General features: G+C 38.1%; 7 protein-coding genes and 1 long non-coding RNA gene across 8 annotated transcripts; 5 read left to right on the top strand and 3 right to left on the bottom strand.

Annotated features, from left to right (window-relative positions):
- Nucleotides 1-13007: 13007 nt before the first annotated feature.
- On the bottom strand, nucleotides 13008-13958 carry LOC116894157 (olfactory receptor 2AG2-like). Its single transcript, XM_032895874.1, has one exon. The coding sequence runs from the start codon at nucleotides 13956-13958 to the stop codon at nucleotides 13008-13010; it is 951 nt and encodes a 316-aa protein (XP_032751765.1).
- Nucleotides 13959-30549: 16591 nt separating this feature from the next.
- On the top strand, nucleotides 30550-31488 carry LOC116894156 (olfactory receptor 2D3-like). Its single transcript, XM_032895873.1, has one exon. The coding sequence runs from the start codon at nucleotides 30562-30564 to the stop codon at nucleotides 31486-31488; it is 927 nt and encodes a 308-aa protein (XP_032751764.1). The 5' UTR covers nucleotides 30550-30561.
- A 31449-nt stretch (nucleotides 31489-62937) lies between these two features.
- Nucleotides 62938-63864, top strand: LOC116894155 (olfactory receptor 2D3-like). Its single transcript, XM_032895872.1, has one exon. It carries the CDS (start codon nucleotides 62938-62940, stop codon nucleotides 63862-63864), a length of 927 nt encoding a protein of 308 aa, XP_032751763.1.
- Nucleotides 63865-67281: 3417 nt separating this feature from the next.
- LOC116894153 (olfactory receptor 2AG2-like) lies at nucleotides 67282-68232 on the bottom strand. The gene has a single exon (XM_032895871.1). It carries the CDS (start codon nucleotides 68230-68232, stop codon nucleotides 67282-67284), a length of 951 nt encoding a protein of 316 aa, XP_032751762.1.
- Nucleotides 68233-69961: 1729 nt separating this feature from the next.
- Nucleotides 69962-105500, bottom strand: LOC116894152. Its single transcript, XR_004387020.1, has 2 exons — nucleotides 103771-105500; nucleotides 69962-71148 (listed from the first exon to the last, which is right to left on the bottom strand). It is a non-coding gene; the product is annotated as an uncharacterized LOC116894152 (long non-coding RNA).
- Nucleotides 89049-89999, top strand: LOC116894151 (olfactory receptor 2AG1-like). The gene has a single exon (XM_032895870.1). It carries the CDS (start codon nucleotides 89049-89051, stop codon nucleotides 89997-89999), a length of 951 nt encoding a protein of 316 aa, XP_032751761.1.
- A 3300-nt stretch (nucleotides 105501-108800) lies between the features above and the next one.
- Nucleotides 108801-109750, top strand: LOC116894150 (olfactory receptor 2AG1-like). Its single transcript, XM_032895869.1, is given in 2 exon segments — nucleotides 108801-109563; nucleotides 109566-109750. Coding segments are annotated over 2 exon segments (948 nt in total).
- A 19219-nt stretch (nucleotides 109751-128969) lies between these two features.
- Nucleotides 128970-129920, top strand: LOC116894149 (olfactory receptor 2AG1-like). Its single transcript, XM_032895868.1, has one exon. The coding sequence runs from the start codon at nucleotides 128970-128972 to the stop codon at nucleotides 129918-129920; it is 951 nt and encodes a 316-aa protein (XP_032751759.1).
- The last annotated feature ends 14259 nt before the right edge of the window (nucleotides 129921-144179 follow it).

Raw genomic sequence — 144179 nt, 5'->3', positions numbered from 1 at the left:
TCCCAACACACCAATCCTTGGATATCCAAACACACCTGAAAAGCAATATTCAGAACTAAAATCCCATTTCATGAATATGATAGAAAAATTTAAGAAGGACATAACTCCATTAAAGAAATACATGAGAACACATGTAAACAGGTAGAAGCCCTTAAAGAGGAAACAAATAAATCTCTTAAAGAAATACAGGAAAATACAATCAAATGGGTAAAAGAATGGAGAAAAACCATCCAAGATCTAAAAATGGAAATAGAAACATTAAAGAAAACACAAAACTAGACAACCCTGGAGATAGAAAATGTCAGAAAGAGATCAGGAGTCACAAATCACCAAGAGAATAAAATAGATAGAAGAAAGAATCTCAGGAATAGAAGATAGCCCTAGAAGACATTGACACAATAGTCAAAGAAAAAATGCATAAAGCTCTTAACTCAAAACATTCAAGAAATCTAGGACACAATGAAAAGACCAAATCTAAGAATAATAGTTATAGAAGAGAGTGAATATTCCCAACTCAAAGGGCCATTTAACAACATCTTCAACAAAATTATAAAAGAAAACATCCCTAACCTAAAGAAAGAGAAGACAATAAACATACAAGAAACCTACAGAAAACCAAACAGATGGAACCAGAAAAGAAATTCCTATCACTTAATAATCAAAACAACATATGAACAGAACTAAGAAAGAATATTAAAAGTGGGAAGGGAAAAATATCAAGTAACGTATAAAGGGAGCCCCAGACTTCTCAACAGAGTCTATAAAATCCAAAAGATCTTGGACAGATGTCATACAGACCCTTTGAGAACAGATATGCGAGCCTAAGCTACTATATCCAGCAAAACTCTGGATTATAATAGAGGCAGAAACCAAGACAGTCCATAACAAAACCAAAGGTAAACAATATCTTTCCACCAATCCATCCCTACAGAGAATAATAGAAGGAAAACTCCAACACAAGGTGGGAAACAGCACCCAAGAAAAAGCAAGAAAATAATGTTCTAAAAAGGAACCAAAAGAAAAAGAACCACACAAACATAATTCCATCTCTAACAACAACAACAACAACAACAACAAAAGCAGGGAGCAACAATCATTGGTCCTTAAGATCACTTAACAACAATGAAATAAAAAGTAAAAAGGCATCTACTAGAGTTATGTGGAGGTCCATAATACACTTTGTACAAGGAGATAAGAATGGATCAATTTGTATTCTTCTTCATGCAGATGACCAGGTGAACCAGCACCATGTCTTGAAAATCCCATGGGGGAGAGAACTGGACACTCAGAAGAGTGGACACTTCTGAGAACACGGAGGAGACAACTACTTTCTGCCCACATTCTTGACCCAAGAGCAAATAGCCTAGTGACCCTGGGCACAGGGACCTAGGAGCAGTCAGGGGCAGGACCCTTCGGGTTTCTACCTGTGCCTAGAGCTGAAAGACAACCACCGGGAGCACCTACACACCTGACAGAAGAGCTCTCTTTTCCCAGATCTGGTTGAAAGAAAACAGGTCTAAAGGAGTGCTGGCACACAGTACTACAGGAGGGTCAAGCCATTGTGAGAAGCAGCAAAACAAGATAACACCAGAGATAACTTGAGGGCAAGAAGAAAGCACAGGAACCTAAGGAACAGAACCCAAGTTTACTTGGTATCATCAGAGCCCAGTTCTCCCACCAAAGCAAATATTGGATATCCAAACACACCGGAAAAGCAAGATTTAGATTTAAAAATCACATTTTATGATGGTGATGAAGGACTTTAAGAAGGACATAAATTAATCCCTTAGAGAAATACAGGGCAATACAAGTAAACAAGTAGAAGCCCTAAGAGGCAACACAAAAATCCCTTAAAGAATTACAGGAAAACACAACAAAACAGGTGAAGAAATTGAAGAAAACCATCCAGGAGTTGAAAATGGAAATAGAAACAATAAAGAAAGCACAATGCTTAAGGTAGAAAACCTAGGGAAGAGATCAGGAGTCACAGATGTGAGCATCAACAACAAAATACAAGACATAGAAGACAGAATCTCAGGAGCAGAAGATACCAGAGAAAACATCAACACAATAATCAAAGGTAATGTAAACACAAAAAGTTCCTAGCTCAAAACATCCAGGAAATCCAGGACACAATGAGAAGATCAAACCTAAGGATAATAGGTATAGAACAGAGTATAGACTCACAACTTAAAGGACCAGAAAATATATTCAACAAAGCTATAGAAGAAAGCTTCACTAACCTAAAGAAAGAGATGCTCATAAACATCCAAGAAGCCTACAGAATTCCAAATAGATTGGACAAGAAAAGAAATTCCTCCTGTCACATAATAGTCAAAACACCAAATGCACAGAACAAAGAAAGAATATTAAAAGCAGTAAGGGAAAAAGGTCAAGTAACATATAAAGGCAAACTTATAAGAATTACACCAGACTTCTCACCAGAGACTATGAAAGCCAGATGATACTGGATAGAAGTCATACATCCTAAGAGAAGACAAATGCCATTCCAGGCTACTATGTTCAGCAAAACTCTCAAAAAGCATAGATGGTGAAAACAAGATATTCCACAATATCTTGAAATTTACACAATATCTTTCTACAAATCCATTATAAAGGATGAAAGATGGGAAAACCCAACACAAGGAGGGAATCTACATCCTAGAAAAAGCAAAAAGTAATCTCCTTACAACAAACCAAAAGAAGAGAAGCACACAAACTTAATCCCACCTCTAAATACAAAAATAATAGAAAGCATAACAATCACTATTCTGTAATATCTCTCAACAACAATGGACTCAGTTCCCCAATAAAAGACATAGACTAACAGACTGGATATGTAAAGAGGAGCCAGCATTTTGCTACATACAGAAAACACACATAAGGAACAAAAACGGATACTAACTCAGAGTAAAAGGCTGGAAAACAATGTTCCAAGCAACAACAGAATCTCAGGAAATTCAAAAAAGTCATTAGTCCTACTACAATAGCCTATATTCAACAAAACTGGAAAATCTGGAGGAAATGAACAATTTTCTAGACAGATACCAGGTACCGAAGTTAAATCAGGAACAGATAAACCATCTAAACAACCCCATAACTCCTCAAGAAATAGAAACTGTTATTAAAAGTCTCCCAACAAAAAAGGGCCCAGAACTAGATGGGTTTAGTGCAGAATTGTATCAAACCTTCATAGAAGACCTCATACCAATACTGTCCAAACTATTCCACCAAATAGAAACAGATGGAGCACTACAGAATTTCTTCTATGAAGCCACAATTACTCTTATACCTCCACCACATGAAGAACCAACAAAGAAACACAACTTCAGACCAATTTCCCTTATAAATAATGAAACAAAAATATTCAATAAAATTCTTACAAACCGAATCCAAGAACACAGCAAAATGATCATCCATAATGATCAAGTAGGCTTCATCCCAAGGGTGCAGGGATGGTTCAATATATGGAAATACATCAACATAATTCACTACATAAAATAAACTCAAAGATAAAAACCCCATGATCATTTCATTAGACGCTGAGAAAGCATTTGACAAACTTCAACACCCCTTCATGATAAAAGTCCTAGAAGATCAGGTATTCAAGGCCCATACCTAAACATAGTAAAAGCCATATAAAGCAAACCAGTAGCTAACATCAAACTAAAGGAGAGAAACTTGAAGCAATCCCACTAAAATCAGGGACTAGACAAGACTGCCCACTCTCTCTACTTATTCAGTATAGTACTCAAAGTCCTGACCAGAGTAATAAGACAATGAAAGGAGGTCAAAGGGATACAAATTGGAAAGGAAAAAGTCAAAATATCACTACTTGCAGATGATATGATAGTATAGGTAAGTGACCCCAAATGTTCCACCAGAGAACTACTAAACCAGACAAACAAGTACAGCAAAGTGACTGAGTATGAAATTAACTCAAGCAAATCAGTAGTCTTACTTTATGTAAAGGATAAACAGGTTGAGAAGCAAATTATGGAAATGGCACCCTTAACAATAGTCCCAAATAATATAAAATAGCTCGGTGTGACCAAGCAAATGAAAGATTCCAACTCAATTCTTCACAGAGTTAGAAAGAGCAATTTTCAAATTCATCTGGAATACCAAAAAACCCAGGATAGTGGAAACTATCCTCAACAATGAAAGAAGTTCTGAGGGAATCACCATCCCTGACCTCAAGCAGCATTACAGAACAATAGTGATAAAAACTGTATGGTATTGGTACAGAGACAGACAGGTAGTTCAATGGAATAGAATTGAAGACGCAGAAATGAACCCACACACCTATGGTCACTTGATCTTTGAGAAAGAGCTAAAACCATCCAATGGAAAAAAGATATCATTTTTAATAAATGGTTCCGGTTCAACTGGAGGTCAGCATGTAGAAGAATAAAAATTGACCCATTCTTATCACCGTGTACCAATATTTAGTTCAAGTGGATCAACGACTTTGACATTAAACCAGATACACTAAAACTGATAGAAGAAAAAGTGGGAAGAGTTTTGATCACATGGGTGCTAGGGAAAATTTCCTGAACAAAAGACCAATGGCTTATGCTCTAAGATCAAGAATTTACAAATGGGACCTCATAAAACTGCAAAGCTTCTGTAAGGCAAAGGACACTGTCATTAGGACAAAAATGGTTACTGACAGATTGGGAAAAGATTTTTTATTAATCCTATATCTGATGGAGGGCTAATATCCAAAATATACAAAGAAATCAAGAAGTTAGACTCAAGAGAGCCAAAAATGGGGTACAGAGCTAAACAAAGAATTCTCAACTGAGGAATATCGAAAGGCTGAGAAGCACCTAAAGAAATGCTCAACACCTTAGCCATCAGGGAAATGCAAATCAAAACAACCCTGAGATTCTACCTCACACCAGTTACAATAGCTAAGATAAAAACTCAGGTGACAACAGATGCTGTGGAGGATGTGGAGAAAGAGGAACACTCCTCCATTTTTGGTGGAATTGCAAACTGGTACAACCACTCTAGAAATCAGTCTGGAGGTTCCTCAAAAAATTGGACATTGCACTACCTGATGCCCTCTCCTGGGCATATACCCAAAAGACACTACAACATACAACAAATACACATGCTCCACTATATTCATTACAGTCTTATATATAATAGCCAGAAGGTGGAAGAAACCCAGATACCCTTCAAGAGAGGAATGGATTCAGAAAATGTAGTACATCTACACAATGGAGTACTACTCAGCTATCCAAAACAATGACTTCATGAAATTCATAGGCAAATGGATTGAACTAGAAAATATCCTGAGTAAGGTAACCCAACCCAGAAAAGCACACATCATATATTCTCACTTATAAATAGATATTAACCAAGAAGAAGCTTGGAATTCCCATGATACAGCTTATGGACCATATGAAACCCAGGAAGAAAGAATATTATACACCAAATTGTAGATGCTACAGTGCTACTCAGTAAGTGGAAGAGAATAATCTCTTGGAAAGAGAGTGGGAGAAGGACTGGGAGGCAGAGCAGGACAGGATGGAAAAGGGGTGCAGTTCAGATATGAAGAATGGTGGTGTATAATTACAGAGGGTCAGGAATTTTAAAGTATGTGTGTAGCAGTGCAGGAGGGGAAGTTGGAGGTAGCCACTATAAAGTGTCAAATGCCAGGGACCTAAGATGTTCCTAGGACCCAACAGGGAGGACTTTAGCCAAAATATACAACAAAGGGAGGATATAACCTGTAGAGACCATATCCAGTGGATAGGCACAGCCCCTAATTGAGGGATGGTTCCACCAACCCACCTCAAATATATTAATCCAGAATTCATCTTGTCAAAAGGAAATGCACGGAAAGAGTATAGCAGAAACTGAAGGAAAAGCCATGTAGAAACTGCCCCACCTAGGGATCCATCCAATTGCTGATACCAAATCCAAACAGTGATGCCAAGAAGTGCTTACTGAGAGGAGCTGGGTACAGCTTTCTACTGAGAGACTCTGCCAGAGCCATACCATTGCGGATGTGGATGTACACAGCCACACATTGAACTTAGATGGGGGACCACAATAGGGAAATTAGGACAAGGATTGTAGGAGCTATAAGGGTTTGTAGCCTCATAGACAGAGTAACAATATCAACCAACCAGATACCCCAAAGCTGCCAGTGACTAAACCACTAACCAAAGAGTTCACAGGAGGTACCCATGGCTCCAGCTGGATATGTAGCAGAGGATTGTGTTATCTGGCATCACTGGGAGGGTAGCTCCTTGGTCCTGTGGAGGCTTCATAGGGGAATGCTATGCCACTGAGGTAGTACTAGTTGGGCAGGTGGGTAGCACCCTCAGATAATCAGAGTTAGAGAGTAGTAGTTGGGGGCTTGTGGTGAGGAAACTGGGAAGGGGGATAACATTTGAGATATAAATAAATAAAATAATAAAAACATGAAAAAATCTGTCCCTGGGGTATTTTTAGTGGGTAGATTTTTGATGACTTCTTCTATTTCCTTAGTGGTTGAGGACTATTTAAATAGTTTACTTGATCTTGATTTAAATTTGTTAAGAGGTAGCTATTTAGGAAATCACCCATTTAATCAAGATTTTCCAATTTTGTGGAATAAATTCTTTGGAATGGAGACCTTAAGATTTCTTGGGTTTCACCAATGTCCCTTGTTATGTCTCCCTCTTCATTTCTGATTTTATTCATTTGTATATTGTCTCTCTGTCCTTTGGTTAGGTTGGCTAAGGGTTTGTCTATCTTGGTGATTTTTTTCAAAGAATCACCTCTTGGTTTTGTTGATTCTTTTTATTTTCCTTGTTTCTGATTGATTTCAGCCTTGATTTTCATTTCCTGCCTTTTACTAGTCTTCAGTGCGCTTGCTTCATTTTTCTAGAGATTTCAGGTGCACTTTTAAATTGTTGGTATGAGAACATTCTAATTCCTTTATAGATGCTTTTAGTGTAGCAAACTTTTCTCTTAGCACTGCTTTCGTTGTGTCCCATAAATACCTTCCTTTTCATTGAATTCTAGAAAGTCTTTCATTTCTTTCAGATTTTTTTCTTCCCTGACCCAGAAAATATTGAGTAGATAGTTGTTCAATTTCCATGAGTTTGTAGACTTTCTGATGTTTCTGTTGTTGTTGAAGTCCAGTTTGAGTCTATGGTAGTTTGATAAGATACAAAGTGTTATTTCAATATTCTTGTATCTGTTGAGGCTTATTTTGTGATTGAGTATATGATTAACTTTGTTGAAGGATTCATGAGATACTGAGAAGGTATATTCTTTTGTGTTTGGTTGAAATATTCTATAGATATCTGATAGGTACATTTGGTTCATAGTATCTGCTCGTTTCACCATTTCTCTAGTTTTTTTGTTTTGTTTTGTTTTGTTTTGTTTTCTGGATGACCTCTCAGTTGGTGACAGTAGTATGGTGAATTCTCCCACTGTTAATGTGTGAAATTCGATGTACAATTTAAGCTTTAGCAATGTATTTATACAAATGGGTGTGCCCTTGTGTTCGGAGAATAGATGTTTAGAATTGAGATATCATCTTGGTTGTTTTTTCCTTTGATGCGTATGAAGTGTCCTTCCTGTCTCATTTGATTAATTTTAATTGAAAGGGTATTTTATTAGATGGCAACTACTGCTTACTTCTTTAGTCTGTTTGCTTAGAAAACATTTTTTTCCAGCCCTTTACTCTATGCAACTGGAGGACGGATCCTGTTTTACATCCATTTTGTTATCCTGTACATTTTAAATTGGAAGAATTGAGTCCATTGATGTTGAGAGATAACAATGACCAGTGATTGTCACTATCTTGTATTTTAATGATTGGTGTTGTGTGTGTGTGTGTGTGTGTGTGTGTGTGTGTGTGTGTGTGCTTCCCTTGTTTTCTTTTCTGGTATTGAGTTACTTATTTCTTGTGTTTTCTTGGATGTAGTTATGTTTTTTGGGTTGGAGTTTTCCTTCTAGTATTTTCTGTAGAGCTAGATTTGTGGATATTATTGTTTTAAATTTGGGTTTGTCTGTGATATCTTGTTTTCTCCATCTATGTTGACTGATATTTTTGCTGAGTATAGTAGCCTAGGTTGGCATCTGTGTTTGAGAGAGGTTGTAATATACCTGTCCAGGGTCTTCTAGGTTTTAAACTATCTGTTGTGAAATCAAGTGTAATTCCGATAGGTCTGCCTTTGAATGTAACCTGGCTCCTTTCTCTTGCCACTTTTAATATTCTTTCTTTGTTCTACAGATTTTGTGTTTTAATTATATGTGGCAGGAGGATTTTCTTTTCTGATTCAGTCTAACTTGTGTTTTATAAGCTTCTTGTATATTTATAGGCATCTCTTTCTTTAGGTTGGAAGAGTTGTCTCTTATGATTTTATTGAAAATGTTTTCTGAACTTTGGAGCTCAGACTCTTTAACTTCTTCTATTCCTATTACTCTTAGGTTAGGTCTTTTCATAGTATCCCAGATTTCTTGGATGTTTTGTGTATGGAATTTTTTAGATTTAACATTATTTTGACTAATATAGCAATTTCTTCTATTGTATCTTCTATGACTGCAATTTTGTCTTCCATCTCATTTATTCTGTTGGTGATTATTGTTCTGTTGTTCTCATTCTCTTCCCTAGGTTTTCCATCTCCAAGATTCCCTCACTTTACATTTTCTTTATTGCTTCTATTTCCATTTCAGGTCTTAAACAGTTCTATTTATTTCCTTCACCTGTTTAATTGATCCTATATTTTTATGGGATCTATTTTTCCCTCTTACAAGACCTTTACCTGTTTAATTGTATTTTCCTGTATTTCTTTAAGGGATTTATTATTTTCCTCTTTAAAGACCTCTATCACTTTTATAAGATTGGATTTAAGGTTATTTTCTTTTGATTTGGTTGTGTTAGGATATCCAGGACTTTCTGTAGATGGGCAGCTGTGTTTTAAAGGTGTCATATTGCCCTGGCTCTTCTTGATTGTGTTCTTTGGAGGACCTTTAGCCATCTGGATGGCTTTGGTCCCTGGAAGTTCCTGTTGTACTATGAGTATGTGTTGCAAATGGGGTTAACCTTGATCATCCTGGTGTGGAAGGCCTCTGATGGGTATCTTTGGCTATATGGTTCCAGATCAGCAGGTTCAGGATTCTCAGGTCTGATGATGGTAAGTGGAGAGGTGACCAGAGAATAAGAATCTGCCAGGGATACCAGACTGCTCAGGTCTGGTAGAGAAATGGATTGCTATTTCCTTTACCCACCTAAAGGAAAAAAACACTAACCTGTATGGTTCATGTTTTGCAGGTGTGGTGAAGGTAGTCAGAGAGGTGGCAGGAGAATAGAGTCTGCTAGGTTTAGCAGAGTGCCTGTGGCAGCTGGAGATGCTCCAGAGGATTCAGCAAGCAGTGAAGATAGGTGGGGGAAGGGAAGCTAACCTTTAAGGTTCATGATTCACAGGCCTGATGAAAGTCATGAAGGTCAGGGGAGAGGTACCAGGAGAATCTCCTTAGCATTCTTGATGGGATTTCAGAAGGAAAGTTCAAAGGCTTCATTTTTAGTCATTAAAATACCCATTTTCTTGTTCCTTTTTAAAATAAAATACAATTTAGAAGAGTGGAATAAATAAATATTTTATATAGCTTGCAAGTTTTGACAAACCAATAAATTCACATTATAAACAGAAAACTTAAAGTACCTACAAAGCTTTGCCACATTCCCAACTGTCCATTTTTAATCATCTTGTATCTTCACGCAGCTGCCACATGGGTGATCTCTTTCATTATTATTATATCATTGAAGAATTCATGAGAACCAGATTTAACTGAAAACATGAAATACTGTGTATAAGGCACAATAAAAGCAATACTAAGAATAAAGATGTTACTCATACTGAAGGACAACAAAGAACTCTGAGTAATTTGATGTTGATGGTATCTGAAATTTATACTTGTGAGTTACTAGCTAACCATTTTTCAAAGTATTTAGGTGTTCCAAATAAAGGTGTCTTTATTCATTTCTTCCTCAATAATTTTAGATGCCACCATACATGTCTGAAATGCTCCATGTGCAGTACACTTGCTGCACTTCCTTTGTTACAATTTAGTTGTTGTTTCAACTACAATTGCTATTTTTAATTTTTCTTGGTCACTGATATTTTTCAGAATGTCATTTTTTTATAAAATTTGAAGGCAGTTAGATTATTTTTATAGGTTATTTTGTAACTAAGAATCAGACATATTGTTGTTTTCTGGTATGTATGTATTGTCTGTCTCTCTCTCTGTCTCTCTAGCCGTCTTTCTGTCATCTCTCTCTCTCTCTCTCTCTCTCTCTTTCTGTCTCTCTTTCAAGTGCATTGTGTGTGTTCATTCACATACATGCAGTTTTCTTTTACTATAAATAAAGATAAGAAAAATAGCAGAACTGAGGAGACAACCTTTTATATTAGTGGTATACCTGCATGTATGTCTGAAGACCAAAAAAGGGCACCAGATGGTTATGAGCCACTGTGTGGTTGGAATTGAACTCAGGATCCCTGGAAGAGCAGCCCAGTTCTTAACCTCACAGCCATCTCTCCATCCACAAGAAGAAGCAAAAGATAGCTGTGCCTCTTGCTCAGTAGGTAATTCAGCCAAAGAAAAAATAAAGTGGGAGAATGAGAAATAAAAGTGAAATGGAAGGGTTATATAAAAGTAAAACCAAGTGAGTAATGCAATAAACATAAAGCTTCATCATTTTTACACATCTTTCTGGGTAAGATAATCTTTCTGGGTAAGATAATTTTCATGTCTCATGTTTTCATTCATTAATGGATGTTAACATTGAATCTTTAGAGATCTGTGTTTCCTTAAAATGCCCACAGAGGTCAAAAAATTAGGAAAGGGCCATGTAGATAAGGCAACATTTAAGGGAAAGAGTGAGATAAAGGAGGGAAATGGAATAATGAAACAGCAGTGGTTAAATGTGGTAGAAAAAGGAGGGTGGAGAAGAAAAACAAGGAGGGATAACTAACACTGAGGACATAAAAAAATCACAAAAAAACTACTAGTGCAGAAATAAATGAATTTACCCCATAATGGAACAACTGAGAGTTCTCTCATCAGCATTATGATTCATCTAGCCAGAGATTGTTGGTCCCAATATTTGGATAGATATTAAACACTTTCAATTAGACATCAAATTAAAAGGCCCAATGCTAGGAATAGACTATCTCTGTTGAAGTTCTTGGCCACCAAGGAGCAACAGACCCTCAAATATTGTTTGTTATTACCAATTCTCTTTGTTACCCCACTGAACAATCGATTACTAGAGACACCACATGCCAGGACTCCTAACAGCAGAAGCAGGGGATATATCTGACTCTATTAACTTCATTCGAATCCTTTTCCCCTAATTTGGCTACCTTGCCTAACCACAAAAGAAGAAGAGGCACTTAGTCCTATTGCAACATGATATGTCAAGGTGGACTGATATCTATAAGAGGCTTCCCTTTTTCTGAGGAGAAAGAGAGGACAGAAGAATGGCAGACAGGTGGGGTGAGAGGGAATTATTGGGAGTAGAGAAAGGAAGGGAAGATGTGATCCAGATGTAAGTAAATGTAAATATAAATAAATAAATGTATTTTAAAAGACAACACATGCTTGGATTATAGAGAGCTTGGAGATATCAAACTGGTATTGACCTGGAAGGTTTTTTATTGCCTAGATTTATCAGTGAAAGAATGGTGAAAGAGACATAAAAAATTATCTGTAAACTATCTTAGACTTTGTGAACTATGATAATGACCCACCTGGTGAGATGTGTCCACTTGTGCAATAGTGGTGTGAAAGTCACAGAAGTAACAGGGAACTTGTGGATTAGATTGAAGTATAACTCCATAATAACATATATCTGGCACAGTTATTGGAACCAAGAATTTGTGGCTATATAGCTCATATGATGTATGAGGTAACCTACTACTATTATTTTGCTGAAGAAAGAGTATTAAGCCATTAAAATGATGTATCCTTCTATACATAAACTAATGCATCACTCAAGACACATAGAAACATCTTTTTTTTCACAATCAATGGCAATTAACACAAAGACCCACAATTTTTCAAGGTTCAGAGAATAGGAGTTTATGGGTTGGTCAATGTTAAGTAAGACATCTGTATTATACATCTTCTTCCAAAGCCTCAACCCATTGTGATACTGTAGGTAGAAAAATTATAGAATGTGGAAGCGGTAGATGATTACAAAGAAACAGTGCTTTCTAGAAACAACAGAACAGATGCACGTATGAATTCACAGTGGTTGTGACAGTATGCACAAGACTTGGGCAAGACCAAACCAGAAATTGTAGTGGTCATGTTCAATAGCAACAAAATAGATAGTTATTTTTAAAAACATCCAATATAAAGTCATATACTACCACTTACAACCTCAGTGCAATTTTGGCTTTATGACTGTTAAAATTCATGATGTAATCATCATATTCCAGAAAATAATCATGGTATTTCCTCACTGAAAGTCTTATGTGTACTATCTAATTAGCTCTCACAACAATAGCATAAAAACAGAGGTTTTATTGCATGAAATTTATAACTGAAAGACAAGGTTGAGAAAGGCTATGTACATGTTATAAGTTATGCAAGAAAGGTACATTGAATTCTAACAGTTGTACTCTGACAGCAGACCTGAGTCTTCTCATTATTGCTCTGTAAGGCCAATATACAATAATGAAGAAAACATCTCAGTGTGAAGAAACCTTTATGTGGATATAACTTGCTGAGATAGTTAATTGCCTGAACTGAAATAAAATGATTCATATAAATACACATAGAAGTTTTCTCTGGGTAATTATGCTATAAAATATATCATAGAGAAAATAACCAAAAATATTTAATAAGGGATGATTCATTACCATACTTGTAAATCAACATATACATATTTACTAGCTTACACTTACCCAGGAGTATTACATTCATAGAAAACTCTGACTTTAAGAAAGGAGAAGGCTTACAAGGTAGCTATTAGAAAGAACTATCTAGAAAGTGGATTTTGCTGGCTGCAATCTTCTTCCAAAAATTCTCCTTAAAGCCCCAGTGACTTCCTTATTTCTCAGGCTGTAGATGAGAGGATTCAGAGCTGGAGTGACAACAGTATAGAAAATAGAGAGAATATTGTCTTGTTTGGGGCTGTGGAATTGACTGGGAAGGACATACATGAGTGAAGAACCACCATACCACATCCCAACCACAATCAGATGAGAAGAACAGGTGACAAGGGCTTTCTTCCTGCCCTCATTTGAGGGCATGCGGAGTACTGTAAACAGAATTCGTATATAGGAGGCCAGAATAACTGCAAGAGGAAGAATCAGCATAGAAACACCTGCTAAATAAACCATCAGCTCATATGTGGATGTGTCTGCACAGGCCAGCTTCAGCAATGGAGGGATCTCGCAGAACAAGTGTCTGATCTGTCTAGATTTACAGAAGGGATACTGCATAGTGTAGATGGTAAGTCCTAGGGCTATCACAGATGCCAGGAACCATGTAGTACCTACTATGAACCAGCAGACACTTGGCCTCATGAAGATCATGTAATTTAGAGGATGACAAATGGCCACATACCTGTCATAAGCCATAAAGGCCAGAAGGAGATCCTCTGCACTACCCAGTGCCAGTTCTAGAAACATCTGAAAGGCACAACCTTCAAAGGAGATGGTGTTGTCTTTGAGCAGAAAATCCATGACAGCCTTGGGAGTAATAACTGATGTCAGGAGTAGGTCCATGAAAGACAGCTGTCCAAGCAGGAGATACATGGGCACGTGAAGCCGGGCATCCATAGTGATGACCAGGAGTAGCACTCCATTGCTGGTTATAGCCAACAGGTACAGGGCTATGATTGTGGCACAGAGCAGGTCAGGAGAGCCACTGTCATCCAGAATCCCCACCAAGATGAAGCCACTGCCCAATGTTGAATTTCTAAACTCCATTTTGAGTGATATCTTTAGTTGTCTAGAAAGAGAGGAGTCAATTGAATTTTATTATTAGAGAGCTAGCTTTTATGTTAGCACTTTGATACTGCAATACAATGGTATCTTTTATGTATAAATAACTTTGCTTGCTAATATCTAAATTTGACTTTAATTGTATCTTGATAAATATTCTGAAGGTGGGTATTGAAATTACTCTTGGAAAAGAAGTACTCAACTCCAGACTACAAGATTCTCAGAATATAGATGCCCCAGTACATCCATACACAGATGTACTGTTAAAAAATGCAGTGGATGTAATATTACAGCAGGACCCAAGAAAGTAGGACATCAGCACATGGAAGTTCTAGTAAGGAGCATACAAGGGTATACTAATAAGTACACCACTGCATATGAATATCATAGTAAAGAAATATGTATATATTATTTAAGTACTAAATACTTGTATCTTTGCAAAAACTGATGTACTGTTACTATGGTGTAAACTTATGTGTACTTACAACAAAATAGGTTCATGTATTTGTGGGATCTAGACATGCCTAAAATAGTCCTAAAACAGAATAATTGAAAGGACAATGAAATTTAAAGCAGTAGCAACTCTGATAATTTAGTTTAATCATTAAGGATCTGCTTTGGGCTCCATTTATTGTCATAAAATACTCAGAGGCTACACATATCATCATGTTGAGAGACAAACTCGTTACCTCAGGTGATGAGTTTAGCTGTCTGAACTTCTATTCCACTTCAACTTCATGAAGATTGAGGTTATTCAAAGGAGGAAAGAAGTGACTTTTCAGTAGTACCTAATTGGTTTGTTTTGCTAAGTCAGTTAAGTAGGAAAGTAATTCTTACAATGTCCGGTGTCTGGGATGTTTTATTCCTTCCTTTAATCTACAGATATTTTCTGGAGTTAGATGTCAGTGCAGCCAGGCAGCAACATGAACCAGTCTTTTGATAGTATACTATGGGTCAAGAGTTCTTCCAGTTTTCATATCTGAGAATGAGTAGAAACTTTCTGTTTAACAGGCTTCATGGAAAGAAATCCTCTAGCTCCTTGTCAGTTGTCCAACTGGTCTTGGGTTCAGAAGCTCAGATTTCTTTATTGCATCTTCCATCTGAGAGCAAAGATCAAACGTGCATGAAAGAAGTAGAAATTAGAAGAGGTGTCCAAAGGCCCCACCTAAAAGTACCTGATCATATTGGTAAATGGAGGCTTTGCTGAGGAGCACACTACTTTGTCTTTTGAACTCATGGCTTCTGTTTTTCTTTTGCCGTCTTTAGAGGGACTTATCTCCCAGCTGAAATGGCCTCCCCTAGAAATGTAAATCTAAGAAAAGCTACATTAATGAATCCTCTTGGGTTTGATTTCTAGCTTATTTTTCTGAGTTCTCTGTCTCTGAGTCAGCTCTGAGGTCACGGATTTCCCTCACCATGGAATGCAGGAACTATCAAGAGAACAAACAAGAAATGGAACAAAAGGTCAAATATAATAATATGGGAGTATTGTGAAGTGATCAAAATAAATGATATACTTGTAGGAAAATATCATAATGAAGCTATCCTTTTATATAATGGCTACTTGCTAATAATTTTTCAGCAAGACAGTCTAGTATTTATAGTAAATAATCCATAAAGTATTTATAGTAAATAATCCATAAGATCATGTCCTTTTGTTACAGTACATGTACAGTCTAAAAATAACAGTTTGTACTGTTTTAGGCAATTATTTTTAGTTAATCATTTTATTTATTTACATTTCAGTCATTGTCCCTTCTTGGTCCACCCCCACAGTTCCTCACCCCATTACCATTCCCCCTTGCCTCTGAGAGGGTGTTCCCCCTCCTCCTCAGGTATCCCTCTCCCCTCTTCTCTTCTCTCACTGAGCCCAGAACAGACAGTGCTCTGTATGTTATGTATGTGCAGGTGGTCTCAGACTAGTCCATGAATGCTGCCTGGTTCATGGCTCAATCTCTTGGAGCTCCCAAAGGTCCAAATTAGTTGAGACTGCTGGTCTTTCTATGGGGTTGCCCTCCCGTTCACCTCCTTCAATCCTTCCCTTAATTCCTCCATTGGGGTCCTAACTTCAGCCTGACCTCTTGAGATAGCCTGTTTCCATTCATTCTACTGGCTCTCAGAGCTTCATTCCTATTCCTCCTAATACTTGATCATGTTCTTCTTTTCCCATCCCTCTCTGCCCCCTCTCCCTGAGGCCTCAAATATCTGCTGTATTAGGTACAGCTTCTCCCACTAAGGGCAAACCAGGCAGTCCTCTGCTACATAAGTGCTGGAGGGAACCAGTGTATGCTGCCTGGTTGGTGTATCAGTCTCTGAAAGTACACTGGAATCCTGGTTAGTTGAGAATGCTGATCTTCCTATGAGATTGTCCTCCTCTTCAGCTTTTTCAATCATTCTTTTAATTCAACAATAGGGTTCCCTTACTTCAGTTCAATTGTTAGGTGGAAGTATCTCCATCTGTTTCAGTTAGCTGCTGGAAGGGCCTCTAAAAGAATAGTCATGCTAGGCTCCTGTCTGTAAGCATATCATAGCATCAATAATAGTGTCAGGATTTGGTGACTCCCCCTGCCATGAGATTGATCCCAAGTCGGACTGATAATTATACTGCTTTCCCTTCAGTCTCTTCTCTCTTTTTGTCCCTGCAGTTCTTTTAGACATGAACAATGCTGTGTAAGAAGTTTTGACTGTGGTTTAGTAACCCCATCCTTCCTCTTGAGGCCCAGTCTATCTACAGGAGGAGGACTTTTCGAGTTGGGCATTTTGGCTAAGGTCAGCCCCATTGAGTCCTGAGAGTATCTCACCTTCTGGATTTCTGGCCTTAAACACATTGGCACAGGGGAAATTTTCTTAAACAGAACACTAATGGCATATGCTCTAAGATCAATAATTGACAAATGGTCCCTTATAAAATTAAAAAGCTTCTGTAAGGAGAAGAATATTGTTAATTGTACAAAAGGACAATCCACAGATTGGGAAAAGATCTTTACAAATGCTAGATTTGATGCAGGGCTAATATCTAAAATATACAAAGTACTCCAAAACTTAAGACTCCAGAGAACCAAAAAAATCCTACCAAAAAATAGGGTACAGATCTAAACAAAGAATTCTCAACTGAGGAATCTAGAATGGCTGAGAAGCACTTAAAGAAATGTTCAACATCCTCAGTCTTCAGGAAAACGCAAATCAAAATTCCGGTGTGAAATTCCAACTCACACCAGTCAGGATGGCTAAGATCAAAACCTCAGGTGACAGCAGATGCTGACAAGGATGTGAAGAAAGAGGCCCCATTGTTGGTGGGAATGCAAACTGGTACAACTACTCTGGAAATCAGTCTGGTGGTTCCTCAGAAAATTGGACATAGTACTACCTGAGGACCCATCTATACCACTCCTGTGTATATACCCAAAAGATGCTGTAACATATAACAAGGACATATGCTCCACTCTGTTTTTAGCAGCCTTATTTATAATAGCCAGAAGCTGGAAAGAACCCAGGTGTCTCTCAACAGAGGAATGGATACAGAAAATGTGGATCATTTACACAATACTACTCAGCTATTAACAACAAGGACATCCTGAATTTTGCAGGCAAATTGATGGAACTAGAAAATATCCTGAGTGAGGTAACCCAGACACAAAAGAATACACATGGTATGGATAAGTAGATATAGCTCAAAACTCACAATGCCCAGAATACGACCCACACACTATAAAGAGCTTAGGAGAAAGGAAGACCAGGGTTTGGGTGCTTCAGTCCTACACTGAGGGGGAAACAGGCTGATCAAGGGCAGTGGAGAGGGACCTGGGAGGGACATAGGAGGGGGAGGAAATAAGGGGGAACAGTATCAGGTACTGCACAGGAGGGGAGAAAGGCACAAAGGATCAGTAGACCAAATAAAAATATGTAGCAGTGAGGGATGAGAAACTGGGGATAGGCACTGGAGGGTCCCAGGTGACAGAGAAATGAGAGACTCCTAGAACCCAGCAGGGATGACTTTAGCTGAAATGCGTATGGAAGGGGAGAGCCTGTAGAGACTACCTTCAGTAGATTGGAATGGCTCCAGGTCAAGGGATGGGGCCACTCACCCATCTCAAAGTTTTAGCCCAGAAAGATGCCTGTTCAAAGGAAGAATAGGGATAAAAGATGGAGCAGAGACTGAAGGAAGGGCTGTCAGCGGACTGCCACATTAGGGATCCATCCTGTCTGCAGACACTAAACCCAGATACTGTTGCTGTTGCCAAGAGGAGCTTGCTAACAGGAACCTGGTATGACTGTTTCTTGGTTTTGGCCAGCAACTGACCAATGCAGATGTAGATGCTTGGAGCCAACCATCAGACTGAGCTGAGGGATCCTGGTGAGGGAGCTAGTGAAACAACTGGAGGAGTGGAGACTAATTGCAACCCCATAGGAAGAACAATGTAGGCTGGCTGGACCACCCAGTGCTCCCAGGGACTAGACTACCATCCAAGGAGTGTACAGGGAGCGATCAATGTCTCCAGACACATGTGTAGCAGAGGATGGCCTTGTCTAACATCAGTGAAAGGGGAGGCCCTTGACCCTGTGGAGGTTTGATGCCCCACAGTAGAGAGGTCCTGGAGCAGTGGGGCAGGAGAGGGTTGGTGAGCAGAGGAGCACCCTCATAGAGGTAAAGCTGAGGGATGAGAGAGCAGATGTGGAATGGGTGTTTTGTATAGGAATAACCAGGAAGTGGGATATCATTTGAGATGTAAATGAATGTAATGATTAATTTTAAAAAGGGGATGGAGTGAGGGAACTATATGGAGGAGGGAATGAGAAGGAGAATGAGGTTAGGGTCATCAGATGTAGAGAGAGCAGGGGAAAGAGAACAGAAATCAGCAGAAAGTGGGAGGCATCTCTAGGACATCCCAGAGAACTGGGATGCAAGGAGGTCCCAGGAAATCTATGATGGTAACTCTAGCTATGATACATAGCAATGAAGTTACGGAGTGTTCATTAGCCACCTGTTGTAGCCAGGCAGGACTCTCATTGGAGGGATAAGGACAGCAATCCACCCACAAAAACTTTGACCTATTTGTCCTGCTTACAAGATGAACCAGGACAAAGCTGGAACAGAAATGGAGGGAATGGCCAACCAATAACTGGCTCAAATTGAGACACTTTCCATGGGCAAGAAACAATCCTTGACACTATTAATCATACTCTGTTATGGTTGCAGACAGGAGCCTAGCATGATGGAAAATTTCTATGTCTCAATCACTTGAGTTGCTCTACTGAGAATTATCTACTTAAATCTATATCCAATTTTTATTGGGCTATTTCTTTTCTTAATATCTAATTTCCTGAGTTCTTTATATATTTTGGTTATTAGCCTTTTATTCATTTATTTATTTATTTCAATTAATTTGTTTATTTATTCACTTTACAGTCTGATACATCCTCTTCTCTAATCCCCATTCTTACATCCTGTTCCCCATTCCTCATCTCTTTTCTTGTACCAATAAGTTCAAAGCTATTTTCCACTTTCTCTTCTATCATAGTTAAAGATGTGGCAGAATCTGGTTGTTTTAGACTGTTTTTTCCATCATATGTCTTAAAATTGTCTGAGCAGCTGAAGTCATAAAATTTGCTTCATCCCAAATTACAATCTTAAATGGAGGACATGGTTTCCCATCTGAACAATTTACTGACACAGTTAACTGAGAAAAATTCCCAATTTCTTCCCTTTCTGATGCTTGAAGGTTTGCTGTTAGGTTGCTAGTATGAGAGAGTATGAGAGATATCTCCATTCTTATGTTTGTTTTTTATTTACTTTACATCCTGATCATGGCCCCCTCCTTCCGCTTTTCTCAGTCCCACCCTTACAAATCCCTCCCCCTACTTCCCTCTTCTCTTCTTCTTAGAGAAGGGGACTTCCCTCTTGAGTACCACCACACCCTAGGTCATCTAGTCCCAGCAGAACTAGGCACATTCTCCCGACTGAGGCCCAAACAGGCAGTCCAGACAGGAGAAAGAGAACTAAACAGCCTCTGTTCCACTTGTTAGAAGACCCACATGAAGACCAAGCTGCAAATTTGCTACAGATATGTATGGGGTCTAGGTCCAGCCCCTGCATGTTCCCTGGTTGGTGACCCAGGATCTGCGAGCCCCCATGGGTCCAGGTTAGTGGACTCTGTGGGTCTTCTTGTAGTGTTGTTTTTCCCTCTAATTTGCTTATGTCTATCCCACACTTCCCACAAGAGTCCTTGGACTCTGCCTGGTGTTTGGCTGTGTGTCTTTGCATATGTCCATATCTATGGCTGAATGAAGCCTCTCAGAAGACATTTCTGCTAGGTTCCTCTCTGCAAGCACAGCAGAGCATCATTAATAGTGTCAGAAGTTGACTCTGTCACATGGAATGGGTCTCAACTTGAGGCAGTCACTGGTTGGCTATTCCCCAAGTCTCCGCTCCTTCTTCATCTCTTCATAATATGTAGGCAAGACAAATTTTGGGTTAGGGTTTTATGGTTGGATTTATTTCCCCCTCACTCCTTTGGAAGTCTTGTCTGGATACAAAAGGTGGCCACTTCAGTTTCTATATCCCCATCTGGTATGAATCTTAGAATCATCCCCATAGATTTCCAGTATCCTCCTCAGGCCCAGACCTCCAGCTAGTCATCAGAGATGCCACCCTCCATCAATTTTCATTCTTACCCCCCAGTCCTCTCTCATTCTTCCTCCCAACATAAAATTGCCATCCACATTCCCCTCCTTATTCCTCTTCTAACCACTTCCCCTCTCTCCATCCACCTCCAATGACTATTTAGTTTTTCCTTCTGAGTAAGATTTTCACATCCTCCCTTGTGACCTCATTACCCAGTTTCATTGGGTCTGTGGTTTGTAGCATGGTTGTCCTGTACTTTATGGCTAATGTCCACTTATTTTTTATTAGCTTTTATCTATTTTTGTAATTTAGTCATTATCCCCCTCCTGTTCTGCCCTCCAACAGTTCCTCATCCCATTCCTCTTGCCCCATCTCCAAAACATGTCCCCAAACTCCCACACCTATGCACATCCCACCAGGCCTACACATACCCTGGGGTCTCAAGTGAATATATACCATATGTGTCTTTCTGGCTCTGGGTAGTCTTACTCAGGATGATATTCTCAAGTTGTATCCATTTGCCTGAAAATTCACGATGTCTCCATTTTTAATAGCTGAACAGTATTACATTGTGTAGATGTACCTCATTTTCTTTATCCATTCTTCAACTGAGTGACATCTAGCTATTTTCCAATTTCTGGCTATTATAAATAATTCTGCTATGACGATAGTCAAGCAAGTATCTCTGTGGTATAGTGGAACATCTTTTGTGTATATGCCCAGAAGTGGTATAGTTGGCTCTTGAGGCATTCCCAATTTTCTGAGAAACCACCAAATTGATTTCTAGAGTGGTTGTACAAGTTTGCACTCCCACCAGCAATGGAGAAGTGTTCTTCTTACTCCATATCCTTGCCGGTATGTCCTATCACTTGAGTTTTAATCTTAGCCATTCTGTTGGGTATAAGATGGAATCCAAGGGCCATTTTGACTTGTATTTCCCTGAAGAATAAGGGCATTGAACATTATTATTATTATTATTATTATTATTATTATTATTATCATCATCATCATCATCATCATCATCATCATCATCATCATCATCATCATTATACACCCCAGTCAACAGTTTCTAATTCCATTCCCTGTCTCCAAGAGGATGCCTCCTCATCAGACCTCCCCACTCCTGGGGCTGCAAGTCTCTTGAAGGTTAGGTACATCTTCTCCCATTGAGGCCAGACCAGGAAGTCCTCTGTTGTATATGTGTTGGGGACCTTGGACCTGCTTGTGTATGCTGCCTGGTTGGTGGTTCAGTGTCTGAGAGATCACAGGGGTCCATGTTAGTTGAGACTCTTTGTCTTCCTATGGGAAGCCCTCCTCTGCAGCCTTTCCCTAATTCAACTACAGGAGTCCCCAACTTCAGTCCATTGGTTGGGTGTAAGTTTCTGAATCTGTCTCAGTCAGTTGCTTGTTGGAATTCTCGGAGGGCAGTCATGCTTCTGTCTGTAAGCTCACCATAGCATCAGTAATAGGTCAGTCCTTGGAGCCTTCTCTTGAGATGGATCCCAAGTTGGGTGGGTCAGTGGCAGTCTTTTCTCCATTTTTACCTCTGTAGTTCTTTTAGACAGGAACAATTCTGGGTCAGAGTTTTTGACTGCTTCATGACAACTCCATCCCTCCACTTGATTTTCTGTCTTTCTACTGTCTCAGCAGTTGAGTACCAACTCCTCTTACAGAGGTCCTAAGTTCAAGTCCCAGCAACCATGCAGTGGCTAATAGCCTTCTATAATGGGATCTGATGCCCTCTTCTGGCATACTGGCATACAAACAGACAGAATGTGTCTTGAAGTGCTTCTCAACCATTCGAGATTTCTCTGTTGAGAATTCTGTTTAGCTCTATAAAATTTCTTCCTTCTTTCTGTCTATCTTTCTTTCTTTCTTCATCCTAAACACTGACTCCCTTCGACTTCACCCTCACAGAGCCCTTTCTCCTCTAAGAGGGTTCCCCTCCTCTCCATACCCCCAACCTGGAGCAGCAAGTCTCTACAGTATAATGTGCATCCTTTCTCATTAAGACCAGACAAGGCAGCCCTCTGCTACATATGTGATTGGGTGCCTCAGACCAGTCTCTGTATATTCTTTGGTTGTGGCTTAGTCTCTGGGAACTCCCAAGGGTACACTTTAGTTGACACTGTTGGTCTTCCTGTGGAGGTTGTCATCCCCTCCATCTTTGTCAATCCTTCCATACCTCTTTGACAGGGGTCCCTTACCTCCTTCCAATGCTGGACTGTGAGTATCTGCATATGTGTCAGATATGCCTCTCAGAGGATAGCCATGCTAGGCTCCTGTCTGCAAGTACAACATAGCATCAGTATTACTGTTCGGGTTTGGTGCCCATGCACGGGATTGATGGCAAGTGGGGAGCATAACTTTTTTGTCATTTCTTCAGTCTCTGTTCAATTTTGGTCCCTTTATTTCTTTTAGACAGGAAAAAATGTGGGCCAAAAGTTTTATAGGTGAATTGCTGTCACCATTCCTCCACTGGGAGTCCTTTCTGACTACTAGAGGTAGTCTCTGGGGTTCTATATCCCAACTGTTAAGCATTTTGTCTAAGGTCACCCACACTGAGTACTGGAAGCATCCCCCATCCCAGGTATTTGGGACTTTCTAGAGGCCCTCCCCACCTCAGCAGCTGCATATTTCCATCCACTCTCCTAGCCATGTGGGCTGTTCTCCTGTCTCTCTCCAGGTCTGCATCAGCTCTGTCATACTCCCTGGCCTTTTCTCCTCAAACTGTTCAGTTTGTATTTTTGCATGCTCAGCATGCTCATTTCATTATGGATCTACATGGGAGTGGCCCCTAAACCACACAATGTAGGAAACATTAGTCTATTTTAAAATCTCCTCTGCCAATACTATCAATCTAAAACTCTTCAATTTAATCTCAAGAACATTTTTGGAAAAGACCAAACTCAGTCACATTCTTTGCCAAAATATCACAAGAATGGTGGCTAGGCCACTTAACATTCGTCACCCCTGAAACTACTTGAACTGGCCCATCATTATTTCCATTGTTTTCAGGTTCACAGCCTTTTAAGCCCCACATAAAGCATGAAATTGTTTTACTAATGCAAAGTCCATGTTCTACCAACAAACACATGATGAGATCTATCAGAGCAACATTCTGCTTCTGGTACCAGTGTCTGTATTTTTCAGTGTTCTTCTGCTGTAAAGAAATACCATGAGCAAGGAAACTTCTAAGGGAAAGCATCTAGTTGGGCATGTTTACAGTTTCAGAAGTTAGCCTATTATCATCATAGTAGAGCACAGTGGCATGCAGGCAAACACAGTGCTGGATATATAGTTGAAAATTCTACATCTGGATCCACAGACAGCAGGAAGAGAGATATACTGGGCCTAGCTTGGGCTTCTGAAACCTCAAAACCAACCCTAGTGATACACTTCCTCTAGTGAGGCCATGCCTTCCTCCAACATGGCCATTCCTCCTGATACTTTCATGCAGTGCTGTTTCCTAAACATTCAAATATATGAACATGTGTGAGTCATTCTTACCCGAACCATCACATCTGGGGATGACACTGGGAGAATTTGATTTTCAGAATCAGGAGAGCTGAAGTTCTATAGTTAGTCTGCTTGTCTTCTTGGCATGAGCCCTCTCTTTTTCTAACTTTCTTATAAACTGTGTTTGTAAAGACCTCAAGTTTTGAGTCTATGGGTTTCACAGGACAGAGCCAAGGGGCCACAGCAACTTGAAGCCTTAACTACTATAGCTATTCTCCTGCAGTATTTCAGGTAGGACAATATAAATCAAGACAACTAGGTTGCTGCACAGGTTATGGTGTTGTGCTCCTCTGCTAGTCTGATGGCTGAGGCAACATATTGGATCTCCAGTACTGGCCTGAAAATAGAATGTTATCTGCATAAATATTCACTCATGAACTGTAGAACCACAATAAAACATAATTAAGGCAAAATTAGTAATTCTTCAAATACCAAATCATTTTAGAGAGTAAAAAAGAACTGATAGCAGTATGTGCACCATGTGTATGAGTGGGAAAGAAAACACCCAAAGAAAGTCCATGGCAAGTCTGTGATTACTATTGGTTCAAGAAATGAAATGTGTGGGAAAAAAACATTAATAGAGGAGAAAACTTTGGGGGGAAATGGGAAGGAAATGAGGCAGTTGTTTCTAAGGACTGATAAAAACCTGAAGATGTGAGGCTGTACAGCCAAAGGACTTTTCGCATTCTACTGCTAAGGGGGCAGAGATGGAGATAGTGCAGACCTGCTGAGCCTTCATCATTACAGTGCGCCATATGTTTTTATTTATTTTCTGTTGAGAAAAAACTTTGCAATGTAGTCAGGCTGGACTCAGCCTTTCAATTACCCTGACTTATCTTCCCAACTGCTATGGTTATAAGCCTATCCCACCACACCTAAGATATCAAATAATTTAATCTAAAAGTTGGAATTAATATAAGCTTTAAAATGACTTATTGGTCATCTGAGGCAGCAGAGTGACAGACCTGAAACTCTACATACAGAAACAACAAAAATGAACTCAACAGGCTCTATTTATACATATTTGTGCATATACATATAGACATGAGATAAATATAAGAAAATGAGATTATCAACTTAAAAATGGGTTAGCATGGGAAGAATTTGAGGGAAGGTAAATATAAGTGCCTGGAGGCAGGAAAGAAGGGATAGTGATATAACTCTATTTCAATTAAAAACTTTTTAAAAATAGATTTTCAGAGATTTGAAAGACTTCTATATTGATCAGCATAACAGATAGAGAATGTACAAATTTCTTAGTAAACATAAAGGTTTATCTTTCTTTGATTATGAACTTAACAATGTCAGCAATAGAACAAATTCTCCTTACCTGAAAACTGAACTGAAGTTCATACTGAATTTTTGTTCAGCTTCTATGTGTCCCCATATGAACTTTTATCTTTCTCATAGAAATTATCAGGAGAGATTTGGATATTTTAGGGTGTATTTGTAAGCATATAATACAGAAGTCTCTCATCGTGAACCAAGGGCTCAAGGGAGCATGTTGTTTGTATCCATCCTTAGCACCTCATTTTAAATAAATTACTCTTAGGAAATTTCTTTATTCAGTTCCTGGGAGAATTTAGGTGTGTTTCTTTAAGACAGATGGTCGGACAAGAATCAGGATGGGAAATGCTTTTAAGTGCCTAGTAATGAAAATACAGTGAGAAATGCCTGGATAGATTCTGTCTTTCATACCAGCTAACTACACTGTCACTTGCCAGTGACCCAGATGCTCTGAACAGCATTCAGGTTAGTTCACCAGGTGAAAGCAGGGTTATGTCAAGATGTGTTCGCCTCATCAAGATATTTTGCTAGTCTTCAAGGAATTTCCTTCCCCCTGACCAGGATCGCTTTGTTCCTTCCTTTCTTTAATCCCCTCCTCTCCAATCTCCTCTCTTTGTTCCCTTACCTTCTCTTTACCTCCCTTCTCCTCCCTTTCCTTCCTTATCTCTTTTAACTATTAATACAGTAGTACAGAAGTCCTTCTCTAGGTATCTGCAGAGACCATATCCTACAAAAATGTTCCCATCCAATTTTTTTGTTTGTTTGTAGGCGCTCAAATTGACTTTATAATGTTACAACTATACCCTATCAGATATTCTCCAGACATTTGCTAGTGTATAACTGTCTTTTCCAATGTCTGGTAAACAAGAGGCAACAGGCAAATGTAGAGTTTTGGTTTTGAAAATCTGCATGTCTAGAAACTGGTTTGTCATGAAGATAATGGAGGCAACAGCCATTTGAGAGGTTTTGTTCCTCTCAGATCCAGTCTCTTGCTCTGCTGTCTTTGTCAGTGTGTGTACATTTTTACACTGTTCTTATAGAGTGTACTTCTTTGTTTTCCACCCAAAACAGGTGAGCATGCCCAAATACATATGTCTCATGTTTCCTGCTACTAATTCTTGGGTGCACCCCATTATTCAATAGGTAATACATCTTTTATATATCGCTCATATATAAAATGAAGTATACAGTGGGAAATAATGTCTTGAAATTAAACATATGTAATATAAATGCATTCACATAAGTATAAAATTATCAGAAGCTGAGAAATAGAAGAGAAAATAACTCAGTTTAATGGAGTAAGTGAACACTTGCCTGGGGGTAGGGGCAGCAGAGGACAATGTCGTTAGATAGCTATAGATTTATTTAGTTGATAAGGCAGAAGGTAAAGTTCAGTTGGGGAAACCACAGGACAAAGCTCAGGTCCTTGCATGAGTCTGACAAGGATTTTGAATGAGAGTCAGAATAAGCGAACTTGTTGACGACTTCAGACAGTCACAGATGTTGTGTGTTTAGTGTGTGTGTTTGATTAAAGCCCACGCAGAATGAGTTATTTAATTAGTTTAAATGGGAGACTTTCAAATGATAAGATCAGGATTTAAAAGGATTGTTCTATTATATGAATGCATTGGATTGGGCAACAGTGGAGGTAGAAAGATAATAGAAGTAAAATAAACAAGAATCTAGAGCACTGGAAACTCAGCTAAGGGTATACTAGGAATATATACAGAGATGCAAATAATATGTCAGAGCAGTTTAAGTTGTCTAAGAAGTATCAAGTCATTGAGGGAAGAGAGCAACACATTTATTTTCAGTGTAGGAGATGATCTTAGTAGTTGTCTATGTGTGTGTTATATGGAAAAACAGTGCATGAGTACAATCTCTGTGATTGTTTTTATCTGAAGCTGATTGATGAAATGCATGTCATATATGCATTTGTTCAGGTGTAATAAGGAAGTTCTACTCACTGGTATTCTAAAGAAATAAAAGTTATCATGAGTCATATTCCCATTTGCTGTTTATATAAAATAAAGTTTTTTCCTTAGCAGATGGAGCAGTGATACTAATATCTTTGTTTTGTATATTGAAAATAAGTTAAATATTTTATTCAAGAGAATGTCTGAATTCAGAGAGCTCAGAGTCAAATATAGTTGTATCTCTCCAATACCTAAATCATTGACATCATCTTTTTTTTCTACTTGTATATATATATATATTCTATCAGGTATAGAAAAGTCTCATTCTCCTTTAAACTAATTTCCTTTTCTTTTTTTGTTGCTATTTTATCTTTATTAATTGGTTGTTTTATTTATTTACATTTCAAATATTCCTCCTCATTGTCTCCCCTCCTCCCTCTCCCCTTTGCTTCTAAGAGGGAGCTCCACCACCAACTTCATGCTTAACCCCTTCTAGCATTTCCCTATGCCTGGACAACAAGCTTCCACGGGACCAAGGGCCCACTTTCTCATTGTGGTCCCTGGGCTCAGTTCAATGGTTGGCTTTGAGTATTTGCATCTGTTTTCGTTAGCTGCTGGCAGAGCATCTCAGAGAACATCTATACTCGGCTCCTGTGAGCTTTCCTAACCTTACCCATTCCAATTCTTATTCTATTGCCCTTTAAAACACATTAAATATAAGTCATGTTCTGCAAAAATTGTTATTATGAATCATGAATGAAATTCCTTCCTGGCCTGCACAGCACTGATTCCTCAGGTCCCTTTTAGTGCTTTATGCTCACGGGGCAGAGTTCTGTTTCTGGTGATCTAAAACCTTACTCTAGCTCCTTTCCTCTTTTCCTTCAAGGTTTTGTATGACAGAGAAGATTCATATCACACATACAAGGGAGGAACAATTTCCTGGAATGTGTGCTCTCTAAACCAGGTAGCAATATTTGGTTTAGTGTTTTCATTGTTTTCCGTTGACTAAGAAGTGTAATGAAATTCAGGTGTACATAGTCATCTTTGGTTTGCTTTTGCAACAATAATTCATGGGAATAGATATTTTCATCCAATCTGTAAGTTCTTAACCATTATCCATTCAAATGTCTATTTTACTGTATCTACTTCTATCTCTTATCCTCACAGATCCCCTCTTACTAGTCCTCTTCCTCTCACCCAAATAGATACCTTAGCCTTTCATATCTCATGGATTAGATATCATTCTTGGATTTCCCCCACTTTGATGGTATTTTTTATGCTAGTTCCATTGCTGCCTTCTTCTCACTTTTCAAAGACACTTTTTTCATTCTAGAAAGTTTTAGAACTAGTATAATATAACAGGTCAAAAAATGTTAGCTTATGTAGGCAATCTATTATACTTGTTAAAAAAGTACTCTATTCTTAAACAATTTAACTTTAGTTAATAAAAGTCAAGTTTTTAAAATATACTTCTCAGGGCTGGAAAGATGAATCAGTATTTAATATCACTTCCTGTTCTCATAAAGCACTAAAGTTGTTTCCAACACCCAAGTCAAGTGGCTCAGAAGCACGTGTAAGCTCAGCTCCACAGGGATCAAATGACCTCTTCTGGCCTCCAGGGAAACCTACACACACACACACACACACACACACACACACACACACACACACACACACACACATGCACACACACACACACACACACACACACACACACACACACACACACACGCACACACACACACGCACACACACACACACACACACACCACATGCACACACACACACACGCACTTTCCTGGTCCCACCAAACACACCCACACACACACACACACACAAACACACAAATGAATGCATATGTAAACCTGCACATGTGTACACACATGCAAGTGCACACACATTCTCTTTGACATACACGCACACATGTTGAAAAAGTAAATAAACCTGGATAAATAAGCTTTATTAAAGCAAAACATTATGTCAGAGGAGTATGAAGTACAAAGTGGAATGAAATTTTAAATCATGAATACACTCATGTACTTAGCCACTATTTTAAGAACAAAATTATTATCATTCTAGAAATCCTTCTCTACTATCATTATACTTTTTATTAGGGTAATTCTTTGTTTTGTTTGTTTGTTTGATGTTGTTGTTTTGCTTTTCTTTCTCAAGACCAAGTCTAAATGATTGCCAATGCTAACCTCAAACTCATCATGAAACCAAATCTAATTAGAACTCAGGATCCTTACAAAAGTCAAAGTTTGTCTGACATTTTCTATCATAAGGGTGTGAGATCCTATTCAGAAGATGAGAACCTGGGCATTTTCCCCACAGAGTCAGGCCTAGGACACTTTAGTCTTATTATATTGGATTTATGTAGACGCACTTCACAATGTAACATAATTTTTGATACTGTTTTGCCTATTTTCACATAAAATAAAGACCAGAGTTTACACAGTGAATAACCATAAAACTTTCCTTTGTTTGCATTGAATTGCCATTTCAGCCATTTCTTTATAGCATAAAATAACTACAGATGAAAAGCAAGAAGTAATGTGGACAGTTTCTCTGTTTGGGCCTCAAATCCTTACTTGAATATTTGGTTGTAACACAAACCAACATCTTACTGACATGGTTTTTTGACGCACCACTAGGTGTTTTGAAATCTAAAAGCCCAGAATAATTCTTGTATTAATAAAGTAAATTTACTTTATTTTCACACACTTAATAAAGGAAAATAAAATTGAACCAAAAGAGATTTTGAAACTGAGAGTGTAACTACTAAGAGTAACCAACTACACTGTTCTTATGTATCTACATGGTAATTTGCTCATTTACACTTATTTAGATACTAGGATTAGGCACAAAACTCTATGTACCACGTGATGTTCATGCATCAAGTTGAATAAGCAAGGAAATGATGGACTTAAAATCTATGTGGAAACTAGATGTGTTGAAGAAATTCTGAGATTCTAGCACTTAGAATGCTAAAGCAGGAGACTCTTGAGTCCAAGGTCAGTCTGAATTTCACAGTGAGTTCCTTTCTCAAAAAACAAAAATGAAAAAAAAAAAGTGCTCTTCTGGATAGAGATAAACCAATGTGAATTTTTACAGGAACTGGCACCTAATGGGAAAGAGATGGAAGCTAAGAATTAAGAGGATACATTTGTGAATTATACACTTGTTTCCACAGGACTGAAACATTGTTTTCGTTCTGACCATAGGTAAACAGGAGTAAATATCAATGGGAGGAAGAAACCAAACTTACGTAGTTGAATTTATTCTGCTGGGACTCTCAGAGAATCCTAAAGTTCAAATCTTGCTATTCTGTATTTTCCTGGTCATCTATTTCCTTTCAGTATTTGGAAACTTGTTAATCATAATCCTTATTCATATTGACTCTCAACTTCATACACCCATGTACTTTTTTCTCAAGAACTTATCCTTTGCTGACCTCTGCTTCTCTACAAGCATCGTACCCCAGATGCTGGTGCACTTCCTTTCAAAAAGGAAAACCATTTCCTTTATTGGATGTTCAATACAGATAGTTGTCTTTCTCCTAGCAGGGTGCACAGAGTGTGCTCTGCTGGCAGTTATGTCCTATGACCGGTATGTAGCTGTCTGTAAACCCTTGCACTACTCCACCATCATGACCCAGAGGCTTTGTTTCCAGTTGGCTGTAGTTTCCTGGATAAGTGGAGCATTGGCATGCTCAGTGGACAGTGCGTTTACACTGTATATCCCTTATCGGGGACAGAATGTAATTAATCACTACTTCTGTGAACCACCTGCCCTCCTAAAGCTGGCTTCAGCTGACACCCACAATGTGGAAATGGCTCTGTTTTTAGTGGGAATGATTATGCTGTTAGGTCCTCTCTCCCTCATCCTTGTCTGCTATGGGAACATCATCTTCACTGTAATCCGGATGCAGTCTAAGGAGGGAAGGCTCAAAGTCTTCTCAACCTGTGGGTCCCACCTCACTGTCGTGGTCTTCTACTATGGGTCTGGAATATTTGCCTACATGAGACCCAACTCCAAGACAATGAGTGAAAAGGATAAGGTTGTCTCTGTGTTCTATTCAGTTATAACTTCCATGTTGAATCCAATAATTTACAGCCTTAGAAACAAAGACGTGAAAGGGGCTCTCGGAAAGTTGGTTGGAAGATTGTGAACAGTCAAGGGTACTGGTGCAGAAATTTAAAAAGTACTTGGAACCTTTCAACTGACAATATATTTCTAGTACCTTTATTCATTCTTTCCCTTGTTTTCCTCTTTTCTCACACTTCACAAAATGAGTAAACCATATTTCTTTCCTCTGCCTCCCTTGAATGATTTATGAATCTGCTAGGTTATTAAAAATATAGGGATAATAACTTTAGAAATTCAATAGAAATATATGTAATAATATGGTAGCAGAAAACTACTGTGAAGATAAAAAGTACACATCATGACCTATTTGAAGACCAGGAATATGTTATGAAGATTACTGTTCCTACAAAAGTTTCGTTACATAGATGTACACTTTTAGTCACCATTAATGGGCTAGGAAACAAACCTAAAGAAGCATGAGCTATCAGCAAAGTCACAGAATGTTCATCAATAGCACACTGACACTCTGACAAGGAAATGAATATGTGACAGGAAACAAAGTTTAAGGAAACTATAAGCAGTGTGGTCATAATATTTACTAGCTATCCCATATTCTACAATGCCTCCTGTATGTGTTACTGAATAGTCTTCTCTGTAGGCATACTTAACCTAGAAAATGGTCTGGTTGTAACATTTCCTTAGGAGTTTCATTTCAAAAGACAATGTTTGAATGGAAAATTAATATTGACAACTTGTATTGTCACAGAATGGCAATTTTTTTAAAATAATTTATATTTTACAAATTCTGTCAGATCTGTCAGGTCTGTGAGAGTATTTGAGTATATCCATTAGTTTTCAATTTTTTAGGAACTCTTCTTGATCACTCTATATAGATCTCAATTGCTTATATCTATAATTTTCTTTGTACATACTAACTGAGTATTTCTATTATAGTGTCTGACAAATCAGCAATTATTATTATTAGTACTATAATTATTATACTTCATAAGTTTAAGTACTTATAACTTGTTTTAGAAAAAGCTTAAACACAGACAAAAAAGTAGGTATCTGGAACAAAAGTAAAATAAAGTATCAAAAATTATAATTATAATTAAACAATGAATAATGCTGAAAACAATTGTTAGGAATGGTGACTGAAAAATTGATTTCTAATTATTTTTTCTGGTTGTTGCCATTGAGAGTCTTATGACAATAGCATCATGGAGAACATTATTAAAAAAAGAAATGAATACATGGAACAAGAAGGTAAATTATGTCTCAGACAAATGGAGACTGCATATGTAGGACAAATAAGGCATGGGAATTATAAACAGGCCAGTGTGAAAATGTGGAAGGCTCTGTGTAGAAAGGGAGAAGGCCTTAAACCTGGGCCTTACAATGAGATCTAGTGCTTGGTATATGGCAATAAACCAATGCTTGTTATATCCCACATCTCCTACCCCATTGTATGGCTTCTGGGCTTGTTACCCAGATAGCTGAGAAACTTCTTACCACCTTTCCTAATCTTGCAAAGAATAATGCACAGCAACATTACACCCTCTGGCATTTATAAAATCTGATTTTTCTGGTACCTCTTGGAGCTATGTAATACTCTAGAGCCAGGAGTAACTCATAGAAGGAGGTAAAATAGGCCCCGTGCTGACCCCAGGGGAACTAGACTTGGACATTTATATGGTCCTAATGTAACCCAACATTTTTGTGTTGATGACCATGAAGTGTTCTACTGCTTACTGTCCCTCACTGTACCTCAGGCAACACACAATACAAGACAGAAAATTAATCGTACACTGTGGGGAGAAAAAGAGGTATACACATGGTTACTGCATTAGAGATTTGGATTAGTTCCTCTGTAATAGGAACCAATGCCATATAAACCCAAGCAACACTTACATAGATAAGAACAACAGTTGAGGACTCTGACCTTGACCTTATTTCTAGGGTCTTATAAGAAAGGAGTACCCATATAGACATTCCCTCCAATTCATTTGGAACAACACATCAACTGTGGAGTTGGAAAAAATTTGGGCTTAGGGCACTTTCTAGTGTGAAACAATGGTAAATATCAACTATAGACTCAGCAAAACTGTATGTAGGGTACCACACATTTCAAATACTACTTAGTTACACTTACTTTGAGAAACCAAACAATGTATTTAGAAATAGACATCAATAAGCTGTTATGAAGACTCTAACAAACTTCCAATCTTCAGTGAACAGACTATGTTGTACATTAACAAGCACTCAGAACTTTCAATTGTTGTAAAACAACAAAAAATATATGTTAAAAATAGAATTTACAATGAATAACAGAGGTGAACTTCTGGACAAAGAATTCAAAGCAATTGTTTTAAGAAAATTCATCAAACTTCAGCCGACCAAATCCAGCAATTTATTATTCTACCCAGGAAAGTTAACAGAAAGATTTAAGTAACTTTTAAAAGGCAAACAGTCAGAAGAGCTAGAACTAAAATATATAACTAAGAGGAATTAGAAACATAAAATAAAACAGCAGAAGCATAATTCAACAAAAGAAACAGCAAAATAAAAAGATGTTATTTGGAAATAATGAGAAAATTTACAGCAACATGGAAATAGCATTAAAAAGTAATATTCTTTTGATGGTTTTCAAAGAGAATTTGGAAATTCCAAGTCTACAGAAAGTTTGTTCAAAGAAATAATATCAGAAAATTCCCCTAGCCCAAAGGACACAAAAGTCTTATTGGTGGAATGTCAAAGAACACCAGTTATAATCAACAAAACCAAGTCCATACTAAGACAATCATTTCTCAGAAAGCTAAGGACAAGGGCAATATTTACCAAAGAGAAAGAGAAAAAGTCTACAAGATTCTCATAGCCTACATGACCTAGAATTCTTAGCAGAGACGTCACAAATGAGGAGGAATGAAAGATAGATTCATAGTTGAAGGAAAATCTTCTAATTAAAATTAATATAACCAACAAAAATTCTTTAGAAATTAAAGATATACAAAGATATTACCAGACAAAGAAATCTAAGATAATTTATACTACCAGATGAGTTCTTCAGCCTGAAGGAGACTAATTGGTAAAATGAACTGCAGAGATCAGAAAATTCAGTGGTATAAGAAATACTACAAAATAATTCAGAATATTTTCACGTAAATATGGACCATACTTTATTTATATATTTATTATGAAAATTGAAAACAAAACAATTAAAACATATCCTCCATGACATGTCAAGATAAATATAGAAAGATGCAAGAGACTGATCAAAAATTCAAAATGTCGAAAGCAATACAGTATGAAGGAGGAGGGCTTTTCTTGTAGTTTTTCTTTTCTTTTCTTTTTTCTTTTTCACCCTTTATCTGTGTGACAATACTAAGTCACTATCATTTCAAAATTGCTTGTTGTAATCAAAATATTTTCACAAATCTCATTGTAACAACAAAGCATTAATGCATGCTACTCATAAATAGTAAGAAAGGAATTCAGTCCATTCCTAGGAAAATTTGTTAACGACAAAGAAAGACTATGAGAAACTAAAAAGTAGCAGGAAGGTGGAAATAACGTAAATACAGTACTTGTATATGAAATTCTCAAAACTAAGTTAAAAAATTTAACCTCAATAAAACCACCAAATTGTAGTAATAAGATCTCACATAACAATAACATTAAGTTTTTGTGAAAGGTGAGGCATAGAATGACTGAACTGAATTGTTTGTTAGAGATCTACCTATGTTATCTTTAAGGCACTTATTTTACCTTTAGTAACACACACCATTAAAACAGATTTCATATAAAGAGCCCAAATAGTAACAAAAGACCTATGTATAAAAATTAAGACACTTTAGATCAACACATGGAGGACTAGAGGAACAATATTAGATGGTAATATCATTAAGAGAGAATAGCAAATGGATGAATACATATCTTGTGTGTATACAGAAAAATAATCTTCCATGTTAAATACATAGTTTTTCAACATGAATGCACCTCATTTTGTGAACTCAGATTTATATAAGAAAGAATATTGTTTGTTATTGCCTCAGATATGAGTCTGAAAAGCATTAAAAGAGATGTCAGAACCCAATGAAAATTACTGTATAAATTCATTTGTCTGTAAACTCTAAAACAGTTGAGCTCATAGAACAGGGCAAGATGGCAGGTTACCTGAGGTAAAATGCAGAGAAGATGTTAGCCAAATAGCATAAAATTTAGGTGAGACAGGAGGAGTTCAAAAGGGCTATTGCACATGATGATGGTGATAACAGCACTAAGGAAATATTGTATACTCGAAAATTGCTTTGAGCATGTTAGATAAAACACATAAAGATCAACTTCACATTTTATATGTGCAAAATTATACTGTGTACTATGGATGAAATAACATAAGATTGTTTTGGGAACATGCTTGTTATAATAGCCAACATGGTTTACCACAAATGAGGCATGCTGACATATATTACCTCATTTAATCTACACAAAATCACATGAGACGAGGCTTCTCCCAGCAATGCTGCAAGTTGAGCAAATTAAAGTGAAAAAGCATGACTTTTTTTTTATTAACTTGAGTATTTCTTATTTACATTTGAATGTTATTCCCTTTCCGGTTTCGGGCAAACATCCCCTAGTCCTCCCCTCCCCTTCTTTATGGGTGTTCCCCTCCCCACCCTCCCCCATTGCCGCCCTCCCCCAACAGTCTAGTTCACTGGGGTTCAGTCTTAGCAGGACCAAGGGCTTCCCCTTCACTGATGCTCTTACTAGGATATTCATTGCTACCTATGAGGTCAGAGTCCAGGGTCAGTCCATGTATAGTCTTTAGGTAGTGGCTTAGTCCCTGGAAGCTCTGGTTGCTTGGCATTATTGTTCATAAGGGGTCTCGAGCCCCTTCAAGCTCTTCCAGTTCTTTCTCTGATTCCTTCAACGGGGGTCCTATTCTCAGTTCAGTGGTTTGCTGCTGGCATTCGTCTCTGTGTTTGCTGTATTCTGGCTGTGTCTCTCCGGAGAGATCTACATCCGGCTCCTGTCAGCCTGCACTTCTTTGCTTCATCCATTTTGTCTAGTTGGGTGGCTGTATATGTATGGGCCACATGTGGGGCAGGCTCTGAATGGGTGTTCCTTCAGTCTCTGTTTTAATCTTTGCCTCTCTATCCCATGCCAAGGGTATTCTTGTTCCCCTTTTAAAGAAGGAGTGAAGCATTCACATTTTGATCATCCGTCTTGAGTTTCATGTGTTCTAGGCATCTAGGGTAATTCAAGCATTTGGGCTAATAGCCACTTATCAATGAGTGCATACCATGTGTGTTTTTCTGTGATTGGGTTACCTCACTTAGGATGATATTTTCCAGTTCCAACCATTTGTCTATGAATTTCATAAAGGCATTGTTTTTTTTATTTTTATTTTTTTATTAACTTGAATATTTCTTATATACATTTCGAGTGTTATTCCCTTTCCCGGTTTCCGGGCAAACATCCCCCTCCCCCCTTCTCTTCCTTATGGGTGTTCCCTCCCCACCCTCCCCATTGCCGCCCTCCCCCAACAGTCTAGTTCACTGGGGTTCAGTCTTAGCAGGACCCAGGGCTTCCCCCTTCCACTGGTGCTCTTACTAGGATATTCATTGCTACCTATGAGGTCAGAGTCAGGGTGAGTCCATGTATAGTCTTTAGGTAGTGGCTTAGTCCCTGGAAGCTCTGGTTGCTTGGCATTGTTGTACATATGGGGTCTTGAGCCCCTTCAAGCTCTTCCAGTTCTTTCTCTGATTCCTTCAACGGGGGTCCTATTCTCAGTTCAGTGGTTTGCTGCTGACATTCGCCTCTGTATTTGCTGTATTCTGGCTGTGTCTCTCAGGAGCGATCTATACTTCTGCACTTCTTTGCTTCATCCATCTTGTCTAATTGGGTGGCTGTATATATATGGGCCACATGTGGGGCAGGCTCTGAATGGGTGTTCCTTCAGTCTCTGTTTTAATCTTTGCCTCTCTCTTCCCTGCCAAGGGTATTCTTGTTCCCCTTTTAAAGAAGGAGTGAAGCATTCACATTTTGATCATCCGTCTTGAGTTTCATTTGTTCTAGGCATCTAGGGTAATTCAGGCATTTGGGCTAATAGCCACTTATCAATGAATGCATACCATGTATGTCTTTCTGTGATTGGGTTATCTCACTCAGGATGATATTTTCCAGTTCCAACCATTTGCCTACAAATTTCATAAACTCGTTGTTTTTGATAGCTGAGTAATATTCCATTGTGTAGATGTACCACATTTTCTGTATCCATTCCTCTGTTGAAGGGCATCTGGGTTCTTTCCAGCTTCTGGCTATTATAAATAAGGCTGCGATGAACAGAGTGGAGCACGTGTCTTTTTTATATGTTGGAGCATCTTTTGGGTATATGCCCAAGAGAGGTATAGCTGGATCCTCAGGCAGTTTAATGTCCAATTTTCTGAGGAACCTCCAGACTGATTTCCAGAATGGTTGTACCAGTCTGCAATCCCACCAACAATGGAGAGTGTTCCTCTTTCTCCACATCCTCGCCAGCATTTGCTGTCACCTGAGTTTTTGATCTTAGCCATTCTCACTGGTGTGAGGTGAAATCTCAGGGTTGTTTTGATTTGCATTTCCCTGATGACTAAAGATGTTGAACATTTCTTTAGGTGTTTCTCAGCCATTCGGCATTCCTCAGCTGTGAATTCTTTGTTTAGCTCTGAACCCCATTTTTTAATAGGGTTATTTGTCTCCCTGCGGTCTAACTTTTTGAGTTCTTTGTATATTTTGGATATAAGGCCTCTATCTGTTGTAGGATTGGTAAAGATCTTTTCCCAATCTGTTGGTTGCCGTTTTGTCCTAATCACAGTGTCCTTTGCCTTACAGAAGCTTTGCAGTTTTATGAGATCCCATTTGTCGATTCTTGATCTTAGAGCATAAGCCATTGGTGTTTTGTTCAGGAAATTTTTTCCAGTGCCCATGTGTTCCAGATGCTTCCCTAGTTTTTCTTCTATTAGTTTGAGTGTGTCTGGTTTGATGTGGAGGTCCTTGATCCACTTGGACTTAAGCTTTGTACAGGGTGATAAGCATGGATCGATCTGCATTCCTCTACATTTTGACCTCAAGTTGAACCAGCACCATTTGCTGAAAATGCTATCTTTTTTCCATTGGATGGATTTGGCTCCTTTGTCAAAAATCAAGTGACCATAGGTGTGTGGGTTCATTTCTGGGTCTTCAATTCTGTTCCATTGGTCTATCTGTCTGTCTCTGTACCAATACCATGCAGTTTTTATCACTATTGCTCTGTAATACTGCTTGATTTCAGGGATAGTGATTCCCCCTGAAGTCCTTTTATTGTTGAGGATAGTTTTAGCTATCCTGGGTTTTTTGTTATTCCAGATGAACTTGCAAATTGTTCTGTCTAACTCTTTGAAGAATTGGATTGGTATTTTGATGGGGATTGCATTGAATCTGTAGATCGCTTTTGGTAAAATGGCCATTTTTACTATATTAATCCTGCCAATCCATGAGCATGGGAGATCTTTCCACCTACTGAGGTCTTCTTCAATTTCTTTCTTCAGTGTCTTGAAGTTCTTATTGTACAGATCTTTTACTTGCTTGGTTAAAGTCACACCGAGGTATTTTATATTATTTGGGTCTATTATGAAGGGTGTCGTTTCCCTAATTTCTTTCTCCGCTTGTTTCTCTTTTGTGTAGAGGAAGGCTACTGATTTATTTGAGTTAATTTTATACCCAGCCACTTTGCTGAAGTTGTTTATCAGCTTTAGTAGTTCTCTGGTGGAACTTTTGGGATCACTTAAATATACTATCATATCATCTGCAAATAGTGATATTTTGACTTCTTCTTTTCCGATCTGTATCCCCTTGACCTCCTTTGTTGTTTGATTGCTCTGGCTGGTTGGGGATTTAGCTCAGTGGTAGAGCGCTTGCCTAGGAAGTGCAAGGCCCTGAGTTCGGTCCCCAGCTCCGGAAAAAAAAGAACCAAAAAAAAAAAGGCATTGTTTTTGATAGCTGAGTAATATTCCATTGTGTAGATGTACCACATTTTCTGTATCCATTCCTCTGTTGAAGGGCATCTGGGTTCTTTCCAGCTTCTGGCTATTATAAATAAGGCTGCTATGAACATAGTGGAGCACGTGTCTTTTTTAAATGTTGGGGCATCTTTTGGGTAAAAAAAGCATGACTTTTATGTCCAAATATTTACAGACTCAAAATAAAGGAGGACAATGTCTTAAGCTCAAAGATTATAGTCCTTCCTTCTCCACTTAGATTATAAACTACACCTTCAAATAAAAACAAGATTTTTACCTTTTATTATGAAATTACTATGCCAGTATTTAAACGTAATTTATACTTTCTTTTTTGTGGATACAGACATATCCATTCAATTGCCTCAAAAATTCATATTTCTTATACTTTTTTCAATGTTTTGAAACATGGTTATATACTTGTACTTAATTCTAAAATATGCACAATTCTAAAATATGCTATTCATTGGCTATATTCTATTATATTAATGTACAGATGCTTTCTGTGATATTTTATTAATCTTACTTTAATTTTAGGCACTGTAAAATCCTCTATTAAGTAGACTTTCAAAGTTCCCATTAGAAATGCCAGGTTCTATTTTTAAATTCCCTTCTACTATCAACCTAGTTACATTTGTATTTTCAGAGTCAATGTTAATGTTACTAAAATATGGAATATATGCCAATTATTCTTCATAACTAATTTCTTGACTTGTTAATAAGTAAGAATTCCAAAGTATCTTCTTGGGTATTTCTCTTTACTGACAAGAATACAAAACAAAAGGAACAATCTTCCGATGCTTGGAGCTGGAGATCACTGAGTTTTAAACCAACAGTGTTTCACTTTCTGTGTTGTGAAATTGAAAACAAACCCCTGACTATGTTGCCCTAGTGTGTAGCAGGAAGACACCCAACATATAAATTCCTTTATACGTTCATTTTCTTTTTTTTAAATTTTATTATATATTTCCTTACTTACATTTCAAAGGTTATTCCCCTTCCCGGTTTTCTGTCCATAAGTCCCCATTCGCTCCCCTCCCCCTCTCCCATACGGGTATTCCCCCTACACAATACCCTTATTGCCTTCCCCTATATTCCCCTGCACTGGGGGTACAACCTTGGCTAGACAAATGGCTTTCCCTTCCACCGGTGCCCCAACAAGTTTATTCGCTGCTACATATGCAGTTGGAGTCCAGGGTCAGTCACTGTATAGTTTTTCAATAGTGGTTTAGTCCCTGGAAGCTCTGGTTGGTTGGCATTATTGTTTTTAATGGAGTTGAAAGCTCTTTCAATTCTTTCAATACTTCCTCTAATTCCCCCTAAGGGGGTCCTATTCTCAGTTCGGTGATTTGTTGCTAGCATTGACCTCTGTATTGGACATGATCTGGATGTGTCTCTCAGGAGAGACCTATATCCAGTCCTTTTCCACATGCATTTTTTAGCTTCATCAATCTTATCTAGTTTTGTTGGCTGCATATATATGAGCCACATGTGTGTCAGGTTCTGAATGGCCATTCCTTGAGTCACTGCTCTAAACTTTGCTTCCATATCTCCTCGTTTGAATGTTTTCCCCTTTTTAAAAAGGAGTGGGAGCATCTGCATTTTGGTCATCCTTCTTGTTGAGCTTCTATGGTCTGTAGTTTACATCTTGTGTAATTTGAGCTTTCTGGCTAATATTCACTTAACAACGAATGCATACCAAGTGTGTTTTCCTGTGATTGAGTAACCTCACCCAGGATAATATTTTCTAGTTCATTCCATTTGCCTATGAATTTCATGAAGTCATTGTTTTTGATAGCTGAGTAGTTTTCCACTGTGTAGATGTACCACATATTTTTAATCCATTCCTCTGTTGAAGGGTATCTCAGTTCTTTCCAGCTTCTGGCTATTATAAATAAGGCTGATATGAACATAGTGGAGCATGTGTCCTTGTTGTATGTTGGAGCATCTTCTTGGTATATACCCAGGAGAGGTATAGCTGGGTCCTCCGGTATTATAATGTCCAATTTCCTGAGGAACCACCAGACTGATTTCCAGAGTGGTTGTATCAGTTTGCAATCCCACCATAAATGGAGGAGTGTTTCTCTTTCTCCACATCCTTGCAATTATCTGCAGTCACCTGAGTTTTTAATCCTAGCCATTCTGACTGGTGTGAGGTGGAATCTCAGGGATGCTTTGATTTGCATTTACCTGATAACTAAGGATGTTGAACATTTCATTAGGTGTTTTTTGGCCATTAGATAATCCTCAGCTGAGAGTGTTTTGTTTAGCTCTCTACTCCATTTTTAATAGGGTGATTTGGCTCTCTGGAGTCTAACTTCTTGAGTTCTTTGTATATTTTGGATATCAGCCCTCTATCAGATGTAAGATTGGTAAAGATATTTCTCTAATCTGTTGATTGCCATTTTGTCTTAATGACAGTGTCTTTTGCTTTACAAAAGCTTTGCAGTTTTATGAGGTCCCATTTGTTGATTCTTGATCTTAGAGCATAAGCCATTGGTGTTTTGTTCAGGAAATTTTCCCCAGTGCCCATGTGTTTAAGACTCTTCCCCAGTTTTTCTTCTATTAGTTTGATGAGGAGGTCCTTGATCCACTTGGACTTAAGATTTGTACATGGTGATAAGAATGAATCGATTTGCATTCTTCTACATGCTGACCTCCAGTTGAAACAGCACCATTTGTTGAAAATGGTATCTTTCTTCCATTGGATGCTTTTAGCTTCTTTGTCAAAGATCAAGTGTCAAAGATAGGTGTGTGGGTTCATTTCTTGGTCTTCAATTCTGTTCCACTGATCTACCTGCCTGTCTCTGTACCATTACTATACAGTTTTTATGACTATGGCTCTGTAATACTGCTTGAAGTCAGAGTTGGTGACTCCCCCAAAAGTTCTTTTATTGTTGAGTATAATTTTAGCCATCCTGGGTTTTTTGTTTTTCCAAATGAATTTGCAAATTGCTCTTTCTATCTCTATAAAGAATTGAGTAGGAATTTTGATGGTGATCGCATTGACTCTGTAGATTGCTTTTGGCAAAATGGCCATCTTTACTATATTAATCCTGCCACTCCATGAGCATGGAAGACCTTTCCATCTTCTGAGATCTTCCTCAATTTCTTTATTCAGAGATTTGAAGTTCTTGTCATACAGATCTTTCATTTGCTTGTTTAAAGTCACACCAAGATATTTTATGTTATTTGACACTATTGTGAAGGGTGTCATTTCCTTAATTTCTTTCTCAGCCTGTTTATCCTTGGAGTAGAGGAAGGCTACTGGTTTGTTTGAGTTAATTTTATAGCCCGGCACTTTGCTGAAGTTGTTTATCAGGTTAAGGAGTTCTCTGGTGGAACTTTTGAGGTCATTTAAGTACACTAACATATCATCCGCAAATAGTGATATTTTGACTTCTTCCCTTCCAATTTGTATCCTTCTGCCCTCCTTTTTCTGTCTGATTGCTATGGCTAGGACTTCGAGTACCATATTGAAAAAGTAGGGAAAGAGTGGGCAGCCTTGTCTAGTCCCTGATTTTAGTGGGATTCCTTCAATTTTCTCAGTTTAGTTTGATGTTAGCTACTGGTTGGCTGTATTTTGCATTTTCCTATATTTAGATATAGGCCTTGAATTCCTGATCTTTCCAGGACTTTTATCATGAAGGGGTGTTGAATTTTGTCAAATGCTTTCTCAGCATCTAATGTAATGACCATGTGGTTCTTATCTTTGAGTTTGTTTACAAACTCTGGTGTAATTCTTATTGGTCTGCCTTTATATGTCACTTGACCTTTTCCCCTTGCTATTTTTAATATTCTTTCTTTGTTTTGTGCATTTGGTATTTCAACTATTATGTGATGGGAGGAATTTCTCTTCTGGGCCAATCTATTTGGAGTTCTGTAGGTTTCTTGTATGTATATGGGCATCTCTTTCTTTAGGTTAGGGAAGTTTTCTTCTATAATTTTGTTGAATATATTTACTGGCCCCTTAAGTTGAGAGTCTTCACTTTCTTTATTTTTTTTTTTCAGAACTGACTTTACTTATCAACAGTTACAAAGAATTCACATTTATCAATTTTAGGAAATATTAAGAATGTAGTTTGATGTTCAGTTGAACAATAATTTTTTGTGTTAAATGTACAATATGAATGATAACAGTTTACATTGATATGCTAAAATTCAGGTGGTAAGAAAATAGATGACTCATTAGAATTAGGAGCAAAAAAGAAAAAGAAATTAATAAATATGCCTCTACAGAAAAAGGTATAATCTGCTTTTTGTTTCTTACTGGGCATGGGGAACATCAACAGAGGGCTTTTAAAAATGTACTGAATTTAAGAAATTTGTTTTTTTTTTTTCTTAACTTGAGTATTTCTTATATACATTTCGAGTGTTATTCCCTTTCCCGGTTTACGGGCAAACATCCCTCCCCCCCCCCTTCTTAATGGGTGTTCCCCTCCCCATCCTCCCCCATTAGTGCCCTCCCCCGCAACAATCACGTTCACTGGGGGTTCAGTCTTGGCAGGACCAAGGGCTTCCCCTTCCACTGGTGCTCTTACTAGGCTATTCATTGCTACCTATGAGGTTGGAGCCCAGGTCAGTCCATGTATAGTCTTTAGGTAGTGGCTTAGTCCCTGGAAGCTCTGGTTGCTTGGCATTGCTGTACATATGGGGTCTTGAGCCCCTTCAAGCTCTTCCAGTTCTTTCTCTGATTCCTTCAACGGGGGTCCTATTCTCAATTCAGTGGTTTGCTGCTGGCATATGCCTCTGTGTTTGCTGTATTCTGGCTGTGTCTCTCAGGAGAGATCTACATCCGGCTCCTGTCGGCCTGCACTTCTTTGCTTCATCCATCTTGTCTAATTGGGTGGCTGTATATGCATGGGCCACATGTGGGGCAGGCTCTGAATGGGTGTTCCTTCTGTGTCTGTTTTAATCTTTGCCTCTCTATTGCCTGCCAAGGGTATTCTTGTTCCCCTTTTAAAGAAGGAGTGAAGCATTCACATTTTGATCATCCGTCTTGAGTTTCATTTGTTCTAGGCATCTAGGATAATTCAAGCATTTGGGCTAATAGCCACTTATCAATGAGTGCATACCATGAGTGTTTTTCTGTGATTGGGTCACCTCACTCAGGATGATATTTTCCAGTTCGACCATTTGCCTACGTTTTAATTTCATAAAGTCGTTGTTTTTGATAGCTGAGTAATATTCCATTGTGTAGATGTACCACATTTTCTGTATCCATTCCTCTGTTGAAGGGCATCTGGGTTCTTTCCAGCTTCTGGCTATTATAAATAAGGCTGCGATGAACATAGTGGAGCACGTGTCTTTTTATATGTTGGGGCATCTTTTGGGTATATGCCCCAGAGAGGTATAGCTGGATCCTCAGGCAGTTCAATGTCCAATTTTCTGAGGAACCTGCAGACTGATTTCCAGAATGGTTCTACCAGTCTGCAATCCCACCAACAATGGAGGAGTGTTCCTCTTTCTCCACATCCTCGCCAGGATCTGCTGTTACCTGAGTTTTTGATCTTAGCCATTTTCACTGGTGTGAGGTGAAATCTCAGGGTTGTTTTGATTTGCATTTCCCTGATGACTAAAGATGTTGAACATTTCTTTAGGTGTTTCTCAGCCTTTCGGCATTCCTCAGCTGTGAATTCTTTGTTTAGCTCTGAACCCCATTTTTTAATAGGGTTATTTGTCTCCCTGCGGTCTAACTTCTTGAGTTATTTGTATATTTTGGATATAAGGCCTCTATCTGTTGTAGGATTGGTAAAGATCTTTTCCCAATCTGTTGGTTGCCGTTTTGTCCTAACCACAGTGTCCTTTGCCTTACAGAAGCTTTGCAGTTTTATGAGATCCCATTTGTCGATTCTTGATCTTAGAGCCTAAGCCACTGGTGTTTTGTTCAGGAAATTTTTTCCAGTGCCCATGTGTTCCAGATGCTTCCCTAGTTTTTCTTCTATTAGTTTGAGTGTGTCTGGTTTGATGTGGAGGTCCTTGATCCACTTGGACTTAAGCTTTGTACAGGGTGATAAGCATGGATCGATCTGCATTCTTCTACATGTTGACCTCCAGTTGAACCAGCACCATTTGCTGAAAATGCTATCTTTTTTCCATTGGTTTTGGCTCCTTTGTCAAAAATCAAGTGACCATAGGTGTGTGGGTTCATATCTGGGTCTTCAATTCTGTTCCATTGGTCTATCTGTCTGTCTCTGTACCAATACCATGCAGTTTTTATCACTATTGCTCTGTAATACTGCTTGAGTTCAGGATAGTGATTCCCCTGAAGTCCTTTTTATTGTTGAGGATAGTTTTAGCTATCCTGGGTTTTTTTGTTATTCCAGATGAATTTGCAAATTGTTCTGTCTAACTCTTTGAAGAATTGGATTGGTATTTTGATGGGGATTGCATTGAATCTGTAGATCGCTTTTGGTAAAATGGCCATTTTTATCCATGCCTTCTTATTAGAGCAGTTTATCTGTTTGAACACTGGATTCAGCTTTGTCGCACTTCCTGGTTTTCATTTCCCCTCAAACTGCTCAATTTCTATTTTTCCTTGCTCAGCATCCTTTTCATTATATATCTACATAAGAGTGGTCACTAAACCACACAATACAGACAACATGAGTTGATTTTTTTTTTCAGAGTAACTGAGTTTTTAATTTTCTTTGTGTGTGTGTGCACATATTTTTATTGGATTTTTTAAATTTATACTCAAAATGTATTCCCTTTCCCCCACCCAAACACCCATCCCTTCCTGCCTCCACACCCTGACATTCCCCACACTGAGGGGTCAAGCCTTGGTGGGACCAAGGGCTTCTCCTCCCTTTGGTACTCAACAAGGCCATCCTCTGCTACATATGCAGCTGGAGCCATGGTTCTGTCCATATGTTCTGTTTAGATGGTGGTTTAGTCCCTGAGAGCTGTGTTGATTGGTATTATTGTTTTTATGGTAAGGCAAACCCCTTCAGGTACTTCAATCCTTTCTCTAACTCCTCCCATGTGGACCCCATTCTCAGTTCAATGGTTGGCTGTGAGCATTCGTCTCTGTATTTGTCATGCTCTGGCAGACCCTCTCAGGAGACAGCTATATCAGGCCCCTGTCAGCATTCACTTCTTGTCATCAGTTGCCCTCGTTGTGTTGGAGTTTTTCATCTCTTAACCTTTGTAGGGCTGGATTTGCGGAAAGCTATTGTGTAAATTTGGTTTTGTCAGAATATTTTGGTTTTTCCATCTATGTTAATTATGAGTTTTGCTGGATATAGTAGCTTGGACTGCATTTCTCTTCTCTTAGTATCTGTATGGCATCAACCAGGATCTTCTAACTTTCAGATTATCTGGTGAGGAGTCTGGTGTAATCCTGATAGCTCTGCCTTTATGTTACTTGATATTTTTTCCCTTACTACTTTTAATATTCCTTGTTTTGTGCATTTTATGTTTTGACTATTATGTGACAAGAGGAATTTCTTTTCTGGTCTAATCTATGGGGAGTTCTGTATGCTTCTTGTATGATCATGGGCATCACTTTCTTTAGGTTAGGGAAGTTTTCTTCTATAATTTTGTTGAAGATACTTACTGGCCCTTTAAGTTGGAATTCTTTACTCTCTTCTATACCTATTATCCTTAGGTTTGATCTTCTCATTGTGTCCTGGATTTCATGGTTGTTTTGCGTTAGGAGCTTTTTGTGTATTACATTTTTTGACTATTGTGTCAATGTTTTCTATAGTATTGTCTGCCCCTGATATTATCTCTTTTATCTCCTGTATTCTGTTAGTGATGCTTGTGTCTATGATTCCTGATCTATTTACTAGATTTTCTATGCCCAGGGTTGTTTTCAATTGTGATTTCTTTATTGTTTCTATTTACATTGTTAGTCCTAGATGGTTTTGTTCAATTCCTTTACCTGTTCTGTTGTGTTTTCCTATAATTCTTTTGGGGATTTTTGTGTTTTCTCTTTAAGTGCTTTTACTTGTTTTCCTGTGTTGTCCTGTATTTCTTTAAAGGAGTTATTTATATCCTTCTTAAAGTTCTCTATTGTCATCATGAGATGTGATTTTAAATCCAAATCTTGCTTTCCTGGTGTGTTGGGATATCCAGTATCTGCTTTAGTGGGGGAACTGGGCTCTAATGCAAGTAGTCTTGGTTTCTGTTGCTTAGGTTCATGGGCTTGCCTCTCATCATCTGGTTGTCACTGGTGTTAGCTGGTCTTGCTGTCTCTGACAGTGGTTTGTCCCTCCTGGAAGCTTGTGTGTCAGCACTCCTGGAGACTGGTTTTTTCCTAGCAGGATATGGGTACAGAGAACTGTTGAACATGGTCAGCTCCAGGCACAGGCAGAAACTGAAAGGATTCTGTCCCAGACTGCTCCTCAGTTTCTGTATCCAGAGAGCTCCAGGTGGGTTCCTCTTGGGCCAGGAATGTGAAAAGAAGTGATGGTCTCCCCTGTGCTCTCAGGATTGTCTGCACTTCTGAGAATTCAGCTCTTTCTCCAGGGGATCTGCCTACAGAGAACTGTGGGATCGGGTCAACTGTGGGCACAGGCACAAACCAGAAGGATCCTGTCCCAGACTGCTCCTGGGTTCCTGCATCCTGAGGGCTCAAGGTGGCTCCTTGGAGCAGAAGTCAACATTAGTCTATTTTAAAATTTCCTCTACCAATTCCATTATTCTAAAACTCTTAAATTTAATTTCAGGAAGATTTTTGGACAAGACCAAAAAACAGCCACATTCTTTGCAAAAATATTACAAGAGTGGTGCCTAGGTCACTTAACATATTTCACTTCTAAAACCTTTTGTACTGGCCTATCATAATCTACATATTCTTAACATGGCCCATTAGGTGCCACATAAATCACTCAACTGTTTTCTAATACAAAGTCCATGTCCTACCAACAACCACATGATCAATACCCCACTTCTAGTACCAATATCTGTCTTTTTCAGTGTTTTTTTGCTCTGAAGAGAGATCATGAGCACAGAAACTTATAAGTAAAGGTTGCTTGAGTACAGTTTCAGTTGTTATTCCATTACCATCATAGTAGAGCAATGTGGCAGGCAGCAAACACAGTGTTGTATAAGTAGTAGAAAATTCTATATCTGGATCCACAGACAGCAGGAAGAGAGATATACTAGGCCTAACTTAGGCTTTTGAAGTCTTAAAGTTCAACCCAAGTGATACAGTTCTTTCAGCGAGGCCATGCCCACCACAACAAAGCCATACCTCCTGATCTCAATCAGTGCTGTTCCTTAAACATTCAAACATATGAACCTGTAAGTTTTATTCAAACCACCACATCTGAGGATGACACTGGAGTACCTTTTTTTCTTGCTTTCTAATAAATCATGTTTTTTTAATTATTTTATTAGATATATTTCTTTACTTACATTTCAAATGGTATTCCCTTCCCCAGTTTCCTGTCCATAAGCCTGCATCCCCACCCCCTCTGCCATACTGGTGTTCCCCCCATGCACCTCCTTTACCACACCCACCGACATTCCCCTGCACTGGGGTTCCAACATTGACAGGACCAAGGGCTTCCTCTTCCAATGGCGCCCCAACAAGGCTATTCTCTGCTACATATGCAGTTGGAGCCCTGGGTCAGTCCATGTATAGTCTTTTGGTAGTGGTTAAGTCTCTGGAATCTCTGGTTGGTTGGCATTGTTGTTCTTATGGGCTTGCAAGCCTCTTCAGCTCTTTAAATCCTTCCTATAATTCCCCTAAATGGGGTCCTATTCTCAGCTCAGTGATTTGTTGCTAGCACTGACCTCTGTATTGGACATGCTCTGGACGTGTCTCTCAGGAGAGATCTATATCCAGTCCCTTTCAGCATGCACTTTTTAGCTTCATCACTCTTATCTAGTTTTGGTGACTGTGTGTGTGTGTGTGTGTGTGTGTGTGTGTGTGTGTGTGTGTGTGTGTGTGTGTGTGTGTGTGTGTGTGTATGCACACATGGAGCAGGTTCTGAATGGCCACATTTCAGTCATTGCTCTAAACTTTGCTTCCATATCTCCTACTATGGATACTTTTTCCCCTTTCAAGAAGGAGTGGGAATATCCACATTTTGGTCATCCTTCTTGAGCTTCCTGTGGTCTGTGAATTGCATCTTGGGTAAGTAGAGCTTTTGGGCTAATAACCACTTATCAATGAGTACATACCAAGTGTGTTTTTCTGTGATTGGGTTACCTCACTCAAAATGATATTTTCTAGTTTGTTTGACCTCCTTTCATTGCCTGATTGCTCCAGCTAGGACATCAAGTACTATATTGAATAAGTAGAAAGTGAGTAGCCAGCCTTGTCTACTCCCTGATTTTAGTGGGATTGCTTCAAGTTGCTCTCCATTCAGTTTGATGTTAGCTACTGGTGTGCTGTATATTGCTTTTACTATGTTTAGATAAGGGTCTTGAATTTCTGATATTTCCAGGACTTTTATCATGAAGGGTGTTGAATTTTGATGATTTTTTAATTTTTTAATTTCTTCAGATTCTGTTATTATGTCTCCCTTTTCATTTCTGATTTTGTTAATTTGGATACATAGCTAAGGGTTTGTCTATCTTGTTGATTTTCTCAAAGAACCAGCTCCTGGTTTTGATACTTTGTATAGGACTTTTCATTTCTACCTGGTTAATTTCAGCCCTGAGTTTGATTATTTCCTGCCTTCTACTCCTCTTGGGTTTATTTATTTCTTTTTGTTCTTGAGCTTTAAGGTGTGCTGTCAAGCTGCTGACATATGCTGTCTCCTGTTTCTTTTTGCAGGCACTCAGAGCTATGAGTTTTCCTCTTAGTACCACATTCATCTTGCCCCATAAGTTTGGGACTGTTGTATCTTCATTTTAATTAAATTCTTAGAAGTCTTTTATTTCTTTATTTCTTCCTTGACCAAGTTGTCATTGCATAGAGCATTGTTCAACTTCCATGTATATGTGGACATTCTGTCATTGTTGTTGTTATTGAAGACCAGTCTTAGTGCATGGTGATCTGATAAGATGCATTGGAATATTTCTATCTTCCTGTTTGTGTTGAGTCCTGTTTTGTGACCGAATATATGGTTGATTTTGGAGAAGGTTCCATGAGGTGCTGAGAAGAAGGTATATCCTTTGGTTTTAGGATGGAATGTTCTGTAAATATCTGTTAAATCCATTTGGTTCCTAACTTTTGTTAGTTTCTCTATGTCTCTGTTTAATTTCTGTTTCCATGATCTGTCCATTGATGAGAGTGGGTTGTTGAAATCTCCTACTATTATCATGTGATTTGCAATGTGTGCTTTGAGCTTTAGTAAGGTTTCTTTTATGAATGTAGGTTCCCTTGCATTTGGAGCATAGATATTTGAAATTGAGAGTTCATCTTGGTGGATTTTTTCCTTTGTTGAATATGAAGTGTCCTTTCTTATCTTTTTTAATGACTTTTGGTTGAAAGTCAATTTTATTTGATATTAGAATGGCAACTCCAGCTTGTTTCTTCAGGCCATTTGCTTGGACAGCTGGTTTCCAGCCATTTACTCTGAGGTAATGATTGTCTTTGTGTGTGAAGTGTGTTTCTAACATGCAGCAAAATGTTGGGTCCTCTTTATGTATCCAGCCTTTTAGTCTATCTCTTTCATTGGGAAATTCAGTCCATTGATGTTGAGAGATATTAAGGAATAGTGATTGTTGCTTTCTGTTATTTTCATTGTTAGAGGTGGAATTATGTCTGTATATCTCTCTTTTGGTTTCATTGCAAGGAAATTATATTCTTGCTTTCTGTACGGTGTAGTTTCTCTCCTTATGTTGGATTTTGTTTTTTATAGGCCTTTATTATTGAATCTATGGGTTTCATTGCTCTTCATCCATAGGACACAGTTAGGGGGCCACAGCAACTTGCAGCCTTAACTACTGCAGCCATCTTCCTGTAGTATTACAGCTAGGACAACATAAATCAAGAAAACTGTTTGCAAATGCTGTAGTTTTGTGTTCCTCTGCTAGTCTGATGGTTGAGACAATAATTGGATCTCCAGTACTGGCCTGAAAGTACAATATTGTCTGAAAAAACATTTACTAATAAACCATAGATCCACAATAAAAATAAATGCAAAATTAGTTATTCCTCAGATACCAAATCATTTTAGAGAGCAAAGACTCACTGATAACACTATGCACACCTTGGGTATAAGTGAAAAAGAAAAGACCCATAGAAAATCCAGGGCATGTCTGTGATTAGTATTGGTTTGAGAAACAAAATGTGTAGGAAAAAACATTGAGAGATGAGGGAGCTTTGGGGGGAAATGGGGAGGAAGTGAGGTAGTTGTGACTAAAGATTTATGACAACCTGAAGCTGTGAGGATCTATAGCCAAAGGACTTTTGGCATTCCACTGCTCAGGGGGCTGAGGTAGAGATCCTGCAGACCTGCTCAGCCTTCATTCTTACAGTATACCATATGCTTTTATTTATTTTCTGTTGATAAGGAGCCTTGCTATATAGTCAGGCTAGCCTCAGACTTAAAATTCTCCTGACTCATCTTCCCAACTGTTACGGTTATAAGCATATGCCATCACATCTAAGATATCAAATAATTTAAACTAGAAATTAGAATTAATTTAAGCTTTAAAATAACTTATTGGTCATCTAATGCAGAGTGTCAGCCATGAAACTCTATACACAGGAACAAAACGATGAACTTAGTAGGCTCTATTTATACATATTTGTGTATTCACACATATACATGCAATAAATATAATCAAAGAAAATTAGGATATCAACTTGAGAATGGGGACAGCATTGGAGCATTTTGGGGGAGGATAAATATGAGTCTAAAGAAGAAAAAGACCATTTTATAATTCTATTAAAATTCAAATAAAAAAATGGATTTTCCATGTTTTCTCTTCAGACTTGTACATTGATGATTCATAAGGGACAAACAATGTACAAATTCCTTAACAAACAGAAAGGTTTATCTTTCTTTGATTATTGGTATAATAATGGCAGAAATATAGCAAGGTCTCTTTATATGAAAAGTGAATTGTAGTTAATGCTGAATTATTGTTCAACTTCTACGTTTCCATTTAAACTGTTATCTTTCTAGTAGAAATTATTGGGAGAAATTTAGAAATTTTAGTATGTATTTGTAAGCATATAATACAGAATTCTCTCATAAAGTGGAGCCTCATGGGAACATGTTGTTTACATTAATTCCTAGCACCTCATTTTAAATAAATTCCTCTTAGGAAATTCCTTTGTTCAGTTCCTGGGAGAATTTAGGTGTGTTTCTTTGAGACAGGTGGTTGGACAAGGTTCAGAACAGGGAAACCCTCTTAAGTGCCTAGGAATAATAATATATTAAGAAATGCCTGAAGGGATTCTGCTTTTCATAACAACTGAACATATTGTCCTTTGCCCATGACCCAGCTGCTCTGAACAGTCTTATAGAGTGTACTTCTTTGTTTTTCCACCCAAAACAGGTGAGCATGCCCAAATACATATCATTTTGCCTGCTGGTCATTCTTGGGTGCATTACATTGCCTAATAAGTGTTATGTCTTTTGTATATCACTCATTTATAAAATAGAGTATACAATGGGAAATAATGTCTTGAAATTAAACATATAATAGAAATGCATTCACATAACTATAAAATATCAGAAGCTGAGAAATAGAAAATATTTTTTTCTTTTTTGATGCTATTTTATTTTTTCATTAATTGGTTATTTTATTTACAGTTCAAATGTTGTCCCTCTTGTCTCCCTCTGTTAACCCCTATCCTGTTGTTCTTCTCATTTCCCCTATCCATTCCCCATTTTCCACCTCTACCATCCTCCAATCCTGAAACAACAAATCTCCACAGTACCAAGGGCCTCCAGTCCTATTGATGTCAGATAAGGAAATCCTCTGCTACTTATGCAGCTGGAGCCATGGACCCATCCATTTATACTCTTTGGTTGGTGATTTGTGCCCTGGGAGCTCTGGGTCCAGTTAGTTGATATTGTTGTTTTACCTATAGGGTTGCAATCCCCTTCAGCTACCTTCAGTCCTCCCCTAAATCTTCCAATTGATGTCTCTAAGCCCAGTCCAATGGCTGGCTGTGAGTATCTGAATTTGTCTTTGTCAGTTGCTGGGGGAGCCTCTCTGTCTGCAAGCACTTCTTGGCATCAGCAATAGGGTTGGAATTTGGTGTTTGCAGATGGGATGAGTGGGACAGTCTCTGGATGGCCTTTCCTTCAGTTTCCTCTCCATTTTTGTTCCTGTGTTTCCTTTAGACAGGAACAATTCTGGGTTAAAAGTTTTGGGATGGGTGGTTAGAGGCATCCATCAACTCTAGGCTATGCATATCTACTGGAAGTGGTCTCTTCACATTCTATCTGCTCTCTGTTAGGTATTTCAGCTAATGTCATCTCCATGTGTCCTGTAAATCACTAATCTCCCTGGCATCTGGAAATTTCTAGTGATTCCCCTGATCCCACACACACCCACCCACCCACCCACTAATGCTACATATTTTTATTCATTCTTCTAACCCTCTGGACATCTCTACTGACTCTTGCCATACCTGATTCTGCTGCATGTTTTCCCATCCCCTCCTCTCTCACTCCCATTTCCCTCATTTCCTCTACCTCCCATGATTATTTCCCCCTTCTAAGTAGGATTTAACCATCCTCACTTGGGCCTTTCTTCTTTATAAGCTTCATATGGTCTGTGAGTGGTATCATGGTTATTCTGAACTTTTGGGCTACTATCCACTTATCAAAGAGTACATACCATTTCTGTCATGAAGTCATTGTTTTTAATGGCTGAGTAGTACTCCACTGTGTAAATGTACCACATTTTCTGTATCCGTTTTTTCTGTTGAGGGACATCTGGGTTGTTGCCACCTTCTGGCTATTATAAATAAGATTACTGTGAACATTCTGGAGCATATGTCCTTGTTGTATGTTGGAGCATCTTTTGGGTATATGCCCAGTAGTGGTATACCTGGGTGTTTAGGTAGAACTATTCCCATTTTTCTGAGGAACTGCCAGATTATTTTCCAGAGTAGTTGTACCAGCTTGTAATCCCACGAGCAATGGAGGAGTATTCATCTTTTTCCACATCCTTGCCAGCATCTTCTGTCACCTGAATTTTTTTTTTATCTTAGCCATTCTGATTGGTGTGGGGTGGACATGGTGGTAAAAATGAGCAGAAAGAAAAGAGAGAAATAAAGAAATGGACAAGTCTTCAAGAGAAGAACATATTTAGGTGAAGTTAAATATAGTGCCACATTTTAAATGTGACAGATAAAAAATAGATGCATAAAACAGTAAATTCAGTCATTGAAACATCACTTGGAACTTGTTAGAGACATGGACAACATATAGAGGCAAATACTCTATATGAGGAACTAGGATTCCTCAGAAATCCTAGTGTGACTGGAAAGATAAATGCTTGCTTTTCCTCTCTGTTCTGTTATTTATTAGTTGCATTGGCAAGCATAGAAAAGCAAACAAAAGTTGCAGGTGGCATTGTTCCTTAAGGAGGAGATCTTATGTACTCTGATATACTCATTTGGTTTTAGATACCTTTCATCTTTCAGGGATCCTAAATTTATCCAAATTTATTTTTATTCTATTGCCCTTCAAAGTACGTTAGTTATAAGAAGTCATATTCTGCACAAACTGATATTATGAACCATGAATATAATTCCTTCCTTTCCTTGCTAACATAGCTCTAATCCCTCAAGTCCCTATTTTTTTTAAGTTTTTTAATAAGATATTTTCTTTATTTACATTTCAAGTGTTATTCCCTTTCCTGGTTTCCCCTCCAGAAGCCCCCATTATTTCCCCACACTTTCTCTCTCCATGAAATGCTTCCCCACCCACCCATCCACTCTCTCCTGCCTCCCCATCCTGAAAAGTCCCTATACTGGGGCATCAAGCATTCACAGAACCAAGGGGCTCGACTCCCATCCATGCTCAACAAGGTCATCCTCTGCTACATATGCAGCTGGAGTCATGAGTCTCTCCATGTGTACTCTTTGGTTAGTGGTTTAGTCCCTGGGAGTTCTGGGATGATTGGTGGTTGGAAGTGTTGTTATGGGGTGGCAAACCCCTTCAGCTCCTTCAGTCCTTTCTCTAACTCCTCCAATGGGGACCCCACTCTTAGTTCAATGGTTGGCTGCAAGCATTTGCCTCTGTATTTGTCATGTTCTGGAAGAGCCTCTCAGGAGACAGCTCTATCAGGCTCCTGTCAGCATGCACCTCTTGGCAACTCCAATAGTGACTGGGTTTGGTGATTGTATGTGGGATGGATCCCAATGTGTGTCAGTCTCTGCATGGCCTTTTCTTCAGTCTTTATGCCACACTTTTTCTTCATATTTCCTCCTGTGAGTATTTTGCCCCCGTTCTAAGAAGGACTTTAGAACCACACATTTGTCTTTCTTCTTCAGCTTCATGTGGTCTGTAAATTTATCCTGTGTATTCCATGCTTTGGGGCTAATATCCACTTATCAGTGAGTATATATCATGTGTGTTTTTTTGGGTTACCTCACTCAGGATATTTTCTAGTTCCATTTATTTGCTTAAAAATTGCATGAAGTCATTGTTTTTAATAGCTGAGTAGTAATCCATTGTGTAAATATACCACATTTTCTGTATCCATTCCTCTGTTGCAGGACATCTAGGTTCTTTCCAGCTTCTGGCCATAATAAGCAAGGCTGCTAGAAAGATAGTGAAGCATGTGTCCTTGTTATATGTTGGAGCACCCTTTGGGTATATGCCCAGGAGTGGTATAGCTAGGTCCTAGATAGTAATATGTCCAATTTTCTGACAAACCTCCAGATTGATTTCCAGAGGGTTTGTACCATATTGCAATCCCACCAACAATGGAGGAGTGTTCCTGTTTCTCCACAATCTCCCCAGCATCTGCTGTCACCTGAGTTTTTACCTTGACCAGTCTGACTGGTGGGAGGTAGAACCTCAGCATTATTTTGATTTGTATTTTTGTTAGTTTGAATACTCTCTCTGTGCTCTTCTGATTAGTCTGGCTAAGGTTTATCTATCTTGTTGATTTTTCTCAAAGAACCAGCTCCTGGTTTTATTGATTCTTTGTATAGTTCTTTTTGTTTCTACTTGGTTTATTTCAGCCCCGAGTTGGATTATTTCCTGCTGTCTACTGCTTTTAGGTGTATTTGCTTCTTTTTGTTCTAGAACTTTCAGGTGTATTGTCAAGCTGCTAGTGTCTGCTCTTTCCATTTTCTTTTTGAAGGCACTCAAAGCTATGAGTTTTCCTCTTACCACTGCTTTCATTGTGTCCCATAAGTTTTGGTATGTTGTGCATTCATTCTCATTAAATTCTAAAGACTATTTATTTATTCCTTGACCAAGTTATCATTGAGGAGAACGTTATTCAGCTTTCATGTGTATGTGGGCTTTCTGTTCTTTTTGTTGTTATTGAAGACTATCCTTAGTCCATGCAAGGAAGGGATTATTTCAATCTTCTAGTATCTGTTGAGGCCTCTTTTATCAATTAAATGGTCAGTTTTGAGGAAGGTACCATGAGGTGCTGAGGAGAAGGTACACCCTTTCATTTTAGGATGGAGTGTTCTATAGATGTTCCTTAAATCTATGTGGTCCATAACTTCTGTTACTTTCACTGTGTCTCTGTTTAGTTTCTGTTTCTATGATCTTTCCATTGATGAGAGTGAGGTGTTGAAGTTTCCAACTATTGTTCTGTGAGGTGCTATGTGTACTTTGAGCTTTAGTAAAGTTTCTTTTCTGAATGTGGTTGTCCTTGCATTTGGAGCACAGAAGTTCAGAATTGACAGTTCGTGTTGGTAGATTTATCCTTGATGTATATAGGGTGTCTTTTCTTGTTGATAACTTTTGGTTGAACGTTAAGTTTATTCAATATTAGAATGGCTACTCCAACTTACTTCTTGGGACAATTTGCTTGGAAATTTTTTTCCAGCTTTACTCTGTGGTAGTGTCTGTCTTTGTCACTGAGATGCATTTCCTGTATGCAACAAAATGCTAGGTCCTCTTTATGTGTCCAGTCTGTTGGTCATGTTTTTTTTATTGGGGAATTGAATCTATTGATGTTGATACATTAAGGAAGAGCGATTTTGCTTCTTGTATTTTTGTTGTCATAGGTGGAATTTTGTTTGTGTGGATGTCTTCTTTTGAATTTGTTGAAAGAACATTATTTTCCTGATGTTTCTAGTGTATAGTTTTTTTTCCTTGTGTTGGAGTTTTCCATTTATTATCCTTTGTAGGACTGGATTCATGTAAAGGTAATGTGTTAATTTGGTTTTATTATGGAATTTCTTGGTTTCTCCATCTATATTAATTGAGAGCTTTTCTGGATATAGTTGCCTGGGCTAGCATTTGGGTTCTCTTGGGGTCTGTATGATATCTGGCCAGAATCTTCTGTTTTTCATAGTCTCTTTTGAGAAATCTTGTGCAATTCTGATAAGTCTGCCTTTATATGTTATTTGACCTTTTTCTCTTACGGCTTTTAATATTCATTCTTTGTTTTGTGAATTTGGTGTTTTGACTATTATGTGATGGAAGGAGTTTCTTTTCTGATCCAGTCTATTTGAATTTCTGAAGGCTTCTTGTATGTTCATGGGCATCTCTTTCTGTAGGTTAGGGAAGTTTTCTTCTATAATTTTGTTGAAGATATTTACTGGCCCTTTACATTGAGAAATTTTCCTCCCTTCTATACCTATTATCCTTAGGTTTGGTCATCTTATTGTGTCCTGGATTTCCTGGATATTTTGGGTTAGGAGTTTTTGCATTTTGCATTTTCTTTGACTGTTGTTTCAATACTTTCTATGGTATCTTCTGCACCTGAGATTCTTTATTCTATCTCTTGTATTCTGTTGGTGATGCTTCCATCTATAACTCCTGATCTCTTTCCTAGGTTTTCTTTCTCCAGTTTAGTCTCCCTTTGTGGTTTCTTTATTGTTTCTATTTCCATTTTTTGATAGTTTTGTTCAATTCCTTTACCTGTTTGTTTGTGTTTTCCTGTAATTCTTCAAAGGATTTTCATGTTTCCTCCTTAAGGGCTTCTTCCTTTGTATCCTGTGTATCTGTGTTCTCCTGTATTTCTTTAAGGACATTATTTATGTCCTTCTTAAAGTCCATTATCATCATCATGAAATGTGATTTTATATACGAATCTTGCTTTTCCTGTTGATGGGGTATCTGAGACTTTCTATAGTTGGAGAACTGTGTTCTTATGATGCTAAGTAGCCTTGATTTCTGTTGATTATGTTCTTATGCTTGCCTCTTGCTGTCTCATTATCTCTAGTGTTATCTGACATTGCTGTCTCTGACTGTAACCTGTCCTTCCTGTGATCATGGTTGTGTCAGAACTCCTCAGAGTCCAGCTGTTTCCTTGATCCTATGATTCTGGGTTCTGTGATCCTGAGATCCTGGTTGTGTTCGATCTCAAAATCAAGATTCTTCTGTGATCCTGTGATCCTGTGATCCTGTGATCCTGTGATCCTGGATATTTCAGAGCACCTTTGATCCTGGGCATGTTAGAGCACCTGGTATTCTGACTTCCTCAGGGTGTTGTGGTTCTTAGTGTAGAGCCAGTGCCCAAGGTCTCCTAGAGCACTGGTTCAGACCAGAAGGACCTCAGGTCCCTTTTTGTGCTTTCATGCACATGGGGCAGAGCTCTTTCTGGTGATCTGAAGTCTTACTCTAGCTTCATTCCTTTTTTCTTTCAACATTTTGTAGAACAGAGAAGATTCATATCACACATACAAGGAATAATCTCCTGGGATGTGTGCTCTCTAATCCAGGTAACAATATTTGACTTAGGCGTTCCATTGTTTTCCTTCGACTAAGAAGTCTGATGAGATTCAGATATGCATAGTCATCTTTGGTTTGCTTTTTTGGCACAGTTGTGTAAAGGGAATAGATATTTTCACGAACCTCTCCCTCCCTCTCCCTCTCCCTCTCCCTCTCCCTCTCCCTCCCTCTCCCTCTCCCTCTCCCTCTCCTCTCCCTCTCCTCTCCCCCCCTCCCTCTCCCTCTCCCTCTCCCTCTCCCTCTCCCTCCCCCTCCCTACCCCCCTTACATTTCTGATGCTCTTACATTTCTCATTCCCTATTTTGTCTTTCTAACTTTCATTTTTTATATATTCGGAACATTCTCTTTCCTGTGTCTAATATACTGTTAAACATCTTTTACATCGCATCTTTAGTAATTCAGTTTTTAAGATTTGACAAAAAAAACAGTGTTTCTTCTTTAGTGATTCTTTTGTTTGTCTAACTAAATGCTCTGTTCTATTGTTTAATAGCATGAAGATATATATTGCTCATAATATTTAAATATGATGTCTAATATTTGCAGTATAATATTTTCCTATATTATTTCCAGTTACTTTGTTCCCTCTGTTTCTTAGTTGTTCCTATTGCATGTTATGTTTTGAAATTACATTTTGTTGAATAAAAGGCATTGTGCATCCAATATTGTAAAACTAGTTCAGGGTTCCTGATATTACCCTCCTGGGCAAAGAATTTATGAGATTCTATCAGGGAGTTAAGTAAAGAGTGGATTTTTTATGTAAAATATATTATGTTGATTGAGACTGGATATTTTATGTGTTTTCTTACTCCAAGGTCACAAATAATACCTTAAATATTAGATTAGTGGCACTTAAATTTGACAAGTCATACGCTATTGTTTATATCTTGTTCCTCTGACTATTGTCAGACTGTTGGAGTTCTCACATCCTGGATGTCTACAGTCCACAAATACTTTATGGGGGAAAATAGTACCACTGGCTTCACCATATAGTGATGCTTCCCTTTCCAGGATCTTCTCATTAAGACATTTCTGGCCTCAGAATTGTTGTCACTAGAGTGGGTGGGGGCCACAGTTCACTGCACATGTTAGAACTGCACTGTGTTCTGTGTTTGTGTGTTTGTACCAGTGTCATCCTATGGCTCATCCTTTACTAAACGACTGTAGTTATATTATTTGATAAAACCTCACTTAGTGGTCATGAATTCTTTACTTAATGTGTGTTTATGAATCCCATCTTGTTTTATTTCTTTCTATCTTTAATCAAAAGTAAAATTTTGTTACATTATATGGTTTACATTCAATGTTGGCATATATATTAAATGAAATGGAAAAACAATAAATAAACAATTATAAAGAAATTAAACATATAAATATAAGTAATAAAAATTAAAAATAAAATGCTTGTCAATTATTTTAATGGTCTCTTTTCTTTGCCCACACTTTTTTGGTTTTATTTGTAAATATGCATCTCCTCCTCAGGGAATCTAATCCCCTACATTAGAATTTATCCTACGTTAATGCTACTGCAAAGACAGTTCCTTTTTACTGCTTGATACAACCAATGTAGCATATAGATTTGGTTCCAAGGATGAAGCTGGGTTGAAGAATATGTGCTAGGAAGTACAGAAGAATGTTGAAGCTATTTCTACCATGGCCTTTGGTAATTCCCATTTCTATTTTATATTTTTCTATTAATTTTATAAGTGTACGTAAAACATAATGAGCTTCATTTTTTATGCTTGTGTGATTGTATTTTGTTATTTTTCATCCCATCAGGGTCCTCTAATCCTCACAGATCCCTGCTTTTTGTCCTCTTTCTCTCCCCCAAATAGGACCATTAGGCTTTCATGTTTCATGTACTATATCACACTCTTGTTTAACCCAATCCCACATGTATTTTCCTATGCTAGTCTCATTGCTGTCTTCTTCTCTTTTTATCTTTCAAAAACATTTATTCTTTCCAGAAACTTTTAGAACCAACATAATATAACTTGTCAAATAAGGTACCTTATGTAGACAATTTATTATAGTTATTTAAAAATACTCTATTCAAAAAAAAAAAACCAATAAAATTTTAGTTGCCAAATGGGAAGTTTTTAAAATATATATCTTAGGGCTGGAGAGATGGATCAGTAGTTAATATCACTTTCTACTCTTATAAAGTGCTAAAGTTGTTTCCAAAACCCAAGTCAGGTGGCTCACAAGCACTAAGTTCAGCTCCACAGGGATTTAATACTTCCTAAGGCCTCCATGGAAACCTGCACACACACACACACACACACACACACACACACACACACACACACACACACACACAAAGAGAGAGAGAGAGAGAGAGAGAGAGAGAGAGAGACATGCCTGTGCTCATGCACACACATTCACACACAAATGCAAATACACACACTCTGTTTCAAACAAGCGCACACATATTAAAACAGTAAATGAATCTGGGTAAAAAAAAAGGTTTATTAAAGTATAACATAATGTCAGAGGAGTAGAGAAGTTCTAAGTGCAAAGTGGAATGAAATTTTAAATCATGAATACAGTCATGTACTTAGCCACTATTTTAAGAACAAAATTATTATCATTCCAGAAATCCTTCTCTACTATCATCATACTTTTTATTAGGGTAATTCTTTGTTTTGTTTGTTTGTTTGATGTTGTTGTTTTGCTTTTCTTTCTCAAGACCAAGTCTAAATGATTGCCAATGCTAACCTCAAATTCATCATGAAACCAAATCTAATTAGAAACTCAGGATCCTAACAAAAGTCAAAGTTTGTCTGACATTTTCTATCATAAGGGTGTGAGATCCTATTCAGAAGATGAGAACCTGGGCATGTTCCCCACAGAGTCAGGCCTAGGACACTTTAGTCTCATTATATTGGATTTATGTAGACGCACTTCACAATGTAACATAATTTTTGATACTGTTTTGCCTATTTTCACATAAAATAAAGACCAGAGTTTACACAGTGAATAACCATAAAACTTTCCTTTGTTTGCATTGAATTGCCATTTCAGCATTTCATCTATAGCATAAAATAACTGCAGATGAAAAGCAAGAAGTAATGTGGACAGTTTCTCTGTTTGGGCCTCAAATCCTTACTTGAATATTTGGTTGTAACACAAACCAACATCTTACTGACATGGTTTTTTGACGTGCCAATAGGTGTTTTGAAATCTAAAAGCCCAGAAAAATTCTTGTATTAATAAAGCAAATTTACTTTGCTTTCACACAGTTAATAAAGGAAAATAAAATTGAACCAAAAGAGAGTTTTTAAACTGAAAGTGTAACTACTAAGAGTAACCAACTACACTGTTCTTATGTAGCTACATGGTAATTTGCTCATTTACACTTATTTAGATACTAGGATTAGGCACAAAACTCTATGTACCACGTGATGTTCATGCATCAAGTTGAATAAGCAAGGAAATGATGGACTTAAAATCTATGTGGAAACTAGAGGTGTTGAAGAAACTCTGAGATTCTAGCACTTAGAATGCTAAAGCAGGAGACTCTTGAGTCCAAGGTCAGTCTGAATTTCACAGTGAGTTCCTTTCTCAAAAAACAAAAATGAAAAAAAAATGTGCTCTTCTGGATAGAGATAAACCAGTGTGAATTTTTACAGGAACTGGCACCTAATGGGAAAGAGATGGAAGCTAAGAATTAAGAGGATACATTTGTGAATTATACACTTGTTTCCACAGGACTGAAACATTGTTTTCCTTCTGACCATAGGTAAACAGGAGTAAATATCAATGGGAGGAAGAAACCAAACTTACGTAGTTGAATTTATTCTGCTGGGACTCTCAGAGAATTCTAAAGTTCAAATCTTGCTATTCTGTATTTTCCTGGTCATCTATTTCCTTTCAGTATTTGGAAACTTGTTAATCATAATCCTTATTCATATTGACTCTCGACTTCATACACCCATGTACTTTTTTCTCAAGAACTTATCCTTTGCTGACCTCTGCTTCTCTACAAGCATCGTACCCCAGATGCTGGTACACTTCCTTTCAAAAAGGAAAACCATTTCTTTTATTGGATGCTCGATACAGATAGTTGTCTTTCTCCTAGCAGGGTGCACAGAGTGTGCTCTGCTGGCAGTTATGTCCTATGACCGGTATGTAGCTGTCTGTAAACCCTTGCACTACTCCACCATCATGACCCAGAGGCTTTGTTTCCAGTTGGCTGTAGTTTCCTGGATAAGTGGAGCATTGGCATGCTCAGTGGACAGTGCGTTTACACTGTATATCCCTTATCGGGGACAGAATGTAATTAATCACTACTTCTGTGAACCACCTGCCCTCCTAAAGCTGGCTTCAGCTGACACCTACAATGCAGAAATGGCTCTGTTTTTAGTGGGAGTGATTATCCTATTAGCTCCTGTCTCCCTCATCCTTGTCTCCTATGGGAACATCATCTCCACTGTAATCCGGATGCAGTCTAAGGAGGGAAGGCTCAAAGTCTTCTCAACCTGTGGGTCCCACCTCACTGTCGTGGTCTTCTACTATGGGTCTGGAATATTTGCCTACATGAGACCCAACTCCAAGACAATGAGTGAAAAGGATAAGGTTGTCTCTGTGTTCTATTCAGTTATGACTTCCATGTTGAATCCAATAATTTACAGCCTTAGAAACAAAGATGTGAAAGGGGCTCTCGGAAAGTTGGTTGGAAGATTGTGAACAGTCATGGGTGCTGGTGCAGAAATTTAAAAAGTACTTGGAACCTTTCAACTGACAATGTAGTTCTAGTACCTTTATTCATTCTTTCCCTTGTTTTCCTCTTTTCTCACACTTCACAAAATGAGTAAACCATATTTCTTTCCTCTGCCTCCCTTTAATGACTTATGACTCTGCTAAGTTATTAAAAATACAGGGATAATAGCTTTAGAAATTCAGTAGAATAATATGTTTACAATATGGTAGCAGAAAAGTACTCTGAAGATCAAAGGTACACATCTTATTTGAAGTCTAAGATTATTTTATGATGATTACTGTTCTTACAAAAGTTTAATTACATGGATGTATACTTTCAGTCACCATTAATGGACTAGAAAACAAACCCAAAGAAGCATGCAATATAAGCAAAGTCACAGAATGTTCAACACTGACACTGTGACAAAGAAATGAATAGACTCCAACAACATTTGCATGGACCAACACTACAGATGAAGGCTCTGACCTTCACCTTATTTCTAGGAGCTTATAGGAAAGAAGTATCTATTTACATCCTACCTCCAATGCATTCTGAACAACACAACAAGGTAGATTTGGGACAGTTTTGGACCTAGGGCACTTTGTAGTATGAAACAATGGAAAGCATCAACTACAGACTCAGCAAAACTGTATATAGGGTACCACCTGTTGCCAATACTCTTATGCTGAGAAAATAAGCAACCTATTCAGAAATAGAGATCAATAAAGATTTTATGAAGCCTGTAATAAACATCCAATCTTTAATGAACAGAAAATGTTGTACATTAACAAACACCTGGAACTTTCAATCCTTGTATAACAGAAAAAATATTAAAATTATAACTTATAGTAACTAGCATTAATAATCTTCTGGACAAACAATTCAAAGGAACTGTTTTAAGAAAACTCAATGAAATTCAGCCAACAAAACCAAACAATTTAGTACCTTACCCAGGAAACTTAACAGAAACCTAACTTTTAAATGGCAAACAGTCAGAAACCTGGGGCTAAAATGTAGAACTGAAAAGATTTAGAAAGACAAAAGAACACAACAAAAGCAGAATTCAGCAAAAAAAAACAATGAAATTTAAAGAGATATATGAAAATAATGAGAAAAATTTAAGGGAACATTGAAGTAGCATCAAAAAAAAGCACATGTTCTTGCTCTGGATTTCAAGCCTTGGAAATTTCAAGTCTATACAAAGTTTGTTCAAAGACATAAAAACAGAAAATTCCCCAAGCCTAAAAACCAAAAAAATTTCTCATTAGTGGAAGTTCAAAGAATATCAGTTATAATCGACCAAACCAAATCCACACCAAGAAAAGTATATTCTCAGAAAGTTAAGGATAAGGACAATATTTTCCAAACAGAAAGAGAAAAAATACACAAGTGTCACAGCTTGCCTGACCTAGAATTTTCAGCAGAGATGTCACAAATGGGGAGAGATGAAAGATAAATTCAGAGTTGAAAGAAAATCTTCTAATCAAAATTAATATAACAAATGAAACTATTTTTTAGAAATTAAAGATATACAAAGATATTACCAGATAAAGAAATCTAGCACAATTTATACTACTAGATGAGTTCTTCATCCTGAAGTAGTCTTTAATAGTTAAAAAAAAACCAGCAGAGATCAGAAAACTCAGTGGCATTATTATTATTATTATTATTATTATTATTATTATTAAACATGGACCATACTCCATTTATATCTTTAGTATGAAAATTGAAAACAAAACAAATATATGTCCCATGATATCTCAAGATAAAGATAGAAAGATGTAAGAGACTGATCAAAAAGTCAAAATGTAGAAAGCAATGAAATACAAATGTTGAGGGTTTTCTGATAGTTTTTCTCTTCTTTTCTTTTTTTTTCACCCTTTACCTCTATGATCATACTAAGTCACTACCATTTCAAAATTGTTTGTTGTAGTGAAAATTTTTTGATAAGCCTCATTGTAGCAACAAAGTATCCGAGCATAATGAATCATAAATAGCAAGGAAGGAATACAGCCCATTACTAGGTAAACTGATTAATGACAAAGGAAAACTATAAGAAACTAAACAGAAAGGGGAAGTAGGAAATAATGTAAATACAGTATTTGCATGGCCAGAGTTATTGGAGTATGTCCCTTTTCTATATAAATTCTCAAGTCCTAAGTTTTTACTGATTGAGATAGGCTAGGCTTCCTATCCCCTGCTTCTGATCTAAGTTTTTAAGATCAAATGCCTCTATCCTATATATCTATGTATAGTTAAATCTTCCTTACTATGGAGATTAATACCTTTGTTTCTACCATCTGGCTCTCTGCCTCTCATCTTAAGCCCTTTGTATCAGCTTTGAACCATGGGATGAAATCCCAACATGGCCTGGGGAAAATCTGTATATTCCCATCTATTCTTAAAAACAGCTAAGTCAGACTTATAAATCTCTCTCGTTTTCCCAGTGGCTTGAGGCAGGCAGCTTTATTGTCTACTTCCAATGCCTTCCTCCCAGGACTCAGGCAACCAATCAGCCTGTTTGTGAAGCAGGAATTCCCAGCATTTCTGAAATGAGGCTTTCCCTGGCAGAGGCTGTGCTCCTTCCGTTTAGTTTTGCTAGCTAGAGCCACTGACTCAGTTCTTCCCCCTGAGAAATCAGTTCTCTACACCCTAACCCCCAATCTCTATCCTTGTGTGTGTATCCCATCCCAGAATCTCTAAATAATTATAATAGTGGGTTCTCACTATTATTTAACATCTGTTGTAGTGAGGTTTTGGCTGGTTCCCAGCAAGTTGCATGCCCACATCCATCCAGGAGCTCTCTCAGATCCACAAATAGAAAAACACACACTCATACACACACACACACACACACACACACACACACACACACACACACACACACACACACAGCAGTTAATTTTAAAATGCCTTGACTAATTCAAAGTCTGATCACTCTTAAACTTCCCCTCATACCCAAGGCCCAATTGGGGAAGGGGCCAGTGGCCACTTACCCATAAACTCACATGGCTGGTTTGCTTTATTTTCTATCATTACTGTGATCCCTTCTTCCTACAGTTCTCTCCATTCTCTCTGTGTTCTACCTGCACAACTCTTGTGTGTCCCAACCCATGTACAGTCATTAGGCCCTGGTATCTTTATTGATACATCAAAATCCAATCAGGGACAAGGATCTTTCACATCTGGACCTGCAGATCCAAAACATTAGTACCAATCTCCAACAAATTTATATATGAAATTCTCAAAAATTAAGTTAAAAATTCATACCAATTACACAATAGATAATAATATGAAAGCATAGTAGTGTACATATCATCTAAGTCAGAGAAAAACATTACGGAATAATTGGTATAGCAATTTGTTTGAAGAAGGAATAGTGAGAGACAAGCTATTAATCTTTCTTAAAGGGTGGAGTGTGCTGGCAGAATATGTCTCCCCAGTACCCTTTTAAAAGCTCCAATGACCTCCCTATTCCTCAGGCTGTAAATGAGGGGATTCAGAGCTGGGGTGATGATTGTATAAAATACAGAGATGATATTGTCTTGCTTAGGACTGTGGAAGGAACTGGGCAGCACATACATGAAAGTGGCACCCCCATAAAACATCCCAACCACCGTCAAGTGGGAGGAACAGGTGACAAGAGCTTTCTTCCTCCCCTCATTTGAAGGCATGTGCAGCACAGTGAACAGAATTAGTGAGTAGGAGGCAACAATGGCAGATAGGGGGAGCAATAAGAATGTCACTCCTGTCACATAAACCATGAGCTCATATTGAGATGTATCAGCACAAGCCAACTTCAACAATGGAGGAACCTCACAGAGCAGGTGTCTGATTACCTGGGACATGCAGAAAGGGAAGTGCATTGTGTAAACTGTGTGACCTAGGGCACTAAGGGAGGCCAGGATCCACGATGTAGCCACTATGAGCCAGCAGGCCTTTGGACTCATGAAGATCATGTAGTTCAGAGGGTGACAAATGGCCACATACCTGTCATAGGCCATGAAGGCCAGAAGGAGGTCCTCTGCACCACCCAATGTCATTGCTGAAAACAATTGAAGGGCACATCCCTCAAAGGATATGTTGTTGTCTCTGAGCAGAAAATCCACAACAGTCTTGGGAGTTACAACTGATGTGAAAAGGAGGTCAATGAGAGACAGCTGCCTCAGTAGAAGGTACATGGGTACATGAAGTCGGGCATCAACTGTGATGACTAGTAATAGCAGTCCATTGCTGGTCAGTGCCAACATGTACAAGGATGCAACTATGGCACAGAGTAGTTCAGGAGAGCCACTGCCATCCAGAATCCCCTCCAGGATGAATCCACTTCCCAAGGTGGAGTTGTAGGGTTCCATTCTGAGAGGTCTTTCTGCTTCCTGGAAAACACATGCATTGTCAGTAGAAGCCTTTCTAAGGGAACTCAACCCCCTTTGGAATTACTCTAGGGCATTGACCAACAAGAATTTCATGCAGGATATTTTCTTTTCCTAGCTAAGTATAGTCTCTGATTTCTGAGTGTTTTTATTGAATTTTAGTGTATTCCCAATTAAATGGGTAGCAGCATATTGAGAACTCAAAAACATTGAGATTCTTTTTCTTAAAATATTAAATAACTTGTTCACAGACAAGTAACTTTATAGGTAGATATACTCATGTCTGTCTTCATATTAACAAACATTCTGCACATTGATTTAAACTCTTCTTCTGACTAAGGTTTGCTTGTGACTACAAGTCATATTTTAAAGATTAATTTGTGAATATTTTTATTTTCTTACTTTGGCTAGAGTTATGCCTATTCTTGATGATCTAATTGATAGATTTCTTGCCAGAGAAACCTTTGGTCCTTGAACCACATGATATCTCTTGTATTTTTCTAATGCCCTCCCCTCCTTTACTGACTACTCTGTACAAGTGAAAAGCAATGAAGTGGTAGTAGTGCTAGATTTTATCTGCAAATTGGTTAGAGTGGTACAGAAGCCATTTGCTTATGTGGAGGCAGTGGCTAGAAATTGTTTTAGGAGTGTACAAAAAATCAGATGGAGTTCTCTGAGGCACAGTGGATACCTATATTTATAGCACATGATAAATATTGTGAGTTACAAAAATAAGACAAGTTGGGCGAGGTACAAAGTCAAACCATTCTGTAGGATTTAGGGAAAGACTATGACTGTAAGCAATAGCTTACAGTTTTTACAGATCTTACCAGAAAGAAGTACTACTGCCAAATACTGAATTCACATGATAGTTCCACTTGAAGAACTTGAAAAGAAAACTAAATGAAGTGTGTGTGTGTGTGTGTGTGTGTGTGTGTGAGAGAGAGAGAGAGAGAGAGAGAGAGAGAGAGAGTCAGATTTTCCTAAGAACCAATCATGAACTCCAGTGATTCTGAAGAACTTTGAAAGCATGAATACATATCACACAGAAATATGTATCATACAATCTTGATTATTGATAGTTGAATTAAACATAAAATAGAGGTTTCAGAAAGGACTCCCCAAGGAAGTATTGCATGAGGTATTGGCTATATATGAATAGGATCTTGCTAAGGTAAAAAGCCCAGTAGTGAAAAAGGAGATGGAAGATAGCACCATGAAGGTCAGTGCATGGTGCACTGAGCAGTGCAGTGCACCCTCCTGAACTCTTCACATCCTAAACTGTGTACAGATGCCAGCCCTCTCAGTAATTACACTTCACAGTTCCTTAGTACCTAACCTTTCCATTGCTCTATGTCATATCATATGATAGCTGATACCACAGAATCAAACAGATAGAAACAGGCCTTAACACAGAAACCCTGTGGGAAGCTCTTTGTTTATCTAAACCAAGAAGAAGAAGAAAAAGACATCTTTGTGCAGTGATTCTGGCACATGTGATACTTGAAAAGATGACTTTGAGTAGATTTTATAGAAGATGTATGGATAGAAAATAAAGGGGGGAAGAATATTACATAGGACATTATTTATATTACTGTTTCAGGTCTGAAAGGAGAAGAACAGTGTTGTATTAAGGTGATATAAATGAGGTTCACTTTCCTGTGAATCAAGATTCATGCTTTCCTCCTAACCTGATTGTTGTTTTCTTTTCTTTTTTTTTTCATTTTATCCTCTAAAGAGAATGATCAGGACATGCATACAGGGCTAGTGAGAAATAATTCATTTCTGGAAAACAGCTTTGCAATATGATGACCTCACACCAAGAGCTGTCAGGAGAAGCCAAAATCACTAGGGGGCATTTCTGTGCTTAGTGGCATAGAACTTTAGGTTCTTCCTCCTAGGCTCATGCTTCTAGAAATAAGACTCCAATTAAAAATATATTCACAAATACATTGGCCATATAACTAGATTCTTCTCTAACTGGAATCATAACTTAAGAGAAGTCATTTTTTTTTAATCTATACTCTGCCACATGGCTGGCTCTATCCCAGAATTCTTTCTTTTCCTGGACATCATACATCCCATTTCCTGCCTAAGCCATAAACATTTTTAATTGACAGGTGACACATCAATACAATACACAAAATATTCTCTTCTCTTTAAATCATGTAAATAGCCAGAGAAAATTAAAGAAGTGGAGCTACCATTTTGAAAATATGTTTTCATAACTTGTCCTCTGTTTCATTGCTTAGTGTATTTAATTTTAAAAATTGTTTTCAATGGGCTTTTCTGAATTATTTTTTAATGTCAAGAAGACATGTAGGCAGAAGTAACTTAACACAGGTAACATTAGATACCCATCTTAGTAGTAATATTCATCTGGGGGGTGTTGGTTATTGAGATGCCAGGAGCTTAAGAAAATCCACAGATATGAAAAGTAAGTACTGAGTTTTATCATCCACCCAGCATCACGAATTCTAGTATCACAGGTTTACCCAAAAGGCAAAAATAATTGCAAGTATCTTCAAATGTTCAAAGTAGTTCTTATAGGTCTTGTCTAGAGTAAAGATGGAAAGACTGACATCTGAACACTGAGGAATGAGAGACTATTAGGGGCATGGAGTTTATGATGTTGCATTATAAAGCTTATAACTTGCACATATTGCCAAAATCAGGGACATAGCCCATACCTCCAACACAAGTGTTCAAAATGCTAAAGAAAAGAGTGGTTTCTTCTGCTGAGGTGCTCTTCAGATCTTGTACAGCTGACACTAAGATCACAGTCAAATGGCCCTGTAGTCATTGCTCTTCCAGTCTTTCCTGTGAAGGAGATGAGATCCAAGGCAGGGTCTTGGAAAAGAATAGGCTGAATCCCTCAGCATTTTTTCTTTCTGAGAACTGCAAGCAGACATTGATCCAGAAGGAATCAATCGTGCTTAGCTAGCTTTGAAGTACAAATCAACAGTAAGCAGAGATTCCACGCCACCCCAACTCAAAACAGCTAATCATCAAGACAGTAAACAGATCTGAATTACTTTAAATCATATCCTCAAATTCTCATATCTTCTCACCTGTAGGTGTCTATGGTATAAAAACAGCACTGTGAAAATTTTAAAAAGAGGATGTGGTATGGACAGGACTGCTTAAAGAATACCAAGAATAGCCTAGTTTCATCATCCCTTGGGCAACAATGAACCCCAAGCTTTGTCCTGAGGGAGGTTTGACAGTGACATCCTCCCAAACCACATGACCTTCCCAGTAAATGCTGCTCACAGAAACTGGATTTTAATGAATCCTCTAGGCATGTCATTTGTCATACCACTCCTGTATGTATAGCACTTTTTCTTTTTTATTGGATATTTTTATTTACATTTCAGTTGTTATTCCATTTTCCTGTTTCCCATCCATAAACCCCCTATCCCATCCCCTTCTTCTATGAGGGTGTTCCCCTACCCAACTTCCCACCTCTTCCTTCCTCTGCACTCTGATGGTCCCCTACATTGGGGGATCCAGCCTTGGCAGGACCAAGCACTTCTCCTCCCATTGGTGTCCAAAAGGCCACCCTCTGCTACATATGCAGCTGGAGCCATGGGTCAGTCTATGTGTACTGAACCATGCATGGTGGTTTAGTACCTGGGAACTCTAGTTGGTTGGTATTGCTGTTCTTATGGAGTTGCAAACCCCTTCAGCTCCTTCAATCCTTTCTCTAACTCCTCCCATGGGGACCCTGTTCTCAATTCTATGGTGGGCTATGAGCATTTGTCTCTGTATTTGTCATGCTCTTGCAGAGTCTCTCAGGAGAGAATTAAGTCAGGCTCCTGTCAGCATGCACTTCTTGGCATCAGCAATATTGTCTGGGTTTAGTGTCTGAATGTATCTCAAAGTGAGGCAGGCTCTGAATGGCCATTCCTTCAGTCTCTGCTCCAAACTTTGTCTCCATATCTCCTCCTATGAATATTTTGTACCCCCTTCTAAGAAGGACTAAAGCAGTCACATTTTGGTAGTCCTTCTTCTTGAGCTCCATGTTGTGGTCTGTAGACTGTATCTTGGGTAATCCCAGGTTTTGGGTTAATATACACTTAATAGTAACAGTGGTTTTTGTGATTGGGCTACTTCACTCAGGATGATATTTCCTAGTTCTGTCCATTTGTGTAAGAATTCCAGGAAGTCATTGTTTTTAATAGCTGAGTGGTACTCCATTAGAAAGGATGCCCTGTAGCTCCTGTGAGTGCTCTAATCTCCATTTTTTGTGCCTCTTGTGAGACTTAGTAAGATTCAAGAAAAACTCAGATACATTAGCTAATATCAGTTTGTCTTCCATTTATCTTTAAACAGGATTGACACTGAGTTATTGGACCTTACTACTCTGGCTCAATCCTGATTCTCCACTCTACCCACTCTTTCAAGTGCTCATGTGGTCATGTGCTTGTAATTTGTCACTATAGGGCTCAGATCCTCAGAGTTCTAGAGTAATACACCAAAAGCACCTAAACCAATGAGAGTAAGACGGATCAAGAAGACATCACACATTCTGGGCCCTACCCTCCAAGTTTAGCCAGGAGCCCAGGGAGGCCTCCCCTTCTCTAAGAAGAGGGATGTGGGATGGGAAGAGGGAAAGAGAAAGGGAGGGAGTGGGAGGAGAGGAAGGAGAAGAAACTTGATTTGGTGTAAATAAATAAATTTTAAAAGTTTGGAAGTGATCATATAGGAACTGGCCAGAGAGGGTTTCTTCCTGAAACCACTGTAACTGCAGCTCAGAAGACTGAAAGAAGTGGGACTCACTCCACTCAAATGAAGAAAAGAAAGCTATTGTAAAAAGTGCATGGGAAAATGGACACTCTTTGAACAATGATCCTTTAAAATCAGTATTAAGAAAGAATTGTCTTTCATTTGTTTATTATTGAAAATAAATAATAGAAAACTTTTGACTAACATGTAACTAAAATTTCCCTTTTGTTAATTGTTAAGTTTAATGCATGTATAATCTTATACTATGGAAACTTAACAGGACAAATATTTTCCCCATTGGTCATCTCCTGAGCCTTTGAAATAGAGAAAACATCTGACAATACACTGTAACTGATCTATTCTTAATATAACTGTAAATAGTCAAGTAAATTGGCAGTTGTAATTTTTTACCTTTTGCTAGTCTCCAATAACTACACAGAGAAATTGAAATTTATTTAAAACTGCACCTCAATAACTGAGTGGTTAAAAGATGTACCTTTACTTTCTATGCTAATCTGTGTACTTACCAGCCCTATTGCATGATAGTTGCATATTATCATTGACCTGGGTCTTTAGGCTTCTGACATGTTTCTATGACCTCTCTCTCTGAACCCCTTGCTCACGGCTCCAAATCCTCCATACTCTGATCAGAATCTCCCTCTCTCCTTCCCTCCTTCCTCAGGTTGGCAGATATCCCACCCTATTCTGCCTAACCACTGTGTGATCTGTATTTATTGACAAGGCAGAGAATAAATTGTGAGGAAGTCAGGTGCTAGTCATGAGATTTAGCTGCAGTCCAGGCGCCATCTTGGGTGGCTGCCGTCACACCCACTCTCCACATTGTCGCTTCTGTCTATAAATGGTAAGAATTGTTTACACAAACTTAAGACAGGAGATTCTTGGTATAAGCATTACAATGACATGTCAGGATTGAAACAAGATATGAGGGCAGAGAAACCAGTATTTAAATAACACAAGAGTAACTTTACACAATGTATGTAAACATTATGCCTAAATTACCTTGTTATTTAAAGGACATAACACTGGGAGGGCTCACTTTGCTTTTACTATGCTGGTAGAAACCAGATGTGGAGATTGATCTGAATACTTAGGTAGAATGGGTTAAATTATAATGTTTGTGCTAATAAGGATAATTGTTATCTTTGTGTAAGAGAGCACTACCTGACTCAAGTTAAATGCTTTGCCTTGGATAAAACACAGAATCCAGTGAAAATATTGCATTCTAGCTTCAGTACAGGATAAGAACATGTAGGGGTGAAATACTGACCAGAAGATATAGGAACAGGCCCATCCAAAACTTCTCACTCCTCTTCATGTCTCACATTACAGAGGATAGATTCCCTCTCATAAAATGAAATCATGACATTTGTGCCTACAGCCTAAGTGTCTCAAATAACAGATTGAAAAACAGCAATTACTCTAAAGTCATTGTCTCCCAATGTGGCATATGGTGACACTATGGACAAGGGAACATCTACCCAGGCCTACCACCCAAGAGGAACCTACAGACTGGATCAATTCTTTCTATTCTCTGGCCTTCAATTCTCCTCCTCATGGAAAAGCTAATCCCAGTGTAACAAAGCCATATCTTGGTTCTTTGTTTTCAATATTGACTCTATAGGAGTTACCAAGGGAATACCCACAAAACATTAAAGCTAGAAACTAAATATTTTCAAAATTCTAATTGGCTATATTGTGGTGGTCAACAGTAACCAAGAATATAAAAGTAAGATTTTTAGAGTAAATATACAGTCAGCACATACCACCAAATAATTTTGGAAAAAAAGAATACACTTGACATGAATCTAGCAGTAAAGGGAGGATTTTGTATTCTGTTTGTAGATGATCTTGCACCTCTATTCCCCATGTGGTGATTGGTGCTTTTAAACTATTGGTGGTGGTGGCGGTGTTTTTTTTTTTTTTTTTTTTTTTTTTTTTTTTTTTTTTTTTTTTTTTTTTTTTTTTTTTTTTTTTTTTTTTTTTTCAATTTTTTTTTTTTTTACAAACATATTTCACAATTTTTTTTTTATTAACTTGAGTATTTCTTATATACATTTCGAGTGTTATTCCCTTTCCCGGTTTCCGGGCAAACATCCACTTCCCCCCTCCCCTTCCTTATGGGTGTTCCCCTCCCCACCCTCACCCCATTGCCGCCCTCCCCCCAACAGTCTGGTTCACTGGGGGTTCAGTCTTAGCAGGACCCAGGGTTTCCCCTTCCACTGGTGCTCTTACTAGGATATTCATTGCTACCTATGAGGTCAGAGTCCAGGGTCAGTCCATGTATAGTCTTTAGGTAGTGGCTTAGTCCCTGGAAGCTCTGGTTGCTTGCCATTGTTGTACATATGGGGTCTCAAGCCCCTTCAAGCTCTTCCAGTTCTTTCTCTGATTCCGTCAACAGGGGTCCTATTCTCAGTTCAGTGGTTTGCTGCTGGCATTCGCCTCTGTATTTGCTGTATTCTGGCTGTGTCTCTCAGGATCAATCTACATCCGGCTCCTGTCGGTCTGCAATTCTTTGCTTCATCCATCTTGTCTAATTGGGTGGCTGTATATGTATGGGCCACATGTGGGGCAGGCTATGAATGGGCCTTCCTTCAGTCTCTGTTTTAATCTTTGCCTCTCTCTTCCCTGCCAAGGGTATTCTTGTTCCCTTTTTAAAGAAGGAGTGAAGCATTCACATTTTGATCATCCGCCTTGAGTTTCATTTGTTCTAGGCATCTAGGGTAATTCAAGCATTTGGGCTAATAGCCACTTATCAATGAGTGCATACCATGTATGTCTTTCTGTGATTGGGTTTACCTCACCAGGATGATATTTTTCCAGTTCCAAACATTTGCCTACGAATTTCATTAAGTCGTTGTTTTTGATAGCTGAGTAATATTCCATTGTGTAGATGTACCACATTTTCTGTATCCATTCCTCTGTTGAAGGGCATCTGGGTTCTTTCCAGCTTCTGGCTATTATAAATAAGGCTGCGATGAACAGAGTGGAGCACGTGTCTTTTTTATATGTTGGGGCATCTTTTGGGTATATGCCCAAGAGAGGTATAGCTGGATCCTCAGGCAGTTCAATGTCCAATTTTCTGAGGAACCTCCAGAATGATTTCCAGAATGGTTGTACCAGTCTGCAACCCCACCAAAAATGGAGGAGTGTTCCTCTTTCTCCACATCCTCGCCAGCATCTGCTGTCACCTGAGTTTTTGATCTTAGCCATTCTCACTGGTGTGAGGTGAAATCTCAGGGTTGTTTTGATTTGCATTTCCCTTATGACTAAAGATGTTGAACATTTTTTAGGTGTTTTCAGCATTCGCATTCCTCAGCTGTGAATTTTTTGTTTAGCTCTGAACCCCATTTTTAATAGGGTTATTTTGTCCCTGCATGGTCTAACTTTTTGAGTTCTTTGTATATTTTGGATATAAGGCCTCTATCTGTTGTAGGATTGGTAAAGATCTTTTCCCAATCTGTTGGTTGCCGTTTTGTCCTAACCACAGTGTCCTTTGCCTTACAGAAGCTTTGCAGTTTTATGAGATCCCATTTGTCGATTCTTGATCTTAGAGCATAAGCCATTGGTGTTTTGTTCAGGAAATTTTTTCCAGTGCCCATGTGTTCCAGATGCTTCCCTAGTTTTTCTTCTATTAGTTTGAGTGTGTCTGGTTTGATGTGGAGGTCCTTGATCCACTTGGACTTAAGCATTGTACAGGGTGATAAGCATGGATCGATCTGCATTCTTCTACATGTTGACCTCAAGTTGAACCAGCACCATTTGCTGAAAATGCTATCTTTTTTCCGATGGATGGTTTTGGCTCCTTTGTCAAATATCAAGTGACCATAGGTGTGTGGGTTCATTTCTGGGTCTTCAATTGTATTCCATTGGTCTATCTGTCTGTCTCTGTACCAATACCATGCAGTTTTTATCACTATTGCTCTGTAATACTGCTTGAGTTCAGGGATAGTGATTCCCCCTGAAGTCCTTTTATTGTTGAGGATAGTTTTAGCTATCATGGGTTTTTTGTTATTCCAGATGAATTTGCAAATTGTTCTGTCTAACTCTTTGAAGAATTGGATTGGTATTTTGATGTGGATTGCATTGAATCTGTAGATTGCTTTTGGTAAAATGGCCATTTTTACTATATTAATCCTGCCAATCCATGAGCATGGGAGATCTTTCCATCTTCTGATGTCTTCTTCAATTTCTTTCTTCAGAGTCTTGAAGTTCTTGTTGTACAAATCTTTCACTTGCTTGGTTAAAGTCACACAGAGGTACTTTATATTATTTGGGGCTATTGTGAAGGGTGTCGTTTCCCTAATTTCTTTATTGGCTTGTCTACCTTTTGGGTAAGAAAGGCTACTGATTAATTTGAGTTAATTTTATACCCAGCCACTTTGCTGAAGTTGTTTATCAGCTTTAGTAGTTCTCTGGTGGAACTTTTGGGATCACTGAAATATACTATCATATCATCTGCAAATAGTGATATTTTGACTTCTTCTTTTCCGATCTGTATCCCTTGACCTCTTTTTTTGTTGTCTGATTGTTGCTCTGGCTAGAACTTCAAGAACTATATTGAATAAGTAGGGAGAGAGTGGGCAGCCTTGTCTAGTCCCTGATTTTAGTGGGATTGCTTCAAGTTTCTCTCCATTTAGTTTAATGTTAGCCACTGGTTTGCTGTATATGGCTTTTACTATGTTTAGGTATGGGCCTTGAATTCCTATTCTTTCCAGGACTTTTATCATGAAGGGGTGTTGAATTTTGTCAAATGCTTTCTCAGCATCTAATGAAATGATCATGTGGTTTTGTTCTTTCAGTTTGTTTATATAATGGATCACGTTGATGGTTTTCCGTATATTAAACCATCCCTGCATGCCTGGAATGAAGCCTACTTGATCATGGTGGATGATTGTTTTGATGTGCTCTTGGATTCGGTTTGCCAGAATTTTGTTGAGTATTTTTGCGTCGATGTTCATAAGGGAAATTGGTCTGAAGTTCTCTTTCTTTGTTGGGTCTTTGTGTGGTTTAGGTATAAGAGTAATTGTGGCTTCATAGAAGGAGTTCGGTAGTGCTCCATCTGTTTCAATTTTGTGGAATAGTTTGGATAATATTGGTATGAGGTCTTCTATGAAGGTCTGATAGAATTCTGCACTAAACCCGTCTGGACCTGGGCTCTTTTTGGTTGGGAGACCTTTAATGACTGCTTCTATTTCGTTAGGAGTTATGGGGTTGTTTAACTGGTTTATCTGTTCCTGATTTAACTTCGGTACCTGGTATCTGTCTAGGAAATTGTCCATTTCCTGCAGATTTTCAAGTTTGTTGAATATAGGCTTTTATAGTAAGATCTAATGATTTTTTGAATTTCCTCTGAATCTGTAGTTATGTCTCCCTTTTCATTTCTGATTTTGTTAATTTGGACACACTCTCTGTGTCCTCTCGTTAGTCTGGCTAAGGGTTTATCTATCTTGTTGATTTTCTCAAAGAACCAACTTTTGGTTCTGTTGATTCTTTGTATGGTCCTTTTTGTTTCTACTTGGTTGATTTCAGCTCTGAGTTTGATTATTTCCTGCCTTCTACTCCTCCTGGGTGTATTTGCTTCTTTTTGTTCTAGAGCTTTTAGGTGTGCTGTCAAGCTGCTGACATATGCTCTTTCTTGTTTCTTTCTGCAGGCACTCAGCGCTATGAGTTTTTCTCTTAGCACAGCTTTCATTGTGTCCCATAAGTTTGGGTATGTTGTACCTTCATTTTCATTAAATTCTAAAAAGTTTTTAATTTCTTTCTTTATTTCTTCCTTGACCAGGTTATCATTGAGTAGAGCATTGTTCAATTTCCACATATATGTGGGCATTCTTCCCTTATTGTTATTGAAGACCAGTTTTAGGCCGTGGTGGTCCGATAGCACGCATGGGATTATTTCTATCTTTCTGTACCTGTTGAGGCCCGTTTTTTGACCAATTATATGGTCAATTTTGGAGAAAGTACCATGAGGAGCTGAGAAGAAGGTATATCCTTTTGCATTAGGGTAGAACGTTCTATAAATATCCGTTAAGTCCATTTGGCTCATGACTTCTCTTTGTCTGTCTACGTCTCTGTTTAATTTCTGTTTCCATGATCTGTCCATTGATGAGTGTGGAGTGTTGAAATCTCCTACTATTATTGTGTGAGGTGCAATGTGTGTTTTGAGCTTTAGTAAGGTTTCTTTTATGTATGTAGGTGCCCTTGTATTTGGGGCATAGATATTTAGGATTGAGAGTTCATCTTGGTGGATTTTTCCTTTGATGAATATAAAGTGTCCTTCCTTATGTTTTTTGATGACTTTTAGTTGAAAATTGACTTTATTTGATATTAGAATGGCTACTCCAGCTTGCTTCTTCCGACCATTTGCTTGGAAAGTTGTTTTCCAGCCTTTCACTCTGAGGTAGTGTCTGTCTTTGTCTCTGAGGTGTGTTTCCTGTAGGCAGCCGAATGCAGGGTCCTCGTTGCATATCCAGTTTGTTAATCTATGTCTTTTTATTGGGGAGTTGAGGCCATTGATGTTGAGAGATATTAAGGAATAGTGATTATTGCTTCCTGTTATATTCATATTTGGATGTGTTATGTTTGTGTGCTTTTCTTCTCTTTGTTTTGTTGCCAAGATGATTAGTTTCTTGCCTCTTCTTGGGTATAGCTTGCCTCCTTATGTTGGGCTTTACCATTTATTATCCTTTGTAGTGCTGGATTTGTAGAAAGATATTGTGTAAATTTGGTTTTGTCATGGAATATCTTGGTTTCTCCATCTATGTTAATTGAGAGTTTTGCAGGATACAGTAGCCTGGGCTGGCATTTGTGTTCTCTTAGGGTCTGTATGACATCAGTCCAGGATCTTCTGGCCTTCATAGTTTCTGGCGAAAAGTCTGGTGTGATTCTGATAGGTCTGCCTTTATATGTTACTTGACATTTTTCCCTTACTGCTTTTAATATTCTTTCTTTATTTTGTGCATTTGGTGTTTTGACTATTATGTGACGGGAGGTGTTTCTTTTCTGGTCCAATCTATTTGGAGTTCTGTAGGCTTCTTGTATGCCTATGGGTATCTCTTTTTTTAGGTTAGGGAAGTTTTCTTCTATGATTTTGTTGAAGATTTTTACTGGTCCTTTGAGCTGGGAGTCTTCACTCTCTTCTATACCTATTATCCTTAGGTTTGATCTTCTCATTGAGTCCTGGATTTCCTGTATGTTTTGGACCAGTAGCTTTTTCCGCTTTACAATATCTTTGACAGTTGAGTCAATGATTTCTATGGAATCTTCTGCTCCTGAGATTCTCTCTTCCATCTCTTGTATTCTGTTGGTGAAGCTTGTATCTACAGCTCCTTGTCTCTTCTTTTGGTTTTCTATATCCAGGGTTGTTTCCATGTGTTTTTCTTGATTGCTTCTATTTCCATTTTTAATTCCTTCAACTGTTTGATTGTGTTTTCCTGGAATTCTTTCAGGGATTTTTGTGTCTCCTGTCTATGGGCTTCTACTTGTTTATTTATGTTTTCCTGGAATTCTTTCAGGCATTTTTGCGATTCCTCTCTGTAGGCTTCTACTTGTTCTCTAAGGGAGTTCTTCACGTCTTTCTTGAAGTCCTCCAGCATCATGGTCAAATATGATTTTGAATCTAGATCTTGCTTTTCTGGTGTGTTTGGATATTCCATGTTTGTTTTGATGGGAGAATTGGGCTCCGATGATGTCATGTATTCTTGGTTTCTGTTGCTTGGGTTCCTGTGCTTGCCTCTCGCCATCAGATTATCTCTAGTGTTACTTTGTTCTGCTATTTCTGACAGTGGCTAAACTGTCCTATAGGCCTGTGTGTCAGGAGTGCTGTAGACCTGTTTCCCTCTCTTTCAGTCAGTTATGGGGACAGAGTGTTCTGCTTTCGGGCGTGTAGTTTTTCCTCTCTACAGGTCTTCAGCTGTTCCTGTGGACCTGTGCCTTGAGTTCACCTGGCAGGTCACTTGCAGCAGAAAAGTTGGTCTTACCTGTGGTCCCGAGGCTCAAGTTCGCTCACGGGGTGCTGCCCACTGGCTCTCCGCAGTGGCAGCAACCAGGAAGATCTGTGCCGCCCCTTCCGGGAGCCTCCGTGCACCAGGGTTCCAGATGGATTTTGGTGTTTTCCTCTGGAATCAGTAATGTGTGCAGAGAGCAGTCTCTTCTGGTTTCGCAGGCGTGTCTGCCTCTCTACAATCACATTTTTGAATATGTGATTACTAGTTATTAGAACACTTTCAGGGTTTTTAATATTTTATTATTTTCTCAACAAAAAACAGCTCCTGGTTTTGCTGATTCTTTTTTTAATTTTTTATTAGGTATATTGATTTATTTACATTTCAAAGGTTATTCCCCTTCCCGGTTTCCTGACAATAAGTCCCCATTCCCTCCCCTCCTCCTCCCCCTCCCCCATAAAGGTATTCCCTCTATATATCCCACATATTGCCCCACATATTCCTCTGCATTGGGGGTCTGACTTTAGCATGACCAAGGGCTTCCACTTCCCCTGATGTCCCAACAAGACTATTCTCTGCTACATATGCAGTTGGAGCCCTGGGTCAGTTCATGTACAGTCTTTCGGTAGTGGTTTTGTCCCTGGAAACTTTGGATGGTTCGCATTGTTGTTTTTATGGTGTTGCAAGCTCCTTCAACTCTTTCAATACTTCCTCTAATTCACCCCAATGGGGTTCTATTCTCAGATCAGTGGTTTGCTGCTAGCATTGACCTCTGTATTGGAATGCTCTGGATGTGTCTCTCAGGAAAGATCTGTATCTGGTACATTTCAGTGTGCATTTTCTTGCTACATTAATCTTATCGAGTTTTGGTGGCTGTATATATATATGGGCCACATGAGAGTCAGGCTCTGAATGGCCATTCCTTAAGTCGCTGCTCTTAACTTTGCTTCCATATCCAGCCCCAAGAGCAGACATAAGACCAACTTTTCTGCTCCAAGTGATCTGCCTGGTGGACTCAGGATACATGCCAACAGGAACAGCTGAAAACCAGTAGACAGGAAAGACTACAGGCCTGAAAGAAGAACACTCTGTTCCCATAAACGGCTAAAAGAAAACAGGAAAACAGGTCTACAGCACTCCTAACACACAGGACTATAGAATGGTCTAGCCACTGTCAGAAATAGCAGAACAAGGTAACACCAGAGACAACCTGATGGTGAGAGGCAAGTGCAAGAATCCAAGCAACAGAAACCAAGACTACATGGCATCATCGGAGCCCAATTCTCCCACCAAAGCAAACACTGAATATCCAAACACCCCAGAAAAGCAAAATCTTGTTTTTAAATCCCTTTTGTTTATAATGATGGAGGACTTCAAGAAAGACAAAAAGAACTCCCTTAGAGAAACGCACAAAATCATAAATAAACAAGGAGAAGCCTACAGAGAGGAATCACAAAAATCCCTGAAAGAATTACAGGAAAACACAATCAAACAGGTGAAGGAATTAAAAATGGAAATAGAAGCAATAAAGAAAGCACAAGGGGAGACAATCCTGGATATAGAATACCAAAGAAAGAGACAAGGAGCCGTAGATACAAGCATCACCAACAGGATACAAAAGATAGAAGAGAGAATCTCAGGAGCAGAAGATTCCATAGAAATCATCGGTGTTGTTCTCGGGAGAAAATTGTCATTAAAATCATAGTGCCAGGCCTGGAATACCTTCCCACAAATTATTGGTCAGTAGGGTTCAAAGATCTCCAAATTAGTGCAGGCCACTTCTCTTGCTCTTTGTTACTCACTGGAAATTATATAATAATATATATTGCTGAAGAAACCATGAATGCTGACTGAACAACACAGAAAAGTCTCAAACAGATCAAAAATATCTCCAATACTGTCTAGAGAGTAGTAGACTATATAAAGAAGAGTTCAGGATGGAGAAAAACCATAAATGGTCTTACCTACTGTTGGACTATGGATACTATAATACTGACATGTGAGGAAAGACATCATAGGTCCATTAGGGTTATGACTGTGAGTGACAAACCATTCTATGATTTTGAGTTCTGACCCACAGATTGTTAATTCATGCAGACATGATACTCTAAACATGATCTAATGTTCATATCTGCAGAGGGAAGAGTCCCTAGGGTAGAACTTAGTATTACTATTTCAAACCATAATTATATTGTGAAATTGCCTTCTCAACATTTGTGTGTACAGTCATAGACTTGGGTTGTCCTCAGCTTTGATCATAGAAGTTACTTTTCACAGAAGGCATAAGTCAATGTAGAGAATAAGTGGTCAAAGGACTGATCAAAGGTGATAATGAGTGCTCAGCTCTAAATGGAACCTCTTTATTAACCTCAATAACAATACTCAGGGGACATTCTGGATAAGGAGAATAAAAGAATGTAAGAGCCAATGAATAGGGAGTGGGCTGTGAAATGCAGTCCTCTGGACACAGTACAGCATGTACGCATGGACTTTCAGAAATGATAGTTCTTGAACAAAATTGCAAAAATACCAACTCACCCAAAATTCAAGCCTAGAAGGGCAAGGAGTTCTTACCTCTCACTAAGAAGTTTCTTGCCATTTGATAACTTATAAAGGTAGGACAATAATTCTTCTTTGAAGATGTGGAAACTGGTAGGATTCTCACGTCCATTGGATAACCACATACTCATGTACATAGGGATAGCACTATTTGGTTTTAAAGGTTGATAAAAAAGAAAACATGGTATATTGTGGTAATCTATGAGGAGATGGAGAAAGGAAATTGAGGATATGTGTTTTCTTGAATACATTTATAAAATTTTCAAAGAATAATTTTTCACAATTAAAATATTTTTCTTCACCTAAAGAAATGTTCAACATCGTTAGTCATAAGGGAAATGCAAATCAAAACAACCCTGAGATTTCACCTCACACCAGTGAGAATGGCTAAGATCAAAAACTCAGGTGACAGCAAATGCTGGCGAGGATGTGGAGAAAGGGGAACACTCCTCCATTGTTGGTGGGGTTGCAGACTGCTACAACCATTCTGGAAATCAGTCTGGAGGTTCCTCAGAAAATTGGACATTGAACTGCCTGAGGATCCAGCTATACCTCTCCTGGGCATATACCCAAAAGATGCCCCAACATATAAAAAAGACATGTGCTCCACTATGTTCATAGCAGCCTTATTTATAATAGCCAGAAGCTGGAAAGAACCCAGATGCCCTTCAACAGAGGAATGGATACAGAAAATGTGGTACATCTACACAATGGAATATTACTCAGCTATCAAAAACAATGACTTTATGAAATTCGTAGGCAAATGGTTGAACTGGAAAATATCATCCTGAGTGAGCTAACCTAATCACAGAAAGACATACATGGTATGTACTCATTGATAAGTGGCTATTAGCCCAAATGCTCGAATTACCTAGATGCCTAGAACAAATGAAACTCAAGACGGATGATCAAAAAAGTGAATGCATATCGCCCTGAGAGACACAGCCAGAATACAGCAAATACAGAGGCGTATGCCAGCAGGAAACCACTGAACTGAGAACAGGACCCCCATTGAAGGAATCAGAGAAAGAACTGAAGAGCTTGAAGGGCTTGAGACCCCATATGTACAACAATGCCAAGCAACCAGAGCTTCCAGGGACTAAGCCACTACCTAAAGACTATACATGGACTGACCCTGGACTCTGACCTCATAGGTAGCAATGAATATCCTAGTAAGAGCACCAGTGGAAGGGGAAGCCCTGGGTCCTGCTAAGACTGAACCCCAGTGAACTAGACTGTTGGGGAGAGGGAAGCAAGGGGGGGAGGGTTGGGAGGGGAACACCCATAAGGAAGGGGAGGGGGGAGGGGGATGTTTGCCCGGAAACCGGGAAAGGGAATAACACTCTAAATGTATATAAGAAATACTCAAGTTAATAATAATAAAATATATATATATAAAAAAAAAGATTGAATACTGGCCATATTTTCCAGACTCTCCTTGGCCTTTCAGCATAAGAGTGTATGAGTCACATCTTAAACATAAAGAATTTAAAACACACAAAAAAATATTTTTCTTTATCATTTTTGTTAGCACTTTAATTTTTGTAAGTTGTTTAATAATTTTGAACAATATATCATATATTCTCCCTCTCTCTGTTACTCCCAAATCCATCACTTCTCCCTCTTCCACACAAAACCCATCAAATATGGTTGGTATTTGTGACATACACCTAAATGTGTTGCCTTCCCATATAGTATGGTCAACCCAGCAAAGGTCATACCCTTGATGAAAACTGACTCTATATTTCCCAGCAGTCATAAATTACCAATAGGTACCTAGCTAGTACTGGAGCTTCATACCTAACTCCCCTCCCCATGTTTAGATTTTGTCTGTCTTGATCTTGACCAAGCCCTGCATATGCTACCTCAACTGCTGCAAACCCACATGTACTACTTCCCTACTGATTCCAGGAAACACTATTTCCTTATGGAGATCTACTTCTGGTTCTAATAATCATTCTAAACTTTCTTCCACAATGATACCAGAGCTTTGGAAGAAGGTATGGGATAGAAGTGTTTCCTTTAGGAATGACAACTCTGTAGTCTCTTATTTTTTGTCCCTTGACCATTTTTAGTCTGTGTGTTGTCATCAACTACAAATAAAAACTTCTCTGATGAGAAACTATGGGTATAATGACAAATCCCTGGTAATTGGTCTAATACTCTGCTCATTTATAGTATAGTATATTAAGTTTTACCCTAGGGACTGTGACCTATCTAGCCACAGATTCTTGGCTATGATTTTAGTGACAGAGACTGATTTCAATTTGTGATATGGGCTTTAAATCCAATCAGAAAATGGTTGGCTACTCTAAAGACATTGTTCAATTATTGCATGAGTAGGCATGGCTTGCCAGGATGGTTATTGTATCCTATAGGGGTCACACATCTGTAGGATTGATGATGTAAACATGTTTTTGGAGAAATTATATGGAAGTACTACATCTACATAACTCACACCATTACCCACTCCTTAGGTTTGTAGTTCTATTTTCTAAGCATTTTAAGACTTATCTCCATTGTCCTATTACTTACTGTCAATGATAGGCTATTCTCATCTATATGTGTTTATATAGTGGATATTTGTCTCTGAAAGCACTTAATTGATTTTTATTAATGTTGACTTTCCATAACTCTAATACTGAATGGATTTCTTTCTATTTTCATGCCTAATAAAAAGAAAACGTAACTCTTTCTCTAGCCATAACTCATGGCACCAAGATATGAACACATACAGAAACCACACTGGATTACCAGAAGACAATGCAAATATCCCACATCTGCAACTACCTAGAGAAGCTATGCTGAATTGAAACAAAATAAGGAAAGTAGCATTCCACAAATACTGAGAAGAGGACATTAGGTTCAAGAATAGAAGGATGATCAAAAAGGGACATTTGTGGTTCTATTCAGTCACTACTTTTCATTTAGAACTACATAAAAACTATGCAGTCTGGAGAGGTCTTGGAATTTGTGTCCTTAATCTCATCAGATGGGAGGGTAAAGAAACTGGACCCTATATTCAAGGGAAAGAGAAACCTAGAGCCTCAGAGCTCATTTAGTAACAAAAGACTTCAGGAAAGGCAAGCCAGAAAATACACCCAAGAGGACTCATTAATTGTTTTGAGACAAATATTTTCAAGGAGGTCATTTGAGATAAGATATAAGTCCATCTAATCTATGCATAGAATGATGAAGAAATAGGTTCTTGGGAATAGAAAACAAGGCCCCAGGGATAATTAATACCACTAGACAGGGACCTTTGAGCTTTTGATCAAGTTTTCTACTTCCTTAACCACGACTTTGATATTGACAGCAGAAACATGGTAACCTCCGTGTGATACACAAGAACAGTCTGAAGACTAATAGGAAGCTACAGCATCTGGCTCACTCCATGTAAGTTGTTTCAGTTGACTGTTTCTAGTAATTCTGCTCAGGTGTGAGAACAGGAGAGACATTTTGTTGCTGCATTTGACACTAACCAAAATCTGTTAGCTGCTTGGCTGACCCCATGTTCATTTCCAGAGATGTTTGCAGACGAAAGGAGTTAATAACACATCCTTTACACCTGACAAGATGGGTTCATACTATACTGTACCAGTGTAGGAAAACTTAAATCCCAAACTTTTGAAGGAACCACATCTCCCCTCCATGTTTGTGATTAAATATCCTCAGTTGACAAACAATCCAATGTGAAGCCAGGATCCAGGCAGCTAGGATTCCTACCACCCAAGGTAGGAAATTTTATCTCCTTTAAAGACATCTGTGTAACTTTTAAGTATTTTGAGTCAAGAAAGAGTCCAGAGTAATACTTAAGGTGATAAACTGACATTTCTCAGGCTTTCTAGTGCTTTAAATTCATGACTTTGCCAGTATATCTACTTTTGATTTTTGAACATGAAAAGAGTATCATTAGGACCAATTGATTCCACATCATAGTCTAGACTTGAACAATACCTTCCAGGAAGGAACCTCAGCATAGACCATTAGACCCTGTAGATGTCCCTGGTTTCTGATAATATCTGTAAGATAGATGAATGCCCCCAAAGGACTACCTGATTTAATGTGAAACTTGTTCCACATTCTCATATCTTTTAATTCTCAAAATAGTAATTGCCTCAAGATAAGATAATGAAGACTTGAAATATTAATATAAATATGCCAAGATGTAGCTACATGACTTACACAAGATGTTTCATTTTCACGTTCTCTAGGACTTCATGCTCTGGGTTGGCTTCATCTGTCCTGTTCCATGCCGTGCAGCAAGGCTCTTTTCAATCTTAGAAGCCTCCCCATACTAGCTTCTCCATGGCTTTTGGTGCCATACTACAATACCAGCTTCCTAAAAAGGAAGCTTGCCTACCTATTTTCCTTATATCTAGTGTAAATGTTCTGTACTTATGGGAGAAATAATGAGCATTAGGATCAATGACTGGATTAAGATGGAATTGTTTGGACAGATTACAGAACAGAATACTTACTCCTTTGTGGAATTTTGCCATATCATCTAAGCATAAACAGAACTGGTTTTATATGAAAGGCAGAAATAGTTTATTTCTGTGTCTTTGCAGGCACATTATGTATAATAATCTGTTTTTAAAATTTTTTCAAATTGATCTTGAGGGTTAAACAGTAAACCCCAATATTTTCTCAAACTTAATTTTCTATATAGATGCAGATTTTAGGCTCATGGACAATGTGAGGCTTTAAAATAGGTAGTTATGGTAGACAATCTTGCTTTCATCCAGTAGACTAACTATGAACAAATGTGGACTTACAGAGTATAGAAAATGAGCTAGACAGTTTGGTGCACGCTTAAAATGCCAGCTCTGAGACAGTTGAAGCAAGATGTTCTTTGTCCACCTTGGACTGTATAGAAAGAGCAGCACACACCTTTAATGCCAGCACTTGAGAGGCAGAGGTAATGTCCGCCTGTGGTTTTGAGACCCACCTGGGCTACAGAGTCAGTTCCAAAACAGTCAGTTTTGCACAGAGAAACCCTTTTTAAAGAAAACATAAGAAAAAAAGAAAAGAAAAGAAAGAATAATAAAAAACAAAAATATGGACAAGCAATGAAAGTAATTTATTAAAACCTCTATATCAGTTAATGTCTTAAATATGATAATTCATAAAGAAAACTGGAATGTTAAAACTATTTACCAAATTTATACCAAAAATGATGGGTTATTTTATGAATCATAATAAAGAGATAATTTAGTCTTTCTAAAGAAATACTTCGTCATGTTATATCTTGTATAATTTTTTCACCAGGTTATAACCTATTTTAAAATTATTACTGCAGTATGTGATCTCCACTTAGATAAATCTTTCATCAAGTTATAATTATCAATTCAAACTTAAAACCTACATATTGAAACCTAAATATTGGAAAACAAGAAGCAAAGATATTCACTAATGGGAAAGATGTCATTTTTACTGGAGTCCTGTCGGGCATCCTAAGTGAACTCTGATGTTACTAAAGCAGAAACCTTATTAGCAAAATAGTATTGAAGCATTTTATTTTGAATACTAAAGAAATGACAAAGAATGGAGTGGTGGAACTCCACCTTGGGAGGTTCTTTCATCTTGGTCGGGATTCTGGATGATAGTGGCTCTCCTGAACTGCTCTGTGCTGTAATCACAGCCCTGTACATGTTGGCTTTGGCCAGCAATGGGCTGCTGCTCCTGGTCATCAACATGGATGGACAGCTCCACATACCCATGTACCATCTACTTGGGCAGCTCTCACTCATAGACTTCTTTCTCACATCTATTATTATTCCCAAGGCAATCATGGATTTTCTGCTCAAAGACAACACCATCTCATTAAAGGGTTGTGCCTTGCAGATGTTCCTGGCACTGACACTTGGTGGTGCAGAAGACCTCCTTCTGGCCTTCATGGCCTATGACAGATATGTGGCCATTTGTCATCCTCTGAACTATATGGTTTTCATGAGGCCAAGCATCTGCTGGCTTGGAGTAGCCACATCATGGATCCTAGGATTCCTGAGTGCTCTAGGACATACCATCCACACAATGCAATATCCCTTCTGCAAATCCCGGAAGATCAGACATCTATATTGTGAGATCCCTCCATTGCTGAAGCTGGCTTGTGCAGACACCTCCAAATATGAACTCATGGTTTATATGATGGGTGTAGCCTTCCTAATTCCCTCACTTACTGCAATCCTGACTTCCTACATATTAATTCTTTTCACAGTGCTCAATAAGCCTTCAAATGAAGGAAGGAAGAAAGCCCTTGTCACCTGTTCTTCCCACTTAACAGTAGTTGGTCTGTACTATGGGGCTCTCACAGTTATGTATGTCCTACCCAGTTTCTATCTTAGTCCCAAACAAGAGAACATCCTCTCTGTTTTCTACACTGTCGTGACCCCAGCTCTAAACCCACTCATTTACAGTCTGCGGAATAAGGAAGTCACTGGGGCCTTGAGGAGGGTCTTGGGTAAGTGGTTTCTGCCTACACGGTCTACATTTTAGGGGATTCTAGTGGGTATCTGCTAGACTTAATTCTCAGTGTCAGTATATTCCTGTTATAAATGAAATTCTGCCAATGCAACCAAAAAAATGAAATTGTTTCTTTTTCTAGAGAAGCAGAGAATATGTTTTTCAAATCTTCTCATCATTTAGCTTCTTACAAGAAGAGGTTCACTATTTAAAAGTATATATTGTCTTTAAAAGTTAGTCTCTGTTTCCTAGTGTAGCTGTTTTTGAAAGTCTAAAGGATAGTCAAACAAGACTACTCTGGTCTTGTGTCCATACTGAACCTAAAAATCATAGAAAGTAATCTTAAGTGGGTTTCTCAGAGATCAAGAGGAGAGGAATTTTTTTAGGCCTGCACAAATTTTAAACCAATTATTCTTGGTAAGATATAAACCAACACAGATAGCTTTGTCTAAAGTCCAGTTAACATACCTCTGCACCATGCTTTCTCTTGCTCTCCTTGTAAGTTCTCTCTTCCTCTCCCTATAAGCATTGCTTTTATGAGTAGCCTGACAGATGACTTTTCTTGAGTTTGTGTGTGTGTGAGAGAGAGAGAGAGAGAAAGAGACAGAGACAGAGACAGAGACAGACAGAGACAGAGAGACATATATACTTCCTCCTTTCTCCTTTTATTCTGCCTCCTCCACCTTCTCTTTCCTTATCCTCTTCCTTATCCTCCGCATCCTTTTATCTTTTTCTTCTTAAAGTGATTGGTAATGAAATGGTCAGTTTTATTTCTAACTTGTGAATAATATATTAAAAAGGGCATAATAAAACAGTGGTTTTCATTTGTCCTAATCATTTTTCAAAATACCTTAACAATTATAAATGGCTCAGATGTTCATTGTGTTACATTAAACAATATACAATCTGGTAATGTATCAAAATAACCAGTGGCACTCCAAGTATATGTCTTTTTTAATTAGTGAAAATCCTAGTCAGGATTATCAGTATAAAAATATAAATAGCAGCAAATGGTGGCATGGGGAAGGTCACATGCACACCAGGAGCAAAAGAATAAACTAATTATCTCCTTTGGAAATCTATCTAGAAGTTTCTCAAAAAGCTAAACTTAAATTACCATATGACCATTCCATATTCTCCTAGGATTATACTGAAAACAATCTGTACCACTTATAGAGACACTTGCATGTCCATATTCATTTCTGTTCTGTCCATAACAGCTAGGAATGAAATCACAATAAAAACTTAGTCAGATAAAAAGAAACAAAATGAAGTTATACATGTGAGTACATTGCTGCTGTTTCCAGACACACCTGAAGAGAGCATCGGATCCCATTACAGATCTCAGGACCTCTGGAAGAAGAGTCAGGGTTCTTAACTGCTGAGCCATCTCTCAAGGCTGAAAAGTAATATTGAGTGAGGTAACTCACATACTGAAAGACAGGTGTCCCATTTCCCCTCATGTGTTGATCCTGACTTTGAATATTTCGGTTCCTATGTTTAACCTTATGCATCTGTAGAAACAAGGAAAGTTTATGGAGCATATTATAATGGGGGCAGTTTTTAAACAGATGGTAGCAGGATTTAGGATATAAAAGTAAAGGTGGGAATATTGGGGTAGAATGAAGATATAAAAATTAGGTAAATCATAGGATGACTGGGCTGTTGATAAAAATCATATGGAAACCTACTATCTTGTACCTTAACTTAAAAATAAATTTAAATTTTGTTTGAAAGTGCTTTTTCTGCATCCAAGGAGATGATTGTGTGACTTTTTCTTTGAGTTTGTTAGTGAATTACATAAATGGATTTTCTATATTGAACTAACCTTGCATTCCTGGGATGAAGCCTACTGATCGAGGTGAATGATCGTTTTAATGTGTTCTTCGTTTCAGTTTGCAAGAATTTTATTGAGTGTTTTTGCATCAATATTCTTAAGTGAGATTGATCGAAGTTCTCCTTTTTGGTAGAGTCCCTGTGTGGTTTAGGTATCAGAGTAACTGCGGCTTCATAGAATGAATTATATACTGTTCCTTCTGTTTCTATTTTTTGGTATAGTTTGACAAATATTGGTATCAGGTCTTCTTTGAAGGTCTGGTAGAATTCTGAACTTAACCCATCTGGCCCTAGACTTTTTACTTCTCTTTCCTTATGGGATATGGGCCTGTTTAGAAAGTTTATCTGCTCTTGATTTAACTTTGGTTTCTGTCTAGAAAAACATCCATTTCCTCCAAATTTTCCAGTTTTGTTGAGTATATGGGTTTGTAGTATGATCTGATGATTTTTAATTTCCTCAGTTTCTGTTGTTATGTCTCTCTTTTCATTTCTGATTTTGTGAATTTGGATACTGCCTCTGCACCCTTTCGTTAGTTTGGGTAACAGTTTATTTGTCTTGTTGATTGTCTCAAAGAACCAGCTTTTGGTGTTGTTGATTCTCTGTATTGTTCTCTTTGTTTCTATTTGGTTGATTTCAGCTCTGAGTTCGACTGTTTCCTGCCTTTACTCCTGTTGGGTGAGTTTTCTTCTTTTTGTTCTAGAGCTCTCAGGCATGTAGTTTAGAGGTCTGGCCAGGTGGATGGGGTGGGGACATCTTGGTAGAGACAGAGGTTGGGGAGGAGGTAAGGGATGTAGAACAGTAGGAGGGTGGATTCAGAATGGAATAAAATCTTGAGTGTAAAAATTTTTTAAAGAAATTTTGTTTGAAAGTGTTTTTCTACTTGTTTTAAATATGTTATATATAACGGGATATTACTGGTTTGGGAAATTTATGAATCCCTTCTAAGGCTTTGTATTTGATCTGGAATAAATATTCTTGGAACTGGTTAAATTATAAAATGAAATGGAATCTGTTGATATTATTATTGTTTATTATTGTTGTTATTATTATTATTATTATTATTATTTGCATTGATGTCATAGAAATTGAAAGACTTGGGGAAACAAATTTTGTAGTGCTTTCAGAAACTTATCACCCAGTTATGGTTTGTAATCAAGAGCTACAACAATAGTTTATGTTGAATTATATGCATTGGGGTTTTCTGACCCTAAAAACACATTGGATGGGGACTTATATCTGTTTCTTAGATTTTCAATAATAATCCATATCTTCTGTGGTCAGCAGAAAACTCCCATGTAGAGTACCTCTGTTCAAATTCCTTTTTTTAAAAAAAGTATATTTTAATTTGTTCATAAACAAAAGGGGCTTTGTAAAAATTTCTTCATAGATCCTACTTTTAAACAAAGCTTCTCCTATCTTTCCTGCTCAATCCTACCCGCATAACTTTTTAAACCTTTGGCTCTTAGTATCCCCCTCCACACACTGTTCTTTTTCACCATTGAATTATAATATTCACTCTTATTATATTGCTTATTTGAGTTAGAAAATTATAGGTTCCTGTGTATCTTCTTTTCTTTTTCAAACCAGAAGTAACACAGATTTTTATTAACCCAAACAGTATGGAAGTCACATAAAACATATATGTAAATCAGAGGAATGGAATAGAAGATCCAAAAGAGAAATACGCCAAAACAACATATATACATAGAAAGACAGTGTATCTCTATATTCATCTAACTCTATTATTCCCTCCATCAGTGCATGTACCTCCACTGGCATTCCAGAGCCCATTAATTTGCTTTCACTCTTTCCATGTTTCACTCAGTCTTGCTTGTTTTGAGAGAGAGTTTAAATTTGAACTTGAAAAAATGAGTTCTAATTAGGTCTAAGCATGCACAGTGACTTATATTCAGCATTCTTACCACTTACAAGTCAATACATTGATTTCTCCCCACTGGAAAAAAATCTCAAGAAAATTCCATAACTAAAAAGAGAAAGGCGATGAAAGGGTGTGAGAGTGGACAAAAAGGAGAGGTAAGCCAGTGTCTCTGTGTTTGTGGATACTAAAAGAAAAAATTCTTTCAAGGGAGGAGAGAAAAATCAACTGTCTATGTCACTGAAAGTGTGGAAATGGAGGATAAGAAGGGGACTTCTATATAGCTCATAATGATGAATTGGCAATAACAGACACATGGAGTGAGAAAGAAGCTTAAACGGGATTGAATTCTTATGATTAGATGACCGTCAAAGGAAGAAATAGATATAGAAATCAATTTTCTTTCTTTTTTCCTTTATGTGGAGAAACTGAAGAAATTGGGCAATAACTGAAAGAAATGGAGTTGTGGGAAAGTATCTATGATGAGAGGAAATCAGAATTTATTTGTACTTTATGGTTATTTTTCAAACAATAGAAGAAAAGCTTCCTTTAGAAAAGAAATTATTGTTTGGGAACAAATTTTTGAGGACACAGATGAAATTGGACATTGGCTAGCAATTGATAAGAAATTATATTGGGGAAAACCAGCACAACGTGTTTCAGTTCAGATGCAAGTAGATTTGAAGAGGAAAAAAGAGATGAATAGTCTGTTGAATGAATACTCTGTTCTAAATAAAGTATGGGACAAGGGTTTCAGATGAGATCAAAGGTATCAGGCATCTGTTAAAAAGGAAATAGGAATATATTTGGGAAACAAGACAATATACTTTGTCTTATAAACAGAGTATGGTAAAATGTTTAAATTACAAATTAATTTTGAGTTGAATTATTTACTCATGGTATAATAGGGTTTTTATGATGTGATAAATAACATTAATAACTTTATAAAGAATAAATAGTATAGAGATACCACAATTGATAATTTAGCCACATCAAAGTTATCTGTTATAGTTGTACCTCTATTTCAGTAGGTAAAAGAAACTCCCAGTACCACATAGTCAAGACAATAAAGATACAGAACAAAGCAAGGATTTTAAAAGCTTCCAGAGAAAAAGACCAACTCACACACTAATGCAGACTCATTGTCAGTGGAAACCATGAAAGCCAAAAGGGACTAAAGTGATATACAAAAAGCTCTGAAAGGCCACATAGAGTAGCCTGACTACTGTACCCAGAAAAGTATCCATTAGAGTAGAAAGAGAAGAAAACCGTTTCATAATACCAAGCTGAAGAAATTTATATTCACCAAAACACCTCTACAGAGATTAGAAGAAGTACCTTACTCTGAGGAGGTTGTCTACACCCAAGAAGATATAAGGGATAAATAATCTTAGAACAGTTAATTAAAAGAAGTCTGAAAAAATTCACAACACTATAAACACTGTTCAATAATAGCTTGAAACTTCTGATCTTAATTCCACAATAAAAAGACACAAACTAACAGATTAGAAAATAGGAGCCAACATTTTCATATCTCCAAGAAACATACCTCACCATAAAGAATAGTGCAATAAAAGGATATCACTCTATGAAAAACAATAAAAGGATATCACTCTATAAAAAACAATATAAAGAATCAAGACAATCCACACACTAATTCTAATGCAATTGTTCACAGTGATTGAAAAAATAATCTTAAACTTTATGTGGCAAGAAGAATCCCATGACAACCCAAGCAGCCCTGATCAATAAACTTACTGCAGAAGGTATTACCATTCCTGTTTTCAGGTTACAGGAAATAAATCTATAGAACCAAAGAAAAAAGCATCATACTGACAGAAAAAAATAGTAATATTCATCAGCTGAATAGATTTGAAGACCCCACCTCTGATAGAGGGTTAGTATCTAGCATATGCAAAGGAAACAAACAGCACTGAAAAAGCAATTACAATTTTGGTAGAACAGAATAGCTGAGCACAAGAAGTGCAGACATCCTGAGACCACAAGACAGACTGCCACTTCTGCACACCTCTGCCCACATTCCAGGTCCAAGGGAAACTGCAGAGTGCCTCTGGACACAGGAATATAGGAACAGTCATCCACTAGTACCTGCGGTTCTGGTCTGCACCCAGGACAGAACTGATCTAGTCAAACAGCTCCCTGTACCCAAATACCATGGGGGAGAGAGCTGGACCCTCAGAAGTGTGGACATTCCTAAGAAATGAGAGGAGATTACCTTCTGCACACATTTCACACCCAAGGGGAATCGCATAGTGCCAACTGTGTCCCCTGGGTGCAAGGACATAGGAGCAATCAGGTGCAGGATCCTTCTGATTCCTGCCCGCGCCTAGAGCAGAAAGACAGTAACCAGGAGTGACTACACACCGATAACAGAGGTAAGACCCACTTTTCTGCTCCAAGTGACCTGCATGGTGGATTCAGGACACACAGAGGCAGAAGTCCTCTGGGGCAGGGCACTTCCTGTTTCTGGCTGTGCCTGGAAGTGAACTGATACCATCTCACAGTTCCTTGTAAATAAATCCCATGGGAAAGAGAGCTGAACACCCAGAAGTGCAGACATCCTGAGACCGCAGGACAGACTGCCACTTCTGCACACATCTTACCACATCCCTAGTCCAAGGGGAAACTGCACAGTGCCTCTGGACATAGGAATATAGGAACAGTCAGCCTCTGGTACCTGAGGTTCTGCGCCCAGAACTGAACTGAACTGGCCAAACAGCTCTCTGCACCCAAATTCCATTGGGGAGAGAGCTAAATGCTCAGAAGTGTGGACACCCCTGAGAAATTAGAGGAGACTACTCTGGTCACATTCCTGAGCCAAGAGGGAACTGCCTAGTGCAAACTGTGCCCCCTGGGTGCAAGGACCTAGGAGCAATCAAGGGCAAGACACTTCTGATTCCTGCCCAAGCCTAGAGCTGAAAGACAGTCACCAGGAGCACCTACACACCTGAAATCAGAGCACCTGTTCTCAGAAAAGGCTGAAAGAAAACAGGAAAATAGTTCTACAGCAGAGCTGACAAAGAGGCCTACAGGAGGGTCAAGTCACTCTCAGAAACAGCAAGACAAGCAAACACCAGAGACAACTCAAAAGCTAGAGGCAAACAAAGGAATCTAAGCAACAAACCAAGACTACTCGGCATCATCAGAGCCTAATTCTCCTAACAAAGAAAATAATTGATATCCAAAAACACCAGAATAGCAAGATTTAGATTTAAAATCACATTTTATGATAATGATGGAGGACTTTATGAAAGACATTAAAAATCTCCCTTAAAGAAATGCAGGACAACACAAGTAAACAAGTAGAAGCCCTTAAAGAGGGAACACAAAAATCCCTGAAAAAATTACAGGAAAACACAGCCAAACAGGTAAAGAAATTGAACAAAAACATCCAGGATTTAAAAGTGGAAATAGAAATAATAAAGAAAGCACAAAGGGAGACAACCCTGGTTATAGAAAACCTAAGGAAGAGACAAGGAGTCATAGATACAAACATCACCGAAAGAATACAAGAGATAGAAGAGAGAATCTCAGGGGCAGAAGATACCATAGAAAACATCAACATAACCATCAAAGATAATATAAAATGGAAAAAGCTCCTAGCCCAAAAATACAAGAAATCCAGGAAAAATGAGAAGATCAATCCTAAGGATAATAGGTATAGAAAAGAGTGAAGACTCCCAACTTAAAGGACCAGTAAGTATATTCAACAAAATTATAGAAGAAAACTCCCCTAACCAAAAGAAAGAGATGCCCATAAATATACAAGATGTCTACAGATCTCCAAATAGATTGGACCAAAAGAGAAATTCCTCCCATCACAAAATAGTTAAAATACCAAATGCACAAAACAAAGGAAGAATATCAAAAGCAACAAGAGGTAAAGGTCAAGTGACATATAAAGGTAGACCTATAAGAATTACACAAGACTTCTCACCAGAGACTATGAAAGCCAGAAGATCCTGGAGAGATGTCAAACAGAATGTAAGAGAACACATATGACAACCAAGCTACTATATCCAGCAAAACTCTCAATTAACATAGATGGAGAAACCAAGATATTACATGACAAAGCCAAATTTACACACTAAGTTTCTACATATCTGGCCACACAGAGGATAACAGATGGAAAACTCCAACTCCATACAGAAAGCAAGAATATAATCTCCTTGCAATGAAACCGAAAGAGAGACACAAAATCATAATTCCAACTCTAACAATGAAAATAATAGGAAGTGACAATCACTATTCCTTCATATCTCTCAACATCAACGGAATCAATTCCCAAATAAAAAGACATAGACTAACAAACTGATTACATAAAGAAGACCCAGCATTTTGGTGCATGCAGGAAACACACCTCAGGGACAAAGACAGACACTACCTCAGAGTAAATGTCTGAAAAACAACGTCCCAAGCATGTGACCCAAAGAAACAAGCGAGTTGCCATTCTAATATCAAATAAAATTGACTTTCAGCAAAAAGTCATTAAAAAGATAAGGAAGGACACTTCATATTCATCAAAGAAAAATCCACCAAGATGAACTCTTAATTCTAAATATCTATGCTCCAAATACAAGGGCACCTATATTCATTAAAGAAACCTTACTAAAAATCAAAACACACACTGCACCTCACACATAAATAGGACATTTCAACACCCTACTCTCATCAATGGACAGATCATGGAAAAAGAAACTGAATGAAGACATAGAGAAACTAACAAGTTATGAACCAAATGTATTTAACAGATATTTATAGAACAGTCCATCCTAAAACAAAAGGATATACCTTCTTCTCAGCACCTCATGGTACCTTCTCCCAGATTGACCACATAATTGGTCACAAAACAGGCCTCAACAGATACAGGAAGGTAGAAATAGTCCCCTTTATCCTATCAGATCACCATGCTCTATGACTGATTTTTCAATAACAACAATAATGACAGAAAGCACACATATATATGGAAGTTGAACAATGCTCTACTCAATGATAACTTGGTCAAGGAAGAAATAAAGAAATTAAAGATTTCTTATAATTAATGAAAATGAAGATACAACAACTTATGGGACACGGTGAAAGTGGTGTAAAAGGAAAATACATAGCTCTGAGTGCCCGCAGAAAGAAACATATGAGAGAGCATATGTTAGCAGCTTGATAGCACACCTAAAAGCTCTAGAACAAAAAGAAATAAATAAACTCAAGAGGAGTGGAAGGCAGGAAATAAACTCAGGGCTGAAATCAACCAAGTAGAAATGAAAAGGACTATACAAAGAAACAACAAACCCAGGAACTGGTTCTTTGAGAAAATCAACAAGATAGACAAACGCTTAGCTAGACTAACCAGAGGTCACAGACAGTGCATCCAAATTAACAAAATCAGAAATGAAAAGGGAGATATAACAAAAGAATCTGAGGAAATTCAATAATGACCAGGTCCTACTACAAAAGCCTATATTCAACAAAACTTGAAAATCTGGAGGAAATGGACAATTTTCTAGATAGCTAGCAGGTAATGAAGCTAAATAAGGACAAATAAACCATGTAAGCAACCCCATAACTCATAAAGAAATAGAAGCAGTTATTAAAAGTCTCCCAACCAAAAATAGCCCAGGACAAGATGGGTTTAGTACAGAATTCTCTCAGACCTCCATAGAAGACATCATAACAATACTGTCCAAACTATTCCACAAAATAGAAACAGACAGAACACTACCAAATTCCTTCTGTGAAGCCACAATTACTCTTATACCTAAAGCACACAAAGACCCAACAAAGAATGAGAACTTCAGACCTATTTCCCTTAAGAAAATTGATGCAAAAATACTCAATAAAATTCTTGCAAACGGAATCCAAACACACATCAAAATGATCATCCATCAAGATCAAGTAGGCTTCATCCCAGGGATAAAGGGTTTAATGAAAATGAAAATCCACCAATGTAATCCACTATATATACAAACTCAAAGATAAGAACCATGTGATCATTTTATTAGATGCTGAGAAAGCATTTGACAAATTCAACACCTCTTCATGATAAAAGTTCTGCAAAGATCAGGAATTCAAGGCCAATATATAAACAAAGTAAAAGCAATATACAGCAAACCAGTAGCTAACATCAAGCTAAATGGAGAGAAACTTGAAGCATTCCAACTAAGATCAGGGACTAGACAAGGCTACCCACTCTCTCCTGACTTATTCAATATAGTACTCAAAGTCCTAGCTGGAGCAATCAGACAACAAAAGGAGTACAAACGGATACAAATTTGAATGGATCAAATCAAAATATAACTATTTGCATATGATATGGTAGTATACTTAAGTGACCCCCAAAAGTTCCACCAGAGAACTACTTAACCTTCAAAACAACTTCAGCAAAGTTTCTGGGTATAAAATTAACTCAAACAAGTCAGTAGCCTTCTTCTACTCAAAGGATAAACATGCTGAGAAAGAAATTAGGGAAATGCCACCCTTCCAATAGTCTCAAATAATATAAAATAGCTTGGTGTGACTTTAATGAATCAAGTGATAGATCTGTATGAAAAGCACTTCAAGTCTCTGAGGAAAAAAATTGAAAAAGATCTCAAAAGATGGGAAAATCTATGCTCACTGATTGACAGGATTAGTATAATAAAAATGGTCATTTTGCCAAAAGCAATCTACAGATTCAATGCAATCCTCATCAAAATTCCTACTCAATTCTTTATAGAGATAGAAAGAGCGATTTGCAAATGTATGTGGAAAAACAAAACAACCCAGGAGAGCAAAAAGTATACTCATCAATAAACGAACTTTTGGGGGAATCACTATCCCTGAACTCAAGCAGTATTACAGAGCAATAGTGATTAAAAACTGCATGGTATTGGTACAGAGACAGATAGACCAGTGGAATAGAATTGAAGACCCAGAAATGAAGCCACACTCGTATGGTCACTTGACCTCTGACAAAGTTACTAAAACCATCCAATGGAAGAAAGATAGCACTTTCAACAAACGATGCTGATTCAACTGGAGGTCAGTATGTAGAAGAATGCAAATCAATCCATTCTAATCATCCTTACAAAGCTTAAGTTCAAGTGGATCAAGGACTGCCACATCAAACCAAATACACTCAAACTAATAGGAAAAAAGTGGGGGAGAATCTCGAACACATGGGCACTGGGGAAAAATTCCTGAACAAAACACCAATGGCTTATGCTCTAAGAATAAGAATCTAGAAATGAGATCTCAGAAAGCAGCAAAGCTTCTGTAAGGCAAATGACAACTGTCATTGGGACAAAACTGCAACCAACAGATTGGGATAAGATCTTTACCAATCCTACATCTGATAGAGGGCTATTATCCAAAATATAAAAAGGACTCAAGAAGTTAGACTCCAGAGAGCCAAAAACACGATTAGGAAATGGGGTACAAAACATACATTCTCAGCTGAAGATTATCAAATGACCAAAAAGCACTTAAGAAGTGTACAACATCCTTAGTCATCAGGGAAATGCAAATCAAAACAACTCTGAGATTCCACCTCATACCAATCAGAATGGCTAAGATAAAAAAAAAAAAAACTCAGGTAACAGCAGAAGCTGTTGAGGATGTGGAGAAAGTGGAATAATCCTCCATTGTCGATGGGTTTGCAAACTGGTACAAGCACTCTGGAAATCAGTCTGGAGGTTCCTCAGGAAATTGAACATTCCACTCCCTAAGGACCCAGCTATACCTCTCCTAGGAATATACCCAAAAGATGCTCCAACATACAACAAAGACACATGCTCCACTATATTCATAGCAGCCTTATTTATAATAGCCAGAAGCTGGAAAGAACCCAGATGCCCTTCAACAGAGGAATGGATACAGAAAATGTGGTACATCTACACAATGGAGTACTACTCAGCTATCAAAAACAATGACTTCGTGAAATTCATAGGCAAATGGAATGATCTAGAAAATATCATCCTGAGTGAGGTAACCCAATCACAGAAAAACACACCTCGTATGCATTCACTGATAAGTGGATATTATCCCAAAAGCTTGAATTATTCAAGATGCAATCCACAGACCACAGGAGGCTCAAGAAGAAGAATGACCAAAATGCGTATGCTCCCAATCCTTCTTAAAAGGGGAAAAATGACCATTCCTATGATAGGGAGGGATAGGGAGGCAAGGTTTAGGGCAGGAACTGAATTAATGGCCAATCAAAGCCTGCCCCACATGTGGATACTATAAATACAGCCATCAAAACTAGGTAAGACTGATGAAGCTAAAAAGTGCATGCTGAAAGAGACCAGATATAGATCTATCCTGAGAGACACATCCAGAGCATGCCCAATACAGAGGTCAGTGCTAGCAGCAAACCACTAAACTGAGTACAGGACCCCCTTTGGGGGAATTAGAGAATGAATTGAAAGAGTTTAAGGAGCTTCCAACCCCATAAGGAAAACAATGCCAACCAACCCGAGATTCCAGGGACTAAACCACTACCAAAAGAATATATATGGACTCACCCAGGGCTCCAACCACATATTTAGCAGAGAATAGCCTTGTTGGGGCACTAGAAGAAACAGAGGTCCTTGGTTCTGCCAAGGTTAGACCCCTCCATGCAGGTCAATGTCTGGAGTGGTAAGGGGGTGTGAATTGGGGGGGATACCAGAATGGGGGAAGGTGAAAGAATGGGGGTCTGTGGACAGGAAACTTGGAAAGGGAATAACATTTGAAATGTAAATAAACAAATATCTTTAATTTTAAAAAAAGTGGGAAAAAAGAATGTAAGGTAAGGTATTTAAAGGAAATATCTAGTCAGCACATACCACCAAATAGTTTTGGAAAATAAGACACTTGACCCGAATCTAGCAGAAAAGAGATGATTATGTATTATGCTTGCACATGATCTTGCACCTCTATTCCTCATGTGGTGATTGGTGCTTTTATTATTATTGGTGGTTGGTAGTGGTTTTTGTTTCTTTTGTTTAAGTGACATAAGGTATTGTCATCTAGTGAGAAGGACCCTGTGGTAGTATGAGTGAGAATGGCTCTGATACACTCACATATTTTGAATATTTGATTACTAGCTATTAGAACACTTTAAGGGTTTTTAATTATTTTACTTTTATTAACCACTTTATTTATTTACCTTTCAAATGATATCCCCTTTCCCAGTTATGCCTCCACCAACCTCCTATCCTGTCCCCCACCCTGTCCATTTTACCTCTATGAGGGTGTTCCTTCACCCACTCTCAACTCACCCCTCAAGCATCCCCATACACTAAGGCATCAAGCCTCCCTTACCTCCCATTGTCATCAGATAAGGCCATGTTCTGCTACAAATGTATCTGGAGTCCTGGTTCCCTCCAAGTATACTATTTGGTTGGTGGTTTAGTCCCTGGGAGCTCTTGGTTATCCAGTTGATTGATATTGTTCTATTTATGCGGTTGCAATCCCCTTAAGCTCCTTCAGTCTTTCTGCTAGCTCTTTCTTCAGTTAGGGTCTCTGTGCTTAATCCAGTGGTTGACTATAAGTATCTGCATCTGTATTGGTCAGGTGCTGGTAGAACCTCTCAAAGAACAGCCGCACCAGGCTCCTGTCAACAAGTGCCTCTCTCTTTTGGACAAGAGCATTTCTGGGTTGAAAATTTTGAATGGGTGGTGGCCCCATCCCTCAACTGGGGGCCATGTCTATTTATAGGAGGTGGTCTCTACTCGTTTTATCTTCCCTTTGTTGGGAATTTTGGCTAAAGTCATCACCATTGGCTCCTGGGAGTTTCTCACTTTCTAGGAGTCTGGGACTTTCTAGTAGGCACCCCAGGTCCCCATCCCACTCTGCTACATGTTTCTATTCAATTTCCTGATCCTCCATATGTCTCTCCTCCTTCTAATACCTGTTCCTGTCCTCCTCCACCCCTCCTCTCTCCCTCTCTCCAATGCCTACACTCTACCTCCTGTGATTATTTTGTTCCCTGTTCTATGTATGATTAAAGCATGCACATTTTGATCTTCCTTGTTGTTAAGATATATACGTTTTGTGGATTAAATTTTCGGTATTCTGAGCTTTTGGGCTAAAATCTATCAGTGAGTATATACCTTATGTTTTCTTTGGTGTCTGAGTTACCTCACTCAGGACGATATTTTCTAGTTTCTTCCATTTGTCTGAGAATTTCATAAAGTCGTTGTTTTTAATGGCTGAGTAATAATCCACTGTGTAAATGTACACAATTTCTGTATACATTCTTCTGTTGGTGGACATCTGGGTGGTTTCCAACTTCTGACTATTATAGGTAGGGCTGCTATGACCAGAGTGGAGCATGTGGTCTTGTTATATGTAGGAGCATCTTTTGGGTATATGCCAAGTACTGGTATAGCTGGGTGTTCAGGAAGAACTATTTCCATTTTTCTGAAGAACAGCCAGATTAATTTCCAAAGTGATTGTATCAGCTTGCAGTCTTACCACTAATAGAAGAGTGTTCTTTCTCCACATCCTTGCCAGCATCTGCTGTCACCTGCATTTTTTATTTTAGCCATTCTGATTGGTGTGAGGTAGAATCTCAGGGTTCTTTTAATTTGCATTTCCCTGTTGACTAAGGATGTTGAACATTTCTTTAAGTGCTGCTCAGCCATTTGAGATTCCTCAGATGAGCAGTATTTGTTTAGCTCTGTAGCCCATATTTAATAGTGTTATTTGGTTCTCTGAGGTAATGATGAATTAACACATGTGGCATTGTTGGAAAGGTTTTGTCCATCTATTAGTCCATTAGTATCTGTCCATCTGTCCATCCATCTGTCTGTCTGTTTCTCTTTTCATGGTTGTATCTCTAGATGTAAGCTCTCAGCTACAAGTCCTACCTGTTGCCATGCTTCCTATATGAAGTAGTTTGAATGAAAATCCCACAGGGTCATTGTGGTGTTATTTGAAAGGATACAGACATATGGCCTTGTTGGAGTATGTATGGCTTTATTGGAAGAAGTGTGTCACTGGGCATGGGCTTAGAAGTTCCAGTAGCTCAAGCCATGGTCCACTCTCATTCTTGCTTCCTCCTGCCTGCTGATCCAAATGTAGAATTCTCCAGCACCCTGTCTGCCTTTGTGCCACCATGTTTCCTGCCATGAAGATCACAGAATAAATCTCAGAACTGTAAGAGAATTCTAATGAAATGTTTTTCTTTATAAGTGTTGCTGTGACCATGGTGTTTCTTCACAAATAGAAACTCTAAGAGAGTACTATAATGATCTTGGACTCTAGCCCTCTGAAATTCTAAGCCTCAAATTGTATGTTTTCTTTCAGAATTGCCTTGATTATTTTTTCACGCATTAGAAGTGAAGATAAGTTCTCATATAAGTCACATGCAGTGACCATCAGATTGAACCAGTTTATTATGTAACTCTGGTTGACAATATTTGAACAGTTTTCACTGTCTATATTTCTGGCTCCACATAAGTTACCAGATAAGTTATGCATTAGCTATCCTTTCTTCACACATTTTCAAACACAGGCTTAATTTTCCCTGCCTCTTGTTCTTTTGAAATTCAAGTTGCAAGATCTTCACATCCCAAGTATGAAATGTTTCCAACACCAGAACCAGAACTTCTCTGCAGAAGTCAGCTTCAGTAGCCTTGGTTCTGTAAATCATGGCTCTGTCTCACTTCTGCTATGCAGCATCTCCAGAAACTGCTTCTTCTTCATTTTGTATTCCTGGGAACCGAGTTCTTCATTCTCAATTTGGCTTGCATCTCCTTCTCCTTGTAACACCTTCCCATCATCTGCTACTCATCCTTAAGCTCTTCACACAGGACCTCCTCCATGAAGACCAGGTCACTAGGCACAAACATTGGAGGATAGGTTTAATGAACGAGTCTGAATACTCTTGCTTACATCATTCATTCTACATGACAACAATTTTGTCACAAAATGAAAAAAAATTAACAAAATGGTGTCATTTTACTGAAATTTTTGTCTTTTAAAAACAAGAACATTTTTAGGTTCTAGAATTAAATTTGCTAACACACTTTTTAGATACTTCTTTAAAGCTCAGCATGATTTCTCATGTATTACATATCCTCTAGACATCACCATTCTTCTTGATGAAATTATTTTATTGGGTATATTTGGAGGTAAATACTCATTTGAACTTCCTCTTGTGATTATTAAGAGTTCAGCTCTACATAGATAGTATAACTGTATACTTTTGTTTCATCTACATTTTAAAAGACATTTCTTTCTTGTTCCATTACTGTCAGCAAAGTGTATTTGTATAATTGGTAAGCTGCTTTTGATTTCTGGGACTATTTCAAATATTTGAATTAATGTAAACTCTACAACTCTAGTACTGTGGACTTTTTTTTTACTTCCTGCCTAATCTTTAGAAAATTAAGCTCTCTTCAACCATCATCTATGGCATAAGGACATGACTAAAAACAGAAAATATTCTGGGTTTCCAGAGGTCAAAGGAGAGAAGGTCTTCCTTGTATAGACTATATAAGGATCAGCCTTAGGAAAGAGAGAATAGTCTGGCCTACAAGAGCTATAAACATAAGAAACAGCAGCCCACCACAAGAATCTGGAAAACCCACTTTTTGGTTAAGGCCACAGTGCTAGACTTGCTAGGAACCTGAGCTACTCCATTGTTACTATTTCTTTACATTAAAGAAAAATGTAAGATACTTGGGCTGTGGTGCCATTGTTACATGTCTATAACCTCAGATTTGGAAACATAAGGAATTTAGACAATGTATGAAAGAGAAAAACACTTAAGACTTCAGAGCTCATTATTGACTAAAGTCCTCAGGAGAAGCAAGCTCAGAAACATACCCAAGAGAATTCATTAACTCACTATTTTCTAGACCCAACATTTCCATTTCAATTGGGATATGAGTCCCTCTGTAGATATGCATAGGATAAAGCAGAGAGGAGGCCTTAGAACCTGAAGACAAATCAGCTTGCTCTTAGTCAAGGCCCTGGCTTGCACCTGCCTTCAGGAACATTTAGATGGAGACAGCGGGAACTTTTGAGCCTCTTTTTGAATTTCTACTTGCTTCATGAAGTTTTGATCTCTGCTTCCAGATGGCAGCAGGACTAGAGAAACCTGAGCAGCAGGACTCAAGAGTTTGAAACTTACATGAAGTTGGAGGAGCTCCATCCCTACAACTTGTCAAGTGGAAGTTTTTTTTTAACTAATTCTCGAGTGTGAGAACAGAAAACCTATTTCCTTGCTCCACAGGTCACTGCCTAATGTTTGTTTACACCTGGTTATTCCAACTGACATTTTCAGAGTACAACTGTAGATATGAGGAAGAAATGAAATACCATTAGCACTTGACATTGGAAGGACACTCAACATACTTTGCCAACTTAGCAAAGTTTAATTCAATAGAAAACTATTGAAAAAAGAACAACCCTGTGTCTATATTCTCCATCTGTGATGCAGCATCATCGATCATTAAGAAGCCCCAAGAGATTCTGGAGTGGTTAGGTACTTAAGCTTTTGAGTTCCCAAGGTAAGGAATTTGTAGTTTAAACAAAATATATAACCTCCTTTTATGAATTTTGAGACAAAATCAATATAGAGCAAACCATAAGAACTTAAATTACTATGCCAATAAGGACCCTTAGTACTTTGAATACATGTCCCTTTCAGTCTCTCTGTCTTTAATATTTTGAAAATTAAGAGCATTGCCTAGGTCTATGTGCCTTCTTCCTCATTGGAATATCAAAACATACCTTTTCACCCTATATATATTCCTGTTTCTCATAATACCCACCAGATAGATGATGAGTGCCCTCAAACAACGAGCTGAACTGTGATACTCATTTCACATTCTCACATATTTCAACTGTTAAGGTACTAATGACACCAAGAGAAACCACTGGAGACTAATGAAGCATTACTATACATGACATGGCTGAATAATTTGTACAAGGGTGCCTCACTTTCACATCTTAAGCTGTATGTTGAGTTAGCTTCATCTGTACATTTTGGTGTTATATAACACAGACTCTCGTTAATCTTAGATTCTTGCTGACATTGGCTCCTCCATGATTTTGGTACTATGCAAAAGTAACAGCCTTCAAGAAAAGGAGCTCTTCCTCTGAATCCCTGCTCCCTTCTATCTAGTGCAAATGTTCTGCACTTGTTACAGAGGGAGCAAACATCAGGGCCAAGGGTTGTATTTGAATAGGATTGCTGAGGTTAATTACAATACAGAAAATTTGTTCTTCAGTGCCTTTCTCATCTCTTCTCCCAGACACAGCATGATTCTTTTAATGTTATTTTTCTGTTTCTTCCCTGGCACACACTGTATAGCAATCTGTTTAAAACAGATATGATCACATTAATTCTAAAGTTTTAACTCTAAAATCAACACTTTCTCCAATACAATACTGCCTAGTATCAGATAAAATCTTCCTCAGGATCTCAGAGAATGTAGGGCTGTGCAACAGAGGTCACAAATATGAAAAACTTGTGCTATTCAAATGGGATTTGCTTACGTTAATTTGGACTCATTAAATATATAAAATAAGCTGGACAATTTGGTACATTTGTAAAATTCCATCATTTAAGAGGTTGTGTCAAAGGGTTCATAGATTTTGGTAATCCTACATAGAAAGACCTTGTCAAAAAAAGTACAAATAATAACAACAAAGATATATGAACTGAGCAAAAGGACTGGAAGTAATTTATTGAAATCATGCCTCTGTACCTGTCAGAAAGTCATACTTGAATAATGTCTCTGCAGGAAATTAAATGAGATATCTAGGGCATTAGTCAAACACTTATCCTAAATTTGATACATGACAGAGTATTGCTTTTCCCTTACCAGAGAAGTAGTTAACCTTTCTTAAAAGATTCTTCTTCAGGTAGAATACATGAGTACTATTTCCAGGAAGTAAGTGGCTTACTAATGTTTAGCTATCCACAATTATAAGCAGACGCTCACATTAGATGGGTCAACTATCAAGAAAGAATTGAAAACAAGAAATTTGGAAACTTATTTATCTGTGGGAAAGAACATAGTATTACTTAAGTCATGGCAGGTATCTGATGGTATAAAACTAAGGTTGATACTGGCAAAACTTCAGTGAGCAATCTCTTCCTAGGAAGATAAGAAAGTTTCACAGAATGGAGCTTTGGAATTCTACCCTGGGAAGTGGCTTCATCTTGGTTGGGATTCTGGATGACAGTGGCTCCCCTGAACTGCTCTGTGCCACATTCACAGCCCTGTACATGTTGGCTATGATCAGCAATGGCCTACTCCTCCTGGTCATCACCATGGATCCCCGGCTCCATGTGCCCATGTATCTTCTGCTCTGGCAGCTCTCTCTTATGGATCTCCTCCTCACATCAGTTATCACTCCCAAGGCAGTTATTGATTTCCTGCTTAAAGACAACACCATCTCATTTGGAGGCTGTGCCCTTCAGATGTTCCTGGAACTGACACTGGGTGGTGCAGAAGACCTTCTTCTGGCCTTCATGGCCTATGATAGGTATGTGGCCATTTGTCACCCTCTGAACTACATGATCTTCATGAAGCCTAGGATCTGCTGGCTTGGGGTGTTCATATCATGGGCCTTGGCATCTCTGAGTGCAGTAGGATATACCATCTACACCATGCAATACCCTTTCTGCAAATCGAGGAAGATCAAACACCTGTTCTGTGAGATCCCTCCATTGCTGAAGCTGGCCTGTGCAGACACCTCCACATATGAGCTCATGGTTTATGTGATGGGTGTGATCTTCCTACTTCTCCCTCTTGCTGCCATTCTTTCTTCTTATACACTAATTCTTCTCACTGTGCTCCACATGAATTCACATGAAGGCAGAAAGAAAGCTCTTGTCACTTGCTCCTCACACCTAACTGTGGTTGGAATGTGGTATGGGGGAGCTTTTTCATGTATGTCCTACCCAGTTCCTTTCACACCCCTAAACAAGACAATATCTTCTCTGTTTTCTATACAATTGTCACCCCAGCTCTGAATCCCCTCATCTACAGCCTGAGGAATAGGGAGGTGACTGGGGCTTTGAAGAGAGTCCTGGGAGGATGCCTATTGCCAGAACACTGTACATTCTAAGTTGTTCTAGTAGGTCCTTTTTAACCTTGTTTCTCCTCAAAATTATATGATTTCTACTATAAATGAAATTCTACTTATAAAGTAAGACATTAAAAATATATTGTTTGATTAGAGAGTTAGAACTTGATTATGCATGTTAAAAGCTCTTTGACACTATTCTTCATGCGGTACTCATAGGATATAATTTACAGTGTTTAAAATTACTTTTTATACTTTTAAAAGGCTAGCCCTTCATTTTCCAAAGTAACTGCTTAATTAAGAGTTTCCAAATATATCACCACCTTGACATTACCCTAAAATACTTTTAAGTGATATCAGTTAGAAAATGAACCCCCAGTGAGCGTGATTGTTGGAGGGAGGGTGGTAATGGGGGGAGGATGGGGAGGGGAACATCCATGTAGAAGGGGAGGGGCTAGGGGGATGTTGCCCAGGAAACTGGGAAAGGTAATAACAATTGAAATGTAAATAAGAAATACCCAAGTTAATAAAGATGGAAAAAAAAGAAAGAAAAGATTCTTGAACTTTTCACAAATTTTAAAGTAACTAATCTTGGTAAAATTAATTTTTATAGTTTTATCTAAAGCCCAGTTGATAGAAGTTGACTATGTTTAACTTTTAATGTCTTTCTAAGAAACAGCTTTTGTGGATGTTCTGACAGATATCTTGCTCTGTGTATTTGTGTGCATGCTCCTTTCTCCATTTCATCCTGTTCTCCTCTTTCATTCCTCTTCTTTCTCATCATTTTCTTCCTCCTTTCTATTTTCTTCTGATACTTCAGTGATGGAAATTTAAGTGAATATTTATGCTTCTATACTGTGAATATGACAAGCATACAGATGGAACAAAATTGGCCTTTTCTTTTTTTTCCAAGCACATCTTGAGATACATTAATAATTTCAATAGGTCTATGTCTATCTGATAAGAACATTATGTAATGTGTACCTATGTGAAAATACCTTATGATACTTTTATCGTAAGCACAATTTTATGGAATTTTTATCATTTAACACCTAAATCAGAATAGCCATCATTAAGGGTACAAATGACAACAAATACTGGCATAGGTAAACATGGATGGAAGTTCTATTTCTTTCTTGAGTCTTTGTGTAATCTAGTTTTCAGAGTCTTCATAGAATAAATTAGTTCCTTCTATTTCTATTTTATAGAATAGTTTGGGGGTTATTGGAATTAGCTCTTCTTTGAAGGTCGGATAGAATTCTGCACTAACACCATTTGGCCCTGGGCTTTTTCTTGTTTTTTACAGAGGAGGTTGGAAGATTTTTAATGACTACTCCTATTTCTTCAGGGGTTATGGGACTGTTTAGATAGTTTAACAGATCCTAATTAACATTTGGTACATGGTATCTCTCTAGAAAATCATCCATTTCATCTAGATTTTCCAGTTATGTCAAATATAGGCTCCTGTAGAAAGATGTGATTTTTTTTTCATTTCCTAAGTTTAAGTTATTTGTCTTTTTTGTTTCTGATTTTGTTAATTTGGATATTGCCTCAGTGTCTTTTAGTTAGTTTGGCTAAAGAATTATTTATCATGTGACTTTCTTCAAAAACCAGTTCTTGGTTTTCTAGATTCTTTATATTTTTTCTTTGTTCCTAATTGGCTAATTTCAGCCCTGATTTTGACTTCTACTTCTCTCATATATGTTGGCTTCTTTTTGTTCTAGAGCTTTCATGTGTACTGTTAAGTTACTAATATAGAACCTCTCTCAAAGCCACTGTAAGGCAAAGGATACCATCAGTAGGACAAAACAGCAACCTAAGGATTGAGAAAAGTTCTTCACTAACACTACATCTGATAGAAGGCTAATATCCACAATATATAAAGAACTCAAGTAGGTAAACTCCAAAGAAAACAGATAACTAAACTAAAAGGTGTGGTACGATGATAAAAAGAATTCTTCGCAGAAGAATCTTTATTGGATGAAAATCACCTAAAGAAATATGCAAAATCCTGAAGTCATCATGGAAATGCAAATCAAAATGATCTTGAGATTCCATTTTACATAAATCAAAATGGCTAAGATCAAAAACTCAAGTAACAGCAAGGATGTAGAGAAAGATGAGCACTCCGTTATCGTTCCTGAGCATATACGCAAACAATGCTTCACCATACCAAAAGGACATGAGCTCCACTACATTCATAGCAGCCTTATTTACAATAGCCAGAAATTGGAAGCAACCCAGATGTCCCTCAACTGAAGAATGGATGCAGAAAATGTAGTTCATTTATACAAAGGAATACTATTCACATATTAAAAATGAGAACATCATCAATTTGGCAGGCAAATGGATGAAACTAGAAAATTTCATCCTGAATAAGGTAACCCTGACCCAAAGAGAAATGTATGGTATGTACTCATGGATATAGGAATATCAGCCAAGAAGTTCAGAATATCCATGATACAACCCACAAACTATAAGAAGTTTAACAAGAAGGAAGCCCCAAGTGTGAATGCTTCAATCTCACTTCAGAGGAGGAACAAAATAATCACAGGAGGTAGAGGTATGGAAGGACCTGAATGAAGAGGGAATGTGTTGTGGTTTGCCTTGGGGTTTTCTCTGAATTTGTTAAATAAAGGCAAGAGCGTGAGATTTGGGCAGAGGTAGGAGTTGGGAGTGAGAGGGGGATTAGATTCAGAGGTTAGGTTGACAGTTGACAGTTGGAGACAGTTGAGCGAGTGGAACCTGAGGAGGGGGGGGTGAGGATTGACAGTTGAGGGAGGAGGGGTGAGAGAAGGAAGCCAGGAGGAAGAAGAGAGGGAGTTGGAGAAACGATGGGGAACTGAGAGGAGTTAGAGGAACGAGGGGGGAGAAGAAGCTGGAGACTTGGTAAATAAAAGGTGCAGGGATGAGTAATTTGGGAACTGGGATTAGGACAGTGTAATGTGGATCTGCCAAATCTAGACGCTGGATTGCTTTAATGCTAAATGAGTGTGTTTTTTTTTTAAGAAAGAGTCTCAATTTAAGTAAGTGTGGCTGGGCTGAGTTTATGCCAAGATATCCAGCAGGTATCTGGGGCACTGAGGTGTGGAACCCTAGCAGGGTAAAAACACCAGTTGTATGCTCTTTTGTGTAAGAGTCTCAGTATAAGAAAGTGTGTGGCTGGGTTGTGTTTCTGCCAAGATATCCAGAAGATATCTGGGGAAGCGAGGTGTGGAACCCTAGCAGGGAAAAACACCCTGAGGGAAAACATTCCACCCCCGGTTTTCGTTTATACATTTTACTTTTACTTTATTTTTTATTTATTTACGACAACATATGGCGCCCAACTAAACCATTAGAACTCAACTAACCTGAGATAAAGTTTACTTCCTCTCAACCCCAGAATAGGCAGGAGTACTAGTGGATTGGGAATTGACTGGGTCTGGAGGGTCTGAAGAATCGAGAGGACTGCACGTATTCTGAAGCAGAGGAGAAAAAAGGTACAAGGGCTTCAGATCAGATACTACTTTGATGTAAGAGAGATATATAACTTTATGATACTTAAAGATGAGAAACATAATGAATATCTTTTGGGCCTTATGGAATGATATTTTGAATGGTCTGACAGTTGAGAATTTTGAGGAAAAAGACACTTTATCATTTACCAGTATTGCAATATTCATTCTTCTGATTTACTATATCTTCTCAAAAGACAGGGCCCTAAATAACAAATTTCTAACTTTAGAACAGAAGATACAGGTAATTATGGAACAACATGAACAACAGAAAAGAAAATTAAATCTTGGCAATATAGCCTAGAAGGAACACTAGAATTGAAGACACAGAAAATTATAGATCAGAATAAGAGACAGAAAGATGAAAATGAAAGTGATAAACAGGAACTAGAAAGGATGTTAGAACAGAACATACAACAGCACACAGCCCTAAATAGCAAATTTCTAGCCTTAGAACAGAAGATACAGGTAATTATGGAACAACATGAACAACAGAAAGAGAAAATTAAATCTTGGCAATGTAGCCTAGAAGGAACACTAGAATTGAAGACACAAAAAATTATAGATCAGAATAAGAGACAGAAAGATGAAAATGAAAGTGATAGACAGAAACTAGAAAGGATGTTAGAACAGAACATACAACAGCTCACAGATCATACTGAACAGCAGAGAGAAAGTAATGAGGTTTGGAAGCAAGACTTAGAGAATAACTTTTTAAAATTAATCAATCAAAAGATAATGGATAACAAATTATTAGAAGTACAATATAAAGAAAAATTCAAAGTGTGGAAGCAAAACCTTGAACAGAGAATTCAGGAACTCAAAGAACAGGGGGAAAGACAGAAAGAGAAATATGAAGCACGGATACAGACTTAAAGAGAGGAATTTAAAATTACAACTAAAGAAAAAACTCAGGTAGAGACAGAAGATAAAATTAAGGAAAGCCAACCTAAGGTTTTTAGGAAACAAACTTTAGTCTATCCAGTTAGTGTGCAACAAAGGCCTCCAAACGATGATCATCCACAGGGTTATGAAGAATTTGAATGGCAACCCATGGATGTATTAGAATTAAGGAAATTTAAGGAAAGTGTAACTAATTTTGGAATGCATTCGCCATTTGTAAAACAAATCTTAATTTCTTGGGCTATTAAAAATAGAGTAATCCCCAAGACTGGAAAGATATGGTAAGAGCAATTCTAGAGCCTGCTGAAAATTTGCAATGGATTTCATGGTGGAGAGAAGAAGTGAGGAGATAGCAAGACAAAATAGAGCTAGGGGCAGAGAGATTTCCACAGATCAACTGCTTGGTGAAGGCCGCTTTGCTGAAGTAGAGGTGCAGGCTATATATGACGAAGAAACTCTGTCATGGTGTCGATTTGTCAGCCTTAAAGGCCTGGGACAAAGTCGCAGAATCAGGGAAAAGACTTGAAACATTCACTCAAGTCATACAAGGTCCTAAAGAAACCTTCCTGACTTTTTACAAAAGGCTTACCTCAGCTGTGGAAAGGAGTGTATCAGATTCAGCGGCAAAGAAAAGCGATAATTGAGTCTTTAGCCTTTGAAAATGCAAATACCAAATGCAGGGAAGTAATTAGACCACTAAAGGCAAGGTCCGCACCAATAGATGAGTGGATTAGATATACAGCTGATGTTGGATCTTGTTCTCCTGATACTACTTTGATAGGAGAAGCTGCCACTGGACAGCTAGAGATGACCCAAGATTTCAAATGTTTTAATTGTGGTGAGCAGGGCCATCTCAGATATTACTGTAATAAAAACCAAAGTGATACACAAAGGGGGACTGTGCCTCCTAGAATGTGTCAAAGATGTGGCAGATATGGACATTTGACTAGGAAGTGTACAGCAACAACAGACAGATGGGACCGCATCCTGACAAAAAAACTCCCAAAGGGGGCCTCTCGAGGCCCCAATACCAGGCAGGGAGAGTTCTCTCCTCAGAACGATTAAACAACAAGACTTCAAAAGCGAATATTTTGGCTAACGTCTATCTAGAGGACCAAAGGCCAAAACTAAAAATACTGGTAGATAATATCGAAATTGAAGGAATGGTTGACACTGGAGCAGATGTTACCATCATCTCTCCAAAATCTTGGCCCATTAGTTGGCCACTTCAAGGAGTGGATATGCAGTTTCAAGGTGTTGGCACTTTATCCCAAATAAAACAAAGCATCAGGTGGCTTAAATGTATAGGACCAGAAGGTCAGGTAGGAAAATTAAGGCCATACATTGGCTGATATAGCCATTAATTTATGGGAAGAGATCTACTACAGCAGTGGAAAACTCAAATTAATATCCCTCAGTTTCAGGTTCTGGCCCTAAAATTCATCAGACTCCTAATAAAAACTTTAAATTAGTCAGGGAATGTTATCAAGGACAGTTAGAGACTGTCCAAGCTGTCCATAAGCAAGATACAGCAGAGGCTGACAATTTAGTGCTACCCCAAGGAGCCACTGCTGTTAAACAACAACAGCCTTGCCACTAAGGTGGCTGACTGACCAACCATCTGGATTGATCAGTGGTCCATGACAAAAAAAAACTACAGGCATTAGAGAGCAGCTAGTCCAGGAGCAGCTGGAGGCTCAGCATAGAGGAGTCCACCAGCCCTTGGAATTCTCCAGTATTTGTCATTAAAAAACAGTCTGGCAAATGGAGGGTATTGACAGATCTCAGAGCAATTAATAAGATTATTCAGCCGATGGGTTCCATGCAGCCTGGGATCCCACTGCCTTCTTTGTTGCCTAGGAGTGGCCTATTATAGTGATTGACTTAAAAGATTGCTTTTTCACTATTCCTCTACATGAAGGCGATAAGGAAAGGTTTGCCTTTTCGGTGCCTACACTTAATAGAGGTCGCCCCATAAAAAGATATCAATGGAAAGTCCTTCCACAAGGAATGTTAAATAGCCCAACCTTGTGTCAATATTTTGTACAGCAGCCATTAGATATAATTCGCAAAAAATTTCCCCAATCTATTATTTATCATTACATGGATGACATTTTATTGTCTGATTCAGATATAAATATCCTGGAAAGAATGTTTGATGAAGTAAAAAAACATTACCATGCTGGGGATTACGAATCGCCCCTGAGAAAATACAAAGAGGGGATGCTATTAATTATCTAGGGTATAAAATAAGTGTACAAAGAATTAGGCCACAAAAGGTGCAAATCAAAAGAAGCAAATTAAGGACACTTAATGATTTTCAGAAACTACTTGGAGACATTAACTGGTTGAGGCCTGTGATTGGCTTGACCACTCAAGAGTTGAGCAATTTATTTCAAACACTACAAAGGCGATAAAAAATTAAATAGCCCAAGGAAACTATCAGCTGAGGCTGAGAAAAGAGCTAGCTTTGGTAGAAAGGAAACTGCAGGATCACATCTGGATCGTATTGATCCAAAGATGGCCTGCATATTAATCATCTTGCCCTCTACTCATTCCCTACAGGAATTCTCATGCAAAGGAAGATTATATCTTAGAATGGATATTTTAGCACATAAACAAAGAAACTGAAAACCTACATTGAGAAGGTCTCTGAATTGATACAAAGGAAAATTGAGACTTGACAATTAGTTGGAATGGATCCGGCTGAAATTGTGGTACCTTTTACTAATGCAGAAATTAACTCTTTGTGGGTACAAAATGAACATTGGCAAAGAGCATGCAGTAACTTCTTAGGAGACATTAACAACAAATACCCTAAAAGCAAAAGACTTCAGTTCATAAAACGAACTAACTGGATCCTCCCTCGTATAGTAAAGGGAACTCCAATATCTGGAGCCCCTACATTTTACACTGATGCCAGTAAGTCAGGGAAGGCAGGATATAAATCGGAAAATGTAAACAAGGTGACTGAGAGTCCCTATAAGTCAGTTCAAAAATCTGAACTGTATGCAATACTCATGGTGTTGTCAGATTTTGAGAGCCTCTTAATATAGTAACTGACTCTCAAGATGCAGAAAGGGTTGTTTTGCACATAGAGACTGCTGAACTTATTCAGGATGATTCCGAATTGACATCACTATTTATTCAGCTACAACAAAAAATCAGAAATAGGAGTTACCCACTATATATACCACACATAAGATCCCATACAGGTCTGCCAGGCCCTCTGACACAAGGTAATAATGAAATTGACCAGCTACTGATAGGAAGTGTACTAGATGCTTCAGAATTTCATAAGAAACACCATGTTAACAGCAAAGGCTTAAAGAAAGAATTTTCTATCACTTGGCAACAAGCCAAAGAGATTGTGAGGCAATGTCCTACTTGCTCGTTATATAATCAAACTCCATTGCCTACAGGAACTAACCCTAAGGGTACCCAAAGAAATGAAATTTGGCAAATGGATGTTCTCCATTTTACAGAGTTTGGTAAGCTGAAATACATACATCATACTATAGATACATATTCAGGATTTCAATGGGCAACTGCCTTAACGTCAGAAAAAGGCCGATTCTGTAATTACACATTTGTTAGAAGTTATGGCTATAATGGGAATACACATCAAAATTAAAACGCACAATGGTCCAGCATATATCTCTAACAAGATTAAGCGCTTCTGTGACTATTATAATATAAAACATGTTACAGGTATACCACACAATCCTACAGGACAAGCGATTGTGGAGAGATCTAATCGAAGTCTAAAGGAGATGCTTAACAGGCAAAAGGGGTCAACAAAAACTCCCAGAGATAGGATACATAGTGCTTTATTAACCTTAATTTTTTTAAATGCTGATGAACAAAACAGCACAGCTGCTGAAAGACATTGGATTGTGGAAAAGACTACTGAACTAAACCAGCCTGTTTATATTAAGGATATTCTGACGTCAGAATGGAAAATGGGAAATGTGTTACGCTGGGGAAGGGGTTATGCCTATGTTTCTACAGGAGAAGAAAAGCTGTGGGTTCCTTCCAAGCTGATAAAAATCAGAAATGACAGGGGGAGACCTCCTGAAGTCCTTGGCAACACAGAAGAAAAAGGAGTCTAAGACGATCAACAAATAGGTGATGTATATATGAGGTTGTTTAGGTCTCCGTGTATGAACTGGCTGAGACTGAAATGTCTATAAACAGCCAGTGATATTTTGAGTGCAAATTCCTCATAACTTGTAATACGTATGTATTACAAAATTATGTTACGGTTTGATTATATGATTAACCTAACCTGAAAAAAGGTAGTCATTTTTTTTTTTGATCTTTATTTACTAAACTGTGCACCCTGCTTATCCCATTTGAAAATGCTTATAGAACTATATAATGCTTGTAAAGTTTTTTGTGCTGCAGGATGAAGGAAGAAAGATAGCTCTGAAATGATACACACTCTGGGATGCTGAGATTCCGGGACTTTCAGTCCAACTTCGTGTTTGATTCTCCCTTAATTACACTGAAGATGCTTGATTTAAAGGCCTGCTTTCAGAACTTTCCCAGAATGGACATCTTACTTATCCAGCCCTTCAGACTGTCATAGTCAAGATGTCAGCTAAGCGATGAACTTTCTCAGCACAGAATGACTGGCAGGCAAATCCGGCTAGCTCTACTTCGACAAAGCCAAATTTTACTAATAAACCTTGGGACCCAGAAGGGAATTCTTAGCCACAATCCAGCTAGAAGCAGACAAGGAAGATCGTCGTCCCATTTCCTTATGTTGGGGTGGATGGTTCTGTTTATTTTAAGAACTGTGGATAAGTTCTCTTTTAAGGGATACAATACAAATGTAGCTTTGGGCAGGGGAAACTAGAGAATGTAAACTCAGGGATTGCTACTTTTCCTTTCCTTTTTTGTATCCTTCTTAGATATAGTAATACATAGAAATTAGAGAAATAGACAAACAGATAGATTGGCAAACTTGCTCTTAAACAAAATTTTACCGCTATATTTTACATTGATAGAAATGTTTGTAATTGATACAAAGTTGAAGCTGTAATCTTTTCATTGGTATAGAATGCATTTTACACAAATGCGAGGTTTTCAATGGTATACTTTCTTGTTGATTTATAATTGAGATTAATATTGCTATTTTAACATGGGCATTGTGCCTCCACTATGCATCTAAGAATACAAGTCTTAGACCCGGTCCTATAACTGCTGTTATACATTATTTTAGTTGATTAACCAGTACCAGCTAAGGGTCAGATGGCAAGGTTATGGTTCTAAGTCAGTTTAGATGGGTTTTGTAAATACTTCGATTAGAGAGGGCCAACGGTACTCTATGCTTAACAGTTCAGAAACGCCTATGTAGATAGGAAATCTTCAAAGGGCATCAGAAGTCCAAAGAATAACCTGTTTATGGACATTTCTTCATCTAGATCATTTTACTAGAGACTTGTCTGCCCCTGACAGGGCCCCTTAGACTCGAAGAAGAACTTGAGCATCAATGGAGTTGCTCAAATCGTGGTAACTTGCAGCCACTGAGCAAATTGCTTCAATTCATCTACAGACAAGACACTGTCCAGAAAGGGACAAATTATGCAGAATAGTCGACTGATAATCTCTGCCGAGGCAGGGTGATCAGCCCTTCAAAATCTGCATTGATAAGGTCTGTCAGATGATCCTGGGCCAGAAGGCTGAAGACTGATGCTCCAGCATATTAAGGAATAAGGGGACTGTCCAGGTGATCAGCAGTCTTTATAAAATTGGCTAAGCTTGGAAGCCATGTTTTGTGCTTCCTATGTTTTCAGGTAATATTAATCATTCTTGGATTTCTGATGTGGTTGGAGACTAGTAGTCTCATAGACAACCCGAATGGTTTAGTATTGAGAAAGATGATAAATCTGTTAGAGTAGTTTCAGGGTGGCATAGGATCTAGAACCAGGATATAGTCAAGTATAGTTTTTAGTATAGATGACATGGTTAATGAACAAAATTGATGGACTGGGTGATCAGCGTATTGTTGGTTTTATAAATTGCAGAATGGTAATAATGATGCTTAGTTCACGTAAGTATAGTAAAAAGATTTTTAACTGGACAAAAAGGGTGAAATGTTGTGGTTTGCATTGACAAGATGTGGTGTGGATAACATGGTTGGTGAACAGAGTTGGTGGACTGGGTGATCAGCATATTGTTGGTTTTATAAATTGCAGAATGGTAATAATGATGCTTAGTTCACCTATGTATAGGAAAAAGTTTTTTAACTGGACAAAAAGGGGGAAATGTTGTGGTTTGCCTTGGGGTTTTCTCTGAATTTGTTAAATAAAGGCAAGAGCGTGAGATTTGGGCAGAGGTAGGAGTTGGGAGTGAGAGGGGGATTAGATTCAGAGGTTAGGTTGACAGTTGACAGTTGGAGACAGTTGAGCGAGTGGAACCTGAGGAGGGGGGGTGAGGATTGACAGTTGAGGGAGGAGGGGTGAGAGAAGGAAGCCAGGAGGAAGAAGAGAGGGAGTTGGAGAAACGATGGGGAACTGAGAGGAGTTAGAGGTACCAAGGGGGAGAAGAAGCTGGAGACTTGGTAAATAAAAGGTGCAGGGATGAGTAATTTGGGAACTGGGATTAGGACAGTGTAATGTGGATCTGCCAAATCTAGACGCTGGATTGCTTTAATGCTAAATGAGTGTGTTTTTTTTAAGAAAGAGTCTCAATTTAAGTAAGTGTGGCTGGGCTGAGTTTTATACAAGATATCCAGCAGGTATCTGGGGCACTGAGGTGTGGAACCCTAGCAGGGTAAAAACACCAGTTGTATGCTCTTTTGTGTAAGAGTCTCAGTATAAGAAAGTGTGTGGCTGGGTTGTGTTTCTGCCAAGATATCCAGAAGATATCTGGGGAAGCGAGGTGTGGAACCCTAGCAGGGAAAAACACCCTGAGGGAAAACATTCCACCCCCGGTTTTCGTTTATACATTTTTACTTTTACTTTATTTTTATTTATTTACGACAACAGGAATGGAGATGGGAAATGAATGCAGGATCAGGTATGGGTTCAGGAGAATAAATGAAAATGAATGGGGTTAGGGTGGGCGGAAAGGCTACAAAGTCCCAGAGACTGGGGCTTTTAGGACTTAAGAGAGATAATCTGTGCCAAAATGCCCAGGGGTGGAACCTGTAGAGGTTAACTCCAGTAGACAGACAGAGACCCAGTGAAGGGATGGGATCACCAAACTATCTTTAAATTTTGACCCACGATTGTTCCTGTCTAAAAGAAATGCAGAGACAAATTTGGAGCAGAATCTGAAGGAAAGGCCCTCCAGTGACCAATCCAACTTGGGATCTATCCCATGGGCAGCTACCAAACCCTGACACTATTACTGATGGTGTTCTGTGCATGCAAACAAGAGCCTTACATGGCTGTCCTCTGAGAGAGTCTACAAAGAGCAGTTTGAGACAGATGCAGATACTTTTGCCCAACCATTGGTAACCTCTATGGAAGAGTTAGGGGAAGGGTGAAAGGACCTGAAGAAGAAGGCAACTCTAATAGAAAACCAACAGTGTCATCTATTCCAGACCTGTGGGGGCACCCAGAGTCTAAGCCACCAATCAAAGAGCACACATGTGCTGGCCAAAGCCCCCTGGCACATATGTAGCAGAGGACTGCCTTGTCCAGCCTCAGTGAGAGAGTATGTACTTAATACTGTAGAGACTTAATGCCTTAGGTAAAAGGGGTGCTTGGAGGAGAAGGGATACCCTTTTAAATGTGAAGGGGTAGTGTGATGGGGTAAAGAACTCTGAAGGGAGTTCTTTTGAAGGCAAGCAACATTTGGAATGTAAATAAGTAAAATTATTAATTAAAATGAGCTATAAATCTGAACAGAAAAATTATCAAATGAAGAAATGCACAAGATAAAATCTATATCTGGCATCATTATAAAACCAAGAACCTCGACATGTCATGGACCCTAAGAAAACAACTAGTACTTCTACAATGCTGCTAAATGATACTAAGCTGACTACTAATGACATTTGACCAATGAATTAATGCATCTATCTGTCCTCATCTGAGAAGCATTTGTTTGCCATAGATGGTGATTAACACAAAGAACCACAACTAGACAAGGTACAGAGAATAAGAGGCTGCAGAATCATCACCTTGTAGGGTAGCATCTATATCACACAATTTCTCACAGGGCTCAGGGATTACTGTGGAGAGTGAGAATAAAGATTGTAAGAGCCAATAGTGGAATATAACTACAAGAAAACACTATGTGCTGTTCACAACAGGGAAGTTCCACATCTGAACTCAGAAAAGGCCAGTACAAGCCCCAAAATGATTCAATCCCAAGATGGGAGAGGATTTCAGCACCCAAAGCCCCAGTGAAGTAAGTGGTTAGCTACTAGGATGAAGAGACTCTCTTTAAGAATATATAGTACCTGATAAGTCAACCACACTACAGTGAAATATCAAACATCTAAAATTATTTGGGAAGTATAAATCATTCTTGAAGGGTTAATAAAAGGCACACAAAGTTAGGTTATTAGGAAAGGGGAAACATCTGAGTAGAGCTGAAGAGATGGAGTTGAGTATGAGGAAACCACACTTTAAGAAATTGTTTTAAGATATTTAAAAAAAAATACAAAAGTTTAATAAACACATAAAAAGTGTTCATCATTTTAAATGATTTAGAAAATGCAGCCAATAACTATTGTATGATCCCATCTCACCCTAGTCAGAATGGTCATCATCAGGAATACAAATGGAGCTCTTATTCACTTTTGATGGGAATGTAAACTAGTACACTACTTAGAAATCAGTCTGGGAGATTTCTCAAAAATATCTTAATAGAACTAACATATGATACAGTTCTATCATGCCTGGGCATAGTTCCAAAAGGCTCTATGACCTACAACAGACAGATTTGCAACCCATGTTCATTGCCATTTTATTAATAACAGCTAGTAAATGATATCAGTCTTGATATCTGTCAACATACAAATGGATACAGAATATGTAATACATATGCACAATAGAATTACTCAATGAAAAGAAAAATTGAAATATGTAGATAAATGGTATCGAAATGTTATGTGGGAGTAACTCAAACCAAGAAAACAAGCACAGGCGATTCTTACATACAAGGGGAACTTAAGCTTCAAATGTTTGTTTTGGGTGTTTAACTTGATGCACAAGTAAAATCTATGTATCCTAAAAATGGCCATTGTGGAAATTCTTTAAGATAGAGTAGAAAACCATCATAGATAAGATGAAGATGAAGATAAAGAAGTAGAATATTGATAATGGGCAGGCTTAAACAGGAAGGGACAAATACGGATAAGGGAAATGGACAAGTCAATGGGAGTTCAACCTAAAGGAAAGATTATAAAAACGACATATGGAAACCTACTATTTTGCAACAAAAATTTGGAGATATAATTGGAGGTGGTAGTAGACACATCTGAAACAAAGAAGGGAGATTTGTGGGATTAGATTTTTAAGCAAGATGAGTATGGAGAATGGGAATATAGAGTGTTTAGGTTAATGAAATATAATCTCAAAAAGTCTTATGAAACCCCATCATGCTATAAGCTCACTCCAAAACACATGTTCATACAAGAAATTCTAATGGAGTTACCTTTAATGGGTAGGTAGTGGTGTTGTGTTGTTCTTAGAAGACAATTGTCATTAAAATCATACTGCCAGGCCTAGGATACCTTCCCACAAGTTATTGGTCAGTAGGGTTCAAAGATCTCCAAATTAATGCAGGTCATTTTTATTGCTCTCTGTTACTAATCACAAATTATGTAATAAAAAGTATTGCTGAAGACACCATAGTATTGACTGAAGAACACAGAAAAATCTCAAACAGATCAAAAACTATCTCCAATACTGTCTAGAGAGTAATAGAATGTATTAAGAAGAGTTCAGGATGGAGAAAAACCTTAAATGATCTTACCTACTGTTGGACTATGGATACCATAATACTGACATTGAAAGACAGAATAGATCCATTAGTGATATGACTGTGAGTGACCAACCATTCTATGATTTTTGAGTTCTGACCCACAGATTGTAATTCATGCAGACATTATACTCTAAACATGCTCTAATGTTCATGTCTGAAGATGGTAGGAGCCCTAGGGTAGAACTTAGTATTAGTATTTCAAAACATAATTTTATTGTGAAATTGCCTTCTAAACATTTGTGTTTACAGTCATAGACATGGGTTGGCCTCAGCTTTGGTCACAGAAGTTTCTTTTCACAGTAGGCAGAAGTCAATGAAGAAAGTAATAAGTGGTGAAAGGACTGGGAAAATGTGATAATGAGTGCTCAGTTCTAAATGGAACCTCTTTATTAACCTCAATAACAATACTCGGGGAAAATTATGGATAAGAAGAATAAAAGAATGTAAGAGCCAATGAATAGGAAGTGGGATGTGAAATGCAGTACTCTGGACACAATACAGCATGTACTCATGAACTTTCAGAAACTATAGTTACTTGCACAAAATTGCAAAATCCCAATTCACCCAAAATTCAAGCCTAGAAAGGCAAGGAGTTCTCAAGTTCTTACCTCTCACTAAGAAGTTTCTTGCCACTTGATAACTTATAAGGGTAAGACAATCATTCTTCTTTGAAGACGTGGAAACTGGTAAGGTCCTCATGTCCGTTGGAAAACCACATACTCATGTATATATGGATAGCACTAATTGGTTTTAAATGGTTATAAATAAGAGAACATGGTATATTGGGGAAACCATGAGGAGCTGGAGGAAGGAAATTGAGGACATACATTTTATTGAATACATTCATAAAATTTTAAATGAAAAAATTTTAACAATTAAAATGTTTTATCTTTCTCATTTTGTTAGTTCTTTAATTTTTAGCGAGTTCTTTAATAATTTTGAACAATATCATGTATTCTCCCTCTCTCTATTACTCCCAGATCCATCCCTTCTTCTCCCCCTCAAAACCCATCAAATACAGTTGGTATTTCCAACAAGCTCTTAATGTGTGGCCTTCCCATGGATTATGGTCAACCCACTAAAGGCTATACCTTTAATGAAAACTGACTCTATATTTCCCAGCAGTCATAAATTACCAATAGGTATCTAGCTAGCACTGGAGCTTCATACCTAACTCCCCTCCCCATGCTTAGATTTTGTCTGTCTTGATCTTGACCAAGTCCTGTATATGCTACCTCAGCTGCTGCAAACCCACATGTACAACTTCCCTACTGATTCCAGGAAACACTATTTCTTTGTGGAGATCTACTTCTGGTTCTAATAATCTTTCTATACTTTCTTCCATAATGATCCCAGAGCCTTGGAAGAAGGTAAGTGATTCCTTTAGAAATGACCACACTGTACTCCCTTACATTTTGTCCCTTGACCATTTTTAGTCTGTGTGTTGTCATCAACTACAAATAAAGCCTTCTCTGATGAGAAACTCTGGGTATAATGATAATTCACTGGAAGTTGGTTTAATACTCTGCTCATTTATAGTACAGTATAGTAAGTTTTACCCTAGGGATTGTGATCTATCTAGCCACGGGTTCTTGGCTATGATATTAGGAACAGAGACTGATTTTAACTTGTTATATGGGTTTTAAATCCAACTAGAAAATGTTTGGTTACTCTAAAGACATTGCTTATTTATTGCCTGAGTGGGCATGTCTTGCCAGAATGGTCATTATATCCTATAGGGGTCACATGTCAGTAGGATTGATGATTTAAACATGCTTTTGGAGAAAATTATATGGACATACTGAATCTACATAATTCCTATCATTACTCACTCCTTAGACATGCAGTTTCATTTTCTAAGCATTTCTAAGACATATCTCCATTGTCCTATTACTGTCAATGACAGGCTATTGTCATCTATATGTGTTTATATAGTGGATATTTTGTCTCTGAAAGCACTTAATTGATTTTCATTAATATTGACTTTCTATAACTCTAATATTGAATGGATTTCTTTCTATTTTCATGCTTAATAAAAAGAAAATGTAACCCTTTCTTTGGCCATCACTCATGGCACCAAGACATGAACCCATACAGAAATTGTGCTAGACTACTAGAAGACAATGCAAATATCCCATAACTGCAACTACCTAGAGAAGCCATGCTGAATTGAAGCAATATATGAAAAGCAGCATTCCACAAATATTGAGAAGAGAACATTAGGTTCAGGAATAGAAGGATGATCAAAAAGGAAACTTGTAGTTCTATACAGTCATATTTTTTTTCATTTGGAACTACATAAATACTTTGCAAAGTCTGGTGAGGTCGTGGTGTTCAAGGGTGTCCTTAATCTCATCAGATTGGAGGGAAAGGAAACTAGATCCTACATCCAAGGGGAAGAGAAACCTAGAGCCTCAGAGCTCATTTAGTGACAGAAGATTTCAGGAAAGGAAAGCCAGAAAGCACACCCAAGAGGACTCATTAATTTTTTCAGAGACAAACATTTTCAAGGAGGTCATTTGAGATAAGATATAAGTCCATCTAAAAATATCCATAGAATGATGAAGAGAGAGGTTCTTGGGAATAGAGAACAAGGCCCCAGGGATATTCAATAGCACTACACAGGGACCTTTGAGCTTTTGATTAACTTTCCTACTTTCCTAACCACGACTTTGATATTGACAGCAGAAACATGGTAACCTCAGTGTGATACACAAGAACAGTCTGAAGACTAATAGGAAGCTACAGCATCTGGCTCACTCCATGTAAGTTGTTTCAGTTGACTGTTTCTAATAATTCTGCTCAGGTGTGAGAACAGGAGAGACATTTTGTTGCTGCATTTGACACTAACCAAAATTTGTTAGCTTCTTGGCTGACGCCATGTTCATTTCCAGAGATGTTTGCAGATGAAAGGAGTTAATAACACATCCTTTACACCTGACAAGATGGGTTTATAATATACTGTACCAGTGTAGGAAAACTTAAATCCCAAACTTTTGAAGGAACCACATCTCTCCTCCATGTTTGTGATGAAATATCCTCAGTTGACAAACAATCCAATGTGAAGCCAGGATCCGGGCAGCTAGGATTCCTACCACCCAAGGTAAGGAATTTTATCTCCTTTAAAGACATCTGTGTAGCTTTTAAGTATTTTGAGTCAAGAAAGAGTCCAGAGCAGTAGTTAAGTTGTAAAACTGTCATTTCTCAGGCTTTCTAGTGCTTTAAATCCGTGACTTCGTCAGTCTATCTACTTTTGATTTTTGAACATGAAAAGAGTATCATTAGGACCAATTGATTCCATGTCATAGTCTAGACTTGAACAACACCTTCCTGGAAGGAACCTCAGCATAGACCTTTAGACCCTGTAGCTGTTCCTGGTTTCTGATAATACCTGTAAGATAGATGAATGCCCCCAAGTTTTACCTGATTTAATGAGATACTTGTTACACATACTCATATCTATTAATTCTCAAATAGTGATGGCACCAAGACAAGACAATGAAGACTTGAAATATTAATATAAATATGCCACGGTGATTCATTTTCACATTCTCTTTAACTTCATACTCTGAGTTGGCTTCATCTGTCCTATTCCATGCTGTACAGCAAGGCTCTTTTCAATCTTAGAAGCTTCTCCATACTAGTTCCTCCATGGTTTTTAATTCCATACTACGATATCAGCTTCCCAAAAAAGGAAGCTTTCCTATCCCTGTTCCCTTCTATCTAGTGTGAATGTCCTTTACTTAAGGGAGAAAGGTGAATATTAGGATCAATGACTGGACTAGGATGGAATTGTTTGGACAGATTTCAGCACAGGATACTTACTACTTTGTGGGATTTTACCATATGACCTAAGCATAAGCAGAACTGTTTTTATATGAAGTGCAGAAATATTTTATTTCTGTGCCTTTGCATACACTTTGCATACACTTATACACTTTGTATAATAATGTTTTTAAAAATGTTCAAATTGACCCTAAAGGTTTAACTGTAAACCCCCGATATTTTCTCAAACTTAATTTTCTATTTAGATGGCAAACATATTTTTAGGCTCATGGAAAATGTGAAGCTTTAAAATAGGTAATTATGGTGGACAATCTTGCATTCATCCAATAGATTAACTATAAAAAATGTGGACTTACAGAATATAGAAAATAATCTAGACAGTTCGGTGCATGCTTAAAATGCTAGCTCTGAGGAAGTTAAAGCAAAATTTTCTTGTGGCCAACTTGGACTGTATAGAAAGCACAGCACACACCTTTAATACCAGTGCTTGGGAGGCAGAGGCAGATGTCCACCTGTGGGTTTGAGACCAACCTGGTCTACAGAATGTGTTTCAGGACAGCCAGGATTACACACAAGAAAAAAGAAAAGAAAAGAAAGAATAATAAAAAACAAAAAGACCAAAAATTTGGACAAGCAATGAAAGTAATTTATTAAAGCCACACCACTATATCAATTGGGAATCTCATATTTAAAATATGTCATTTCATAGAGAAAACAGGAATGTTAAAACTACCAAATTTATACCAAAAATGATGGGATATTTTATTAATCGTAACAAAAAGATAAATAGAGGAATACTTCAGATTATTTCTTCACTTGATCTTAGCCAAAAGGCCGAGAAGCGATTCAGATTATTTCTTATATAATATTTTCATCAGGTTATAATCTATTTTAAAATTATTACTACAGTATATGATCTTCACTTAGACAAAACTTTCTTCAAGATATAATTTTCAATTCAAATTTTGGAAACCAAGAAGGAAAGCTATTCACTAATGGGAAAGATGTCATTTTTACTGGAGTCCTGTTGGGCATCCTAAGTGAACTATGATTTTACAAAAGCAGAATTCATATTACCAAAATAGTGTTGAAGCATTTTATTTTGGCTTTTAAAGAAATGATACAGAATGGAGTCATGGAACACCACATTGGGAAGTACCTTCATCTTGGTGGGAATTCTGGATGATAGTGGCTCTCCTGAACTGCTCTGTGCTGTAATCACAGCCCTGTACATGTTGGCTTTGGCCAGCAATGGGCTGCTGCTCCTGGTCATCAACATGGATGGACAGCTCCACATACCCATGTACCATCTGCTTGGGCAGCTGTCTCTCATAGACTTCTTTTTCACATCGATTATTACTCCCAAGGCTGTCATGGATTTTCTGCTCAAAGACAACACCATCTCATTAGAGGGTTGTGCCCTGCAGATGTTCCTGGCACTGACACTTGGTGGTGCAGAAGACCTCCTTCTGGCCTTCATGGCCTATGACAGATATGTGGCCATTTGTCATCCTCTGAACTATATGGTTTTCATGAGGCCAAACATCTGCTGGCTTGGAGTAGCCACATCATGGATCCTAGGATTCCTGAGTGCTCTAGGACATACCATCCACACAATGCAATATCCCTTCTGCAAATCCCGGAAGATCAGACATCTATTTTGTGAGATCCCTCCATTGCTGAAGCTGGCTTGTGCAGACACCTCAAAATATGAACTCATGGTTTATGTGACTGGTGTGGCCTTCCTAATTCCCCCACTTGCTACAATCCTGACTTCTTACATATTAATTCTTTTCACAGTGCTCAATAAGCCTTCAAATGAAGGAAGGAAGAAAGCCCTTGTCACCTGTTCTTCCCACTTAACAGTAGTTAGTCTGTACTATGGGGCTCTTACAGTTATGTACATCCTACCCAGTTCCTATCTTAGTCCCAAACAAGAGAACATCCTTTCTGTTTTCTACACTGTCGTGACCCCAGCTCTAAACCCTCTCATTTACAGTCTGCGGAATAAGGAAGTCACTGGGGCCTTGAGGAGGGTCTTGGGTAAGTGGTTTCTGCCTACACGGTCTACATTTTAGGGGATTCTATTGGGTATCTGCTAGACTTAATTCTTTCTCAATGTCAGCACATTTCTGTTATAAATGAAACTCTCCCAATGCCACAAAAAATGAAATTTTTTTTCTACAGAAGCAGAGAATATGTGTCCTCGATAAAAGTTTTTTAAATTTTCTCATCATTTGGCTTCTTAGAAGAAGATATTCACTATTTAAAAGTATACATTGTCTTTAAAAGTTGGTCTCTGTTTCCCAGTGTAGCTGTTTTTGAAGGTCTAAAGGATAGTCAAACAAGACTACTCTGGTCTTGTGTCCATACTGAACCTAAAAATCATAGAAAGTAATCTTAAGTGGGTTTCTCAGAGATCAAGAGGAGAGGAATTTTTTTAGGCCTGCACAAATTTTAAACCAACTATTCTTGGTAAAATATAAACCAACACAGATAGTTTTGTCTAAGGTCCAGTTAACATACCTCTACACCATGTTTTCTCTTCTGGAATCTCCTTGTACGTTCTCTCTTCCTCTCCCTGTAAGCATCAGCTTTTACGAGAAGCCTGAGAGATGACTTTTCTTGAATTTGTGTGTGTGTGTGTGTGTGTGTGTGTGTGTGTGTGTGTGTGTGTCTGAGAGAGAGAGAGAGAGAGAGAGAGAGAGAGATAATAAACCTTCCTCCCTTCTTTTTTTTTTTTTGAGCTGAGGACCAAACCCAGGGCCTTGTGCTTGCTAGGCAAGCGCTCTACCACTGAGCTAAATCCCCAACCCTTCCCTTTTTCTTTTATTCTGCCTCCTCTGCCTTCTCTTTCCTTATCCTCTTCCTTATACCCTGCAATCATTTTTATTTTTATTCTTGAAATGATTGTTAATGAAATAGTCAGTTTTAATTCTAACTTGTAAATAATATATTAAAGCAGACAAAATAAAACAGTGGTTTTCGTTTGTCCTAATCATTTTTCAAAATATCTTAACAACTGTAAATCACTCAAATGTTTGTTGTGTTACTTTAAACAATGTACAACCTGGCCATGTGTCAAAATAGTCAATGACACCCCAAGTACATGTTTGGGTTTTATGTCTTTTTTTAATTAGTGAAAATACTATTCAGGATTACCACTATAAAAATATAAATAAGAGCAAATGGTGGCATGGGGAAGGTCACATGCACACAGTTAGCAAGAGAATAAACAAATTATCTCCTTTGGAAATCTATCTAGAGGTTTCTCAAAAAGCTAAACTTAAATTACCATATGACCATTTCATATTCTCCTAGAACTATACTGAAAACAATCTATACCACTTATAGAGACACTTGCATGTCCATATTCATTTCTGTTCTGTTCATAACGGCTAGGAATGAAATCACAATAAAAATTTAGTCAGATAAAAAGAAACGAAATGAAATTATACATGTGAGTACATTGCTGCTGTTTCCAGACACACCTGAAGAGGGCATCAGATCTCATTACAGATCTCAGGACCTCTGGAAGAAGAGTCAGGGCTCTTAACCGCTGAGCCATCTCTCAAGGCTGAAAAGTAATATTGAGTGAGGTAACTCACATACTGAAGAACAGGTGTCCCGTGTTTCCTCTCATGTGTTCATCCTGACATTGAGTATTTATATTTGTATGTTTAAACTTACTTATCTGTAGAAGAAGCAAGGAACGTTTATGGAGTAGGTTATAATGGGGGTAGCTTTTAAAATATATGGGAGCAGGACATAGAAAATTTAAAAATAAAGGTGGGAATATTGGAGGTGGAATGAAAGTATATAACGTGGGGAAGTCATAGGAAAAGTGGCTGTTGATAAAAATAAAGCTGTATAGAAAAATGATATGAAAACCTACTATCTTGTATCTCAACTTAAAATAAATTTAAAATTTGTTTGAATTTCTTCATCTAAAGAGATGATCATGTAATTTTTTCATCGAGTTTGTTTATACAGTGAATTACAAAATGGATTTTCATATATTGAAGCAACCTGGCATTCCTGGGATGAAGCTTACTGACTTTGGTGAATGATGGATTTGATGTGTTCTTTGAATCAGTTTGCAAGAATTTTATTGAGTATCTTTGTATCAATATTCTTAAGTGAGATTGATCTGAAGTTCTCCCTTTTGGTAGAGTCCCTGTGTGGTTTATGTATCAGAGTAATTGTGGTTTCATAGAGTGAATTAGTATTACTTCTGTTTCTATTGTATGGTATAGTTTGATGAATATTGGTATCAAGTTTTCTTTGAAAGTCTGGTAGAATTCTGAATTAAATCCATCTGGCCCTGAACTTTTTACTTCAATTTCAACAAGGAAAATGGGACTTAATTGAACTTTGGTTTGTATTATCAGTCTAGAAAACCAACCATTTCATCTAAATTTATCAGTTTGGTTGAGTATATGCTTTTGTAGTAGGATCTGATGGGTTTTTTGTTTTGTTTTGTTTGCAAATTAGTAGAGGTAAGATAATGACCTTGGACCACAAAACCCCAATCAATAAAAAACATGGGATCTGAAATCTGACAGGATTTTTCACTAAGGTACCAGTCCTTTTTCTTTTTTTTTTAATTTTTTATTAGATATATTTCTTTACTTACATTTCAAATGTTATTCCCCTTTCCAGTTTCCTGTCCATAAGCCCCATTCCCTCCCCTCACCTTCCCACCTACGTGTATTCTCCCTATACATCCTCCATATTGTGCTCCCCGTGTGGCCCTGCACTGGGGGGTCCAGCCTTGGCAGGACCAACGGCTTCCCCTTCCCCTAATGCCCCAACAAGGCTATTCTCTGCTACATATGCAGTTAGAGCCCTGGGTCAGTCCATGTATAGTTTTTTGGTAGTGGTTTAGTACCTGGAAGCTCTGGGTGGTTGGCATTATTGTTTTTATGGGGTTGCAAGCTCCTATAACTCTTTCAATAATTCCTCTAATTCCTGCCGAGGGGGTCCTATCCTCAGTTCAGTGGTTTGCTGCTAGCATTGACCTCTATATTGGATATGCTCTGGATGTGTCTCTCAGGAGAGATCTATATCCAGTTCCTTTCAGCATGTATTTTCTAGCTTCATCAATCATATCTAGTTTTGGTGGCTGTAAATATTTGGGCCACATGTGGGTCAGGTTCTAAATGGCCATTCCTTGAGTCACTGCTCTAAACATTGCTTCCATATCCCATCCTATGGATATTCTTCCCCCCTTTTAAAAAGGTGTGGTAGCATCTGCATTTTGGTCATCCTTCTTCAGCTTCCTGTGGTCTGAGGATTGCATCTTGGGTAATTTGAGCTTTTTTGGCTAATATCCACTTATCAATGAGTGCATACCAAGTGTGTTTTTCTGTGATTGAGTAACCTCACTCAGGATGATATTTTCTAGTTCATTTCATTTGCCTATGAATTTCATAAAGTCATTGTTTTGATAGCTGAATAGTACTCTATTGTGTAGATGTACCACATATTTTGAATCCATTCCTTGGTTGAGGGACATCTGGGTTCTATCCAACTTCTGGCTATTATAAATAAGGCTGCTAATGAAGAGAGTGGAGCATGCTTCTTTAAAGTATGTCGGAGCATCTTTTGGATATGTGCCCAAGACAGGTATAGCTGGGTCTTCAGGTAGTAGAATGTCCAATTTCCTGAGGAACCTCTAGACTGATTTCCAGCATGGTTGTACCAGTTTGCAATCCCACCAACACTGGAGGAGTGTTCCTCTTTCTCCACATCCTCACCAACATCTGCTGTCACCTGAGTTTTTGATCTTAGCCATTCTGACTGGTGTGAGGTGGAATCTCAGGGTTGTTTTGACTTTCATTTCCCTAATGACTAAGGATGTTGAACATTTCTTTAGGTGCTTTTTGCCCATTCCATAATCCTCAGCTGAGAATATTTTGTTTAGCTCTGTACTCCATTTTTAATAGGATTATTTGGTTCCCTGAAGTCTAACTTCTTGAGTTCATTGTATATTTTGGATAATAGCCCTCTATCAGATGTAGGATTGGTAAAGATCATTTCCCAATCTGTTGGTTGCTGTTTTATCCTAACAACAGTGTCCTTTGCCTTACAGAAGATTTGCAGTTTTATGGAATCCCATTTGTTGATTCTTTTTTTTTTTTTTTTTTGGTTCTTTTTTTTTTTCGGAGCTGGGGACCGAACCCAGGGCCTTGCGCTTCCTAGGGTAAGCGCTCTACCACTGAGCTAAATCCCCAGCCCCGTTGATTCTTGATCTTACAGCATAAGCCATTGGTGCTTTGTTCAGGAAATTTTCCCTAGTGCCCATGTGCTCCAGACTCTTTCCCACTTTTTATCCTATTAATTTGAGTGTATCTGGTTTGATGTGGAGGTCCTTGATCCACTTAGACTTAAGCTTTGTACAGAGAGATAAGAATGGATCGATCTGCATTCTTCTACATGCTGACCTCCAGTTGAACGAACACCATTTGTTGAAAATGCTATCTTTCTTCCATTGGATGGTTTTAGCTCTGTTACCAAATATCAAGTGGCTATAGGTGTGTGGGTTCACTTCTGGATATTCAATTCTGTTCCACTGATCTATCTGCCAGTCTCTGTACCAATACCATAGAGTTTTTATGACTATTGCTCTGTTATACTGCTTAAAGTCAGGGATGGTTATTCCCCCAGAAGTTTTTTTATTGCTGAGTTTTCACTAACCTAGGTTTATTGTTATTCCAAATGAATTTGCAAATTGCTCTTTCTATCTCTCTAAAGAATTGAGTAGGGGCCTGAGACACCACTGGAACCTGAAGGGACCAACCGGATAAACAGTTCTCTGCACCCAAATCCCATGGGAGGGAGAGCTAAACCTTCAGAGAGGCAGACATGCCTGGGAAGCCAGAAGAGACTACATTCTGCCCACATTTCTGACTCCAGAGGAAAACACCAAATGCCATCTGGGAACCTGGTGCACGAGGGCTGCCAGAAAGAGCGGCACAGGTCCTCCTGGTTGCTGCCCTCATGGAGAGCTCAAAAGCAACACCCCACAAGCAAACATGAGCCACAGGATCACAGGTAAGAACAACTTTTCTGCTCTAAGCGACCTGCCTGGTGAACGCAGGACACAGGCCCACAGGAATAGCAGAAGACCTGTAGATAGGAAAAACAACACGCCCGAAAGCAGAACACTCAGTTCCCATAAGGGGCTGAAAGTAAACAGGAAAACAGATCTACAGCACTCCTGACACACAGGCTTATAGGACAGTCTAGCCACTGTCAGAAATAGCAGAACAAAGTAACACCAGAGATAATCTGATGGCTAGAGGCAAGCACAGGAACCCAAGCAACAGAAACCAAGACTACACGGCATCATCGGAGCCCAATTCTCCCACCAAAGCAAACACTGAATATCCAAACACACCAGAAAAACAAGATGTAGATTCAAAATCATATATCATCACGATGCTTGAGGACTTCAAGAAAGACATGAGGAACTCCCTTAGAGAAACGCAGGAAAACATAAATAAACAAGTAGAAGCCTATAGAGAGGAATCACAAAAATCCCGGAAAGAATTACAGGAAAACACAATCAAACAGTTGAAGGAATTAAAAATGGAAATAGAAGCAATCAAGAAAGAACACAGAGAAACAACCCTGGATATAGAAAACCAAAGTAAGAGACAAGGAGCCATAGATACAAGCATCACCAACAGAGTACAAGAGATAGAAGAGAGAATTTCAGGAGCAGAAGATTCTATAGAAATCATTGACACAACTGTAAAAGATAATGTAAAGCAGAAAAAGCTACTGGCCCAAAATATACAGGATATCCAGGACTCAATGAGAAGATCAAACCTAAGGGTAATAGGTATAGAAGAGAGTGAAGACTCCCAGCTCAAAGGACCAGTAAATAATTTCAACAAAATCATAGAAGAAAACTTCCTTAACCTAAAGAAAGAGATACCCATAAGCATACAAGAAGCCTGCAGAACTCCAAATAGATTGGACCAGAAAAGAAACTCCTCTTGTCACATAAGACTCAAAACACCAAATGCACAAAATAAGGAAAGAATATTAAAAGCAATAAGGGAAAAAGGTTAAGTAACATGTAAAGGCAGACCTATCAGAATCACACCAGACTTTTCACCAGAGACTATGAAGGCCAGAAGATCCTGGACTGATGTCATACAGACCCTAAGAGAACACAAATGCCAGCCCAGGCTACTGTATCCTGCAAAACTCTCAATTAACATAGATGAAGAAACCAAGATATTCCATGAGAAAATCAAATTTACACAATATCTTTCTACAAATCCAGCACTACAAAGGATAATAAATGGTAAAGCCCAACATAAGGAGGCAAGCTACACCTTAGAAGAAGCAAGAAACTAATCGTCTTGGCAACAAAACAAAGAGAAGAAAAGCACACAAACATAACCTCACATCCAAATATGAATATAACAGGAAGCAATAATCACTATTCCTTAATATCTCTCAACATCAATGGTCTCAACTCTCCAATAAAAGGCATAGATTAACACACTGGATACGCAATGAGGATCCTGCATTCTGCTGCCTACAGGAAACACACCTCAGAGACAAAGACAGACACTACCTCAGAGTGAAAGGCTGGAAAACAACTTTCCAATCAATTGGTCAGAAGAAGCAAGCTGGAGTAGCAATTCTAATATCGAATAAAATCAATTTTCAACTAAAAGTCATCAAAAAAGATAAGGAAAGACACTTCATATTCATCAAAGGGAAAATCCACCAAGATGAACTCTCAATCCTAAATTTCTACGCTCCAAATATAAGGGCACCTACATACGTAAAAGAAACCTTACTAAAGCTGAAAGCACATATTGCACCTCACAAAATAATAGTAGGAGATTTCAACAACCCACTATCATCAATGGACAGGTCATGGAAACAGAAATTAAACAGAGACATAGACAGATTAAAATAAGTCATGAACCAAATGGACTTAACAAATATTTATACAACATTCTATTCTAATGCAAAATGATATACATTCTTGTCAGCTCCTCATGGAACTTTCTCCAAAATTGACCATATAATTGGTCAAAAAACAGGCCCCAACAGGTACAGAAAGATAGAAATAATCTCATGCGTGCTATCAGACAACCACGGCCTAAAGCTGGTCTTCAATAACAATAAGGGAAGAATGCCCTCATGTACGTGGAAGTTGAACAATGCTCAACTGAACAATAACCTGGTCAAGGAAGAAATAAAGAAAGAAATTAAAGACTTCTTAGAATTTAACAAAAATGAAGTTTCAACCTACCCAAACTTATGGGACGCATAGAAAGCTGTACTAAGAGGAAAACTCATACCTCTGAGTTCCTGCAGAAAGAAGCAGGAGAGAGCATATATCAGCAACTTGACAGCACACCTAAAAGCTCTAGAACAAAAAGAAGCAAATACACCCAGGAGGAGGAGAAGGCAGGAAATAATCAAACTCAGAGCTGATATCAGCTAAGTAGAAATAAAAAGGACCATACAAAGAACCAAGAGAACCAAAAGTTGGCTCTTTGAGAAAATCAACAAGATAGATAAACCCTTAGCCAGACAAACGAAAGGACAAAGAGAGTATGTCCAAATTAACAAAATCAGAAATGAAAAGGGAGACATAACTACAGAATCAGAGTAAATTCAAAAATCATCAGATCCTACTACAAAAGCCTATATTCAACAAATCTTGAAAATCTGCAGGAAATGGACAATTTCCTAGACAGATACCAGGTACCGAAGTTGAATCAGGAACAGATAAACCAGTTAAACAACCCCATAACTCCTAATGAAATAGAAGCAGTCATTAAAGGTCACCCGAACAAAAAGAGCCCAGGTACAGACGGTTCAGTGCAGAATTCTATCAGACCTTGATAGAATACCTCATACCAATACTATCCAAACTATTCCACAAAATTGAAACAGATGGAGCACTACCGAATTCCTTCTATGAAGCCACAATTACTCTTATACCTAAACCACACAAAGACCCAACAAAGAAAGAGAACTTCAGAACAATTTCCCTTATGAATATCGACAAAAAATACTCAATAAAATTCTGGCAAACCGAACCAAGAGCACATCAAAACAATCATCCACCATGATCACGTAGACTTCATCCCAGGCATGCAGGGATGGTTTAATATATGGAAAACCATCAATGTGATCCATTATGTAAACAAACTGAAAGAACAAAATCACATGATCATTTCATTAGATGCTGAGAAAGCATTTGCCAAAATTCAACAATCCTTCATGAAAAAAATCCTGGAAAGAATAGGAATTCAAGGCCCGTACCTTAACATAGTAAAAGCCATATACAGCAAACCAGTTGCTAACATTAAATTAAATGGAGAGAAATTCGAAGCAAATCCCACTAAAATGAGGGACTAGACAAGGCTTCCCACTCTCTCCCTACTTATTCAATATAATTCTTGAAATTCTAGCCAGAGCAGACAACAAAAGGAGATCAAGGGGATACATATTGGAAAAGAAGAAGTCAAAATATCACTATTTGCAGATGATATGATAGTATATTTAAGTGATCCCAAAAGTTCCACCAGAGAACTACTAAAGCTGATAAACAACTTCAGCAAACTGGCTGGGTATAAAATTAACTCAAATAAACCAGTAGCCTTCGACTTTAACCAAGCAATTAAAAGATCTATACAATAAGAAATTCAAGACTCTGAAGAAAGAAATTGAAGAAGACTTCAGAAGATGGAAAGATCTCCCATGCTCATGGTTTGGCAGGATTAATATAGTAAAAATGGCCATTTTACCAAAAGCAATCTACAGATTCAATGCAATTCCCATCAAAATACCAATCCAATTCTTCAAAGAGTTAGACAGAACAATTTGCAAATTCATCTGGAATAACAAAAAACCCAGGATAGCTAAAACTATCCTCAACAACAAAAGGACTTCAGGGGGAATCACTATCCCTGACCTCAAGCAGTATTACAGAGCAATAGTGATAAAAACTGCATGGTATTTGTACAGAGACAGACAGATAGAACAATGGAATAGAACTGAAGACCAAGAAATGAACCCACACACCTATGGTCACTTGATTTTTGACAAAGGAGACAAAACCATCCAATGGAAAAAAAGATAGCATTTTCAGCAAATGGTGCTGGTTCAATTGGAGGTCAGCATGTAGAAGAATGCAGACAGATCCATGCTTATCACCCTGTACAAAGCTTAAGTCCAAGTGGATCAAGGACCTCCACATCAAACCAGATACACTCAAACTAATAGAAGAAAAAGTGGGGAAGCATCTTGAACACATGAGCACTGGAAAAAAATTCCTGAACAAAACACCAATGGCTTATGCTCTAAGATCAAGAATCGACAAATGGGATCTCATAAAACTGCAAAGCTTCTGTAAGGCAAAGGACACTGTGGTTAGGACAAAACATCAACCAACAGATTGGGAAAAGATCTTTTACCAATCCTACAATAGATAGAGGGCTTATATCCAAAATATTCAAAGAACTCAAGAAGTTAGACCACAGGGAGACAAATAACCCTATTAAAAAATGGGGTTCAGAGCTAAACAAAGAATTCCCAGCTGAGGAATGCCGAAAGGCTGAGAAACACCTAAAGAAATGTTCAACTTCTTTAGTCATAAGGGAAATGCAAATCAAAACAACCCGGAGATTTCACCTCCCACCAGTTAGAATGGCTAAGATTAAAAACTCAGGTGACAGCAAATGCTGGCAAGGATGTGGAGAAAGAGGAACACTCCTCCATTGTTGGTGGGACTGCAGACTGGAACCACCATTCTGGAAATCAGTTTGGAGGTTCCTCAGAAAATTGGACATTGAACTACCTGAGGACCCAGCTATACTGCTCTTGGGCATATACCCAAAAGATGTCGCAACATATAAAATAGACACGTGCTCCATTATGTTCATAGCAGCCTTATTTATAATAGCCAGAAGCTGGAAAGAACCCAGATGCCCTTCAACAGAGGAATGGATACAGAAAATGTGGTAAATCTACACAATGGAATATTACTCAGCTATCAAAAACAATGACTTTATGAAATTCATAGGCAAATGGATGGAACTAGAAAATATCATCCTGAGTGAGGTAACCCAATCACAGAAAAACACTCATGGTATGCACTCATTGTTAAGTGGTTATTAGCCCAAATGCTTGAATTACCCTAGGTGCACAGAACACATGAAACTCAAGACGGATGATCAAAATGTGAATGCTTCACTCCTTCTTTAAAAGGGGAACAAGAATACCCTTGGCAGGGAATAAAGAGGCAAAGATTAAAACAGACACAGAAGGAACACCCTTTCAGAGCCTGCCCCACATGTGGCCCATACATATACAGCCACCCAATTAGACAAGATGGATGAAGCAAAGAAGTGCAGGCAGACAGGAGCCGGTTGTAGCTCTCTCCTTAGAGACACATCCAGAATACAGCAAATACAGAGGCGAATACCAGCAGCCAACCACTGATCTGAGAACAGGACCCCCGTTGAAGGAATCAGAGAAGGGACTGGAAGAGCTTGAAGGGGCTGGAGACCCCATATGAAAAACAATGACAAGCAACCAGAGCTTCCAGGGACTAAGCCACTACCCAAAGTCTATGCATGGACTGACCCTGGACTCTTTCCTCATAGGTAGCAATGAATATCCTAGTAAGACCACCAGTGGAAGGGGAAGCCCTTTGTCCTTCCAAGACTAAACCCCCAGTGAACATGATTGTTGGGGCAGTCTGACAATTGGGGGAAGATGGGAGGGGAACACCCATAAAGAAGGGAAGGGGGAAGTGGGATGTTTGCCCGGAAACCGGGAAAGGGAATAACACTCGAAATGTATATAAGAAATACTCAAGATAATAAAAGAAAGAAAGAAAGAAAGAAAGAAAGAAAGAAAGAAAGAAAGAAAGAAAGAAAGAAAGAAAGAAAGAGAGAAGGAAGGAAGGAAGGAAGGAAGGAAGGAAAGAAAGAAAGAAAGAAACAAAGAAAGAAAGAAACAAAGAAAGAAAGAAACAAAGAAAGAAAGAAAGAAAGAAAGAAAGAAAGAAAGAAAGAAAGAAAGAAAGAAAGAAAGAATTTTCTTTGGGAAAATTCTTAGGAATTTGATGGGGATTGCATTAAATCCGTAGATTGCTTTTGGCAAAATGGCCATCTTTACTATATTAATCATGCCAATCCACGAAAATGGAAGATCATTCCATCTTCTGAGATCTTCCTCAATTTCTTTCTTCAGAGACTTGAAGTTGTTGTCATACAAATATTTCACTTGCTTGGTTAAAGTCACACCAAAATATTGTATGTAATTTGGGACTACTGTGAACGTTGTCATTTCCTTAATTTCTTTCTCCATGTGTGTCTGTGTGAGGGTGTCAGATCCCCTGGAACTGGAGTTACAGACATTTGTGAACTGCCATGCGGGTGCTAGGATTTGAACCTGGGTCCATTTGGATGGAACAGCCAGTGCTCTTAACCGCTGAACCATCTCTCCAACCCCCTTAATTTCTTTCTCAACCTGTTTATCCTTTGAGTAAAGGAAGGCTACTGATTTGTTTGAGTTAATTTTATACCCTGATACTTTGCTGACATTGTTTATCCAGTTAAGTAGTTCTTTTGTGGAACTTTTGGGGTCACTTAAGTATACTATCATATCATTTGCAAATAGTGATATTTTGATTTCTTCCCTTCCAATTTGTATCCCTTTGACCTCTTTTCGCTGTCTGATTGTTCTGGCTAGGACTTCGAGTACTATATTGAATAAGTAGGGAGAGAGTGGGCAGCCTTGTCTAGTCCCGGATTTTAGTGGGATTGCTTCAAGTTTTTCTCCATTTAGTTTGATGTTAGCTACTGGTTTGCTGTATATTGCTTTCACTATGTTTAGATATAGGCCTTGAATTCCTGATCTTTCCAGACTTTTATCGTGAAGGGGTGTTGAATTTTGTCAAATGCTTTCTCAGCATCTAATGAAATGACTGTGTGGTTCTTATCTTTGAGTTTGTTTATATGGTGGATTACATTAATATATTTTCATATATTAAACCATCCCTGCATCCCTGGGATGAAGACTACTTGATCATGATGGATGATCATTTTGATGTGTTCTTGGATTCGGTTTGCAAGATTTTTTTTTATTAACTTGAGTATTTCTTATATATATTTCGAGTGTTATTCCCTTTCCCGGTTTCCGGGGTTTGCAAGAATTTAATTGAGCATTTTTTGATCAATAGTCATAAGGGAAATTCGTCTGAAGTTCTCTTTCTTTGTTGGGTTTTGTTTGCTTTCGGTATAAGAGTAATGGTGGCTTCACAGAAGCAATTTTGGTAGTGCTCCATCAGTTTCTATTTTGTGGAATAGTTAGGACAGTATTGGTATGAGGTCTTCTATGAAGGTGTGATAGAATTCTGCATTGAACCCATCTTGACCCAGGCTCATTTTGGTTGGTAGACTTGGAATAACTGCTTCTATTTCTTTAGAAGTTACGAGGTTGTTTAGATGGCTTATTTGTTCCTGATTTAACTTTGGTACCTGGTATCTTTCTAGAAAATTGTCTGTTTCCTCCAGATTTTCCAGTTTTGTTGAATATCAGCTTTTGTAGTAGGATCTGATGAATTTTTAAAAATCTTCAGATTCTGTTGTTATATCTTCCTTTCATTGCTGATTTTGTTAATTTGGTTATACTCTCTGGTTGGTGACCTCTGGTTAGTCTGTCTAAGGGTTTGTCTATCTTGTTGATTTTCTCAAAGAACCAGAACCTGGTTTTGTTGATTCTTTGTATAGTCCTTTTCATTTCTACTTGATTGATTTCAGCTCTGAGTTTGATTATTTCCTAACTTTTACTCCTCGTTGGTTTATTTATTTCTTTTTTTTTATTAACTTGAATATTTCTTATATACATTTTGAGTGTTATTCCCTTTCCCGTTTTTGTTCTAGAGATTTTAGGTGTGCTGTCAAGCTGCTGACATATGCTCTCTCCTGTTTCTTTTTGCAGGCACTCAGAGCTATGAGTTTTCCTCTTACTACCGCTTTCATTGTATAAGTTTGGGATGTTGTATATTCATTTTTATTAAATTCTAAGAATTCTTTAATTTCTTTCTTTATCTCTTCTTTGACCAAGTTGTCATTGAGTAGAGCATTGTTCAACTTCCATGTATATATGGGCTTTCTGTCGTTTTCTTGTTATTGACGACCAGTCTTAGTGGTTGGTGATCTAATAGGATGCATGGGATTATTTCTATCTTACTGTATCTGTTGAGACCTGTTTTGTGACCTATTATATGGTTAGTTTTGGAGAATGTTCCATGAGGTGCTGAGAATAAGGTATATCCTTTTGTTTTCGGATGGAATGTTCTATAAATATCTGTTAAATCCATTTGTTTCATAACTTGTTAGTTTCTCTACATCTCTGTTTAATTTCTGTTTCCATGATCTGTCCAGTGATGAGAGTGTGGTGTTGAAATCTCCTACTTTTATCATGTGAGGTACAATGTGTGCTTTGAGCTTTAGTAAGGTTTCTTTTATGAATATAGGTGCCCTTGCATTTGGAGCATAGATATTTAGGATTGAGAGTTCATCTTGGTGGATTTTTCCTTTGATCAATATGAAGTGTCCTTACTTATCTTTTTTAATGACTTTTGGTTGAAAGTCAATTTTATTTGATATTAGAATGGCAACTCCAGTTTGTTTCTTTGGGTCATTTGCTTGGAAAGTTGTTTTCCAGCCATTTACTCTGAGGTAGTGTCTGTCTTTGTCTCTGAGGTGTCTTTCCTGCATGCAGCAAAATGCTGGGTCCATTTTACATATCCAATCTATTAGTCTTATGTCTTTTATTCGGGAATTGAGTCTGTTGATGTTGAGAGATATTAAGGAACAGTGATTGTCGCTTCCTGTTATTTTCGTTGTTAGAGGTGGAATTTTGTTTGCCTCTCTCTCTTTTGGTTTCATTGCAAGGAAATTATATGCTTGCTTTCTCTACAGTGTAGTTTCTCTCCTTTTGTTGGAGTTTTCCACCTATTATCCTTTGTAGGACTGGATTCATTGAAAGATATTGCATAAATTTGGTTTTGTCATGGAATATCTTGGTTTCTCCATCTATTTTAATTGAAAGTTTTGCTGGATACAGTAACTTAGGCTGGCATTTGTGTTCTCTTACGGTCTGTATGACATCTGTCCAGGATCTTCTGGCTTTCATAGTCTCTGGTGAGAAGTCTGGCGTAATTCTTATAGGTTTTCCTTGATATGTTTCTTGACCTTTTTCTCTTACTGCTTTTAATATTCTTTCTTCGTTTGGTGCATTTGGTGTTTTACCTATTATGTGACAGGAGGAATTTC

This window comes from Rattus rattus, chromosome 2 (genome assembly GCF_011064425.1).
Source record: "Rattus rattus isolate New Zealand chromosome 2, Rrattus_CSIRO_v1, whole genome shotgun sequence".
In the NCBI taxonomy this organism is placed as follows: Eukaryota; Metazoa; Chordata; class Mammalia; order Rodentia; family Muridae; genus Rattus; species Rattus rattus.
The sequence above is the reverse complement of the archived record's forward strand: the minus strand, read 5'-3'. Positions and strand labels throughout refer to the sequence as shown.

What these genes read in the sequence shown, in the direction of transcription:
- LOC116894157 (XM_032895874.1), bottom strand. Translation starts at nt 13,958, where the DNA reads ATGGAGTTTAGAAATTCAACATTGGGCAGTGGCTTCATCTTGGTGGGG.
- LOC116894156 (XM_032895873.1), top strand. Translation starts at nt 30,562, where the DNA reads ATGGGAGGAAGAAACCAAACTTACGTAGTTGAATTTATTCTGCTGGGA.
- LOC116894155 (XM_032895872.1), top strand. Translation starts at nt 62,938, where the DNA reads ATGGGAGGAAGAAACCAAACTTACGTAGTTGAATTTATTCTGCTGGGA.
- LOC116894153 (XM_032895871.1), bottom strand. Translation starts at nt 68,232, where the DNA reads ATGGAACCCTACAACTCCACCTTGGGAAGTGGATTCATCCTGGAGGGG.
- LOC116894151 (XM_032895870.1), top strand. Translation starts at nt 89,049, where the DNA reads ATGGAGTGGTGGAACTCCACCTTGGGAGGTTCTTTCATCTTGGTCGGG.
- LOC116894149 (XM_032895868.1), top strand. Translation starts at nt 128,970, where the DNA reads ATGGAGTCATGGAACACCACATTGGGAAGTACCTTCATCTTGGTGGGA.